The sequence below is a fragment of the Patella vulgata genome, chromosome 3 (assembly GCF_932274485.2).
Source record: "Patella vulgata chromosome 3, xgPatVulg1.2, whole genome shotgun sequence".
In the NCBI taxonomy this organism is placed as follows: Eukaryota; Metazoa; Mollusca; class Gastropoda; family Patellidae; genus Patella; species Patella vulgata.
In genome coordinates this window covers 80,176,093-80,320,271 of record NC_065881.2, presented here as the reverse complement: position 1 = coordinate 80,320,271, position 144,179 = coordinate 80,176,093, and the positions used below count along the sequence as shown (strand labels likewise).

The 144,179-nt window shown below is 36.2% G+C and overlaps 2 protein-coding genes and 1 long non-coding RNA gene across 4 annotated transcripts; 2 read left to right on the top strand and 1 right to left on the bottom strand.

The window, feature by feature from the left end:
* The first annotated feature begins 30,113 nt into the window (after nt 1-30,113).
* On the top strand, nt 30,114-39,042 carry LOC126814395 (zinc finger protein Helios). 2 transcript variants are annotated; one of them, XM_050539492.2, is made up of 3 exons: nt 30,114-30,211; nt 32,928-33,423; nt 36,255-39,042. In XM_050539492.2, the coding sequence occupies exons 2-3, from the start codon at nt 32,949-32,951 to the stop codon at nt 37,559-37,561; spliced, it is 1,782 nt and encodes a 593-aa protein (XP_050395449.1). In that variant the 5' UTR covers nt 30,114-30,211; nt 32,928-32,948; the 3' UTR covers nt 37,562-39,042. The 2 variants fall into 2 exon arrangements, with proteins under 2 accessions (XP_050395449.1, XP_050395448.1); XM_050539491.2 differs by having other exon boundaries at nt 32,928-33,438.
* Nucleotides 39,043-58,714: 19,672 nt separating this feature from the next.
* Nucleotides 58,715-62,818, top strand: LOC126814422 (uncharacterized). Its single transcript, XR_007677606.2, has 3 exons — nt 58,715-58,909; nt 60,022-60,281; nt 61,657-62,818. It is a non-coding gene; the product is annotated as an uncharacterized LOC126814422 (long non-coding RNA).
* A 13,641-nt stretch (nt 62,819-76,459) lies between these two features.
* Nucleotides 76,460-134,740, bottom strand: LOC126815092 (cilia- and flagella-associated protein 46). Its single transcript, XM_050540630.2, has 56 exons — nt 134,644-134,740; nt 134,053-134,151; nt 132,868-133,058; nt 131,706-131,802; nt 130,999-131,130; nt 130,173-130,290; nt 129,519-129,645; nt 129,239-129,364; nt 128,729-128,912; nt 127,921-128,054; nt 127,506-127,718; nt 126,628-126,868; nt 125,836-125,985; nt 124,644-124,754; nt 123,686-123,864; nt 123,101-123,232; nt 122,526-122,697; nt 121,549-121,746; nt 120,416-120,486; nt 119,729-119,804; nt 112,946-113,053; nt 112,003-112,162; nt 108,319-108,504; nt 107,136-107,305; nt 106,378-106,497; nt 106,071-106,160; nt 105,196-105,264; nt 104,103-104,251; nt 103,654-103,752; nt 102,697-102,847; nt 102,157-102,258; nt 101,803-101,856; nt 100,510-100,716; nt 99,615-99,721; nt 97,835-97,925; nt 97,151-97,294; nt 95,898-95,978; nt 95,146-95,292; nt 94,906-94,976; nt 94,246-94,324; nt 93,571-93,657; nt 92,939-93,043; nt 91,391-91,480; nt 90,788-90,877; nt 89,863-90,045; nt 88,697-88,794; nt 88,124-88,212; nt 87,047-87,237; nt 83,856-83,974; nt 83,332-83,549; nt 82,296-82,460; nt 81,237-81,375; nt 80,476-80,588; nt 78,508-78,589; nt 78,109-78,245; nt 76,460-77,201 (listed from the first exon to the last, which is right to left on the bottom strand). The coding sequence occupies exons 1-56, from the start codon at nt 134,662-134,664 to the stop codon at nt 76,888-76,890; spliced, it is 7,377 nt and encodes a 2,458-aa protein (XP_050396587.2). The 5' UTR covers nt 134,665-134,740; the 3' UTR covers nt 76,460-76,887.
* Between the last annotated feature and the right edge of the window lie 9,439 nt (nt 134,741-144,179).

Sequence of the window (144,179 nt, the reverse complement as noted above, 5' to 3'; positions counted from 1 at the left end):
TTATTGAAATAAAATCGTACTAAACCATCTATTTTGTTCGAGTGGACGTTAAGCCCCACCCTGATGCAGCTTTCGAAAAACCTAAGATTACTTTGTCCTCGGATGACCAGCACGAGGAGGATGTGGTGATCGTGTTACATTTAGTGAAGTGGAAACCTGTAACTTTAAGAAAATTGATTTGAAAAAACCTCAAACTTTTCAACTTAACATCGTCGAAATTCTGAATTCATGGGCAGAATTTCTACTATCAACTTTTGACTTTCTCCAATGGAGAGTCGAGAGTAGAAATTCTGTCCATGAAATTAGAATTCTGGCGATTTAAAGTAGAGAAGTTTGGTAATTGTGCAAAATATAGGTTTCAATCATAAAAAGAGCCTTTTAGTTAAGAATTATCCATTTCCTTCTTTTTACGTCAGATTACATTTTGGACCAGATAACCCGCCATAAATAAATTTCTCCATTTTCCTACCTATTCTTGGAGTTTCCGACAAAAGAATATGTGGCGCGTTATAAAGTGATCTCACTGAAAAGGTTAGAAGTGTGCTAAAGAAAGGAGTCATCATATAATGTGCACCGCGGAGAAAAGGTTTCCACCGCCGAGAAACGATTCCCACAGCGAAGAAAAGGCATTTCTTAATGTATCATCTTGAAACGTTGTATACTTATTCCTTATACCCTAAGGAACATCCGTATTGTTTGTGGTGCATGGCGAACCCCCAGGGACAGAGCCAAGCCCATTTTCTTTTAAGGTGTGTCTGTGTGTCGCCTACAGGCCGAAATTCTTAATCGAATGTCTTGAAAACAGTTCGTACTTATTCCTTATGTCCATTTTTGGTGTGTGTGTGTGTGTCTGTGTTTCCCCTTACAGGCCGCAATTCTTAACAGATCCTTTTGAAACTTTACATACCTATTCCTTATACCCTACGGATGACCCCTATTGTTATTTGGACAGGGACAGCGCCACATCCATTTTTCTTTGTGTGCCTCTGTGTTGCCTACAGACCACAATTCCTAATGGATCATTTTGGAACTTGGCATATATATTCCGTATAGCCTAAGGACGGCAACTATTGATGTCGGTGTATGTCCCGACCCCCGGGAGCAGAGCCACGCCCAATTTATGTGTTTAGCGCCCAAAGGCCACAATTCTAAATGGATTATTTTGGAACTTGGTATACTTATTTATTATACCCTCAGGACGACAACTATTGATTTCGGTACATGATTTTCCCCCGCTCCCCTTTGGCGGTACCACACCCACGAATGATATATATATATATAAGCTGCAATTATTAACAGATTTGGATCCAATTCGGAATGATCTATCATAGGGTTGTACATATTTAAATTGGTCCATCTCTAACCCCCAGGTGCCACGTCCGAATTTTGTGTTTTTTGTCTACAGGCTAGAATTCTGAATGGATTATCTTGGAACTTAGCATATTCATTCCTGTACGGATAGCAACTATTTATTTTGGTACATGTCCCCCCCCCCCTCGCTTAGGGGTGTGGTACCACACCCACTTTTTTGTTAATTTTCTTGTATGTAAATCCTCTACAGGTTGTTATAATTAACAGATTTTGATCAAATTCAGCATATCATAGGGTCGTACCTATTTATATTGTTTCAAATCCAACCCCCAGGGGGCAGAGCCACGCCCATTTTTGTATTTGTCATCTACAGACTGCAATACCGCATGGATCATCTTGGTACTTGGCAGATTTATTCCTGATACCATAAAGACAGCAACTATTTTATTTTGGTGCATGTCCCGAGCCCCTGGGGCAGTGTCACGTCCACTTTTTTGTTAATATTGATATTTAGTCTTTAAATTTGACAAAAAAAACAATGCCCAGACTTCTTTGCCTCTTGTCATATTACAGTCATTGCAGCTATTTCATATTTCATTCACTTCATTTTAAAAAGTACCATATCAATGAAAACAGGAATGTGGACGTATATTGCAGCGTTAGCGATGCTCTAGTTTTTATTTATCATAGTATTCATTGTGGAACACCCGTTCATTGTATTGCAATATGAATATTTCTTATATGAGGTAAATGACAAGAAACGTGTATATATTAACGAATCGCACCAATAGGTCACCATATTTTGTTTATGCGCGTGCAAGTATATTGCAAACAAATAGAGAGAGAGAGAGAGAGAGAGAGAGAGAGAGAAATGGGGTTTAACGTCCACTCGACACAAACTAGGTCATTTCGGGACCAACATATGGTTTAATTTTATTTCAATAATTCGCTTGCGCGTAGGGGTCTTTAGCAGTGGGAGGAAACCGGAGGACCCGGAGAAAACCCACGAGGTTGGACAGGCGACCCTACTCCTTGCCACGTACAACCGGGGATTCGAAACCACGCCAGTCGACTCAATGGCAGACTTTATGATACAGCGCGCGCACGCTAACCATTCAGCCATCCAACCCCCCGCAATCAAATAGAAGCTATGCTAAAGAAGCAAATCAATAATATATATGATAGGGTTTAAGGTCTGTTTGGGTGTTGTTGATGCGAGTATGTGTATAAAAAACCCATAGAAGCGAAAGAAACGTATGAATAATTTTGGTTATCGGATAATAATCCACTGGGAATGGTAAAACAATATTTGTAAAGGTTCATTAAATATGCAGTTTGTTGTGTATCTTGGAATGCAGTTTTGCTACAGATATTTATCTATGGCGTATTATCGGGTTTAAATATATTTCAAGTATAAAATCAAAGGAAAAGAGAAAATTCTTATCTGAAAGGCTATTTTCAATTAATCTGTCACTTTTAAGTATATGTCCAAAATGAGATACAAATAAAAAAATATAAATTAAAATATGAATTCAAAATACAATATTAAAATTTAGATCCCAAATGATACGGTATTACAACTTTTAAGAGAACCGGTACTCGATAAATTTAACACATTTTGGATACGCAACTGCTGATTTGATATCGGTCCGTCTTATCACTTTCTATCAAAGATTACACCAAGGAACTTGCTTTCATTCTTGAATACACTTTACTACCGACCGAGTTGCAACGTCCCATGGTCCCTTCAAAGAAACATACCAGCAGGTTTGGAAGATGAGCAATGGAAGCCCTGGTCCTTGCATACGTTTCTGTACCTGAGATATAGTAGAGACTTTTGGCAAGCGTAAATTCCTGGTCCGTATTGCGTATCCGAAACGATTTTGCGTGTGACGTCACCAATGCGTGTGTATTTCCATTCGTGATACAGCACATGGATACGGCAGTACGTATCGAACAGCTTTTATACGGAAAGGTCCGTATAACATCGTCGTCTTTTTACCGTATTGTTTGCTACTTTTAGACGCTGACATGTTGTGCCGTAGCGTTTTTATGAATCTATGTGTATCTAGAACACGAAGGTGTATATTTGATGTGATTTTAACGATGATAAAGACTGGAATTTAATCATTATTTTTGATAAACTTTTCGCGGAATTTTCATATTTTTCCTGTCTGTCTGCACGCTGGTTGATCTACGTGCTAATTTAGGGAGGTGGGACCTTGCAAATCTGTAAATGATGTGATTCTATCGTAGAGGGGGATAAACTTACTGAAATGATACATTAGTGAAAATAAAAATTGCTGTCGAGTCAAAGTCGAGCGACTTCACTCCCTCCAGGAAATTGTGGGCTAGGTACTTGACTAGTACTGATGTTGATCTTGGTAGATAACTGCCATCATGCTGTAATAGAACTACGCTCAGCTCAGCTACCCATACGTACGCGGCGCGAAAATCTGCCAAAAGTCTAATACTACATTGACGCAACGTATCACGTGACTATAAGGATACGCGATACGGGTGGGAAAAATTCAACTTGCCAAAAGTCTCTAGTTTCCCTATAGGTAAACGTACATTTAATTAATGTGATCTCCTTACCAACATATCTTTTTGATGTCGTTGACCATGACATTGAACAAAGTGGCACTTATTACAGGGTATTATGTTATAAAACTAACAAATTCTTTCCTGGGGTGATTGTCAATTGAGACCCTAATTTGTCTACTAGAGACGAGACTCTTCACCCAGTTAACCATGCACTCCCCGCCCAGGACGGTCCTTCTGTCCAAACACGATCGAACGTATTTGATGGGTCTACAACCATAGCACAGATGCATGAGCCAAGGTAGATAGCATTGATTGTAACCAAAACTAGAGCTAATTAAATACTGATACTAGTAGTTCTTTAGTAAGGGTTGGGGATTGATTGGTCTAACGCGTGGGCTGTGGATCATGAGGTCTGGTATTGAGTCATGTGGCTTGGTTTCGATGATCGAGATTTCTTAATTTCCTGACCATTGCAAAGAAAAGCCTGTGATCATAATATGAAATGGAACAGGGTTTAACTTCCTACTTTTCTACACCACCCCGCCCACTGAAGCCCAGCATACACCATGACTTTTCTTTAACATATTGATTGTGGGTCACATCCGCTAAAAGGACCAATTTTCTCTCGGGACCATGGAATACGCATGCCATGATGTGCCGTGCCGTGAGGGAAACTACAACGCCACAAAAAACTTTTTGTTATTATATTCGTGACACCGAATTTTATGGGCAAATCAGTCAGGCTAACCTTTCGCCTAGTGTCTCTGAACCCGCGATTTTCACTCAATATATGGTGTCCGTCTTCATTAGCCTAGTCGGCGTAGAACGTTAAATTCCATTTCATTTCGTACATTGTGGTCGAACTTGTACGTGTCTTGAAATTTACATTTTATAAATCATGTACTATTAAAGATGGGTTCCCGCGTACAAACTTGGTGATTTAATGGTATATATGGACCAAAAACATATTCAAACTAATTAATTTGTCATAATTATGCTTCAAATCCTTTTCAAACATTGTAATTGCGAAGGAATGCCCTGCTATTAAAATTTGATCAAACCAAGTCATGTTTACGTTACGTCTTGTGAGTCAGAGGAGCATTCATTGCATACATAAGACGATGTTGTCTTTAATCGCTTACTATTTATTACAAATATCGAATCCTAATTCAATTCTCGAATTGTCCACTACCCGCGTCTTTTTCCGTCATTTTTATCTTAGAAAGTAATGTACGTCTAACTCTTCATAAAGTTTATCAACTTGTACATCAAGCGCTCAATGTTCGCTTGTGACCTTTGACATCACGCTTGCAGAAGTTCCTAATCAACAGCCCGTCGATTAGGGGAACCCTTATATTTTTGTCCTGTATACGCTCCATGAATGTTTTTCGGGGAATCCAGTATTTTTCTAGTAAGATTGGATATCTCTACTTTCCATATATACCAAAATTGCCATACTTTTATTGGAAATAACCACCCGATAAATAATTTTCTGGGAACCCATCTTTAAAACAAATAATATAAAAACAAACACCGTGTCTTGAAATCTACATTAGAAATTTATTATCATAAATCATATACAATTAACACAAATAATATAAAAAACAAACAACGTGTCTTGAAATCTACATTAGAAATTTATTATTATTTAATCATATACTATTAAAGCAAATAATATAAAAAAGGACACCCTAACATATTTGATTCAACAAAATTAAAGTAACGATGCGTTATCAGCAATTTTCCGTTGAAATATCAAATTTACCACTATTTACTCTACGTTAATATTTACTCAGATGGGTTATTCAACATTTCATGAAGAAAACAAAATCAAAATACCAACGCTAGATAACTCCCCGGATTAGATTCAAAATATCTGCTGACTTATTCTATAGAAAACAGCATAGCAATGAAATGTTTCAATTCTACATATCTTTGTAAATACTGAACGGAATTTAACCATTTTTGCACCGATATTCCCGTTAGAGATTTATATTTCACAATATTCTTATTATTTATTATTATTTAATACATTTATATAGCGCATCCTTCACCGAAGTGTTCATAATTTGATTTAAACAATATTTTATTCACAAACGAATGAGATTGAGCAGCAGGCTTGAAGCCTATATCCGCTCTTTCCATAGATACAAAGGTATAATAAATAGAGGTATGTTATTTACAAAATATCTTTAAAGAATGGACAAACATTAGATTTAAAGAACATATATACAGAGACAGAGGTTATGTGGAAGTGTATTTTGCACTGATTCTGAAATTAAAATCTGTGACTTAGTTTGATAAAAAAGGTGAACATTTATCAATAACAAAGTAAATATACAATTTATGATAACAAAGAAAAGTTATTTAAAAAACAAAAAACAGTTTCTAAAAACAGTACAAAGAGAGAGACAATGTAAAAATGATATAAAAAAAACCCATTAATTACATGTACACATAAAACAATCAAATGTGTAAAATCAGTAAAAAGCGTGTTTGGATAAATGAGTTTTCAAGTGAGATTTGAATGTAATAATAGAAGGTGATTTCCGAATAAAATAGGGTAATTTTTACAAAGTAACGGCATATAATGAAAAGGCCCCCTCGCTATAGGATGCTAGTCTGGCTCGAGGTTGTACTAACAATAAATCATCACTAGAAGACCTTGTGTTTCTCGTTGAAGTGCGGATTTTTATCAATTCGAACAAGTATGGAGGTGCTGAACCATTACGAAATTTGTATGTGATTAACAATATTTTAGAATCAATTCTGAATGATACAGCGATATAACAAGTTATATAGTGCTAAATGACGCATCGAGACCTTAACAAGGTAATGAAGTCGATGAAAATATTATAGAATAGCGGGCATCAAAGATTTTAACTTATTATAACACACGACGGAGTAAATCTTAAGATTGAACCCGAATTGGCCTTTTAAAAAAACAATAGGAGAGAATTATTAGTTCTTTATTTAATAGGGAAACCATGCCATGCTATGTTAGCTCTATTTACAATAGTTTCCAAGTTTTCCAGCTTGCTATGTGTATGAGATAACAACCACGAATTAATCTTATGTTTGGATTTTAAATACATCTCTAAAACCCTTATTATGTAGTTTATATGTAATATACGGTCATGTGTGATATTATGTCTGCATTAGCTTTAATTCAAGGAATGTGTGAATGAATGGGTGAAACAAAAAGAGACCAATTAATTCCAAATACGTATGTTCCGCTCTCTCATATAAAATGACGGGATTTTAAACTGCATTAACGTTACATATTCAACAAGATCAAATGCACAGTTTTATGAAACTGAACAATACTATTTCGACAGAAAAAAAAAATAATTAGTAATATTTACCTTTGAACAAAAGAGCATCAGGGTTATTAAGTTGAACAAGGAAAACAATATAAAATTTTAAACATTTACCTTTGAATAACAGCAGACCGACAATTCCAATCACGAATTTCTCCATTATCCTACTTAAGTGTTTTAAAATCACTCCCTGCAGTCATAATAATATAATATATATGATTGCATTTAATAAACTCTCTGGTTGTTGATGCGAGTACGCGTCTTATAAAAACCGATTAGACAAGAACACGTCTGAATAATTTTATAAAACATAATCATATTGTACTCGAATGAATCTAACATTCGCAGAAAGCAATAATAACATCCAAATAATGTGATAATTTTTATTTCCACAGTGGTTACTGAAATGAAATGGGGTTTAACGTCATATTCACAGTGGTCAGTCTGTCTCTTTAAATGGTTAAAACTAGTCAACGGTGCGGTCTCCCGCCGGGATCACAAAATAAATAGATTAATCAGTTGCATGTTCATCTTTTTGTAAAGCATCGAGCTATCAAACTTAGCCAAATAACAAAATGTTTGAACTGGTTTTAAAGGAGCTAAATCGCTAATATTTCATATAATAATGTAATATGAATGTATATAAACTAATTTACATTTAATCGTTTCTGTTTTTACTGTAATTTCTAATCAGTTATGTACGGCGAAATACGCCATAAGTCTGAATCGAATGGCAATCTCTAGCATCTGGTTATTCCAGTCTACACCGATAGTATTTATTGCGCATGCTTTCGTGATAAGAATATGGCGTCATCGTTTGACAGGAGTTGTGGAATATGTCTAGTCTCGTACTTCGAGTCCCTTGTTACAAATGGCGCTGAAACACATTATAGTGGACGATTCGTGTACCAATGGTAAAATGTTTATTTTGTCTTAAATATTGGATATCTGAAGCCCATCTTTTTCCAGTAAGATCACAACATCAATGTTGATTTAAATTGACAAATAATTCGTGTTTTCAATGTAGAAGACTTTGGATGACATTGAGATAGAGACTTGCCTCCTTTAATGTAGATAACCAAAGCATCAACTTATCAAATTGTTTATCCCTGCTAATTTCTACACAAAATTTAATTAAACGTTCTAGCTCTATATATATAATTCGGGGCTGGATTGACCATTGAACAAAATAAGCACTGCTTAGTACATAATGGAAATCGGGGCATAAGAGAATTTCTGCTTGTTTAGCTGACAAATTTAAATTAATTAAAAACTTTTAAACATTATTTCCCATCTTACTGTAAGTTTTGTTTTATTTTGTAAAATAAAGATTTATTTTATGATTTATTATTGTTTATTTTATGAATTACATATGTATGGGGCCACCGAAATTTTGAAAGTGCTTATTGCCTCTTTGGGTTCTAAAGGAGTATGCTATAGTAAAAGTTTAATTTTATCATTTTCTAAGTTCACTGTGTAACGCATTTCACAGTGAAATGCCAAAATCCCACGCCAAAATCCCAAAATAAATAGATGACATATTAATAAATCGCACATTTATTTTTTTTTATTAAAGTATCAAGCAATCAAACTATACACTAAGTTTCATCACTCTCTATCAGATTATCTTGTCCCAAAGCATTGGCCAATGAAATTGATTAGCTCTGCTTAGCTTCAGCACGAAATGTTAAAGATGGGTTCCCAGAAAAGTATTTATCGGGTGGTTCTTTCCAATAAAAGTATGGTAATTTTGGTATATATGGAAAGTAGAGATATCCAATCATACTAGAAAAATACTGGATTCCCCGAAAAACACTCATGGAGCGTATACAGGACAAAAATGTAAGGGTTCCCCTAATCAACAGCCCGACGATTAGGAATTTCTGCACGTGTGATGTCAAAGGTCACACGCGAACATTGAGCGCTTGATGTACAAGTTGACAAACTTTATGAAGAGTTAGACGTACAACACTCTGAGATAAAAAATGACGGAAAAAGACGCGGGTAGTGAATAATCCGAGAATTTAATTAGGATTCGATATTTGTAATAAATAGTAAGCGATTAAAGACAACATCGTCTTATGTATGCAATGAGTTTACGTGACGTAAACATGACCTGGTTTGATCGAATTTTCATAGCAGGACATTCCTTCGCAATTACAATGTTTGAGAAGGATTTGGAGCAAAGTTATGACAAATTAATTAGTTTGAATATGTTTTTAGTCCATATATACAGGAACAAGTAGGACGTTACCATTTATTCGGTCTACACTTCTCGTTATACCATTAAATTCTGGCATTCTTCTGGACTAACTCATGACAAAGTTAATGTCACTTGGTTATTTCTTAGTGCTGGTGTGAAATCCTCTGTTCCATGGAGCGTATTTTCGTCCTCGGACTCAGCCGACACCATCTCCTTAATAAATATGGAAGGGTATCACTGCCAATATCAAATGCTCTGCGACAATGTCGTTTCCATTGATTATATGTAAAAAAGTACAATGTACAAAGTACATCTAAGGCAAGAGTTAAATGTAAAACGTCAAATGTTAAGTGTTAAATGACAAATATTTTGTGGGAAAATGCTTTTTTTGACGTGTCTACATTTTACATTTCTCTCATTACATTTTACATTTGCGCTCTGCCACATCCCATTTATCCTTCACGCTTTCTACATAGCAACTTTCGCACATTATCAACTTGCAGAGAGCAAATGTAAAATGTAATGAGAGAAATGTAAAATGTAGACACGTCAAAAAAGCATTTTCCCACAAACATTTGTCATTTAACACTTAACATTTGACGTTTTACATTTAACTCTTGCCTTAGAGGTATTTTGACTTTATCATTACCGGTATTATGACTTTGTACATTGTACTTTTTACATATAATCAATAGAAAAGACATTGTAGCAGAGCATTTAATTATGGCAGCGATACCCTACCATAATATCTCGGTTTCTATTGGGCGTGCACTGGAGACACATCCTAAGATTCTGATGCATAGGGGCAGAGATAAATGTTTAAATAATTTCTAGACACCCATATGATGTATACCGTTGCTAAAGTCTGTATTATTTCACAGTCTCGGTACCTTTGACTTTCTTCCTGTTTAACATTCGGGGGGGGGGAATGGTTAGCGTGTGCGCGCTGTATCATAAGGTCTGTCATTGATTCTAAAGGCGTGGTTTCGATTCCCCGGCTGTGCGTGACAAGGAGTTGGATTGCCTGTCCAACCTTGTGGGTTTTCTCCGGGTCCTCCGGTTTCTTCCCACTGCTAAAGACACCTACGCTCAAGCTAATTTATGAAATAAAATTAAACAATATATTAGTCCCGAAATGACCTAGTTTGGGGCGAGTGGAAGTTAAACCCCGTTTCTATCTCTCTCTACCGCTTTTATTTAATAAACACAATTTTATATTAAATATAACGAAGTGAAATGGTGTTTAACGTCCTGCTTTCTTCACCGACTGGGCTAATAAAGACGGGCACACGCCATACAGTGTACTATAACAGCAGCGCCACAGCGTACACTTATTTGGATTCCAACTGTTAAGGGTTTTTATTGGCGTGTACACTAGATCCCAGTTTTTTCTACCCACCGGAAAGACCAGACATCCTCCATGTCAGGCCCTCCGTCCTGCACCACCGACAATGGAGAACCATGCCAGAAAATGCAGTGGAACTTTCTCTGCCAATATATGGACCAAACTTTGTACAGACCTCCTGGTAAGCGAACCAGCGTCTTACTCACTGAGCCACCGATTCAATATAACGTTTAAAAATGTCTTCACGAAGACAAACTGTGTGCTTTGATAGAATATTTGGACTAAAACATTTCCAAGCTTATGTATCTATCAAAGGTTTGCTTCAAATTCCTCTTGGAATTTACATTAGAAGTTTGTTATCATAAATCATATATTAACCAAAAAAATATAAAAACAAACTACAGATTACATTAGAAGTTTATTATAATAAATCATATACAATTAAAACAAATAATATAAAAAAGAACACCCTAACATATTTGATTGAACAAAATTAAAGTAACGATGCGTTATCGGCAATTTTTCGGTGAAATATTAAATTGGAATTTAGATTAGAAGTTTGTTATCATAAATCATATATTAACCAAAAAAAAATAAAAACAAACTACACATTACATTAGAAGTTTATTATAATAAATCATATACAATTAAAACAAATAATATAAAAAAGAACACCCTAACATATTTGATTGAACAAAATTAAAGTAACGATGCGTTATCGGCAATTTTTCGCTGAAATATAAAATTTACCACTATTTACTCTACGTTAATATTTACTCAGATGGGTTATTCAACATTTCATGTAGAAAACAAAATCAAAATACCAACGCTAGATAACTCACCGGCTTAGATTCAATCGGGTTTATAACAGGCCTATCAAGAAATTCTAGCGATGAAAGTTCAGTTCTGAAATTACAGATTCCTCTTCCACAATATTCTAGTTTGCAAGTGATTCTTATAGTGGTAAAATGACGCATCGCAACTTTAACAAGGAAATGTAATCGATGAAAATATGTCTTATAGACCAGCTGACAAAGAAATACTTGAACTTATTATAACTATTGGTTTGAATATTAGGCTAATTTAAAGTAAAGGAATCGGACAAAAGTTACTTAATCTAACAAAGGAGTTCTCTCCAATACAATATCACAGGTAGTCAGTGAAACTAGGTCAATAGATGTACATACATATTAGCTACTAATAAACAATAAATTAACAAAGGAAACATATTTACACAAGATCAGTGTTTTTAAAATCTGAACCAGAGATTTCCTACCTTACAGCAAAGAAATATACGAAAGTGTGTAACTTTATTTGATTAGGTTCAAATATTAAATCAATTTCATTCATGGGCGTCACACATGGGGACCCCCCCCCCCCCCAAAAAAAAAAATACATAGTAGGCCCTAACTCCTATTTATTTACAACAATTATTAGGATTAGTTTAGATTCTATCTGTATAAAACCTGTACATATCCTAATATGTTGGTGTAATGTTTTAGTTTAACCCCGTAAAATATGCCAAAACAGTGTTTACAGAAGACTGAAACTTTAAAAAAAACATTTATGGCGGTGCCCCCCCCCCCCCCCAGTGGGAGGGTGACCCTCCCACACTCTCCCTATCGCGCTACATCGGCTAAGCGTCTGATTTCATTTATAAATGTAATATATTTAGTGGGCGTTAGCGTGTTTCAGTTAAGATTAGTGGTCGATAGTAGCATGATATCAGCGAAAGAACAGGCCTAGTTTGAATCTTCATTTCAATCCAGATTCATTGACGATTTCGTAATCTCGTCGATGTTATTTTAATTGAGTTAGAGGGAGTTCAAGGTATTCAAAGTGTGCCAAATACAGAATAATTCAATTCAACGGGAAAGATAAATTATTTCAAAATATGTCAGATCCACTGTGTTATGATTTGCAAACATTTTAGTCCTACTTTCTCGAACCATATGTAGCAGGGTTCTATTCACAAAGACGAACAAAACACCAGGTCATGGGTTCAGGATTTAATTGCGGATCATCAATTTAGTATACATATAAAAAAAACCTCTGAAAGACATAAAGAAATGTATAAAAATCAAGAATAGTAATAGTTTACACTATATACATATATTTAAAATAGTGGCGGGAAATAATTGATTTGAAACAAAGGAATGAATAAGATATTTACAATGAGTTTTAACTAATACAATTACATACAAATACATACCCTAAAAAATAAGAGTTTATAAAAGGTTGATGTCTTAAATATGGCTACCATACAGACACAGTATGACACAAAGACTGAAATTAAGGTTATGAATAAATTAACACTAAATAGCTGAGAGTAGAATATTCTCAATTACACAAACATACTTATGGAAATACTTATAGAAATATACTAATAACTTAATTATTTCATATATAAATATATTCTAATTACATTACCATATTAAACAGATAAAATATTAAAGTCAGTCAAATAAATATAAAACTTACCAAGTGACAGAATGTGATCCTCCTTGTAACAAGGTTAAGATGCAAGTGAGATTTGAACGAGAAGCTGAGATGTGGTTATTTTAGTGAGTTAAAAGTGAGTAGAGTTTAGACTTGCTGTTGTAAAGATATTCTTAACCAGCTTAGAGATGGACTATTAAAGGGACAATACAACGAACACCAAATATACCATAAATAACTAATATATTAAAGGAACAATAATACAACAAATATTCAAGATACAATAAATACAAATATACACAAATATACACTACCACACATACTATTTACATAGATAAACACTTGTAGAGATTACACCTAAAACAAGAGTAATTAGATAGACTGACATTTAACTAGAAAACTATGAACTTCGACGGAATCCCACTTTAATTACTATTCTACACAGGACATGGTAAATTCTAAGATTGCGTCCGAATTGTAAATAGATGCGAATAGCAAGTTCTTGATTTAAATAGGGAAACCACGTCACATTAGCTTTATTTACACTAGGTTCCATGTCTTCCAACTTGCTTCATCCACCATGGTGACGTCTTCACTCTCATCAACAACTAAACATTGTTTAGTTAACTTATTATAACTATATTCCACACAACCACATGGTAAATCTTCAGTGGGTGTCACGCATTTAAGATTACATTCCATCTGGCTTCTGGTATGGTAACTCAACACCTTCGTACCAAGGAGTTTCTTGTTTCCTGACAACTTCTTCAATGTAGACTTCAACATCGCCAAACCAGTGTCTGTAAAACAAAGATTGTTTATTTACCATAAAGCAACTTGAAAGGCGTGGCGTTGTCTGCGATATCACCCTTGGTTGAAGCGGACGTTAAGCCCGACACCATGTCATTTACATAAATAGCAACAAGAAGGGCGTGGTATTGTCTTATTATATCCCCAGGGTTGCATTGAGACCTACTTTACTATCCTCTGCCACCCAGAATCTCCTGGTCCGAGTCAGTTGTCAACATTTACTGCATAATCAACCACATACAAAAAAAACCAAAACAAATCCCGGTTACGCAAAGGCAATGAAACGAGTTGCGCCCCTTCCCGAAATAAATCCCATGGTTCATGCATTATAATAAAAAAAACATGAATCATGACGACGAATTGGGATTATAAAAAAAATACAGATATGGTACATGAACAGAGAAATTTAACAATGAAACAAATAATGGTTTTGGATATTGAACATGCAATGTAAATAGATTTTTCTGAAATGGCAATGCTTAAATTTACTTCTTGTTTAGAGCTAGTTACCTCCCTTATTTTGTTCATAATAATGTAATACTCAGTGACCTAGTTATTCTCAACTGTCGACAACCCATCAACACTAATATTCGTAGAATATTTTTCTGAATGAGAAAGACTACATATTTGCCCCCGCCACCGCACCTCCGCGTTTGATTCGTTTAGCTTTTTATATCCATCTGGAAGTAAATACCTTTGATAAGTATCTAAGATATATTAATAAAAAATATTCTATTCACTGGGACGAATATAATATCAATAAAAACTACATCTAAAATATGTAAACAATCAATAATATAAAGACGATCATTGAATTCTCTCAAATGAACGACAATAATGGAATGGAATCAATGAAAACAGGTTTAATTAAAACATTTGACCAATATATCTTGAAATTGTATATTAACAATATCAGGTCTATGACAAACGGTTTCTGTTTCTAATTTTGTCATTCGAGTGTAAGAGGTGTATTTCCTCTCTTCGGTTATACCCTTCAACGTTCAAAAACATTTCTAAATTCATTATTCTGCTTTGGATCAATGAAACACACCTAAGGTCGTTATATATATATAGGTACAATCTACTTTTGTAACAGTTCAGTAATTTCATTTCGTGATTCAATAACTTATTGATTATAACACATTACATATAGAATTCAAGGATTATTCTTTTTAACGAAGGTGTTGAAATTATTTCGACGATCCCCAAATAAACAACTTTCCTAATCACCCCAAATGATGGTTTGTAATCACGGAAATGAAAATGTTCTCACTCGCCGTCACACAATATTTCTGTCATTTGCCCTGTCACGACGAATTTAATCTGATTAAAATACAGATCTATATTTCGTTTCGTTTTTTATTCTTTCGATGACCTAGACTACATGAATATCTGACCGGTTGTACTGGATGGTCGCGTCAGGGGTCGTAGGGCGGCTTTTGACCCTATGACGTTAGCCATTGATTAATCAATCATCGTTGACGTTTCTAGTGGTTTACAGACCGTTTTATTGCCTAATCCCTCACTTCAACCAGAACGCCAGTAATATAACAACTTTTCTAGATCCTAGTGTAGAAAAGACAAGTAAAACGAAATTTTGAACTTTTAATCTGATTGCGACGAATTCTATGATCGCATTGGGTATAAACAAAATTATAACTGGTTTTTAACTCCATCCAAATGGCAGTTAGAATTCGATGAATTATTGGAACTGCCCTTCATGATCGATGATACACTATTTAATATATATCTTACCTATATCCCAGCAGCCAGTTTGGCTCCATCCAGATAAGAAAGCATGGTTGAATCCAACAGGAGTGATTGTATGAAAGGATATCCTGTCAGTACCAAATTCACTGCCTTTTCCTAGCTCTAACAATCCCCCTTTCCAGCGGGTCCAATATGGCCGAAACTCATTACAGTCCAAGAGATCAGCTTCCTGGTGCTCGCTATTTGGTGCACGTGGAAGATATAATGCTGGTCTAATTTCAGCCCTGTCTGGTGTTAACACAAATGTCCAACTGCCGTTAGTATTGAAATCCACCACGTCGTCTTTCTGGAGGATTAAATGACCAGGACCACAAGATTTTAGTTTAAATCTTAATTGTGTGATATTTGTAACGGTGAGTCCCTTTCTTGCCAATGGAAAATCGTAGCCAATGTTGTCTGGAGTAAACGCTCGAAAACTAATACAAGCTGAAAGAAAATGTAAAACTATATATTTAGTGCTTTCTTGATGACATCTTTCACAATGATTCTCAAAAGCGTATTTTCCCAAAACCTCAAACGAATTCATGGTGTAAGTAATAAGAAGAAGATCGGTAGATACTTTAATGTTAAACATGTAATTGAAATGGATTTGGTTCTTGTGTATAAGTTAGATTCTTTCAAAGTTATCCAAAATGTATATTTTATAATTATGGCATGTACTATCCAGAACGACATGAAAATCGATCGAATCTTTTGAATGGTTAAACACAAGGTCGAAGAAAAAGACTAGATCAACCAGAACCAATAATGACATGATTTGGAGTTTGTTAATATATCAAAATCTGCTGGCATTTTGTAAACCATTTTGTTAAAAAGCTGTACCATGGAAATGTTAAGTATTTATCAAAATAAAACTGAAGATTTAAGTACTCAAGCCAGGCCCCGACCTCACAAAGCATTCCAGACTAAATGTAAGAATTTACTCAACTTCCATTCACTGTTTAGCTTTGACCCAGAAACACAAAACTTTGCACATAGATACTTATTGATGTACTTCATACACTTAAAGATACATTATGGGAGATTCGGTAACGAGTTGGCAGTTCTCACTATAATAGTTAAAAACTAGATAATGTAAAGGAAATTTGGTGAAAATGTCATTCAAATTGATCCACTATGAACCGTGAACTAAGCGACTGAAATTCCCATAAGCCTCGGTCATCATTACTAAAGTCAGTACGATAAACAGCATAGTCTCGATTATCCATTTAATCGTTTAATCGAGAAGGAAAGTTATGCAGTAAATCGGCTTACAGTCCACTAAAGATCGCAGGCTAGCGCTGCCATCTAGAGTTGATTATGGCCTGGATAGGTTAATTAATGTCTAATTAATAATTTAGATAACATTTCGGGCCTAAAGAAAGATCTGAAATAGGCAGATTTAGCTCTTGCATAATGTATGTTTAACAGCAGTTTTAAAAAGGGCTATATTTGTGGACTCGGGGCGAGGTCATGTCGATACAACCATATATTATATCTTTATTTCAGTAATTTATAAAGAGCGTTCTCAAGGATCTTAAATAGAACTTATACATACATTATGCAAAAGCTAAATCTGCCTATTATAGGTCTTTCGTTGGGCCTGACATGTTATATAAACTAATTAATTAGCCATTTATTAACATGAAAAGACCATAATCAACTTTCGATGTCACCTTATGTGTCCAATTGTCATTGGATTTGAATGCGATCTCCTGTTCAAAGCCCGTTGATGATTAAACGTAAAAATGGATAATCGAGACTTTGTGACAGCGGTAACAATGACAACCGAGGCTACAGTGATTTAAAATAAGCTTTACTCGGCTTAGAGTGAAGCAATTGGACTGAAATGTTCAGCATATTCCCTTTACATTATTTAGTTTTAACTATTAGAGTGAGAACTGCCAATTCTTTATCTAATCTCCCATAATGTATCTTTAAAGGCACAGTATGTAAGATTAGATAAAGAGCTGACAGTTCTCGCTATAATAGTTAAAAAATGATTTATATAACATTTAAGGCATAAAGAAAGAACTGCAATAGGCAAATTCAGCTCTTGCATAATGCCTGTTTAATTAATACGTGTGACATAACGAAAGTATTTGAGAATACATATCATTTGCTAAGAATAAAGAATGAACTAACCCTAAAACACGCACCGTGCTTCTTGACTGCTTTGTCTTGCTAGTCATAATATTTTATGTAACCGTATGTTTGGATTTAAATAATTATGTAAAGATGCATTATATAAATCTGCCTATTGCAGGTCTTTATGTTGGTTTCAAATGTTGCACAAATTATTAAGACATTTATTCACATGAAAAGCCTATAACCAACTCTCCAGATCATCGCATGGTCGAGATTTTAATGGATTGAAACGCGATCGCAATTTCATAATATAATTTAAAACAGTCACTTTGACCCAATTGTTAATTACCGTTGCTACGATACTAACCAATCTTATGCCACATATTGTCAAAACTTCAAGCACTGATTACTTTGCCCAGATTAAAGTAATTTTAATGAATTTTAAATATATTCATATTGCATTATCTATTTTTGTCCATTATAGCAAAAACGGCCAGCTCTTTATCTAAATCTTACATAATGTTTGTTTGGATTTAAACCATTCTTTAAAATTCGTGTTTAGTTTATATGTTATAGTTTATATCAGGAAAGGGGTGAAGTTTTAAAATGTCATTATAAGTCAGATATGCCCATTGTTTTCTATGTTCATGTGTGTTATTCGGTCTGCATTAGCTTTCATTCAAAAAATGTGTGAAAGATTTTGCGAAAAAAAGGAGGCAATTTCCAAATTTCCGTCCTCGTTTGGATGTTCAGTTATCCTGCATGGTTTATTTTAAAGCGAGAGCCTCAGCCAGAATGTGAAAACTGTCATGTCCCTTTGACAGTTAAGCACATTTTGATTGAGTGCAAGCATTTCAAGGATATTAGATCGAATTTTTACCGTTGTCAGTCATTACATCACATGTTTGCCCAAACGGGTTTATATGCTAAAGTGTTAGACTTTTTAAAAGAGACAGGATTTTATCATAAATTTTAATTGTATATATATATATATATCATTTCATTTTTGTATTTAATATTTATATGCATAAAAGTTGTATTTTATTTTTAATTTTACTAACTGTGATATTGTTTTTATTTATGCATATAATGTTTTTCTGTGATATAATTTAGCCTGTCTCGTAATATTCATAGACATGGCAAGGTTTGGGGGCGTTTGGAAAAGTGGACAATGAAATATTTATGAAACATTTTCTTTTTATTTCGCTGGAACAATAATAGTTTTTACCACAAGAGTTCCACATGAAATTGGAATTAGAAAAAAAAATCAATCTTTTCAAAAAATTCTTCTCAGACCTCCCATTGTGCCTGTGTGGTACCACATTCCACAAGATTTTTGATAATTTTGATAGAGTGTTTTGGGTCTGTGGTGTTTTTCACCACAAGAGTTCCACAAGATATCATTTAATCATTTTTTTCAAAAATTTCTTCTCAGACCTCCCTCTATGTCCAATATGTTGTCCCCGGTTGTACGTGGCAAGGATTAGGGTCGCCTGTCCAACCTCGTGGGTTTTCTCCGGGTCCTCCGGTTTCCTCCCACTGCTAAAGACCCCTACGCGCAAGCGAATTATTGAAATAAAATTAAACCATGTGTTAGTCCCGAAATGACCTAGTTTGTGTCGAGTGGACTTTAAACCCCATTTCTCTCTCTCTCCAATATGTTGTGGAACTCTTGTGGTGAAAAAACACCACACACACAAAACATTGTATCAAAAAAGTATTTATTTTCAGAAACCCAATATCTTGTGGAACTCGTGTGGTAACAAGTTCCACACAAATTCCCCCAAACCTTGCCATAGATGTATATTCACCATATGTTTGGTGCAATATAGCCCGGTTGGAGGAGCTGACGTGCCATAAAACCACATTTCATTTCATTTCATTTCCTGCATGGTTTATCGTATAAACTGGTGGGATTGTAAACGTCACATGTTCAACCAATGTTATTAAATTGAATAATAAAACTTCGATTGAAACAAAGCGTTAAATTTATTATTATTTACCTTTGAACTAACGGGCTACAATAATGATTATTAAGTTGAAAACCAATATATTGTTAGAACAGTCTATAATTTTAAACATTTACCTTTGAATAAAAGAAGGGCGATAATTCCCACCAAGAGCTTCTCCATTTTTATACTTATTCTTCGTAGAGTCTTTGACAAATGAATATGCGGTGAGTTTTAAAACCACTCCTTGCAATCATAATATAATAAAATCTCTGGTTGCCAGATTGATGCGAGCGCGTCTCGTATTAATAATACCCATTAGTCAAGGACACGTCTGAATAACTTTATATAACACAAACATATTCCACTCGAATACATCTAACTGCACTCGCATAAATTACTAATAGCATCCAAACTGTATGTTAATTTATTTCAACTGTCGTCACAAAGCTCAGCATTCTGATCACAAAATAAATGAAATGAAATGAAATGAAATGAAATGGGGTTTAACGTCCTACTGTTCTGCTCCTAACCTGGGCTAATGAATACGGGCATACGCCATACAGTGTGCTATGAAGGATATTTTGCCCGGGCAGCGGCGCTACGGCCTACTCTTATATCGAATTCCAATTGCCAAGGGATCTTTTACGTGCACGCCAATGTGTACACGGGTCCTCGGTTTTTCGTCCCATCCGAACGACTAGACAGCTGCCCTTGTCAGGCCCTCCATCCTGCATCACTGACAAGGGGAAACCACGCCGGAAAATCTGGATGAACTTTCTCGGCCAATGCAGGGATCGAATACCTGACCTCCAGGCTAGCGAGCCAGCGCCTTACCCACTTAGCCAAATAAATAGATGATATATTAATTGTACATTCATCTTTTTGTAAAGCATAAAACTTTACCAATGATTGCATTGGTTTTTAATGTATATCACTATCATTCGATTTGAATTCAGGGTATTGCGTTTTAAAGCACCAGGCCATCCAATTGCTTATCTCTGCTTAGACAAGGAGGGGAATGCTAATCGTCGAACTCTGTCATGACAATCGGCTAATAAACATCTACACCAATTTTTTACATTCTAGCTCAATAATTCTGGGCTAGATTAAACATTAAGCAAAGTAATCACATGCATCAAGGTAATGGTAGCACCACAGAATTTTTGCTTCTTAAAGGATAAATTTCAAATACTTAATTTAAAAATTGATTAAAAACTTTTAAACATTATTTTCCTTCTTACTGTAAAATTGTGTTTCATTTTGAAAAAATAAAAATTTATTTAATAACTTATGAGTCTTGACCCGACAGAGTTATTGTGTCCCAAAACGTGTGGCGTACAGACAAACTGATGAAGCCGTTTTGATGGTCCCCTGCTTTGTTCGAAAGTCAACGGACAATATGTCTGATTGATGCGAGAGAGAAAGAGAGAGAGATGTACAATTTTATTTATATAATTCGCTTGTCTGTTGGGTTTTTATTAGCAGTGGGGGCGGATCACCGGAGAAAACTGATGAAGGCAAGTCTCCCTATCCCATGTCACGGACAGGTTTGGGATCAAAACCACGCCACTTGTCTCAATAACAGAGAACGCATTAGACCGTTTGTTCCCTACCCCTTACTAAAGATCTAGTATTTATGCAGCTCTTACTACAGACAAGGTAGCTCTACCATTGATCCTATCTCTGTGTTGTTTTTGTAGATCTGTTTAAAAGCGTTCGATCTTGTTTGGACGAAAATACTGTCCGTGGTGGGACTGCATGGTAACATGGCTAACTGGGTAAAGAGTCTAGTCCCTGAACGACAAATTAGGCTCAAAATTGGCAATTAGCCCAGTACGGGACAACGGAACATCCAGTACCACTTTGTTCAATGTCATGCTGAAAATCACTTTGGTAAGTGGCTATCTACGTGTACGTTTGCTGGCGACATGTTTAGATATTAGTGACTTTAGATAAAAGGTGACTTACATCAGTATATGACGCTAGAAGAAAGATTTTCTGGATGAAAAAATAACAGATCTTTCTTTTTTACCACATTGCCGTGGTGGTCTTTTACTGCACATAAAACACAACAATTATTTTGCAAGAATTTGGAGACGAGCTTCAAAACCAATGATCGAACAAGATGACCCCTTGCAATGCATGGCTGGAATGAAGATTTACAGTGTGAATAGGTATCTAAGCATATTCAAAGGATATAATTATATGCGAGCTGTTGATCTGCCGTCAAGAAGATATTTATCCCGCTCATATTATGAACTTTGATTTGGAATCTTCTGATGAAGAATATGAATAAACTAATATCTAAACATATCTCTTGTTTACTGTGGGTTTTTTTGTTAAGATTTCCAGATCTCTTGAAAAGTACCATTATAATTTAATATTTTGAATGACGAAATTGGTACTAAACGAAAAAGCTAACGAGAAGCAATTTTTAAGGTCAATTTTGAACCAAATGATTTCTGTCCCCAAAAATAGATGTTGCCACCGCGGCACCCACCCCCACACAATGGGAATCTTATACAAATATTTAGAGATGTGCAACGGCATTGAAAAGTAATGTTTTTACCAAGCTCTAAGAAAATCATCATTTACATCAACGAGAACTCATTTTCCGCTAATTTTACCTCCCTCCCTCCCCACTCTTCCATGCAAGCACATTTCTCCCCCAATTGTAGACATTGGACCCCCCATATCTCGAAAACGCCCCCTCAAACGCCTGATCCCCACATATATTCGGAATCTATGCAAAAAAATGGTCTAGAAAAACTTGGTCTCATAAATTCACAGCCCGGGTGGCGATTCCCCCACTTCAGCCACCGGGTTATCAAGCATTTTGTTAGTTGGCTAAGTTTGATAGCTCGATGCTTTACAAAAAGGTGAACATGCACTTGATAAATCTATGACTGACTTTTGTGACCACTGTGAAGTAAGACGTTAAACCCCATTTCATTTCAGTGACCACTGTGGAAATAAAAATTATCACATAATTTGGATGCTCTTATTGCTTTGTGCGAGTGTTAGAGGCATTGAGTGGAATATGATTATGTTGTATAAAATTATTCAGACATGTCCTTGTCTAATTGGTTTTTATAACAACCAGAGAGTTCATTAAATGCAATCATATATATTATATTATTATGATTGCAGGGAGTGATTTCAAAACCTAAGTAGGATAATAGAGAAATTCTCGATTGAAATTATCGCTCTGCTGTTATTCAAAAGTAAATGTTTAAAATTTTAGATTGTTTTCCTTGTTCAACTTAATAACCCTGATGGGAAATTGGTGCTTTTTTGTTCAAAGGTAAATATTAAAAATTAACTTTTTTATCAATCGAAATAGTATTGTTCAGTTTCATAAAACTATCCATTTGACCTTCCCGAATATGTGACGTTAATGCCGTTTAAAATCATATAGGATAACTGATCAATAAAACGAGGACGGAACATATGTATTTTGATTAATTGATCTTTTTTTGTTTCGCGCTTTTCTTCACACATTTCTTGAATAAAAGCTACTGCAAACATAATAGCACACATGACTATACAGTATGTACCATACAAACTACATAATATTGGTTTTAGAGAATTATTAGTGTTTCACACTGCGTAGCTTGTGTGAAACACTATTGTTTTTGTTCGGATTATTCGGGTTTCACACAAGCTACACAGTGTGAAACACTATTGTTTTTGTTCGGATTATTAGGGTTTCACACTGCGTAGCTTGTGTGAAACACTATTGTTTTTGTTAAGATTATTATTCTTCTTATTATTTTTTTTCCACTTGACTATATCTCAGAAACTACTTGTCTGATCGATTCGATGTCTTCGGTTTTACTGAGAAAGTGGGTGTGACTTAGCCTTTAACACTATTTCGAACTTTCTGCGACAATGCGAAATGTCCGAAATCACCAAGTTGTCGTTTTTTTAAATATTGACGTAATATTAACAATAATCATTGGATTTTAACATTTGATACATTTAGACATAGCCTGAAACAAGGCAAATAGCTACGGTCCTTTAGATATTTTATTTTCGACGAATCTTCGGAGATATTAGGCGCCAAAATTTGAAAATTTAAATTTTAACAAAAAACTTTTTTATTTATGAATATTTTTTAATGACGTTTTACCCAGGATTAAAGGGACATATGATTTCAGCAAAAATGTGAACAATTTTTTTCTCGATAATTTTCCTTGGCCACTATTGGCTAATTCATTTTATGGTTTCTAGATTAATTATTTATTGTTCGATTTGTATAAAACAAAGTTCATATGCTCCGTGGTCCAAAATGTCATTTTTTTTGTTACCGGTGAATTTTCCTTTCGGCACCGGTGTGATAGTTTGAGTTGACTCCTGGTGTGTGTTTTCTCCTGGGCACTTGCGCATGTCCGAAACTGATGTTTGCCTTAACAACGAAACTATATCTACTTCCTGCAGTGTGAGTTGGTTCCTGACCACTGGTCAGTACAGGAAAAAATATATCATGTACTTGATTAGAGTTTTGTCATTAATAAAATACTTGTTGACGTGATTAGCTGTTGTTTTAGCGATCAGTAGTTACACGATCAACGGATCTAAGTTAGTTGATTGGCTTGAAATTGATACTTCGTTCGTTATTTGTTGCCGTTGTTTTTTTTTTAGTGATTAGTCGTTCTACACACGTACGATCAGTGGAAACCATACAAATTGATGATTGGCTTGAAATTATCAATTAATTCACCTCCAAAGGAAGATTAAGGCCTTTGATATTTCGTGGCTTCATTTAACACAAATATAAAAGTATGGAATTTCTTATTCCGATTTCTTTAACATAAATATAGATTTATTACACCATCCCATACGTACATTCAAACATGCATGTAGACAGCCCAAATACAAGAGAGAATGTTCGCATTGTGGACGGGTATATATACTAAATAATAATAATAAAGATCGTCAATTTGCATCCTCTCTTAGTGGTAATATTGTAAATATATAATAGTCTATAATATATTGATTTGACCGTAAGAACATCTTAGGGGAAATCCTATCACGAGGAGTCAATGCACACCGCGTCTGTAACGGTGTGAGGTGACTCCTACAACTGCGCATGCGCCAAACGGTAATCACACACCAGGGACCATCTGAAACTGCCACACCGGAAGTGACGTAAATTTAGCAAAAACTTCAATTTTGACAGTTCGCTACAACTTATTGAAAGCAAATATTACTTTTTTCAAATTTGGTATAAATGAAAGGGTGTGCACTGTGAAGGCGCACAAAACATCGGGCTCAGTTTTTTTTTAATTTCGAATTCGTTTTCTGGTCATTTCAATTTAAAGGTGAAAAAATGAGCTATTCACAACCTATTCAGGCTTTTCATATTTTAAAATATTTCTTCGCAACTTTCATAAACATGTAGCAATAAGCCATACGAAGAGAGTGTATGTGAAAATTAGTTTGTAATATGAGCAGTGTTGCCGGGAAATCTGCAATTTTGCATGAGTCACTTTTTATGCTATTTTGCCTGTAAAAGGGTTAATTATTATTGGATTTTCATAAGAGTGACACCATTTGATGCTTAGTGTCAATTTTGACTAGGTCAAACCAATTTTCAATGTCACCGGAAATGACGTAATTTGGGCAAAAACTGTATTTATAGCCTTCGAAACAAATAATTTATTCAAATGAGTCGTATTTGTTATTTGTTAAAAATTTTGATATTTGATTCTAATCAACTATTAGAATGAACCCATACGATCATATAGATATCACAAAATGGTATCTAACTTGTTCAGTTGCGGAGAAATAGGCGATTTTCAACAGGTCACTTTTCAAGGTTTTTGGTCCATAAAAGTGTCAATTATTATTCGATTTTCATAAGATTTTCACTGCGTGATACCTCATGTCATTTACGATTTCATACAAGTAATTTAACATTTTCATTGTCACCGGAAGTAACGTCATTTTGGCAAAAACTGTATTTTTAGCTTTCAAAACAGATATTTTATTCAAATGAGTTTGACTTGTAATGATTTAAAAATTATGATATTTGATTCCACTCAGCAAATAGATTAAAACAATACGATCATACAGATACCAAAAAATGGTTTCTAACTTGTACGGTGGCGGAGAAATAGACGATTTTCTACAAGTCACTTTTCAAGGTTTTTGGTCTATAAAAGTGGCAATCATTATTCGATTTACATAAAATTTTCACCATGTGATGCCTTATGCCATTTCTGATTTCATAAAACTAATTGAACATTTTCATTATCACTGGAAGTACTGTACACTTACGTGTAACAAACGTATTAAATGAATTGGTATTGCTGGATTTGGTTGACTCTGCGTCCATTTTATTTGATGTGTGCAATGCTTATTTGGAAACCTGTTTAACGGTTTCATTGGTACCGGAAGTGACATAAGTTCAAGGCTAACTTGACACTGTAAGTTGGATACACGAAAGTAATTGTAGGTGAAATAATATATCGTCATGGATGTTTCTTTCACTGACAAGGAAACTGAATACTATAATATTAATAAATAACATAAATAATATTTCTATCTAAAACACACAAATTAACGAGGAACTGGAATTTATTATGAACAGGGGCGACAATAAATGAAATGAAATGAAATGGTGTTTAACGTCCTACAGATGTAATAATTAGCTTTTATTAAAACTATTCCGACAGATTATCGACTATGTGTGCCAACATGATCGAATGGATGAAAGTTTTTCTATGACAAACAGTTTGTGCCAGATTTTGGTTTTCTAATTTTGTCATTCGAGGGAAAGGGGTAGTTGTAAAGGGGGGGGGGGTAACTCCTCAGGGGCATTCCAATCAACGTTCAAAAATTTCGGAACTAACATATGGTTCAATTTTATTTAAATAAATCGCTTGCGCGTAGGGATCTTTGGCAGCGGGAGGAAACCGGAGGACCCCGAGAAAACCCACGAGGTTGGACAGGCGACCCTACACCTTGTCACGTACAACGGGGAATTCGAAACCACACCAGTCGACTCAATGACGGGCCTTATGATACAGCCAATGATTTTAATAATCTTAGATATAGAAGCTTGCTGATTATTCCTTATCACGGAAATGAAATGAAATGAACTGGGGTTTAACGTCCTACTATTTTCCTCTGACTGGGTTAATGAAGACGGAATTGTGCCCGGGCATCGGCACTATGGCCGACTCTTATACCGAATTCCAATTGCCAATGGATCTTTTACGTGTACGCCAATGTATACACCCGTTCCTCGATTTTTCGTCCCATTCGAACGACTAGACAGCTGTCCTTGTCAGGCCCTCTATCCTGCACCACTGACAAGTGGAAACCACGTCGGAATGTAATCACGGAAATCACACAATGTTATAAACTTCTATTGTAAATTTCAGAACATATTGTTCATTTATTCCAATGCTAATTTTGTTGAATCCAATATCTTGGGTTTTGTTATTTGTGTTATATATTGGATGTTGTTAAGAGAATAGTATTTAATCATTATATTCTAGATAGTTCTTCTACAGTATTGACTTCCGGTTGGAAGAAGGTACCGGGAAACAAAAAGCTTCAAGGGTTAAAGGTGAAGAGTTATCACGCCAGAGGCCCATTACAGTGTGGTGATAAATGTGTGACACCTACTGAAGATTTACCGTGTGGTTGTGTAGAATATAGTTAACATGAATTAACTAAACAATGTTTAGTTGTTGATGAAAGTGAATTAACACCATTGTTACAGCTACTGATTGGAGAACATGGCAACTGATGTAAATAGAAAATGTTTATGGCAGCAGATACGCAGATCGATTAATATGATAACTTACGTCAAATCCTCTCCATTCGCATTAGAACTGAATTCCTAATAACAGGAAGTGCACACACCTGGTGTATGTCCTACTTTGAAAACCGCAATTAACAGGTGATAATAAATGGTATTAAGTCTGATCCAGTAATGGACTACCCGAAGGATCAGTCCTAGGTCCAGTGTTGTTCTTGCTCTACTCATCATTTGTGGCTAACATTACATCCCAACCCGGCATCGATCACCTTCCATACATTGATGATACACCACTCATGTCATCATTCAAGACAAGTCAGATCACCCCTGCTCTGAACACCATAACCTTATGTTCTCGGGATATAAACTAATCATTTTGGGAACAAAGAAACAATTACAGGGAGTACCTGAAACAAGTGTAACCACTCGACATTCCATCATTGGAGTTTCTTGTACCGTTAAGGATCTTGGTGTGGTCGTTCATTCATGTCTTACCGTAGAGACTCGGGTTAATCATCTGTGTAGATCGTGTTACTTCTAGTTGTAACGTTGTGTACATGCATATGTGTATTGCTCTTAAAGGCGCTTTGGGTGGATTTGGCGCTTATTATTATTTTTAATATTGTCAGTGATGCAGGGCGGAGGGTCTGGCAAGGAACGGTGTTTAATCGTTCGGATGGGATGATAAACCTTGACAGTTGGAATTCGAAATAGCAGATGATTGGTGCATTTAACCAGGATTGAACAGACTCTTGGTAACGCAAATAAGCCATGGCACTTATATGCAAAAACGATCTACTGACCATTGTCCGGCGTTTTATGAATTCAGAAAGGGCATGCCTAAATGAAAAAGTATTTTCTGTACTTCTGTTAAGGTACATCTGTACGCTATAGGCCTACTTTCGTCTGGGTGAAAAAAAAAGGTATTTTCTGACGAGAGTTACAAATGTGTTGTTTCCCCGCGTCTTGTAACATTTGTGAAATTTCAGTTATTGTTTACAAAACTCGACAACCAATCGCTATTTATATACAAATAATGAAAGTAAAATTTATTTATTTATTTTTTCAAAAACGCATTTTTAGCCCCAAAAATCAATTTCTTGCAACCGCAATGTAACGCCTCTTCCATACGTGCTAGGTATTAATATTCTACACATCCTGGCAATTTTTTTAATTTTGTGGCCCAGGGCAACAGTGTCCGCTAATCTAACCTAGTTTGGGGCCGTGGCATTTTGGGCGTGTCTGTTATATGCAGTGCGGACTGGGCCCACCTGTCCACCTGAAAGTGGGCCTAAGCCTATAAATAAAAAAGAAAAAAGAAAAAGAAAAAAGGAAAAGAGAAAGAAAGGGGGGGGGGAGAAAAGAAAGAAGGAAGGAGAGGACAGGACACAGGACAGGAGAAAGAAAATATAGGAAAAAAATGACTGACAAACAACACAAAAAAAGAAGTGTACTACAAGGAAAGAACTTTATGAGTTTGACCTCATTATACCGAGAACCGTGTAATTCATCTTTTGTTTTTGACACTGAAGAGAATTCTCAAATTCATCTAATGATAGTGCTGTAGGTCATTCTGTTATCTAATTGTATCAGGAAATCAAAAATTTGCCTTGTTCTGCTTTGGTCTGAAATGCTTGGAAAATGGGTTTGCGGTTGTCAGTTTTCAAAATTTTCCTGGAACCCCCCCCCCCCCCCAGACCTCCCTGGGACGCTCGCGCGCCTTCGGGGCGCTCGTGACACGGCGCGTACTTGTGTGGGCCTTGGTCAATGACCTGACAGGTGGGCCTTTGGACCACCAGTCCGGCACTGGTTATATCTAACCCACCGCACAAACTGTCTGGCAGTGGTCATTCATAATAACAGATTTCAGCTAATCTAGCCTAGTTGTGGTATGGAAATTGGATAAGTCTTGTCAGGGATACTCCATCACTACATATGTTTGGCAATTACATAGCTCTGTCAGGGCCGGGTACCCCACCACTAAAAATGTCTGTCAGAGTGTTTTTGTAGTACCTGGAGATTTAAGGTACACTGCTGTACGATTTTCATGTGGTACACTTTTGAGTTAATCTAGTCCACTAGAATTCACACGCAGAATCACAACCCTCACAGCAACACCCACCATCAGATACCCGGCAGACTTGCATTCTAATGATACCAGATTATGTATTGGTACACCCCACCCAGCCATCGCCCCCGCTCTATAAAACACACTAGTTTAATTTAGTAACCAATATTACGATAGTGACTTAAGCTATCGTTGGCATTTTAGCGCTATATAAATGATGAATAGCAGAAGTAGTACTAGCAGCCGACCGACGAGTAGTGGTTATAGAATTATGTCATGAATTCCGTTTTGTACATTTGGGGATAATTTTAATTGATTGTATTCGGGATGATAAAAGGCTGTAGCTAACACATCATATGTACTAGGACTACATCTTTTGGTAGTTTAAGCTTGTGTTTTTTTGGGGGGGAATGTTTTTTCTAAAGTGAGAATAAAATAAGTCTTAACATTAAATTATCTCCCCTTGGCATAGAAACTCTTTTTATATTAGAGGTCAAATGTGACGTTCTAAGTAATCAATATGGCGTCGCTTCAGCAGGAAGACATCAATTTTAGAATGCAATTTTCATCTTTTTTGTGTTATTATTGCGGTAATTGTTTTATGGGTAGGTTAATTTGATAGTTAAACATACATAAATTTCAAATATATATACATCGCCCGATAGTATTCTACATTTTATCGAATAAACGATCTATATTTGTCTCGATTCATCAACTTTTTTTTTACTCATTTTTTTGTTGTGTTGATTCTTTCACAATAATGCTATTATAATTAGCATTTCCATAAATCAGCGCTTTCACAATGCAGTCTCAGTAAATTCAGACTGTGTTTGTATTCCATAATTTATTTTTTAATGGTTTTGTGGTGAAATATTCGAATGAATTTAGTATTTCTGCAAAATATTCTTGACTTTTTATTGAAATTTGTTTATATCGGGATTACCTCCCTTTTATACCAAACCTTTGTACAAGTGCATATTATGTAGGGTTTTTTTCTATTGTTTTAAAAGCCCACAAAGCATGATCACATTCTCAATAGTTTACAAATACAATATGTGTTCTTAAATATACGGACTAACTGTATAACTTAACTGTTATTAAAGAGGCAGTATGTAATTTAGATTCGGATAAAGACTAAGTTTGTAAGTAAGAGCAGGTCGTTCTCGCTATGCTATAATAGTTTAAAAATAGATAATACCAAATGAGTATCTTGAAAATTTCCTTTAAACATGCATTTATTCTGAACAAAGTTATCAGTGTTTGTAGTTTTGACAGGGAGTAGGTCGTTTCATCCCACTACCTGTTTATCTTGGGATGTGGATGTTCCATCCCAAATTTACATGGGTCGTTATATCCCACTGATATCGGGTCATTTCATCCCACAGATTAAAAAAAAAATGGGTATTACATGAATTTTTAATATTTAATATTTTATTTAAACATTAATAACAATATGTCAATGCAATTGAGAGAATATTCCTCGAAACACGACCACGTGGACATGTAAATAAATCAGTAAGTATGTGTCCATATAAATTTCCTGCCAACTTAAGGAAGCCACTTGTTGTTATGGATTGTTCCGAATATCTTTTCATTTATCTTACAGTATGTTTTTCTACAATTTCGGAAATTGAACCCCTCATCAATCATCTGCCATTGGGTGTCAATTAACTCTACATGTACTTCTACTTTTAGTATTGGAATCAGTATTTAAAAGCTGAATGATACCTGCTCCCATAGATCTCGAATTCAGACTTCTTTGCCATACTGAAATAAATTAATGTCATATTAATGAATGTCAACTTGTAAATATTAAGGAATGTCATCATGTAAATAATATTGAATGTCATCATGTAATAAGAATATTTAAATAAACTATTAACGAATGTAAGTGGTTAAATTAACTCATCTTCACAGTCATTACCTTAAGAACAAAAGATTACAATACTGTATGTAAAAAAAATGCATAAATAAGAGATTAAAATATGCATATACTACCTCTTTTTAATCTTAGGGGGGTTGGATGGCTGAATGGTTAGCAAGTGCACGCTGTATCATAAAGCCTGTCATTGAGTCAACTGGAGTGGTTTCGAATCCACGGTTGTACGTGACAAGGAGTAGGGTCGCCTGTCCAACCTCGTGGGTTTTCTCCGGGTCCTCTGGTTTCCTCCCACTGCTAAAGACCCCTACAGACAAGCAAATTATTGAAATAAAATTAAACCATATGTTAGTCCCAAAATGACCTAATTTGTGTCCAGTGGACGTTAAACTCCATTGCTTTCTCTCTCTCTCTTTATAATCTTCAGTTATCCTTCTCGTCATCATGACGGAGCATAGTGGCACCTGTTTCATGCAGTCTCTTTTTTATCAAAAAACCATGACAAGATGTGTGGATTGTTTGTAAATTATCATAACCACGGTTCTCTCTTCTCCATTTTTTAAATTAAATCATTAAATGGCCGAACTGACTTACTGTTCTTCTAATCTAGTTGAAATCTCGAGCATCCGATGGCATCAAGGGTTGATCATGGTCTTGTCATTTTAATAAATGTCTAATCAATAATTTATATAACATTTCAGACCTAAAAAAGACCTGCAATAGGCAGATTTAACTCTTGAATAATGCATGTTTAGTACTCTTCATAGCTCAATAAAATGATGGACTATGCAAAGCTTTCAATAATGAATTTTGTTTGATGTAATTGTGGAGAATTTTCTATTCTCCTTTTCCCCCTCTAGCCTCAAACAATCAAGCTTTTAGTTGAGGTACATGTATTATTTGTGTGAGAACATTTCACGTGAAAGGGGAGTATTAATATACATGTAGTTTTCATATTTATTAATCACCAAAGTGGAGTACTGTAAATGACGATTAACCCATGAAAATTTGAGCACCAGAGACACAGAAAATTATTGGCTGGAGCCCTTTAGGGTGGGGGTCAGTTGTCCGAGGCTAGTGTGATGAAAGTGGGTGTGTAGTTTCATTACATCAGTAGCTTGACTAAGTTTGATAATGAGCAAACTAAGTATCGATAAGCAATTTGATTGGTCTTGACTTATGTAGATGTTCATTAGGTGAATGTTTGATGTTCATTGGTTGATGCTTTGGGACAAGATAAATGTACATGAAGCTTTGATTCTAACTGATGGAGAGTGATGAAACTTAGTGTATAGTTTCACTACCAGGTACTTGACTGAGTTATATCATGAACATTTTATGCTTAGATAATAAGTTTGACTGCTCAATACTTTTGGGATTTTGACAGGAGACATGAGCCTCACTGTTTAAAATGACTTTTATTTGATTGTATATATTTACAGATATTGTTGATATGCCTCATTATGGCTGAAGATAAAGAAATACAGTCTACAGATGAGCCTGTGGGCCTTAATCTCAGTGCTGTTGCTAGGTTGTTAATGACATCATCAACAACAGTGAGAACGACAGACGGGGAAGATGAAGAACGGAATGAAAACCGTCCAAATTCTCCACCACCTCCAGTAACCTCAGCAACACCACCGTTAACAAATGTAATCACAGCAGCTACTACATCTACAGCAACAGTAACCTCAGTACCAGATGAAGCACCAGATCGTCTTAATGAAGGACAAACATCAGATGCCGAGACTGATATTGTTGTTGATGATTGTCAATCACCAACTGATCTGACCATATTACAGTCAGATCTCTCACCAGACAGCTATGATTATACACCACTGGGCTATACAACATCCGGCGGATATTATAAATGCAGATTCTGTAGCTTTATGACCATGACTTACACTCATCTTCAACTGCACATGCCTAAACATGGCGGTAAGAATTATACATGTATGTCCACCAAACTTTCATTCATTCTTCTGTCTTGTTATTAGTAGTTTAGTTCATTCATGATTTGGGGGGTTGGGTTGTCGAATGGTATAATGCATGCACTTTAGATCATAGAGTCTGTCATTGAGTCAAGTGGTTTGGTTTCTGTTCCCAGCTTGTATAGTAGGCTAATTGCAGGAGAACAACACTATGTGACAAGGAATAGGGTCGTCTGTCCAACCTCATGGGGTTTTTCTGGGTCCACATTTCTTCCCACTGCTAAAAACCAGCAAGTTAAATATTGATAAAAAATTAGACCTTGTTGGTCCCAGAATTACTTGGTTTGTGTTCAAGTGGACGTTCAACTCCATTTCTTTCTCTCATTCATGGTTTAAGAAAGGGACATTTAATCCTCTAGTTTACACCATGCTCTTCAGTGCATGTGCAGGTTAATGGAAGGACATAGAATCATGGTGGGGGGTGGATGGCCAAATGGTTAGCACGTGCGTACTGTATATGTATTATATAATAAGGCCTGTCATTGAGTCAACTGGCGTGGTTTCGAATCCCCGGTTATACGTGACAAGGAGTAGGGTCGTCTGTCCAACCTCTTGGGTTTTTCTCCGGTTTCCCCCCAACTGCTAAAGACCCCTACCCGCAAGCGAATTATTGAATTAAAATTGAACCATGTAGTACCGAAAGAACTAGTTTGTGTTGAGTGGACGTTAAACCCCATTTCTCTCTATCTCTCTAGAATCATGGTGGGATTTTTTTAAAAATTAATGTGCACCCTTATTTCAGTCTCAACTACAGTTTGTAAAAATAGCTTAAAATTCTAACATGTATGTGTTTGTAATTAACACAGGAGCCACAGTGGCTCTGTAATGTGTTAGTCCCAGTGTTAGTAGAGAAAGTACATGTACCTCTGGATTTTTTTAGTGGTTTCCCCTTGTCAGTACTGCATTACGTAGTGCCTGGCAAGGAACTGTGTCTAGTCTTTTGAATGTGAAAGAAAACCGACGTCCAATTTTCACATCGGCATGCACATAAAAATACCATTGGCAGTTAGAAAAGTAGAGGTAAATGCAATCTGATTAAAATACAGATCTATATTTCATTTCGTTTTTTATACGCCCACATTGAAATGTGGTCGTATATTGTCATGGCCCCGTCCGCCGGTCGGTCCGGCGTCCACAAGCAATTTCCGATAATTACTGCCAGAGTTCTGGCTCTTGATCACTTCAAAAAAATCTTGTGGTCTCTCTAGAGGCTAAAGTTAATATCCGATGGACTTTAAATTTATATACAGTGTTTAAGGCCATCAGGCGAAGAAGCCTATTGATTTTCAGCAATTTCCGATATTTACTGCCAGAGTTATGGCCCTTGATCCCTTCAAAAAATCTTGTGGACGCTCTCGAGTCCAAAGTTAATATCCGATTGACTTTAAATTTATACACAGTGTTTAAGGTCATGAGACAAAGAAGCCTATTGATTTTCAGCGATTTCCGATAATTACTGCCAGAGTTATGGCCCTTGATCACTTCAAAAAATCTTGTGGACGCTCTAGAGGCCAAAGTTAATATCCGATTGACTTTAAATTTATACACAGTGTTTAAGGTCATGAGACAAAGAAGCCTATTGATTTTCAGCGATTTCCGATAATTACTGCCAGAGTTCTGGCTCTTGATCACTTCAAAAAAAATTTGTGGACTCTCTAGAGGCCAAAGTTAATATCCTATTGACTTTAAATTTATACACAGTGCTTAAGGTCATGAGACGAAAAATCCTATTGATTTTCAGCAATTTACGATAATTACTGCCAGAGTTATGGCCCTTGATCACTTTGAAAAATCTTGTGGACGCTCTTAGAGTCTAAAGTTAATATCCGATTGACTTTAAATTTATACACAGTGATTAAGGTCATGAGACAAAGAAGTCTATTCATTTTCATTGATTTTCGATAATTACTGCCAGAGTTATGGCCCTTGATCACTTCAAAAAACCTTGTGGATGCTCTAAAGGCTAAAGTTAATATCTGATTGACTATAAATTTATACACAGTGTTTGAGGTCACGAGGCGAAGAATCCTATTGATTTTCAAAGATTTCTGATAATTACTGCCAAAGTTATGGCCCTTGATCACTTTGAAAAATCTTGTGGACGCTCTAGAGGCCAAAGTTAATATCCGATTGACTTCAGATTGATACACAGAGTTTAAGATCTTGAGACGAACAAGTATATTGATTTTCAATGAATTTTTATGACTTGGAACAGCTAAATCCATGATACAGTATTAAAAGTTTTGTATACAAAACGTTAGCATGGTTTTCTGAGTTTTTGCTCTTAATCAGATTTTAGTGTATTATAAATGTTTCATTACCGAAAAAAGTAAAAATATGCGACAACTCTTGTTGACTGCCCGGACGATTTAGCTGCTTTGGGCGTATGTTTCGTTGCCTGGCAACCTATCTTTTATGCTTTTGATGGCCTACTCTACATGAAGATCTGACCATTTGTAGTGGAAGGTTGCGTCAGGTGTCATACAGGCACCTCACCCCAAAAACTTGCCGTAACAGTCCGCTTTATTGGCTAATCCCTCACGCCATCCAGAACGCAGATGATATAACAACCCTTCCAGATACTAGTTTAGTAAAGGCAATGAAAACGAAATTTTGAACTATAAGAAACGAAACGAAATAGGACCTGTGTTTTAATTAGATTGAAGGAAAATTTCCTGACAAAATTGTTCAGACAAAATTTCCCTCATGATCTTTATGATTTAATACTTTTATAGTTCATTTCATTGATGTTAATGATATAATTTTGGTGTATTTTAGGTCATAAAGCCCTCAAGTGTCCAATGTGTGATTATACCACTAATGATAAAAGTAATTTTCGGCGACATAAAAGACTTCACAATCGCTCAAATCCTGCTACAGTGTTACGGTGTGGTAAATGTGAGTTTACGACGGTGTTACCACGTAAAATACGTGAACATTATTGTCATGAACATAATGAGGATTATGGACCCATCATGCCTCAGATAGCTACAAGCGCTTCTATAGTTATACCCACATATCAAGAAAATCACTTTAATGGCTCGCGACATATTGACATTGCACAAGGTCATTGCTCTTCAACTGGTCTAGGTCAAGGTCACTGTACTGTGTCTGTTGGTTCGTCAGGTATCCACTCTCTGTTGACCTCGGGACAGGGACCTTCGGTACAATTTGCACGTGCCAATCCCATAATGCCAAATTGTGTTAATCAATATTCCTACGATTCGCCCAGTCATCGTGTTCACGAAGACCGAACCATAGCTTCAGATTATTTACGTTCGATTGTCTCTAATATTATCCCGACCCCACGTGTTCCCGCCACCAGTACCATCACATCATCTAGTTTTTATCTCCCACATGCGGTCGAATCATCCCAAGACATGTCACCCACAGGTCAAAAAGCCGTTTCGTCTAATAGATCGTACCAAATCGAAGAAGACGATCAACAGAAAATCAAATTTAAATCCGAGCCGTTTGATAGCGATGATGTTTCGGACGTGTCGAGTTCCGCTATCCCACTTGTTATTCACTCACGAGAAATACCTCGTCCCATGGAGGCACAAACAACGCAAAGACTTTCTATAGATATTTACGATGGGAATATATATCAGGAACACAGTAACGAAGAAACCTCATCATCCAATCAAATTTACACGGAGAACATGCGGCGTAAATATCCACGAGGCAGCAACATCAGTCATAATATCAGCATCAAATGTGAGACATCACACGTTGGCGTTCAGTGTTCATTGCCTGTCATCAAACGAGAGATGGTGGAGACTGAGGGCAGAAGGGGAGATAGAAATACTAATACCGTGCTATACAATAGGGGTGTGCAATGTGAACTCTTGACTCCACGAAGGGGTACAAACTCGCGTTCAACAAACGAACCTGGGGGCAGCGAATCACAGACATCTGACACCCGGTGCAGTCACTGCGGAATAACTTTTGACGATGAAGTGCTCTTTTCTATACATATTGGCTGCCATTCGCATACGGACCCATTTGTCTGTAATGTATGCGGCAAACAGTGCTCTAATAAATATGGGTTTTATTCCCACATCATGCGTGGTCATCAGTGCTGATCAGCTGAAGAGGTCAGATCATCTTAGTCACGGTTGGTTGGGTTCATCTTCACAATATCAACGTATTATCACTCGTTAGTTTCGTAAACCACAGGAGGACATCAGTAACCTAGGCAACCTTCGGATGTAGATTATGGTTAAGACTAGCATCCGTTTCCGGCCCATTTTTAGAGGTACGATCTACATGTCCAGCACAAAATTCAAAATGTCAGTTACTGTCAGGTATACAAATGTACTTTTAACTAAAATCATTATTTTCAGCCCTGACATATAGTTGACTACAAAAAAAATAATTTTACAATGTCTTTTCTAAAACTTTTACACAAAAAGTTGTCAATGTTATTTTTGATATTTTAAGTACATATATGTACATATCCTGCCACATGGAGATCATCAAAAATGGACAGCATTTTAAAGATTTAACATGTTACTTTTCTTCAATTTCTAAGTCATAAACTTTCGTTGAATTTAATGTTAATTTTTCAGTCTTGACTAAGATGGCTAGTCCACTTTAAGTATATTCTTATTATATTATTGTTAGGCCAGACCCAAAAATACTTTTTTCCACATTGTATATTCTTTAGACCGAATCTTTAAACACTGTTGAGTGGACGTTAAACCCCATTTCTCTCTCTCTCTCCAACCTCGTGGGTTTTCTCCGGGTCCTCCGGTTTCCTCCCACTGCTAAAGACCCCTACGCGCAAGCGAATTATTGAAATAAAATTAAAAACCATATGTTAGTCCCGAAATGACCTAGTTTGTGTCGAGTGGACGTTAAACCCCATTTCTCTCTCTCTCTGCACATTAAACACAACAATTATTTTGCAAGAATTTGGAGACGAGCTTCAAAACCAAAATGAACGATATCATCTTTACAGTGCCCTACGCTAGAAAGTTAATGACATTGTTTTGGAAACGTGTCCGAACAAGGTATAATCAATATTTTTTTAGAATCATTTGAGTAACTGGATAGAGCAATAAACTATAATTTATATTTAATATATGGAAAAACAGCTACTAACATACATGTATTTATTTGAGATTTTGAAGAGTATTCTCTAAACATTATCAAGTAATCAAATAACACACTATTTATGGATAACAATTACTATGGTTTATTTCACTGTGTCGTTTCAACAAGATTTCACAAGTCCTTATCAAGCATATAACACAGATCAACGTGTGAAATCTTGTAGTGAAATACACCATAGTAATTGTTATCCATAAATAGTGTGTTATTTGATTACGTTCCAATTACTAAATGCCATTCAAATAATATTATCAAGTAATGTTTTTCCACAAGTATGTGTTACAGTTTAAGGTATAATCAATGACAAAATGTGGAAAATAGGATTGCCTGTCTGAAAATAGGATTTCTGGTCCAGAAAATAAGATTTCAGGTCCAGAAAATGTAAGTGGAATATAATATATTTTGGTCTGGTCTATATGTTATTATTATATAGTGTTAGATATTTTGAAAGATATATTTTTGACTGTTTTGATATATGTCTGCTGTTATTTGTTATTTATATTTTGAATTAATTCAGTTTTTTTTTTAAATACTAATTATGTACTATTTAGTGTAATCTAGAATTTAGTTCATTTTAAATGTTTTTAAGTATAAGATTTACATTAATGTATATCATTATTCATATATATATTTTTTCATCTACATGTGCTAGTAAAATCAGTGTGAGTTATCTGTCCTTGTTTTAAAAATGGACACACCAGTCTCTTCATCTTTTGTAAAGTAATGAATCATACTAACATTTTTCTATACCATTTCATGTATGTAGAAGTGGCCAAACCTCCATAAAGAGATGCTGTCACTTGCTTTAGAAAACAGGACTGTGGTCATACTTACAGTGAAAGAAATTAAAGCTACCAATGAGATCGAAACCAGGTCAGACCTGAGAGTTTATAATTACCCCAGACTAATCTACGTGGTCGATGTTATTGATTGCAGTTGAATATTAACTGAACAAATTATATTTTTGACATTTATTTTCCATAACAATATATTCTGGTTCTTGCTTGTATCTGTTAAAATCTTCTGCAGGAATTGACCTTCATTCAGGCCCATAATTGGTTGAGTATAACCAACAGGAATTGGCCTGGTTTCAGGCAGATGATCAAGCATTAAATTCTTTCACTGCTCACAGTTATGTGCAATTTTCATACTTACACCTTTAATGGCAGGCAGTATTTTGTATATTTGTGTTTTTGTAGGATATTTATACTTAGATTGTCTAAAGATGCATTATGTAGGACCTAAATCTGCCTATGTCAAATGTTATATAAATCATTAATTTAACATTTATTTACATGCCCGACCCATAATCAGCTCTCTAGAACTTCGGATGGTTTTAATTTTCAACAGATTTAAATATGATTGGCTGTTAATGGTTTAATTTAAAAATGGATAATCAAGACTTTGGTTATTATGGTAGCAATGACAATCGTGACTACATTGTTCTGCAATCGATGATAACTCTGCTTAGAATGAAGTAATTTGACTGAAATTTTCAACATATTCTCTTTTCATTATCATATCTCGTTATTTTACTATTATAGCTAGAGCTGTTCGCTTTTTGTCTAAATCTTACATAATGCATCTGTTTGACTACTTAATTAAAGGAGACAGTCTGGGGGCCTGTTTCATGAAATTTTAACTAAGATAAAATCCAAATTTTAGTAATTTAATTGGATAATATTAAATTGTTTTTAGTACTTAACCAATCAAAATTGAAGTTTCCTCTTAAATTTTGGATTTTATCTTTAGTTGAAATTTCGAGAAACAGGGCCCTGGCTATCTGTTTTTCTATATTCTAACAATAGAATGATAGTTATGAAAGCATTTTGGAACCTTTGTTAATTGTAACTTCAAGGCGAGTTTGTTGATTTTCTACTCTAACACACAAATCAGTTTTGCAAATGGTTTCTAGTGTTTTGATATGAATGAAGACTTACATGAATACATCTTACAGTCACTATGTTAATTCTTTATAGATACGTTAATAACAGACTTAGAATCATCATGCATTGATAACAGACTTACATTCATCATATCTTTATACATGTAGATGCATTAATAACAGACTTACAATCATCATGCATTGATAACAGACTTAAATCATCATATCTTTATGGACTTTCATCATATCTTTATAGATACCTTAATAACAGACTTAAGATCATCATGCATTGATAACAGACTTACATTCATCATATCTTTATGGATATATGGACTTTCATCATGTCTTTCTTTATGCATGTGATACATTAATAACAGACTTACAATCATAATGTCTTTCTTTTTCATAGGATTAGTAACAGACTTACCATCATCATATCTTTATAGATACATTAATAACAATCATCATATCTTTATAGATACATTAATAACAATCATCATATCTTTATGGATACATGGACTTCCATCATATTCATGTGATACATTAATAACAGACTTACAGTCCTCATATCTTTATAAATAAACCATTAATTGTACAATAAATTGTACACAATAAAACTGTGATCTTGGAAAACAAATTAGATCTTTTTGGCCATGACAGTAATATTATATTATAGAATTAAGAAATGAGGCATAAGATCAATTCAAGTCATATCATTATATCATTGTCTTTCTGTTGTTAGAATATACAAATTTATATAATTTCTGTGTAAACCTATATTTGTATGGTTTAATGGTCGAGAGCAAGACATTTAACATGCATTATGCAAGAGTAAAATCTGCTTAATACAAGTCTTTCTTTAGGCTTGAAATGTTATCTAAATTATCAATTAGACATTAATTAACTTATCCAGACCATAATAAACTCTCAATGTCAAGGCTAGCCTTCGATGTTGGCTGGATTAGATTCCTATATGCCGCTAACGGCCATTGATAATTAAATCAGAAAAAGTGGATAATCGAGACTATGCTGTTTATAAAATGATTTTAGTAATGATGACCGAGACTATGCAAAAATTTCACCTGCTTCTTTCTCGGCTCACAGTGGATCAATTTGACTGAAATTTTCAGCAAATTACCGTTACACTATCTAGTTTTTAACTATTATAGCGAGAACTGCCATCTCTTTATCTTATCTCCCATAATGTATCTTTAAGTAATATATTGATACTGCACGAGGCATTAGCTGAGAGTTGTTTCAATATATTGTGCAATGTCTTTAACTCGAGACCAATAAACAACTTAAAATACAGACACTATCCCGCACGTGCTTTTCAATGAAATACATAACGCAAGTCCAATATTTCATCGAGTATAGATAATGAACGATTGGCAAGTTGCCCGTACATTATTGGAAATAATGGTACGCCAACATCAAAGGATGACATCACATCTGTATTTGAAGTACACATGTACATGTATTTATTGTGATTAGATTTATTTCATTGTTAAAGTCTCTGATTATCATTTGAGGATTTTGAATATTTTGAAAGCAAAAATCTCGAAAAGGAATATCATGATTCAATTTGGTTCAGATATTCTGTTTTGAAAATTTGTCAAGATTTGCATCCTCTGTAGACTGTAGACGGTATCAACTAATTACGGTCAAAACTATTTCATGTCATCCATATTTTTTCATCACAATCCGGGCTCGTGAGAGAGAAGAGGTAATGCTACCGAGACACTAGGAGAGGGGTTCACTAGTCCGTCGATATAAGAAATACTATAAATGTGGGCATCAAAAAACCTAATCCTAACCCTAACCCTGATAATAGATATTGGTGGACTAATGAACCCACGGACTAGTGCACCTTAACACTAACCCTAACCCAACCCCTATAATAGATATCGGTGGACTAATGAACTCGTGGAATGCTAACTAGTCTGCGAGTTCAGTAATCTAGGGCAGTCTGATTTATGCTGGTCATGTTCAGGACATGGAAAGTTATTGGTCGCATGCCCAGTCTTGTGGGTTTTCTCCGCTGCTCTGATTTCCTTCTATTTCTAAAGATCCCTGCATGCAAGCAAATTATTGATATATAAAAAAATACTGTTCCAGGTTAGGCCCTATGTAATAAGGTTAGTGTTGCCAGGAGACAAATCTCTCTTTCTCTCTCTCGCTCCTCACCCCCACCCCCATATTATATTATTTTGCCCAAGTGAAACAAGGATGGCTGCTATGTAATTTATACATGTAGTTGGAGGTTTATGCAAACCTGGACTTCATTATAACATTAATGAGTTGTGTTTTCATATTTTATAAGTTTTTTTATTAATGTTCTTTTTGCCTGCTAATTTTATTTGTGAACTGGTGATTGTGTTCTTGTTTAATTATATTTTAATATGACTCATGACATTTGTATAGTATGCACAGGGCTGTAAGCATTGGTTGATACAACCTTAGCTAGAGTCATACTTTATTGAAATATTGAAAATCAAAATTAAGTATCAATTTTAGAAGTAGATTGAAATTGAAGGTTATAGATAATTGTTGAATATTTGATACTTTAATTATAAAATATTGATATTAACAAGCAGTCATGAAGCTTTAAAATTTAGAAATTCAAAATTGTTTGAAGTATGACTTTACCTGAAGTAAGAATGAAGCATACAGCCCAAAGAATTTTCATTTTGAAAAATAAGCCAAAAAACCTAAATTTGTACAAGTTATTTATATATATATTATGTATGTATGTACATATATATATATTTATTTAATACGGTAATTCTGGATTGTTTTAAGGCTTAAGACCAGTGTTTAGGGGTATTTCATGCATAAAGAATATCAGCATTGTTGAAAAATAGCAATGAATCTTTTAATTCTAAGCCAAGTTATCTGGAAATTATTAGCCATGTGTATTTATATTGTAAATGGTTTCCAGTGGTTAGATTGACTTGATTTGATTGGAATCAGTATTAATAGGCTTCCTGTCTTCATTAGCCCAGTTGGAGCAGAACAGTATGATGTTAAACCCCATTTAATTTCATCAATAGGCTACTAAACTACCTTGGATAAGACTTACCATCACTATGATCATTCTTTATAGATACATTAGTAATAGACTTACAATTATTATATCTTTATAGCTACATTAATAACAGTCTTACAATCATCATATCTTTATAGATGCATTAATAACAGATTTACAATTATTATATCTTAATAGATACATTAGTAACATACTTAAAATCATTATATCTTAATAGATACATTAGTAACATACTTAAAATCATTATATCTTAATAGATACATTAGTAACATACTTACCATCATAGATTTATTATAGATACATTAATAAAAGCTTTACAATCATTATAGCTTTATGAATACATGGACTTTCAATCATAACTTGGGACACATTTACATCTGACTTACAGTCTTGATATCTTTATGGATGCATGGACTTACAATAACAGACTTACAGTCATGATATCTTAATGGATACATAGACATATAATAACAGACTTACATGGACTTACAAATCATTTTGGTATGATGTTAAACCCCATTTCATTTCATTCACAATCTTCTTATCTTTATAGAAATCATAAATAACAAACTCAAAATCATTACGTTTTTCTTTATAGATGGGACACATTAATAACAGACTGACAATCATTAAAATCTTTATAGATACATGGGACACATTAATAACAGACTTACAATCATCAAAACTTTATAGATACATGCAACATATTAATAACAGACTGACAATCATTAAAGTCTTTATAGATACATGGGACACATTAATAACAGACTTACAATCATATCTTTATAGATACATGGGACACATTAATAACAGATTTACAATCATATTCAGCTAATTTATATCATGTTTGTCCATAAATGACCAAGTTTGTGTTGTATGGACATTAAATCCCTACTTAGTCTTGTTTGTCTGGAAATGACCTTAGTTTATGTTGTTTGGACTTAAATCCTGGTTCATCAGATCATCTCTAGTTTCATCTTTAATTTAACACACACCAGAGATCTTTAACTCCATTTTTAACTGGTTAATCATGTTATTTTTAATATTTTTATGTATGGAATAGCCCCAAATGTTCTAATAAAAAAAAGATAAGAGCTTTATTACATTTACTCACGTTTAATATATGCATTCATATTTGTCGCTAATTATGAGTATCTTTAGATTGGTCCAAAGTTTACCCTATTATACCATGGAGCCTTATTCGCTAAATTGTATACTAAAATATTTTATGGTTGCTGCCTTTCTATTGGTTAAGAGTTAATATGTCGGTCAGGATATTAGCTCAGAGCTAATGAAGAAGTAGTACTAGTTCAACTTTCCATGATTAAGGCTCCTGATCACCACCCCCTCTTTCCCAAAAAAGACAAAATGGAGAAACATTTTTTTAAGGATAACATCCCTTAGTGTTCAACTTCTATCCCATCCTCTGCTGATATACCACAAAATTATGAGTACCAGAGGATGGAATTATCTCAGAGAGAATAATGTACATGTATTCCCAAGAAAGTAACCAGTACAGAACTAACTGTTATGGGTTATGAATAGGGTGGCCACAGAGAATCGGATATTTTGGACCAATTTTAGGAATTGTTTGTTTTAACAACCATTACTTAAAAGAATAAGTAAAGTTACTGCCGTTTTTTTTATATATATTTTTAGAGAAAATGTTTTAACTAACTAAAACCCTGGAGGTAGATTAAATTTGTTAATGTATTTGAAGCAAATCATAGTGTATAGAATTTTAAAAAGTATTTTCCTATTTCGTTGGGATCCTTAGATGTTGGACAAGTCCTACAGTTCATATCGAAAAGGCCCATAAGGGGATTTAATAGTTCAGTCAATTTATACTGACTAAAAATTACTTAGAATATTACCGTTTATCATCTTCGCAATCATGTCATATTCACTCACGGTCATGTCATACATATATCCCGTCGTTGCTGGTTGCATCCAATTTTCAGCACTTGGGGTTTTGGTTGTTTTGTTTTTATAGATAAACAACGCTATAAATGAGACCGTAGTTCTGTTCCAGTGTGATAATTTTGATTGAAGATGTCTTTGGTTTTGATAAATCGCATGATATAACTATGTTATGGCACCGTGTATAATTTGATTTAAAAGTCTACTGCCGTGTACAGATGGTTGTCAGTTTACTGCCAGGGTTTTAGTGTAGACCCAATTTATTATGTGGAAGAAATACTGCTTTGTTATTTATTGTATCTTTTTTATTGAGCTGCTATTATTAAAACTTTGATGAAACAAGTTAATGGTTTTTGATGTTGATGTATAATGATGTTCAAAGGTATTAAGTGGGTGTGGGTGTGTGGGGGGGGGGGGGGTAGGGCGTGTGCATTGCATCAAAGGTCTCTCATTGCGTCAAGTGGCGTGGTTTCGATTCCCCACCTGTCCAACCTCGTGTTTTTTCTCCGGGTCCTCCGGTTTCCTCCCACTGCTAATGACCCCTACGCGCAAGCGAATTATTGAAATAAAATTAAACCATATACCTAAATGACTTAGTTTGTTTCGAGTGGACGTTAAATCCCATTTTTCTCCCTCTCTCAAAGGCCCTGGTGACGCCAGAAATTTTCCAGAGAGTATTTCCTAGATAAGGAACACCGTAGTAGCCCGACCCTCTGACGCCGCCGCAGTATAAAGCGACCAACAGTTATGTCCTTAACCAAGGAAAGTGTATTACTTTCTGAATGTTCTCTAAATTTCAACTTGTTTTCTTTATTCTAACAAAAGTTAGACGAATACGACAGCCATTCGAATTAATAGTTTCGAAAAAATTCTTTGTGCACGGGATTAAACGGTGATCCATGCCAGGATTTCCTTCCTGCAACATTTACAAGGGGAAACCTGGGTGGAAAATTCTGCCAAACTTTTTTCCGCCAACACTGGTACGGAACCCTGGGCCATCTGGTCAGTGGGCCAGCACCTTACCCACTAAGCCACTGTGATTCTCCTCAAATTTCAGTGTCCGAAGTGTATTTGCAGGGTTAACACAGGGAGTGTGCCTTGTTGGTTGAAACGGACGAAAACCTGCTGTCTTCCATGTACACATTAGCATGAACCTAAACATGAAGACTAAATTTTTACCCTTTGATATTACAGACTGGGTGAGGAGTAGTATATAGTAGCTCTCTAGTCCCGAAATTACCTAGTTTATGTCCATTTCTCTTGCTCTCTTAAACGTATTCGGAGTCATTCCTTAAAGATACATTAGTTAAGAGTTTAATAATGAGTTGGCCATTCTTGCTATAATAATTCAAAAATAGATGATAATAAAAGAAAATATTGAAAATTTCAGTCCAATTACTTTATTCTGAACGGACTAGAAATAGGCATCAACTGTGTCCGCACCGTCTACGAGAATTGTATTTCGTTTTATTGACAGACGAAAACTCCACCCACATATTTTCGATTTTCAAGTAACATTCTCAATGGCTATGGTACCCTCGCTTGGTAGGCCTTTAAAAACCAGTTTTCGGTGGTGACGTCAGTGACTAACGGTAAATGTAAGCTTGGTCAGACATTTCTTGATTTAATTCTAAATGGATGAATGTTTAAATCCAAGCTGTATCCAAGCCATCCGAGGGTCTACAGAGTTGATTTCGAGCTTGTCATGTAAATAAAGGTCTAATTAATAATCTCTATAACATCTGAAGCCTAAATAAAGACTTGCAATCGGCAGATTTAGCTCTTGCATAATGTATGTTTAATAAGATCTTACCGAATATGATTTATTATTTCTATGAAAAAAAAAGAGAAAAATCGGAAGATATATAATTTAATTTCATGAAAATACAATACGTTACTATGGTAACTACATCACAGTCGGTGCTCAATAAATTAATTCACATATAAATATAAATGATAAACAGGGAACAAATAGCAAATACGTGTATATATTTAATTATAGTTTGTATACAAAACATGGATTACAAATCACAATTTAACCAGGGCTCTGTTTCACGAAATCTTATTTAAAGCTAAAATCCAAAATTTGATTGGCTAAGCACTAAAATCAATCTAATATTATCCAATCAAATTACTAAAATTTGAATTTGATCTTAGTTAAGATTTCTTGAAAAAGGCCCCAGTACATTAAAACTACAAACCACACGATTTTTATTTAAATACCGGAAGTAACTTTTTATGGTGACGTAGGATTTTAACAATCTACTTTTCTCCACCAACCGGACTATTGAGATGGGGGGGGGGGGGGGGGGGAATGGGGTGTGCTATGAGGCTAATATTCAATGATTCTTCTACGTGCACACCAACGTGTATACCCGGTACCTCGGTTTGTCCAACATTCCGAACGATTAGACGGTGTTTCCTATCTATTCCCTCTGCCATTCACAGCTAACAAGGGGAGGGGTGGGGGCTTGCACGCTGGAATTTCCTCAGGACATTTCGCGGCCAACACCGGTTTGGAACTCTGGTTAGTGATCGAACCAGCGCCTTACTGAGGCTTCAGGTTTTTTTTATTAAATCATTATTATGTTTAGTGAATATAAGAACAATTTTTGATGAATAAAGATCAAACTATTGCTAATTTTCAAGAAGAAGTAAAATTGAGATTTTGTAATCCATGTTGTGAAGGCCATAGAATTCCAATCCGTGGATTTTCAGATTACATAAAGCTGATACTGAATGAATAAAATATAATGGATTTAACTGGCGTGGTATATTAATGTTTATATAACAATCTAACTTTTGAGTTGTACTTGGGGTTGAGCAAAGAAATCGTTTATGTCTCCATATTCCAATGGTGTGTAGATTACTCGTAACTGACCTCGATGTATAAGGATGGAGCACAAACAATTTTAAAAAAGATACAACAAAAAAAAAGAGATGTCTTTGGGCTTCTGCGGTGTTTTTCTTAAAACAGCTAATGGAACAAAAAGTGATATTTGAACAAACTACGAGGTGATAGATTTTGGTCTACAATTCTTAGGTTAGTGAGCCGTCATTTCTTCGTTCAATAAGGAGAACAAAAACATTGAAGCATCGCCATTCCCAAGTATCTTTGGGCTTCAGCGGTGGTTTGTTTGTTGGCTAGTGGAAGAAGAAAAATATTATTTTAACCAGTTACAAGATGAAGGAGTGCGTGTCTTAAAAACATTCGGATAAATTTTGGGACATAAGCATATAGTACAACCAATATTGAATATTTCAGATGAACATGCAGCTTCGCCACTTACAGATGATTTGATCCTAGACTGTACTATAATTTGTTTAGTCCTGGAATATCTAGTAAATGGGTAATGCATAGACGTAGACGTTTCAGACGAACATACAGCTTCACAGCTTACAGATCATAATTTGATCCTAGATAGACTCTATTTTGTCCTGGAATATCTAGTACTGGCAACGCTTACACGACGACTTTTCACACCTCACAGAGCATAATTTGATCCTAGATAGTACTAGAATCTATTCTTTCCTGGAATATCTAGTACTGGCAACACTTACACAACGAATTTTCACAACTTACAGAGCATAATTTGATCCTAGAGTCTGTTCTTTCCTGGTAATTTTTGGAATATCTTGGACTGTTCCACATTTTACAATAAGTGTAGGACCCTCGGAAACCATCAACACTATGTCCAATCTCATCTTGCTGACCGTAACGATAATATCCTAGAATCTGTACTGTCCCGGTAATTTTTGGAATATCTTGGACTGTTCCAAATTTTACAATAATTGTAGGACCCTCGGAAACCATCAACACAGTGTCCAATCTCATCTTGCTGACCGTAACGATAATATCCTAGTATCTGCTCTTTCCCGGTAATTTGTGGAATATCTAGGACTAGTACATATTTTACAGCAATTGTACGACCCTCAGTAACCATCAACACTATGTCCAATCTCATCTTGCTGATCGTAACGATAATATAATGAAATACATATAGGATTTTATTCGAAAATCTCTAAGCCTGTAGAGATTGAGAACACTGATAATTAGTGATGAAGAGACTAGGAATAAGAAATAATTATATATACTTTGTGGTATGCTTGTTTGACTTGTCTAGAAGACTAAATAAAGCACTCTCGAATGCCGGTACAGAAGTCAGTCGTAATCAAATAATATGAAATACGATATGGCACTGTTCCTGCCCTTCCACAAATAATTTGTAATGGATCTTACTCTAACCATCTCTAGCATTAATATCGTCCAGAAAACCCCTAGAAATCTCCTTACTGTTCTATGTCAGTCGCAGTGCAGTGATATGAAATAAGGTACGACAGGCCAGTAGATACTGGTCATGCCTTCCCCCAAATGGATCTTATTTTAACGATCTTTACCATTAATATCGTCCGGAAAACCTCAACAGTCTCCTTACTGTTCTGCACCAACCGGGCTAGTAAAGAGAGGTGCGTACATGTCATGCGGTGTACCATGAGAGACATTAGAGACTTTTGGCAAGCGTGAATTCTTGATCCGTATCGCGTATCCGTATGAATTTTGCGTGTGACGTCATCAATGTGTGTGTATTTCTCATACGTGATACGGAACAGGGATACGGCAGCACGTATCGAACAGCTTTCATACGGAAAAGGTCCGTATAACATTGTCGTCTTTTTACTGTCTTTTTTTGCTACTTTTAGACGCTGAAATGTTGTATCATAGCGTTTTTATGAATCTCTGTGTATCCTAGAACAAGAATGTGTATATTTGATATGATTTAACCATGATAAAGACTGGAATTTAATCATTATTTTTTATGGGGTTTTGTCGGGATTTTCATACTTTTCCCGTCTGTCTGCATGCTGGTTGATATACGTGCTCAATTTAGGGAGTGGGACCTTACAAATTTAAACTTTCTGAAATGATACATAAGTGAAACCAAAGTCGACATTAATTATTTTTAATATCGAGCGACTTCACTCCCACCGAGAATTTGTAGGCTAGGCACTTGACTAGTACTGATGGTGACCTTGGTGGATATCTGCCATCATGCTGTAATAGAACTAAGCTCGGCTCAGCGATGCAAACGTAGGCGACGCGAAAATCTGCCAAAACTCAAAAACTGCATTGACGCAACGTATCACGTATACATACGGATACGTGATACGGATGGTAAAAATTCCGCTTGCCAAAAGTCTCTATTGTGCTCTGGCGGACAACACATATTTAGATTTTTGTGCCCTCCGAACAAGACAATTATACCATACCTAATTCACTAGGGGAACGATCAAATGTTTAGATAATCACCCACCTCTTCATAAAACTTATCAGTGCTATCAATTGCTATAAGCCCACGTGTTCTAAACGAAAGTTTGCAAGACGAGCTGATTGTGTCATAAAATCAAAAAAAGTGAATTCGCAAATACCCAATTAAAAAAATAAATACAGAGATCACTTATCACACAGTTAAAGGTTTCAAATGTAAAACCATAATCCCGTTAATAACCAAAAAACTTCCAAAAATAGGCAACAAAATTTATCTTTAACATAGAGATATAGAAACCGGCAGGTCCCGTCTTATTTTGCCAGAAGATTTCTAGCTGTTGCTATGGGTTATGTGCTATATTGTATCATATAATCACATAGTAACATAAGATTTCTAGTTGTTGCCATGGGTTAAATATTATGTTGTAGTAGCATCACACCGCCACAGTGCATGGGTTAAACATGGCGATATACGATCTCTATGTGTTGCCATGGGTTGCATATGTCGATACAAGAAAATCAGTTGTTACCCTGGTTACACATTGCGAATTATGTAGCTTACATAGATTTTGCCCTGGGTTAAGATGATGTCTGGTCGTTTAATACACTCATATCCACACATTTGATCAACAGTTGTTGCCATGGGTTACATAGAATAACCCTAGGTTCCATATGTCGCTGTATATAATCACATAGCTTAGAGAGATCTCAAGTTGTTGCCCTGGGTTACATCTAGTTGTTGCCCTGGGTTACATCTGTACAATCTGTTGCAATATATTAACACCTAGCATAGCAACACAAGATCTCCACGTGAAAGCTTCCGGTGGTATGTAATTAGAGTGAATATTGTCCATACTAATAGCACGCTGAAACACGTTGTTCACAAACGACGTATTATTGGTTCTGGCTAGTTTTCTCTTTGTATTGTTGATAATTGACTGGGGTACAGCGACAATCACGGATTCTAATGTTATATCTGTCTGAGTACCGACTTCCTACAAAATATAAAATTAAAATAAATTTGAAAAGATATATGGTAGGTCCTATGTCAACAAAGTCCTTTGATCTTTAAAGGCTATTCTGTCGGTGGAAAAGATGTTATTATTCCATATATTATTATTTCACATAATAACCCAGACTACGGTCATTGTTCTACATAATAACTCGGCATAAGGTCATTACTCTTCATAATAACCTGGCACGAGGTTATTATTCTAAAATAATGATATTAATAACCCGGTTTCCAACTTTGGCGTTTTTTTAATGTTCATATAAAATTTGTGGTTCGAATATTTCTAACTTCCTTAGCGGCCATTATTTATCATAATGAATACTTAATTTTCGAAACCCTCGTTTGTAGGGGCCAATCGGATTTCTGATTAAGAAAATAGCCTCGATATAAACCAGATGGATAAGTTTAATTGTTATTAATTGAAGGTAAATCAAGCTCAAGCTGATTTATTTATGAATAATTGATGGAAATGTCAGTGCGTTCTTTCTCCAATCTACAAGATAGTATTATTGAATAAGTTATTTTTAGATCTACAGTCTCTATTACTAATATCGATACAATTACACAGATTGATCAGTACACGGAACCATAGTCCCTACATATTATACCACGCACGTGCAAGTCAATGTATGCTTACCACACTTTCCAGATCACCTAGTACCACATTCTATCATGAGATTTTTCTCACGTGGCAAAACCACTTGCTGTCGTTTTTCGAAGTTTCCGAACTCATCCGCAGGAGTTTGCACTTCATCTCTCATTTGGATTGTATTGCTGGAGTGTATATATGTGTGTATGTTCGCCCATCATGCTTCGTCGCCGCGCTCCACCCCCATATATGTGGTATCAAATTAACCAGCATGATCCTGTGAATGATTTTGGCCATCGAATGTGGGCCCCGGGTGAATTGGGATTCTTCCCCGGGCGAATTACGCTTCGCCGCCACCATCCACCTCACATGTGGTATCAAATTAACGTGCATGGCCCCGTGAATGAATGTTTTAGGCCATCGAATTTTGGCCCGGTTGAATTGGCCCCATCGCGAATTTGGGCATCGGGCGAAGCTGGGTATCCTGCTAGTTAATAAATTAAAAATTGAGGGGGTGAGGACATTGCCCCCCCCTCCTCTCCACACACACTGCCCATACCAACACATACATTGGATCAGTCAAAATATATGCCATTTCTATTTCATTTAGAAAAATAACCAGGATGGTTATTATTATACGCATAATTTTGGACATTTGAATAACGGATAATATTCAAATCTGCAATACAAGTCATTAATAAAAATACACTTCTATTTATAAATTACCTGTCTGTCATTTTGTCGTCTTTTTAAAGCACCGATAGCCTCCGACACAGACTTATTTTTAGCAGAAAACCTGGATAAATTCATCAACCGCATTGAATATCTACACTCTGGCATCGGACAAACAAAATGTCCGATTTCCTTCATTTTACAATTAAATGTTCCATTGAGTTTACTGTCCCTGATCACGTCTTCTCTCAATCTAGCTAAACACTCACTACAGAAGGTATGTCCACAAGGTAAAATACGAGGCCTCCTGAACAATTCGCCACATAAATAACACGTCAAAGCCGTCTCCCATTGAGGGGTCTCGTCCGAGGACACACTACTTCCTAATATGGATGACACCATGTTCGATCTGGGGGACAGACATAAGGACGGTGTGGACGGTGTCGCCCGGCAGGAATTGACAAGCGCCGCCATTAAACGGAAGCTGTGTATTAGAATGACCTTGTCACGAGCTGTAAGCCGCGTGCTGTAAGGCTACATGTATAGTTATGGTAGATCAATATTTGGAATCGATTAGATCTGCTTGTTGTCGTTTATAACGAAGGAGAAATTATACGTGTATCGCTTTAAGCTAGATCATATACTACTCACCCTGTATTCGATATTTGCCGTAACTGTGTCGTAATTCGACTGAGTGGGATAGGAAATGGCTGATAACTATATCTTGATGGTGTTGCTAGTAATGTACTGCCGGGGGGTGATGATGTTATTATCATGAATGATGTAATAATAAAGTTAGAAATGGGGTTTAACGTTAGCTCGACACAAACTAGGTCACTTCAGGATTAACATACTGTTTCATTTTATTGCACTAATTCGTTTGCGAGTAGGGATCGCTAGCAGCGGGGGTAAACCGGACGGGTCTGGGAAAACCCACGAGGTTGGATGGTCGACCCTACTCCTTGTCCACATACAAGTGGGGAATAGAAACCACGACACTTGACTCAATAACAGACCCTCTGATCCAACGCGCACGCCTTAACCATTTGCCCCCCCCCCCCCCGCCCGGTAGCAATAAAAAAATGATCATACTGTACATGCTTATGGTTTTGGGCCGATATTACATTTACATTAAGGTCTGCACACACTATAGCCTATTTGTTGCCGACAGCACGATCGGTGAAAATTCGTCGGGTAGTAAAAGCTGAAATGTTTATGCATTCTAAAGCGGCGATTATTGTGGGATCACCAGCGGTATCAGGTGGAGTCTAGCAGTGTTGTGTTATAAGGAATAATGCACCGGAACACGACGAGGGCAGCTGTATGTCTCTCATGGTGAAACTGTTTGACTGCCATCTATACTTATCCTTTCCAAAATCATATATAACCAAAATGGATCCGATTTTAAGCATCTCTAGAACTTTTGGTTTTGGTTTACTCATCTGAACGACCATTGGTTATTATATAAGCTTGTCATCAGTATCATGCTGGGTGGTCTGAATGAACAGATTAATGAAAATGCCTATACGCTATGGAAGAATAACATTGCCAATAATAGTATTTCAATGTGCACGGTTCAAAATGCGTATGTCCGCAGTTCAAAATACCGTATTTTAGTTATACAATTTTCAGTTTTCATTGCTCCACAATACCACTGTCACAGTGTTAAAATACAGAATACACTTTTCAGTTATACAAATACAGTATAATAGTTATTTTGCACATTACACTTCTCCATTCTACATTTTGCATTATAGACAAATGCATAATAGAACATAATTTGTATGGACTCGACGACGAACTTCATTTGCATACGGAAAAAAGACCCGACTAGGACGACAATTAATGATTTAGGCGATCAATCTACAAGGTAAAGGTCAGCAGAAGGGGGTTGTACCCATATTTACAGAACTAGAAATACGATCAATGAAATGAAAGTCTTACTGTTCTGCTCCGACTGGGCTATAATGAAGACTGGCATATGCCATTCAATGTGCTATGATGGAAATTTTGCCCGGACAGCGGCGCTACGGCCTTCTCTTATATCGAATTCCAACTGCCAAGGGATCTCTTACATTGGCGTGCACGGGACCTCGGGTTTTCATCCCATCCGAACCACTATATTGCTACTAAAGATGCATTATGTACGAATTAGATAAAGAGTTGGACAGTTTGATGATATAGTTTAGACCGCTCATTATCGTAGCAACGGTGCTTGAAAACCGAGACTTAGTCTCGATTGTCCATTTTATCGTTAAATGTTTAAATCTCGCGGATTTTTAAATCCATTTAAATCTCGGCCATTCGAGGGTTTACAGAGTTGATTATAAGCTTAATTAATGTCTAAATAATAATTTATATCACATTTAAAGCCGAAAGAAAGACCTGCGCAATGGGCAGATTTAGCTCTTACATAATGCATCTATAAGCGCCTGTGCCTATGATACCATAATATTACTATCGGGATTCGCGCCTGTAACATATTACTATCACGATAACCATCTGTATAATATAGCTACCACCTTCCACCTATTACTATCAAGATAAACGCTTGTATATGCTATTACATTACTATCAAGTTAAACTAATGTATATGCCATCTATAACATTACTATTAAGATAGGGGGGTTGGATGCAGTGGTCTGCCCTCTGTTTGCCCCCCCCCCCCAATAATTTAAGAAAAAAAAACCAAAAAGTACTTGTGATACGTTTCGGTAATCAATACCCTACGGTGATTAATCCCACATCCCCACTCAGTCATAGACTTGCATGTTGTACAGCCTGCTGAGTGATTTCTTACAAGCCCATCCTGCTGTAAACCTACTATAATCAATAACATGTGAATCACTTGAAAAGTGCTTTTTCCCCTCCTCAAAGTTTTTGGGTATAGGTTCAACGCGGCGAGAATATGCATTCACTTGAAACATTCACTCCGTTCGTTTGACACCTCCCTCTCTGGATAAGCTGGTGATTTGGCGACGAACAGTATCTGGTCAGCTCTATTTATCTCGACGACCAGTATCTAAAATACTGCCAGACTGCATTTCCAGCAGTCTATTTCTCAAAATATTGTGGCGAAAATATTCATTCACTTTCACTCACTCCGTACGTTTGTCACTTTCCTCTGGCTGATCGGATAAACCAGTGATTTGGCGACATGCGGTATCTGGTAAGTTCTATTTATCTCGACGATCAGTGCCTGAAATACTGCCAGATACTGCATTTCGGGCAGCCTACTTTTCAAATTTTCGGGGGCTTCGTTGAGGTTCGCAAGTCCGTTCATTTGACACTTTCCTCTCTGGGATCGGATAGACTAGTTATCTGGGCCCTGTTTCTCGAAGTCTTAACTAAAGATAAAATCCAAATTTTAGTAGATACTTCAATTTTGATTGGCTAAGCACTAAAATCAATCTAATATTATCCAATCAAATTACTAAAATTTGGATTTTATCTTAGTTAAAATTTCGTGAAACAGGCCCTAGGCGACAGACGGTATCTTGCCAGATCTATTTATCTCGACGATCGGTGACTTACTGAATACTGTCAGACAGCATTTCCGGCAGTCTATTTTTCAAAACTTTCTGGGGAAGGTCCTCCGTAAAGACTCCCTACTTTGGCGCTCGTGAGTGGGTTTCGTCGCGGTTCGCAAGTCCGTTCGTTTGACACTTTATCTCAACGATCAGTGCCTGAAATACTGTCAGGCTGCATTTACGACAGCCTGTTTTTCAAAAATTTCTGGGGGAGGCCCCCTACCCCTAGTGCCTTTGCCCCCTTAGCCTTGGACTTTGCCCCAGCTTTGCCCCTCCACCCACCGGCGGCTGGCGCCGCCACTGGTTTGATGACCGAATTGTTAGCAAGTGCGCGCTGTATCATAAGGCCTGTTACGTCAACTGGCGTGGTTTCGCATCTCCGCTTGTACGTGACAAGGAGTAGGGTTGTCCGTCCAACCTCGTGGGTTTTCTCCGGGTCCTCCGGTTTCCTCCCACTGCTGAAGACCCCTACGTGCAAGCGAATTACTGAAATAAAATTAAACCATATGTTAGTCCCGAAATGACCTAGAAAGTGTTTAGTGGAAGTTAAACTCTCTCTCTCTCTCTTTCTCTCTCTCTCACACTCTCTCACTATTAAGATAAACGCCTATGTGTACTACCTATAACATATTACTGCTTAAAATATTATATTACTGTCAAAATAAAGGTCTGTATATTCAATTCGTGAACGTTTTAACCATATTATTCTCATTTGGGAGGCAAAATAAAATTAGAACAATGCAATGTACATCCAAAATGATTACATATTTGTAATCTACGCAAAACGTCTCTCTATTAAATAGACACGTTTAGGGAGTATAGGTCATTTAGAAGTAATTTTAAAATCAACGTGAAAAGTGAACAATTTTAATCATAGCAACAGATTGAATTTCTAGACTAAATATTTGGAAAAGTATATATCACATCGATTCAGAATCTTTTGTAAATTGATAAATGACAAACTGAAATTAACTATGACAATTTTTGAGGTTGTGTATATAATTGTGACTATGCCAGAGGCTGTGGAAATCTTGAAAATAAAAGTGAATAGTTCATTTGTTCCATTTCGCCACCTGGTGGTGCGAAAAGTATGCATTGGACAATGAGTGTGATGCTAAATTCGTAATCTACACCAAAAGTTGTCTTCCTTCGATTACAAAGTTAGAGAGTTCCACTCCTATTAGAAATGTGCGTATAAAGCACCCGAAAACCTAAAAAAAAAAAAAAAATACTGAATTTATGAACCGTTTCAGTACCCTAATTTCAAATGGCCATATCTCAGCGAGTTTTCGATCTAGAGAGGTAAAATTTCGGATTTGTTAGTTTAGGGCCATATACTATAACATATATTTTTTATAATTTTTTTGAAGGGGGTCATGTTCCCACATTGGTCCAGTTGATATGGAATGGCCCGTTTACTAACGAATGAACATAATTGTCCGTACTCTTATATTTTTAAACTATCGCTGTCGCCAACTTAAACTAGAAATATTTGAACATATACATGATAAGAATTAAAAATATAATACAAAACGTGATATAAGTTATTGCGACGTAACTCATATATGGGTACCTACTGAATCAATGACTAATATGCATGTTAAAGATACAAGCAAGAAATAAATCTGCCTATTGCAGGTCTTTCTTTAGGACTTATTAATTAGACATTCATTAATTTACCAAGACCATAATCAACTCTCGATGCCATTGGATGCTCGAGATTGTCAACGGTTTTAAAGAAGATTGTTTAAACACGGTAACATCGGTCGGATGGGACGAAACCCCGAGGTCCCGTGTACACATTGGCGTGCACGTAAAAGATTCCCTGACTGATGTAAATCGACATAAAAGAAGGCCTTAGCGCTGCTGTCCGGGCAAAATTTCCCTCATAGCACTCTGTATAGCGTATGCCAGTCTTCATTATCCCAGTCGGAGCAGAACAGTAGGACGTTAAACCCCATTTCATTTCATTTATTTTGTACACATTACTATCAAGATAAATGGCTGTATATACATTACTACAAAGTTAAACGCCTGTATTACCACCTATAACATTACTATTTAGATAACAGCGTGTATATACACTTGCTTATATAGCATATTTACATCAAGCTATGTCAGCAATCAAACTTGTCGAACTGGTTTATCCACCAATCTAATATTAGACATGTATATAAGATATACACCAGGCTTTCATTTTCATTATAAAGCAGACCAGTATAATTGAATACTACGACGCTCAGCTCGTTGTCACAAATAGACGGGGAATTCCCTTTTGGAGATTTTATAATATGTGTTGACTTCGTAATCTGTTGATCAGATCATTGGAATCAGAATAGAAGAAAGCTGTGTATATTAATTCTGTTACTATAACAGCACCGTGATGTCTAACACAGTGAGTAGATTTGATGATGCTTTCGAATCTTTTAGTATTTGGCTTGGAAATAGCTCATTATATACATCGGTTAAAAGTTGCATCATTTACCCTTCTTAAGATGTGCCAAAGACGTATGTACGACTTATGAAATGGAATGGCGTTTAACGCCCTACTGTTCTGCTCCTATACTGTGCTAATGAAGACAGGCATACGCCATACAGTGTACTATGAGGGAAATTTGCCCGGGCAGCGGCACTATCGCCTACTCTTATATCCAATTCCAACTGCCAAGGGTTCTTTTACGTGCATTCCAGTGTATACACGGGACCTCGGTTTTTCGTAGCATCCAAAAGACTAGACAGCTGTTCGAGTCGGGCCCTCCGTAATGCACCACTGACAAGGGGAAACCACCTCGGAAAATCTCGATGAACTTTCTCGGCCAATGCAGGGATCAAACACCCGACTTCCAGACTAGCGAGCCAGCCTCTTACCCACTAAGCCCCCGTGGCTCACGTTTTACTTATGATAGGGTGAACAAAACTTATGTATTGATATTTCGAAATGTTTCGCTGACGTTCGAAGTTGGTAAGTTGGAATGTCTGAGGTACGTATTTGGAAATAAAATCTATGAAATATTTTAAATAATTGGGATTTTCAAGTCGTATTTCTCTTGGCTAGTTGTTCAAGTGGTGCAAAAAAAAATCCCGACACCTTGTTCGAGTTCTAAACATAGCCTGTGTCCGGGGAAACTCCGCTATATTTCCAGAAGAGACTCCCCCTCCTCCCCGCCCCGTCCCCCCTCTCCTCTTGAGAATTCAAGTTCTAAATATAGTCCGTACCCGAGGAAACGCCACTATAATTTCAGAAGGAACTCCCCCCCCCCACCTCGTTTTGAGTTTTGAGAATTCGGGATTGCAACACAGCCTGTGTCCAAGGAAACTCGAGTCTCCTTCCAGAAGAGATCACCTCTGCCCCCCCCCCCTCCCCCACTGTCACCTCGTGAGAATCCTAGTCCCCAACATAGCCTGCGTCCAATGCAACTCCACTGTCCTTCCAGAAGAGGGTGGGGCATCTTCCTTCGTCATAATAAAATACCAATGCCAACAGATAGATTTGTTTCATATTTACAGTCACTCCGACAAGTTGTCAACCACCAGAGTCTTAATTTCAACCACCCTTGTAATGTACAAATAGGTGAGCACAACATACAAAACCAGCTAAAAGAGGATAATGACAGGATGAAGAATGAAATACAACAACTCCAATTAGACAAACTGAGTCTCGCTGACAAGATACAGAAACAAGCTGATGAGATAGAGCAACTCAAGTCAAGGGTGAAAGTTCTGGAAGATAAGACGGATATGATTACTCTTGATATATACCTCGATTTGTAAGTAGATCCTTTCTCTTTACCGTCATGGTCGAATGGTTAGCACGTGCGCGCTGTCATAGGGCCTGTAATTGAGTCAACTGGCGTGGCTTCGAATCCCCGGTTGTACGTGACAAGGAGTAGGGTTGCCTGTCCAACCTCGTGGGTTTTCTACGGGTCCTCCCACTGCTAAAAAAAACCCTACGCGCAAGCGAATTATTGAAATACAATTTTTAAAAAAACATGTTAGTCCCGAAATGACCTAGTATGTGTCGAGTAGACGTTAAACCCTCCCTCTCTCTCTCTTCCTCTCTCTCTCTCTCTCTCTCTTTACCGTCATCATTAGCCCAGTCGGTGCAGAAAAGTAGGACGTTAAACCCCCATTTCGTTTCATTTCCCAGGTCATTATTCACTTGGAGAACGCTAGATCGACGACTGGTTTCGGGGAACCGCGGTGGCTTAGTGAATAAGACGCCGGTTCGCTAACCAGGAAATCTCGGATTCGCTCCCGGTGTTAGCCGAGATTTTTCTGCGGGGTTTCCCCTTATCGGTGGACCTGAAAAGGAACAATGTCTAATCGTTGGCGTTCACGTAAAAGAACGACTGACAGTTGAAGTTCAAAATACCATTAGGCCGTATCTCCGCTGTCAGAGCAAAATTTCCCTCTAAACACTGTATGGCATATGTCCGTCTTCATTAGCCAAGTCGGGGGATCACGTGGCTAAGTGGGTAAGACGCTAGCTCGCTAGCCTGGAGGTCGGGTGTTCGATCCCTGCATTGGCCGAGAAAGTTCATCCAGATTTTCCAGCGTGGTTCTCCCTTGTCAGTGATGCAGGACGGAGGGGCTGACAAGGAAAGCTGTCTAGTCGTTCGGATGGGACGAAAAACCGAGGCCCCGTGTACACATTGGCGTGCACGTAAAAGATCCCTTGGCAGTTGGAATTCGATATAAGAGTAGGCCGTAGTGCCGCTATCCGGGCAAAATTTCCCTCATAGCACACTGTAAGGCGTATGCCCGTCTTCATTAGCCCAGGTTAGGAGCAGAACAGTAGGACGTTAAACTCCATTTCATTTCATTTCATTTCATTAGCCAAGTCGATACAGAACCCCTATTTCATGTTGATACTCGCGGTTCATTTCTACAGTTGTAGGCCCGTATAATAGATATATAACTATAATAATATATATTTACCAGTAATTACAGTGGTAGTTATAGATATATAATTATAATAATATACCTGTATTTACAGTGGTAGTTATGTGATTACTATATAATATATATATAACAATAATAATATGATATATATTTACCTGTATTTACAGTGGTAGTTATGTGATTACTATATAATATATATATAACTATAATAATATGATATATATTTACCTGTATTTACAGTGGTAGTTATGTGATAACTATAAGTGTAAGTAGATGTAGCAGTATAAGTGAAGTGGAGAAGATGGTACAGAACCAGATTAGAAGGAAGTATGGTAAAGATGGTGATGGTCATATTGAGTGTATCTGTGGGGTAGTGAATCGGGGAAATATCCTCTACCAGTGTAAGAACGATAAAGATCGACCATTAAAACATTTTGGTGTACAATGTGGAGATGAAGCCTTGTGGCACTGCTAATTGTTAAAGGGACAATAACACTCTTGCTGGCTTGACAGCTCCATAAAATCAAAAATAGCCTTATTCTAAGTACTGGATGACCTGATGTGTAAATTATCCATTAAATCCAATTTTACTTGTCCAGTGGGTTCAAAAGTATTTTTAAATCCGAGTCACATTTGAAAAGCTTTACGTCAGGCCTTTCAAATCATTTAGTTGAATTTTTCCAATTTTTTTAAATTAGGTGTGTTAAGATGAAATTTATATCATCAATTAATTGGAATATTGTAAAATAGTACAATTTGTTGACCAGAATAAAGATTGGGACATATTGTTCAGTTACAACAAGAGTAGTATTGAGCCTTTAAAAGACAATTTCTATTATATTTATATTGCACGGTATATAAATATGACGATTATAACGCTGACGAGGAATATGTACAGTGGTAAACGAGAGAAAATGTCGGGGAAAAATGGCAGTCGTCTGTTGTATTGTGTATTATGGCGTAACAAGTGTGTATATATAATCCAAACTGTGTATATAATCCGAACAAAATATGTTTATTATGGTGTTCAAAGTGGGGATATAACTAAGCTACTGGTGGTAACATTAATCATTCATGCATTACTCTACTATAATTGGTTTGACAACACAATTATTGCTTAAACGAGAAGCACAGGTCCGTGAAAATGAACTAGATTTTGTTTGTCTTTCATATTCAATCTTGATTCAAACAAAATTTTACCACGCCTATATACTTGTACAGTATATTTTATATATACTTGTACAGTAATATATTTCACAATCTGTTATCATTGTTTAACGGTTAGATTGTCTCCTTTAAATCCTGACCAGTATTTATTGTGGTGTAATTTGAAATCTTATACCCGATATTAGTTTATTTCTGTTCAATTGTAAACTTATGTATTGGATGAAATAAAGATTTAATAGATATGTTTAATTTGATTCAATGACTGACTTTTATATCATATACACAAGTTAATTATTGACTATTATAACAAACATGAATATAACAAGCCAACAGTGAGGCTGATGTCCCCCGCCGAAATAAGAAAATAATTAGAGGACACATATAAATTTATCACAAATTATCTTTTACAAAGTATTGAACAATCAAACAGTATATCTTTACTTATAGTCTAAGCATACAATGTTTTTGATGGAATAATTATAGCATATTAAGGGGAAAACATGCTCTATGCCTACAGATCTAGAGTTTGGTTGTATCAACGGGTCTATTTTCCATCTTGCTGCAAGTTGTGCAAAGTTCACTGTTTTCTTTCTGTCATTAAATGTCAATTCATTATTGCATAAGTTATCGTGTCCCAAAGCATCAACCAATCAAATGACTTATGTCGGCTTAGCCTGCGCAGAAAATGTTCATCTAATTAGAACTAAAGTTATCGTGCCCCAAAGCATCAACCAATCAAATAGCTTATCTCGGCCTATGCAGAAAATGCTCATTATCGAGGTATTCATGTAATGAAACTATAAACCAAGTTTGATCACTCTCACTTAATTAGAACTAAAGTTATCGTGTCCCAAAGCATCAACCAATCAAATGACTTATGTCGGCTTAGCCTGCGCAGAAAAGGTTCATCTTCGAACTCCATCTAGGCATTGACCTAATAAAGGCCTACACCAAGTTTGAACCTTCTACCTCAATTGGGAGGAGAGTTATTGTGTCCCAAAAAGTGTGACGGACAGACAGACAAACAGACAGACGGACGAACCCATTTTAATAGTCCCCTGCTTTCTTCGAAAGGCGGGGGACAATAAGCATACACACCAATTTTGAACATTTTAACTCAATTCGAAGGAGTGTGACGGACAGACAGACAAACAGACGACGGGCGAACCCATTTTAATAGTCCCCTGCTTTCTTCGAAAGGCGGGGGACAATAAGCATACACACCAATTTTGAACATTTTAACTCAATTCGAAGGAGAGTTATTGTGTTCCAAAGTCTCAGCAAATCAAATTGCTTATCGCTCTGCTTAATCTGAGCAGAAAATGCTCATTATCGATCTTAGTCAAGGTATTACTGTAATGAAACTATACACCAAGTTTCATCACTCTCACTTAATTAGAACTAAAGTTATAGTGTCCCAAAGCATCAACCAATCAAATTGTTTATCTACTTAATTAGAACTAAATTATAGTGTCCCAAAGCATCAACCAATCAAATTGTTTATCTCTGCTTACCCTAAGCGGAACGGACAGACAAACAGACAGACGGACGAACCCATTTTAATAGTTCCCTGCTTTCTTCGAAAGGCGGGGGCCAATAAGCATGAACATTTACTCAATTCGAAGATCAACCAATCAAATTGTTTATCTCTGCTTACCATAAGCGGAACGGACAGACAGACAAACAGACAGACGGACGAACCCATTTTAATAGTTCCCTGCTTTCTTCGAAAGGCGGGGGACAATCAAAGTAGGAGAGTTATTGTTTTCCAAAGTCTCGACCAATCAAATTGCGTATCGCTCTGCTTACCCTGAGCAGAAAATGCTCAATTATCAAACTTAGTCAAGGTATTACTGTAATGAAACTATACACCAAGTTTCATCAATCTCACTTAATTAGAACTAAAGTTATCGTGTCCCAAAGCATCAACCAATCAAATTGCTTATCTCTGCTTACCCTAAGCGGAAAATGCTCATCTTCGAACTCCATCAAGGCATTGACCTAATCAACACATACACCAAGTTTGAACATTCTAGCTCAATTAGGAAGAGAGTTATCGTGCCCCAAAGTATCAACCAATCAAATTGCTTATCTCTGCTTACCCTAAGCGGAAAATGCTCATCTTCGAACTCCATCAAGGCATTGACCTAATAAACACATACACCAAGTTTGAACATTCTAGCTCAATTAAAAGTTATCGTGTCCCAAAGCATCAACCAATCAAATTGCTTATCTCTGCTTACCCTAAGCGGGAAATGCTCATCTTCGAACTCCATCAAGGCATTGACCTAATCAACACATACACCAAGTTTGAACATTCTAGCCCAATTAGGAAGAGAGTTATCGTGTCCCAAAGCATCAACCAATCAAATTGCTTATCTCTGCTTACCCTAAGCGGAAAATGCTCATCTTCGAACTCCATCAAGGCATTGACCTAATAAACACATACACCAAGTTTGAACATTCTAGCTCAATTAGGAAGAGAGTTATTGTGTCCCAAAAAGTGTGACGGACAGACAGACGGACAGACAGACAGACAGACAGACGGACGAACCCATTTTAATAGTCCCCTGCTTTCTTCGAAAGGCGGGGGACAATAAATATCTAACATTAGTTTATAGTGTAATAATGTTTATACATTATGAGGCGAATATTTGATAAAGTAAGCGAAGAAATTTATTTTATTAATAATAATAATTACGAACAGGATAAAATGGATATATGTGACCTACCCCAGAGGCGTACCGGGGGGTACCTCATAAACACCAAAACAAAACAAAATGGACCGAGCTGAATCTCTCATTCGTATTCCAGCACTAACATGCACCCAAACAGCTTTGATTCCAAAACTATTTTTTTTCACAGAATCAAGGGATGAATAAACTACTAGGCTGCAAAATTTCAGAAGCCTCCTATGCTGCATGGGAGTCACGGTGGCTTAGTGGGTAAGACGCTAGCTCGCTATCTTGGAGGTCGCGTGTTCGTTTCCCCCTTGTCAGTTGTGCAGGACGGAGGGCCTGGCAAGGAGAGCTGTCTAGTAGTTCGAAGGGCACAAAAAAACGAGGTACTGTGTATACATTGGCCATAATGACACTGCCCGGGCAAAATTCCCGTCATAGCACACTGTATGGTGTATGTCCGTCTTCATTAGCCCAGTCTGAGCAGAACAGCAGGATGTTTCCTATGTTGCATTTACGAAATGTGTTACCGCAAACATTGAGATATGTTACCTTAAACATCGTAAAAAGTACATTAAAATGTTGGCAATATAGGAGGGTCGTCTTGCTATCGCTTGCTTGTTGTGTAGAATGTGATTCATTGTCTTTATTTTAATCACAAGATTACACAATAACATTACCCCCCCCCCCCCCCATTCTGACTATTATAATAACAGAATATAAGACTATTTTATTTTATATTATGTCTCTGTGTCTCTGAATAACTGAAACCTCGGAGGTATTTCGGCTGAGGTCATTGATTTTAGAGCCCATTGTGCTCCCCTGGAGGTATGTGCAACCGTGTGTCACCTACGGTAAATTAATAAAATTATTTCTACAAATATCCAATTGTATTTTTTAATTACAGACTGTTAACCACACCTTGATCTTTTAATTATAATAAATCATATGATTTATTCAGCTCGACGTAACACTTAAAAATAAACATTATGGAAAATTAGATAACGAGTTGGCAGTTCCCACTATAATAGTTAAAAACTAGATAATGTAAAGGCAATTTGCCGAAATTTTCAGTCAAATTGATCCACTATGAACCGAGAATTAAAGGTTTGAAATTTCAGCCTAGCCTCGATCATCATTACTAAAGTCGGTACGACAAAAATCATAGTCTCGATTATCCATTAATCATTAAATCGTGAAGGAACGTTATGCAATAAATCGGATCATAATCCACTAAAGATCGTAGGCTAGCGATGCCATCGAGAGTTGATTATGATGTGAATAAGATAATATATGTCTAATTAATAATTTAGATAACAATTCAGGCCTAAAGATAGACCTGCAATAGACAGATTTAGCTCTTGCTTAATGTATGTTTAACTTGAATATAGATACTATTTATAATTAACTATTTTGCATATACATTTGGGTCATTCCATGTCTAGTGGACCAAATTTCGGAAAGTTGGGAACGTGACCACCTCCAAAAAAGTTATAAAAAATATATAGTACATGGACTTAAGCTAACAAATCCAAAATTATACCTCTGAGATACAGCCATTTGAAATTAGGGTACTGAAACGGATTATAAATTCAGTAATTTTTTTCAGGTTTTCAAGTGCTTTAAACTCACATTTCTAATAGGACTAGAACTTGTCTGCGATATCACCTCGGTGAAAGCGGGTGTAAAATACAGCTAACTCACACACGCACAGGAGTAGAACTCTCTAACTTTGTAATCTAAGACAAACTGTTTCAATGACATTTGGACACAGATCACTAAAGATTTCCCAATTGACTCCAATGTTAATTCTCGTATCTTAGACCGGCTCTAACTTTTTCCCAATTTTTCGTTGGGTAGAACGCTTTCTAGCACAGATAGAGCAACATGTGGCAACCACTTGCCCAAAAGCACGTATGAGGTTCTTCATGAAAAACTTGAGATACACAAGCTGGAAGTAGAGACAAGTAAACATGCAATTTCAGGCCCTACATTACAACGTAACCAACCTCTCAACTCTTGTATCCTTCCGCATCAAAATTATGAATATTCACCAAAACCTGGCAGAAAATGTATTTTCAAACCCTTTTCCTCAATTCTACACCAAAAAGTCAACAAAAATCGCCATGCAAAAGGGGGAAAAAGGAAAAGGGAGAGGAAGACTAAAAATAGCTTTGGCCCTTGTTTCGGGTGACGGCGTAGGAATATTTGGTGATCTGTGTCCATTTAGTAATTGAACTAGATAATGACTAGAGAAGCCTAGTCGAAACGTCGCTCAGTAATAAGCAGTAACTGTATTCCATAGAATTGTGACCTGTATAACCCAAGACAACTTTTGGTGTAGATTATGAATTTAGCATCACAAGCAATGTGCGATTCACACAGTTCGTGCCACTAGGTAGCAAAGTGTGGAACAAATAAACTACATGTATTCACTTTTTGTTCAGGATTTCCACAGCAACGGCAAAGTCACTATTGCATATATATATGACAGTAGTTATTATTTATATTCCGTGTAAAATCATTGAGAAAGAAGCGTATAAAAAAATATATGATCAAATAAAAAAATACAGATATTATCATATATGGTGATTTTAACAGTCAGCACTCCACTTGCCCCCCCCCCCCCCATATAATAATGCTAGAGATAAAACTGCATAATTTAATTGAAAATTCCAATTTAGTTCTATTAAATAACGGTGACACAACATATATCGGAACTGGTAACAAACTGGGTGCAACCCACCTTCATCTTACCCTAACATCTCCCAGTATAGTTTTAAATTGTAAGTGGCAAGTCATAAATAGTGATCATCTAATAGTCTTAACTGAAATTAAGTCAGTCACGTGCAAACAAAAATGGAAAATTGAACAAGCAGGTTGGGATCTTGTTCAACACTACTGTGAAGAAATGAACCCAAGCGTAGTTAGACACAATGATATATTTATCGAAAATATTTCGCGTGTGGTCTTTAGTGTAGCAGAAGCTTCAATCCCAAGAACAACATACGGTGATCCCCAGAATGTCAAACAGCCGTAAATGCAAGGAAAAAATCACTTAAAAATCATTATCGCGTATAGTCCGCAGAGAATAGACTTTGTATCAGCAGAGCGATGAAAACACCAGACAGGTCATTTCAGAGGCAAAGGAAAATCATTAAATGGCATTCTGTGATGGTACTAATGATAAAACTAAATTTCAAATGACTGTACACGCATTTAGCGGCAAACGGATTTCTAGAAATATTCCTACATCCTACGCTTAATTATGAATACCAATTATAGCCGTTTTTAATCTTGGATTCAAGTTTTATTTTTGATAAAACATTTCTCGTTAATGTGTCAGCTCACCAGTACCGCCTTTCTCCTAATGCCCGGGGATTAATGTTTTCCGAAAACATATTGGTCTCACATCTGGTGTATAGACTGTTCGGTTGGGGCGATTTTGCCGGGGTGGTCTACGCTGTACAGGAATAGGTATAGGTGTCTTAAGAGCAAGGGACATCTTGAGGGTCTTAAGCTCTTCCATTAAGGACCCATACTTTTCTTCCCAGTTTTAGTTCTTGGGAAGATTTCGGTTACATGGCGCCAATGTGAAATGAAGAATTCTGCGATTTTCCGTACCGGAGTCATCAAAGTTGCTCAAAATTCAATTTTTCCTATTGGATGAGCTGCAGTTAAGAAAAAGCTGCTGTGTGGGCGTATTCCATGCTTTGTGTGGCAATCTTGTTTTATAAAATGACAAACCAATAAATGTAAATGATATTGCTTCAATTATAAAGCACTTTATTCATACAATATGTGTTAATATTATTAGAGAAAACAAATATATTAAACAGTTTAAATAATTTATAATGGAATATAAATTATAGTCTTTAAATATCACAGTTTTACGTGTAGAAATAATGTACAATTGCTTGATATAAATACATAAAACCTTCCAATTTCTTTATTTTATTTTAAGTAGTTTATTAGGAAATGTGTGATTCCTTGATCTTCCGAACCCTCAAAAATACATGTAATGTAAAGCTGATTAGCTTCTAATTACTTTATCTTAGTTTTGAGCAGGTTAATAAGAAATGTTTATACCATGTGACCAGGAAATAAATAGCAATGTATACCAAAGTATATAAAACAACAAATTGATAACGAGATAATGCATGTAATAGACCAATTGCAACCTCTTTGATTCCAATAGACCAGCCTCTTTGATTCCAATAGACCAATCACAAGTCTCATTATCCCAGAACAATCACAAAATCATCAGTCTCAGTAGTTCCAATAGACCAATCATCAGTCTCGGTAGTTCCAATAGACCAATCATCAGTCTCAGTAGTTCCAATAGACCAATCATCAGTCTCAGTAGTTCCAATAGACCAATCATCAGTCTCAGTAGTTCCAATAGACCAATCATCAGTCTCGGTAGTTCCAATAGACCAATCATCAGTCTCAGTAGTTCCAATAGACCAATCATCAGTCTCAGTAGTTCCAATAGACCAATCATCAGTCTCAGTAGTTCCAATATTATCAGTCTCAGTAGTTCCAAAGACCAATCACCAGTCTCATTAATTCTACTAGACCAATCACAAATCTCATTATAATTCCATTAATTCCAATGACCAATCAACAGTCTCATTAATTCCAATAGACCAATCACATGTCTCATTAATTCTAATAGACCAATTGTCAGAAGGCCAACAAGTCACATTCACAGGTCACAATTGTAGGGTATTGGACTTTGGATGCGATGGTTCATTTTGACACGGCTCTCTTTCAAGCAATCTTGACTTTATTATTCAACCATTTTTTGAGGTAATACAAAAAACAACTGCAGATAACTCTAACAATACAATGTGGAACAAGACCACCGATTATTATTCTTAATTTGGAATGGACATACTTAGATCACGGACACTCCCCCCGATGACCTGAATTAAGAAAGAAATGAATGAGACAGGTCATCACCTTTGGAATAAGTCATCTAAGAATTTATGTTGGAATATTGAGCACCTTGAATTAATGTCCTTGAACAAATCACCACAACTAGTTATAAATTATTTGGAAATATCTAACACCTTGGAACTTGATTATATTTGAACTAAAAATCCCTGGAATATTATCACTAGAAATATACACTTGAACATAAAATCCCTTGAAACCCCACTCCTTGAAAATAATCCTTGAATTTATGACATTAAATCCTTGATCCATTGTTTCCTCCTTCTATCAGATTCTTGAGCTGCAACTCTTCTAGGGCGTTGTGAACCAGAATTGGAAACTGGTGGATTGGGATCGGAACGTTGTGGGCTGGAATCCGAAATCTGAACAACTGGATCTGGATCATCAGTAGTTGACTGTTTGCTTGAAACATCGATCACTGGATCTGAATTGTCAACATCTGATGTATTGATAACAGGATTTGTTTCAGAGTGTGACGTTTCTAGTGGATACAGCTTCTGCACGGGTCTCTGGATTATATTAATCTGACCGTTTGCCGCTCGAACCTTTAATTTAACAGCTCGTATATTTTTATCTTTGCCTGGGATTAACTCTATTACTCTACCAATTCTCCATCGACATCTTGGTAGATTTTCATTATGTACTGTGACAACATCTCCGATAGACACTTTAGGACCGGACTTAGCCTTGATAGCATATCTATTTCTTAACTCCAACAAATACTCTGATGACCATCTTCGCCAAAAATGATCTAGTGTTTGATTCACATAACAAACTCTTCTTCGCATATCTTCTTGATTTAAATTGCGAGTTTCTGGTTTGTCATTCACATCATCTGGAACATTCAATATTCTACGACCATGAATAAGATGACTGGGTGTCAATGGTTCCTCGACATCTTCGGTTGATACAAATGAAATTGGTCTGGAATTCAGTACTGCTTCTATCTCGATAACCACTGTAACTAACTCATCGTAACTCAATTTTGCCCCACCAATAGTCTTCTTTAGGCATCTCTTCACCGATTGTATCATTCTTTCAAATATACCTCCCCACCAAGGGGCCTTCTCCACATTAAATGACCAAACTAATTTATCTTGAAGTAGCTTAGCTGCGGACTTAAATGTCTTCCCATTATCTGATATTACTTGTACTGGATAACCTCTTCTAGCTGTCAACCTCTGGAAACATCGTAAAAACGACGTTGTAAATAAATCTGGAACAACATCAAGATGGACGGCACGGGTTGAACAACAGGTGAAAAGACATAGCCACACCTTGTGTTGTTCTGTTGTACCATTGGTCTTGACAAATAATGGACCTGCAAAGTCTACTCCGACATAGGCGAATGGTGGCGATTTCTGAACTCTGAAGTCAGGTAGTGGTGGCGTTGATGGAGGTTGATACGGCTTACCTTCATATTTTCGACAGGTTACACATTGATGAATAAGTTTTCTGACGTACTGTCGTCCCCGAATTATCCAATAGTTTGATCTCAGCTCAGTTAACGTTTCTTTAATACCATTGTGTAAAACCTTTTTCTGGCAGCTGATGACGACTAGACTTGTAAAATAATGACTGGGGTCTAACAGAGCAGGAAATTTGCAAGAAATGGTAAGTTGTGAGTTTCCCAGTCTGCCTCTACATCTTAGAACACCCTTATCGTCTTCATAAACATCTAGTTGTCGTTTCCATGTCTCAAAATTCGAATGATTGACTAGTTGGCCTTGAACTTCCTTAATCCATAATGCCTGCGCTTCTGATACATACTGACTAAATGACTTATTGACAGGAACTTTGTTAAATCTGGACTTTAAAATATTGACAAACTTCAATACATTTGCTGTTACTCTAAGTAGACGATGAAGATTACTATAATCTTGACAACTAATAACATTGGCGATACCATAATTCTCGACTGCTACCATTACAGACTCCACTTGACCCTTAATGTTATTTCTATCCTTGACCTTCATTTCAATCAAACATTCTTCAGGTAGGTCAAGATCCTCATTTGAATATGGCATAGATTCTTCAAAGTTGATCAACCACTCTGGACCCTTAATCCACAGGGAATTATTGACAAATTCGAAAGGGTTCATTCCCCTGGAAGAAATATCCGCTGGATTCTGTAACCCTGGACAATGATTAAATGAGCTGGCTGACACCAGTTTTCATATTTCCTCTACTCTATTTTGTATAAATTGCTTCCATTCTCTCTCTTCATGACGAATCCAGTAATAGGCAACCTTTGAATTTGTCCAGCATTGTATACCATCTATTTGTAATTCACACTCTAAAGCCTTCTGGATGGTGTTGACTAGTCTGGCTAAGATTAAGGCTGAGAGAAGTTCCAATCTTGGAATGGTCTGCGAGTTGACTGGAGCAATTCTGGTTTTCGATGACAGGAAGCGGACATAGATTGAGGTAGTTGTGTATGCTTCAGACGATGAATCGCAGTATCCATGGAGATGACATGAAATAATTGGTTCCTGAATATTCTGGAAATAACATCTGCTGACTAAAATTGGCTTCATGTTTCTGGCTGATTCTATCAATCTTCTCCATTTAGAAAGGTGTTCTTCTTCCAATATATCATCCCATCTAACTCCACATTTACATAAATCTTGAAAGAGCAGTTTAAACTGGACTATAAAAGGTGACAGGAAACCTATAGGATCATAGAATTTGGACGAAACGCTGACCAACAATCTCTTTGTTGGAACTATATTCTGAGCCAGTTGAAGAACTTCTGACCAGTCAATGACGAAATTATCCTGAATGAAATTCCATTTGATTCCCAATATCTTTTGATCTTCATTTGACGTAGAATTTCCCAATATAAACTTAGTATATGTTTCATCTTCTTCATGGATAGGAGAGGAAGTGATGTTCTGATTTCCTGGATGCATTCTTGACTCATTTACCTGTATTCTCTCCCTTAAATCGGACGAATTGGTGACAAATTTTCTCAAATTGAACCCACCAGTGGCGAACCTTTCCTTCGCATCTTCATAAAGCTGATAGGTGGTTTCGACATCATCGGAACCAGTGCTTAGGTCATCAACATATATAGACCTCAAAACATTCTTGACGAATTCTGGATTGGTTTCCATAAACTGTTCAATATGATACCTGACTGTTGCATTAAGGAGAAAGGGGCTTGAAGACACCCCAAACATTACTCTGGTAAATCTGTAGACCGTAAAATTTGGATTCTCATCTTCAGGATTATCAAACCAAAGAAAACGCAGGACATCTCTATCCTTTGGTGCTACTGATACCATTAAAAAGGCCTTTTCTATGTCCCCTGCAAGGGCTATACGATGAACTCTAAATCTCAACAGGATGTCTAGTATATTCTCTGTAAGTGGTGGCCCAGCAAGTAAACAATCATTGAGTGATGGCAAATCTGGTTGCTGCTTAGAAGAAGCGTCGTAGACAATACGTAATTTGGTAGTTGTTTTATCTCTTCGAATTACTGGGTGATGTGGCACGAAATAAATCTTTCCTGGTTGACCTTGGCTTGGATCTTCTACCTTCTCTACTATCCCTTGATTAATCTGATCCACCATGACTTGATTATACTCTTGAAGTAAATTTTCTCTTTTCAATTTTCTCAATAAATTTTTCAATCTTCCCAGGCTCAATTCAAAATTATCAGGTAGACGTGGATGAACTGATTTCCACGGAAGCTCTACTTCATATCTGTTCTTCTTGAACTTAATTTTGTCGATGTGCTGTTCGAATAAAGATCTTGATTCTATACCAAGCGATTCCAGGTTCCAAAATTTCTCAAGATCTTCCTGTAATGACTGATCAGCTTCTGACGAAGAAATAAAATTTGTTGATATCATCTCTGGATAATAGCTGCTTTCGTCTCTGGTTGTATGACTCATCGGACCAAATAAAACCCATCCCAATATTGTGTTCAAACCGGTAGGGCCCCTCTCCCCCCGTACGACTTCTCCGGTTACAAAATTCCAATATTCATCTGAACCAATTAACATATCTATCATCAGGTCATTTTGATCTCCGTTATAGTCTGCAAATTTTAAATTTCTCAGATGAGGGAATCCATTTTGAGCTCTGTCTAAAGACTGGTTACATAATTTGTCGCATATGAATGGAACAACTATTGCTAATATCCGGATATCTCCGTTGTTGGTTTTAATGTGTAGGCTTACAACATCTAAAGTCTGGGGAGTCTTAAATGCTGATCCAAATGTCTTGATCATAAAGGTTCTCTGTTCAACAACTGGCAAGCAAAGATAATCTTGAATGGCTCTGGTTATATATGTGCGTTGACTACCACTGTCAAATATCATCCTAACTTCTAATCTGGCACTGTAAATTGTGGGATTAAATACAACAGCTCTTGCTGTGGGTAACAATATTGCTGTTGACGAATTAACAAACATCGACAATGAACTCTGTGTTGTTTCCACCTGACCATGAAAATTTCCTTGATTTCCCTGAAACCATGTTGAACCTTCAGTATTTCTGTTTAACTGGAATCTTTGTGATGGTTGAGCTGGCTGATTATTCTGGAATCTGTGAGATAGTGTTTGTTGAGAAACTGGACATCTAACTTGACTGCCAAAGGCTGGAAATCTTGATTGCTGATAATATGATGGCGAGGGTTGGGAATATCTTTGGTGCAGAGAATGCTTATTGTTGATTGGCACATTTGGACCTCTGGCTTCACAAATACTAATATGATGATGCTCTTGACAACGTGGACATCTTTTATTTGGGTCGCAATTGTAACTCATGTGATCCTTTCTGAGGCAAACATAACAACGTTTATCCCTCCTTAGTATACTGCGTCTTGTTTCAATACTTGTAACATTGGTACACTTATTGGATGGATGTGGTTGGTGACAATAAGTACACGATAATCTATTACTATCAGTTGTCAATAAGGCTGAAGCAGTAGTTTGGTTTCTAAATCTTGCTGAAGCTGATACAGGTCGTGAAGTTGTGGTGGATATGTGGTTGGACTGTCTACTTAAGTCTAAAGCCCTCTCTCTCGCCTCCAGTTCTGTACAAATAAATTGTAGTAGTCGATCTAGTTCCCAATCACTGTCACCCATCTCTCTGCTGACTATTAATCTCAACTCGGACGGAATTTTATTCATCAATACACTTGCAAGGAGATTGCCGTAGGAGCTGGATGGAACACCTAAAGATTTTAAACTTCGAACTTGAGCTTCTACACTATCATAGAGTTGACGAATTCCCTTCAAATTATAACCAGAGCTGATAGTCTCAAAATTCAGCAGAATCTCCATATGACGATTTATAATCATCTGTTTATTTCCAAATCTCTTTTTTAAAATGCTTACAGCTTCCTGGTAGTTTGCAGACGTTAGTGATAACCCTCTTATGCTCTCCCTAGCCGTGCCTTCTAATAATGAATTGAGGTAATTAAATTTCTCTACGGCTGCCAAATCTCCATTTGAGTTAATTGATGCGTCAAATGCATCCCAAAAGGTGTTCCATTGACTTAAATCTCCACTGAATTTGACAAGGTCCAATTTTGGAAGATTAAGATGGACTACCCTTGCATCAGCAGTAGCAGCTTGCTGTTGGGGTGTGGTTGTGGACATGTTCGGCCTTAAATCTTGATTTCCTGACTCTATGGCATCATTTTCTTGACTGGACGCATTAACAAGGTTTGACGGTATTGTTGACATGGCCTTATTTGAGAGGTTTGACTGTATTCGAATCAAAGCTAATTGTAATAGTTCCCTGTAGTTGTCCGAGGCCTCTACTTCTTCTGGAATAAGTTCTTCCTCGATTTTGGAAATGATTTGATCATCAAAATCTTCTAACTTACGTATTTTCTCTTCAATTGCAAATTTTAGTTGTTCGGACCTTTCCACCAATTCTGGACCTCGTAAACCCGATTCAAGTAATTCTTCTACTGCAGAATTAAGTCGTTTGGACATTGCTCTATGACTTCCGCGAATCCTTTTTAATCTACTTAATTCCATGGATGGATAGTGTCCTTGCCTTGAAGTTAAATTTTGGCCAGTTGCCAACGGGCTCCGTGGCGGTGGAGATTGCATGCCTGTCGCCATTTTTTTTCGCGCCGAATTTTCACTTACTTTTTGAAGTATATATGACACAAATTAATCAGTTTTCTTGGACTGTATCGTCTTACTTGGATATCCGTCTCATCGTGACCATGTAGGGTATTGGACTTTGGATGCGATGGTTCATTTTGACACGGCTCTCTTTCAAGCAATCTTGACTTTATTATTCAACCATTTTTTGAGGTAATACAAAAAACAACTGCAGATAACTCTAACAATACAATGTGGAACAAGACCACCGATTATTATTCTTAATTTGGAATGGACATACTTAGATCACGGACAACAATTCAATGGAATACAATTTCCAACTTGGCTTCTCATCATCGCTTGATCAAAATCATAGGATGCTAGTCAAATTGTCACTCAGTATTCAACAGTAAATTGTATCACATAGAACTGTGTCCTGTGTATTTCCAGTTCAATTACTAAATGTTATTAAAATAATTTAAGTGTATAATTCTGACTTATTAATTTAATGTTTACAGTGAAAAATTCATTCATAATGTTCTCTTTGATGTACATTGGAACCCTTCAATGTTTACCCTAACAACAGTTGTCAATGACTACATCTGGGTTACGACCAAATTAGGTAATCCATAACAAACAAGATTAAACCAAGATGGCTGCATTACTACTTCTGTTTCTTCCTCTCCGTGATCTGTCTCCGCTATGGATCTGGTTCCGTCTGGACTTCCACTTGGTCCTGTTCCTTTACTAGATTTATCGTCATGTTTATCGTGACCTTTTGATTTCACAGACGGTGTTGATTCTCCGGCCTCTCGTGCTTCTGCTTCAGCTCGTTCCTCATTGGCTCGTTTCTGTGGTGACATCATTAATCGAACCATCTGTCCGGTTGTTTTTCCCTTCTGTAGTAAATCTGAAGGATATAAACATAGATTATGAATAAACAACAAAATTTTGAAGGTTAAATCATTTTAGGCGAGATATGAACAAACTGATTCTAGGTGAGGTAGGACAAACTGATTCTAGGTGAGGTAGGACAAACTGATTCTAGGTGAGGTAGGACAAACTGATTCTAGGTGAGGTAGGACAAACTGATTCTAGGTGAGGTAGGACAAACTGATTCTAAGTGAGATTATGACAAACTGATTTTAGGCAAGATTAGGACAAACTGATTCTAGTCAAGATAAGGACAAACTGATTCTAGGCGAGATTAGGACAAACTGATTCTAGTCAAGATAAGGACAAACTGATTCTAGGCGAGATTAGGACAAACTGATTCTAGTCAAGATAAGGACAAACTGATTCTAGGCGAGATTAGGACAAACTGATTCTAGTCAATTTTGAGGACAAACTGATTCTAGGCGAGATTAGGACAAACTGATTCTAGTCAAGATAAGGACAAACTGATTCTAGGCGAGATTAGGACAAACTGATTCTAGTCAAGATAAGGACAAACTGATTCTAGGCGAGATTAGGACAAACTGATTCTAGTCAAGATAAGGACAAACTGATTCTAGGCGAGATTAGGACAAACTGATTCTAGTCAATTTTGAGGACAAACTGATTCTAGGGGAGATTTGGACAAACTGAATAACTTAGAGAGCAACCAAAGTATGTTTTGTTTCAAATCAGCCTTTCTCCCCCCTGGTGAAATAGGAAGCTAAATTTTTTATAGATGTCCCCAAAGAATAAAAATTCAAATTGGTCGGCACCTAAACACTTACATAATTGAGACTCTATGCATATTTCTAAACTATGTCCACTATGCACTTAAATATAAATAGTTTCTGAACAAAAATACGATAAATACTGTTTCTTACCTTTCATGGAAACTTTCAATTTGTTGGCATTTTCTGCTAAGGTACAAGGCCACTGATTGGCTAGAATACATTTAACACCTGTTAAACTGGATAACATGGCTGTTTCTACTGGTTTTTCTAGAGCTAGATCATTATGGCTGAAATAAAACAAAAATCTATCAGTAAATATATTTCTGGATGACTAAAATCAAATTTGATTTTCATTTCAGACAAGGCAATAACCTGACTGTCCCTAGCAGTGACATTCCAGGAATTTAAAGGTTTGCTGTATGAGGCCGAGTCCACAAACTTCATCCATCACCTTCGTTTAAAACATGGGTTTATCTTCGGTCATGTTTAACAGTTGGGACTGAATGTCTTAAAGAGAACCCATATGATAACAAATATCAAGATGTTTACCTTTTAAGAATATCTGTCTTTGATTGGCGTAGAAAACTTTTATTGGTTTGGGCAAGATCCAAACAAAACAGCATCACACATTCTGAAACATTAGATTAAATTATTTAAAATATTTTTTTTTAATTTAAAACATGATGAATCAGAAGAGATAAATGAAGATCCATAGTAACCTGATTCCCAATCTGTATATAACAAGGAGTAGGGTCATCTGTTCAACCTCTTAAATTTTCTCCTGTTTCCTAGCACTACTAAAGATTGAAATAAAATTGGACCATATGTTATTTCCGAAATGACTTTGTTTGGGTTGAGTCAGTTGAATGGATGTTAAATCCAATTTTCATTTTTCTCTCTCTCATTGGCGCTGAGTGGCTTTGTTAAAGTTACAATTTCATATTTTTTAAGTTATATTTTTAAAATGTATTAAAATAAAGCCCTAAAATAGATGGTATCTATAAACAGTCCTACTTTGTTAAAGAATAATCCTATTAATCCTATAATTCACTATTGCCAGTTGAGAAATTGGCAAAAATATCATTTTCAACTTTAAATTCAAACGTTTGAAGATAGCTATTCCATGGTGGGGAATAAGAAAACAAGGGAGGTAATTGTGTTATTATTTCCGGTGTGAAGATTTTTTAAGTGTGAGAAAGATAACCTATGATCGTATAATACTGAGTTGACAACATATTGAGCAAAAGACATAGAAATAATTATGTTTTGACTTTCGTAGAAAATATGAAATTGTAACTTTAAGACCAGAGTTTACAAATCATGATTGAAAATAATGTTTTCTTTGAATAGCACTAGTAGTTTATTCCTGAAGACAGGAATACAGACTGTCACCAGGAGAAACATCTCTTGTCCATGTTATTTCTATGTAGCGAGAAATCAGTGACAACAGTTTAAGTTTAAACAGATCTTTAAGGTAGGACGGAGATAAAATGAAATGAAATGGGGTTTAATGTCCTAGTTCAACTGGGCTAATGAAGATGCGCATATGCCATGCAGTGTGCTAAGTAAGAGGGAAATGTTGCCCAGACAGCAACGCTACAGTCTACTCTTTATCGAATTCAAACTGCCAAGGGATCTTTAATGTGCACGCCAATGTGTACACGGTACCTAGTTTCTTTGTCGTATCCGAACGACTAAACAGGGTCCCTTGCCAGACCCTCTGTCCTGTACTACTGAAAAGGGGGAACCATGCCAGAAGATTCAGAGAAACTTTCTTGGCCAACACTGGAAGCAAACGCAAAACCTCCTGATTAGCAAACCACGGCTCCTCAGGTAGGAAGAGAGAGAGAGAGAGAGAGAGAGAGAGAGAAATGGAGTTTAATGTCCACATGAAACTAGGTCATTTCAGGACTAACATATGGTTTCATTTTATTTCAATAATTCGTTTGCACCTAGGGGTCTTTAGCGGTTGGAGGAAACCGGAGGGCCCGGAGAAAACCAACGAGGTTGGACAGGTAATCCTACTCCTTGTCACGTACAAACGGGGAATCGAAACCCCACCAGTTGACTCAATGACACACCATATGATACAGCGTGTGCGTGCTAACCATTCGGCCATCCAACCCCCTCCCCAGGTAGGAAGAAGTAGAACAACTGTTTGAAAGATATTTATAATACATATGTAAAATATTTTAAACCACTGTTATGATATCATCCTTTGTTTTTATAATCCATTCTATGATGGAGTGTATCAGCTAGTCTTTAACATTGTTGATTACATTGGATGTAGTTTAAAATAAAGAAATGAAAACGAAATGAAGTGGGGTTTACGTTCTACTCCAACTGGGCCAATGAAGACGGACATTCGCCATACAGTGCGCTATGGGGGAAATTTTGCCCGAACAGCGATGCTACGGCCGACTCATATCGATTTCCAACTGCCAAGGATCTTTTATGTGCGCGCCAATGTTTTATAATAGGGAACAAGAAACAGATTTTAGAATTTAAAGAACAAACCTGGAATATTTAGAGCTGATAGTTTAGATGGTGGAATGTAGGAGAGGAGACGTTCCATACCATAAAATATCATGGAACTACTTTCATTCAGGTAAACTTCCCATTCTCCAACACTGAAACACAGAAAACATTCAAGTTCAAAATTTTTTTTAAAAAATACCGAAATGTACATGGCAAATATCATGGAACTACTCCCATTCCTGCAAACGTGAGGTCCTGTGTATATATTGGCATGTATGAAAATGAATCTTTGAAGTACAGATGGAATTCAATGAAGAGCAGGAAGAAAAGCCAATATCTGTGTAAAATGTCCCTTGAAACAAACTGAATGGCCATTCCTAGAAAAGGGATTTGATCATTTGTTAACTGTAGAAGAAAATGTCGATGATCGAACTAATCCAAGGCATATACACCAAATTAGAATATTCTACCTACATTAGAAACATAATTATTGTGTTCCAAAAGGTGTGATATATGAATAGATCCTCGTCTCCCGTGTGCACAGACAGACAAACTCTTCAGTTTCCTGCATTCTACGAGGTGACGGACAAATGGACGGCCGGACAGACAAACGAATAGATGGACAGACCGTCTCTTTAAAAGTCTCCTGCATTTTGCGAAAGGTGTGACAGACAAACCCATTCTACAAGTCTCTAGTATTCTGGGAAAGGTGTGACAAATGGATGGACAGACAACCCCATTTTAATAGTCCACAGTCCACTGTTTTCTGCGAAAGACGTGGCACAATAATGTGAATATACCTGGGTGGATGATCTTCGCCTGATAAACCTAACCAACGTGGTGTAAACTGTTGTTCGTATTCCTCCACCACAGTGTTAAACACAGACACAGGTTTATTCTCTTCCGTCTCCGCGCAATCATCGTAACAATCTACCATATCTTATACACAGGTCAAGGTTATAATAACACTACACGATTTTACTAGCTCAGTTCACAATGGTCAAGGTTATTGTAACTCTACAACTAGGGTAACATTTAGTTGTGTTGTTTTAGCAGGAGTTTCTGTTTTTAATGATTAGTTGAAACCATTGTTCTAAAATTCTTAAAATTCATTGAAAATCATTGAAAAATATTGAGTTCATACTTTTGCGTAGTTTAAAATGACATGTTGGGCTTAAAACTAAACAATATATATATATATATATATATATATATATAATATGAGAGAGAGAGAGAGAGAGAGATGGGGTTTAACGTCCACTCGACACAAATTAGGTCATTTTGGGACTAACATATGGTTTAATTTTATTTCAATAATTCGCTTGCGCGTAGGGCCTTTAGTAGTGGGAGAAACGCCACGAGGATGGACAGGCGACCCTACTCCTTGTCACATACAACCGGGGATTCGAAACCATGCCAGTTGATTCAATGACAGGTCGTATGATACAGCACGCACGTGCTGACCAATCGAACATCCAACCGCCCTCATTAAATATAGGAACTAGAACAACACAATCACAACCTACCATATATAACTCTACTACTACAAAATAATATGATTGACAGCAGTGGTGCGTTGACATTATCCCAAATATTGCCTGCATCTGATGATAAATTTTGGGATGAACGTAACAGAACCAGCATTCTCTTAAGAGATTCAAACTGTCATAGTACTGTAGTTTGTACGGGCTGTGTCTCAAAAAAGGACATCGATCTTTGGTGCATGGAAAGTGATGGAAAAAGTTACAAATTTTTATTCCCCTAAATAAGTTCAGAGAGGACTTCCCAGGGTAAAAAAAATGTGTTTTATATGTCAATTCGTGGATGTTTAAAGACATGATTATTTTTAAAAAAGATACATCTGAAGTTCATGGTATCAACTGGTAATTGCCAGGGTTGTATGGGACGATCTAGTGGTACAATCTTGGCTTGTTTTTGTTTAGCTTCTCGTACTCCTGGTATACGTGACATCGGATTACCACCCTCTTTACCCTTCTTTTTATTTTTATCTCCGCTTGTGTCTTCTGTAAAATTAAAATTAACACAAAAATCAATAAGACATGGTTAGTTTGGAGTTTTTGAGGGTGGGGTGGGATGGTAATTTTTCTTGGTAGTGTGGGTTGGTTTTTTTTTTTTTGTTCCTTTAACCATCCTAACTTTTTGCACCAACCAGGCAGGGGTCATTAGCAGTAGGAGGAAACCGTAGGACCCAGAGAAAACCCATAAGGATGGACAGGTGACCCTACTCCTTGACATGTACAAACAGGGAATCGAAGTGGTCTAGAGTGTCGTACTTCGAGCTCTAACTGTCCGGTCAACTCTCTGGTTTATGGCCGTAGTTATGATCCCAGATGTGGGCGTATGTGGCTTGGAGATTGGGGCGCCTTTCCAACCAAGTGGGTTTACGCCGGGTACTCCAGTTTCCTTCAACTTGTCTGCGATATCACCTGGTGGATGGTGAAAGCGGTCATTAAACACTAATAAAACAAGAAGCCACTGTTGTAAGGGAGAGAGAAAGAGAAATGGGGTTTAACGCCCACTCAACACATCATTTCAATTTTATTTCAATAATTCCCTTGCGCGTAGGGGTCTTTAGCAAATGGGAGGAAACCAGAGGACCCCGTGGAAAACCCATGAGGTTGGACAGGTGACCCCATTCCTTGTCACATACAACCAGGGAATCAAAACCACACCAGTTGACTCAATGACAGACCTTATGATACAGTGCGCAGTGCTAAGCATTCGGCCATTCACCCTCACACCCCCCCATTATGGGACTGGTGGTGCAGTAATCATGAATGGTAAAACTTGCTTAATAAACCCTGTAAATGCAACTGGATTTACAGTCTACAGGGCTAAATTCAGTTTTTAAAAACGTAAATTCCATTGACCTACCTTGTACAGGTTCTTGATGAAATCTATGATAGAACATCTGTAGTGAGAAATCTCGGGATAAAGATGATACAGAGTTTCCTTGTAGACATTCCAGAGCTTCTAGAGGTAACTGTAATAACACTGAATCAGCCAATATTACAATAGACTCTGGTGATAAGTGATGATCTTTAGGTTCTTTAGATAGATTACCTGTACTACCAGTTGGTGATGAACCTGATCTGAAATATTAAAAGAAATAACAAAATCCTTAACTAGGCTTGAAAAAGAGAGAGAGAGAGAGAGAGAGAGAGAGAGAGAAATAGGGTTTAACTTCCACTCAACACAAACTAAGTCAGTTTCTGGACTAACATATGGTTCAATTCTATTTCAATTCTTTAGCAGTGGGAGGAAACCAAAGGATCCAGAGAAAAGCCATGAGGTTGGACAGGTGACCATAATCCTTGTCACGTACAAGCCGGGCTTCGAAACCACGTCACTTTGTGTCACACAAATGACAGATTTAAGATACGCTTATAATAAATTACCTCAAGGCATGGTGTATATGGGTTGTGATGGGTTTTAAATAGGTTTCCATGGCAATGACAATATGACGGAATTCTTCTTCTAATCTCTGTTCTTCCATGTGATCTTCCACAGTTTGTACCTATGATATAATGTTAACAATAATAACAGACATTTTATGGATACCCTAATAAACAATTATAGACCTATATATATCACGTTAACAACATTGAATACATTTGAAAGTAAACGGAAAGTAAAAGTTCATGATATGCCCACACTAAGTAGGGATGACGCAACAATAAACGTTGGCTAATAAAAACTGTCCCCGAGTTCACAAAGCATTCTCAGACTTAAGTTAAGAATTTACTCAAAATTGTTTGCCTTATGTTAACTATAATACAGCCCTTCATAAAATGTTTTGTTGTTTTAATCTATCAAATACATCAATAAACCAGCGGCTGCCAGGCAGGATACGCCCAAAAAGAAAGCTAAAAAGAAAGTGATTTTTCTTACAATCAAGGGCCATAATTCATGAAGTTACAATCGGATAAGGGCAAATATCGAAAGGAACCAAGATCTTTGGGTTATAAACATGCATTTCAAGTTTCATCAAAATCGGATTAAATTGTAACCTCTACCCACAACCTTGTTATACAATATTTTTACACCTTTCGCGTACAAGCGGCGGCCATTTTGTCCGGCAGTTTTGGTTTGATTTTCAGGAAATTTGAACTCAACCTTTATTATGGTGTTACGGTGATATATTCAAACAGTTTTTTAAAATCAGATAATGACTGTGACCTTCAGAGGGACCACAAGCTAAAAAAGACGATTTTTCGTATAAGCAGGGGCCATAATTCAGGAAGTTACGATCTGATATGCAACAATATCGAAAGGAACCAAGATCTTTAGGTTATAAATATGCATTTCAAGTTTCATCAAAATTGAATTAAAATTGCGACCTCTACAGGGTCCACATACTACATTTACCATATTTTTACACTATTCGAGTACAAATGGCGGCCATTTTGTCCGGCAATTTTGGTCCGATTTTCACGAAATTTAAACTCAACCTTCCTTAGGGTGTAACGGTAATATAATAAAACGATTTTTTAAATCGGATAAAAATTATGACCTCTCTAGGGTCCACAAACTAAAAACGTGATTTTTCGTACAATCAAGGGGCCATAGTTCAGGAAGTTACGGTCCGATATGCACGAATATCAAAAGGAACTGAGATCTTTGGGTTATAAACTTACATTTCAAGTTTCCACAAAATCGATTAAAAATTGTGACCTCTATAGGATCCACAACCTTGATATACCATATTTTTACTCTAAGTATTCGCGTACAAGCGGCGGCCATTTTGTCCGGCAATTTTGGGCCGATTTTCACGAAATTCGAACTCAACCTTCATTACGGTGTAACGGTGATATAATCAAACGTTTTTTTTAATCGGATAATAATTGTGACCTCCAGAGGAACCACAAGCTGAAAAACGCGATTTTCCGTACAATCAGGGGCCATAATTCAGGAAGTTACTATCTGATATGCGCAAATATCGAAAGGAACCATGATCTTTAGGTTATAAAAATGCATTTCAAGTTTCATCAAAATCGAATTAAAATTGTAACCTATACAGAGTCCACAACCTTGATTTAACATATTTTACACTATTCGCGTACAAACGGCGGCCATTTTCTGGCAACTTTGGTCCGATTTTCACGAAATTCGAACTCAACTTTCCTTAGGGCGTAACGGTGATATAATAATACGTTTTTTTAAATCGGATAAAATTATGACCTCTATAGGGTTCACAAGCTAAAAACGCGATTTTTCGTACATTCAGGGGCCATAATTTTAGGAAGTTACAGTCCGATATGCACGAATATCGAAAGGAACTGAGATCTTTGGGTTATAAACTTACATTTCAAGTTTCAACACAATCGGATAAAAATTGTGACCTCTATAGGGTCCACAAGCTAAAAACGTGATTTTTGGTACAAACAGGGGCCATAATCCATGAAGTTTCGATCCGATACATGCCAATATCGAAAGCAGCCGAGATCTTTTGGGGATAAACCTATATTTCAAGTTTCGTCAAAATCGGACAAGAATTGTGACCTGTAGAGAGTCCACAAACAAATTGTGGACGGACAGGGGCGACGACAATATATGTCCACATGAAAATGCAACTATATGCAAAGTTGTGTGTTTCTGGGTCAGAGATATTTCTCATAAACAGTGATTGAAAGTTGAGTAAATTCTTAACTTAAGTCTGAAAATACTTTTTGAACTCGGGGCCTGGACTAAGTGGTAATAATTAGTTAATTATCCTAAGATATCAAATTGAAGTCAGTCTTGGGACAAACATAAACCTGGCCTCAAGTTCACAAAGCATTCTCAGACTTAAGTTGAGAATTTACTCAAAATTGTTCGCCTTATTTTAAGTAATATATAGCTCTTTACAAAACTTTTGTTGTTTTAATGTATCAAATACATCAATAAGAAACCATGTGCAAAGTTTTGTGTTTCTGGATCAAAGATATTTCTCATAAACAGTGATTGAAAGTTGAGTAAATTCTCAACTTAAGTCTGAGAATGCTTTGTGAACTTGGGGCCTGTTCTTCAGCTGTTATAACTATCATTAGGCTACACAAAAAAAAATATTCTGAATATCAGGCAATCATTCCCGACAATCTGATTTTAGTTTTTGTATTTTTATTGGGCAAACGAAATGGGCTAATGAAGACGGGCATACACCATGCAGTGTGCTATGAGGGAAATTTTGGCGGGATAGCCGTGCTATCGAATAACAATTGCAAAGGGATCTTTTACATGCACGCCAATGTGTACACACGACCTCAATTTTTTGTCCCATCCAAAAGACTAGACAGTTGTCCTTGTCTCGCCTCTTGTCCTACGCCATTAAATGACTTCTCATAAACATAACATTTCAAGGCACAACATTTATCTGTTCTGATTATGGTTATCCAGTATCATTTATGATTGTCAATAACATTATCAGGGTTGCGTATTGGATAATTGAGTCTACGGTTCCCTTCCTGTCTCATTCAAATTTTTAACATCCTGTAACTGACAGAAAAAATTTACACAAGTTAATTATTGGGACTGTTTTTATTTCTTTAAATAATAATGGGTTATGTAGCTTTGTTTAAGTGATGCAGGAATCTCTGAGAACCATCCTTACCTTGGCTTCCTGTTTGATATTGTTGTCAATGTTTTCTAACATTTTATTTCGTAACGCCACTTGAGTTCGTTGATATTCTTGTTTTAATAATAACTGTTGTACACATTGTTTATGGTTATTAAATCGTTCTATTAGTTCTTCAATACATTTTGGACTGGTTTCAATTCCAAATATCTTCGCTCGACTTGGAACTGAAAAAAGAATCCAAAATAAAGATAACTGATAACAAAAAGGGATGAATATATTTTGGTAAACTATGTCAGTTCATTTTCTTCATTTTAATGGCTGGTTCTTTCCACTATCGGTACATAAACCTACCTCACATACTGGTCTCACACTTATTTGACTTGAGAGATATGTGGTGATCTATGAGTGAATTCAAAACTCAATGTAAAAAAAAATAATTTTTCTCAAATTTTTCAGGGGACCATGGTCAAATATTACTTTTAACAACTGCTAAAGGATTAATTAGAGTAAATCAATCACAAACCTCCGATGGTCTAGAGAGTTGATTATGAGCTTGTCATGTGAAGGAGCCACTGTGGCTTAGTGAGTAGGACAGTGGCTTGTTAACCTGGAGATTTTGTGTTCGATCTCTGCATTGGCAGAGGAAGTTCATCAGGATTTTAAGGCGTGGTTCCCCCTTGTCAGTGGTGTAGGACAAAGGGCCTAGGAAGGGTCAACCTATAGTCATTCGGATGAGACGATAACCTGAGGTCCCATGCACATTGGCATGCATGCAAGTAAAAGAACCCTTCACAGTTGGAATTCGAAACAAAAGTAGGCCATAGAGCCGCTGTCTGGCCAAAATTTTACTCAAAGCAGGAGCAGAATAGTAGGACATTATACCCCATTTCATTTCATTATTATTATTTATCATGTGAATAAATGTCTAATTAATAATTTATATAACAATTGAAACCCCTAAAAAAGACCTGCAATAGACAGATTTAAATCTTACATAACGCATCTTTAAGGATCGTATACTGAGTCAGGCTATTTGGGGTGTCTATGGATCAGTGGTGTTGGGGTACCTGTAGTCAATATTTACATGTACCAAATGCTAAACTAGATTACCTGTTGTAGAATGTTGTTTACCTCCCTTTCCACCACCAGCACCGCTACTAGCTTTAGATCGATCTAATAGCGCTCCATATAGAAAATTCCTATATAAATATCAAAACATATAGAAATGTCCTGCACAAATATCAAAACATATAGAAATATCCTGCACAAATATCAAAACATATAGAAATGTCCTGCACAAATATCAAATCATATAGAAATGTCCTACTCCTACCTAGATAAATATCAAAACATACAGAAATGTCCTACAGAAAATTACCACTGAATACAGGGTTTAATTGTTTAGGAGGTGCTTGATTGTAAGTCTGGAACATTCCAAATGGATAGAATTGTAACTGAAGAACATGGAATAGAGTCCTGTCGCAGTTCTGCCAGTCATGACAATGGATATGGTATGAGCAGAATCGTGACACAATCAAACATTTCAAAAATGAAGATTGGTCAGCTGTCGGACGAAATTCTTGTGTTTATTTGATAGACATCTTACCAGAGATTGACAGAATCAATGAAAAGGTTAATTCTTCTAGAATATTATGTAATCAAGAGTTTATACTGAATATTTACCTGTCTGGTGCATGTTGTAATATGATAAAATTAAAATTGGATGGAAATTCTTTCACCAGATCTAAATGATTTGGAAGCACTGTTAATCTCTTCCATGCCTGAATAAAAATTTAAAAAAAATTCAATATCACATAACTTCAATAATCATAAGAGAGAGAGAAATGGAGTTTAACATCCACTTGACACAAACTAGGTCATTTCGGGACTAATATATTTCAATAATTCACTTGCACGTAGGAGTCTTTAACAGTGGGAGGAAACCGGAGGACTCGGAGAAAACCGACGAGGTTGGACAGGCGACCCTACTCCTTGTCACGTACAACTGAGGATTCTAAACCACTCCAGTTGACTCAATGACAGGCCTTATGGTACAGTGCGCACGTGCTAACCATTCAACCATCCAACCCCCCCTCCATAATCATAAACGTTCTAACATATTTATTTTAAAGGAATAGTGTCATAAGCACCTCTATTTTCTGTTGGTCAGTACCTTCGAGTAGATAGCATTTTAATACCCTTTCAGTTGAGTACTTGAGATTAGCACCTTCGTAATTATCATTGAGCCCCAATCTTTGTTACTGATCATAAAGTCTCTAATGAAGTTGCTATTAAAACCCGTACATACAAACTCAGCTAGTATATATGCAGGGGCTGATTCAGGAATTTTTGCAGGAGAGGGTTTGCCAGGTTCCTGAGACAATGTATCTCCCCCCCCCCCTCCCGAATGGTCTCTATCGTCATTTTGGCGTATAATCATACACATTGAGCTTTTTAGCCAGAAAATTCAACACCTCGTTTGACGTCATTTTTATTATGAATTAATACAATGACATTGTGATTCAATTTCATGGATGCAAAGTATTAATTGTGATATCACATAATGTCTATATCATTATCTTGTGCTTTGACTGCCCATCCTGTTCCACATCTGACGATAAAGGATAAAGCACACGGCCGAGAAACTTTTCACATAAAAATTGTTGATTTACAAAAAAAAGTATGTAGCTGAGCAGGGGGGAGTTTCGACCCCCCAAACCCCTCCTCTGGATCCGCCCCTGTATATGAAGATTCTATTGGCATTGCTTGAGTATTGAAATTCTATGATATTGTTTCTACCAATTGGATTTGACTGACCCATTAATAAAGACCCTATTAATCAAGCCTACCTGCCAGTCTTTCTCTAATGCTGTATTAACTGATGTCATTAAAGCACTGGATGATAGATTCGTCTGGATATCAGAGTCTAGGATATTTTTCCGTTGATGTAAAAGAGTAGCAAGTTTTGACGTGACAGGATCTAACTGTGACTGATGCAAAAGTTTCTCCAGTTTAACTGATGTTTCACAACTCTATAAAATAATAAAAAAAAACATTGATATAAATGTGTTTGGTTTAAGACTATTTACTTTCCTAAAAGGTTGCATGTTCAATCAGAATTTTCTGGCGTGGTTTCTCCTTGTCAGTGGTTCAGGACAGAGGGCCTGACAAGGACAGCTGTCTAGTCTTTCGGATGGAACGAAAAACCAAGGACTCATACATGACTACATACATTGGCATGCACGTAAACGATCCCTTTGCAGTTCCAATTTGCTAAATAGTAGACCGTAGCGTTGCTGTCCCGTGTACACATTGGCGTGCATGTAAAAGATCCCCTGGCAGTTGGAATTCGATATATAAGAGTAGGCCTTAGCGCCACTGTCCAGGCAAAATTTCCCTCATAGAACACTGTATGGTGTAGTTCTGTCTTCATTAGCCAAGTCGGAGCAGAACCGTAGGACATTAAAACTCATTTCGTTTCATTTTCCCAAAAGGTGTTGAGTTCAGTAAACCCACCACACATTATTTAATCTAAACAAACCATTTAAAAAAAACCACAATAATAGGAACCCAATAGTTTTTGATAATTCTCAACAAATTTTAACAATTTTCCAACACATGGTTTGAGACTAAACATTAAATATAGAACCTCATGCTAATACAGCACAACTACACGATACTCCAATTGTAGCGTGGTGTGATACAGAATAATGAACATACAATCAGGAAACAGATATTAGAAATATTCTGACAAGATACGAATTGGTATCTAACCTGATGTAATGCAAGAAGCTGACTGGCTGCTGCTGGATCAAACTGACCAATCAAATCTACCAATTCTTTTGCTGCTGAACTGGCCAATGCCTGAAATAATAAAATAAGACATATTAAGACATTCCCAAGACATACTATAAAGGTATGAAATGAAATGAAATGTGGCTTAACGTCCTACTGTTCTGCTCCGACTGGGCTAATGAAGACAAGCATACACCGTAAAGTGTTCTATGAGGGAAATTTTGCCCGGACAGCGACACTGTGGCCTACTTTTATATCGAATTCCAACTACCAAGGGATCTTTTACGTGCACGCCAATTTATACACAGGTTCTCGGTATAATAACAGATTCTATTATCTTAAATAAATATAATTCATGTATTACATCTTTAATAAGACTGAAAACATTTTCCTGAGAGAGAGAGAGAGAGAGAGAGAGAGAGAGAGAGAGAGAGAGAGAGAGAGAGATGGTCTTAAGCGTCCACTTGACAAATACTAGGTCATTTTGGGACTAACACATGGTTAAATTTTATTTCAATTATTTTCGCCACCCCCCTCCCCACCCTGTTGATTAGAAGACAAAGTATAAGAACTATAACTTACGGTATATCCATTTTGAAGAGAAAGATTTAAAGTTTGAACCAAACATTCACAAGCTTGTACCAGGTAAAATTTACTCTCAATATGATGTTTCTGAAAATAAAAGTATAAATTTCATTTAGAAACCAAACTTTACCCCCAATCCCCTGGTCCACAATATCACATTCTGGGGTTTAATGTACCAAACGGGATAATGAAGACAAGGATATGGCACACAGTTTGCTATATACGAAATTTTGCCTGGGCAGCAGTTTGAATTTAAACTGTCAGGGTTCTTTACCGTGCATACAGGATCTACTGGGTTTTTTTCATCTCAGCTAAATGACTCAATGTCATTCCTACAGAAATGACAAGGGGAAACCACCCTGGAAAATCCTAGTAAACTTTCTCAGCCAACACCAGGATTAAACTCTGGACCTACTGGTTAGTGAGCAATCACCTTACTCACTCAGCCACCATGGCTCCCAGATTGTATGTATGAAAAGATTATGCAGCTAATCATTAAAATTTTAATCATTCTTATTGAATTGATGAATAGTCCGACAAAAGGAAAGCAATGACTTCTGTTTAAGATTAGATTGATGAATTGTCCGACAAAGGATTAAGTCAGTCAATCAAGGCAGATTAAGTAGTTAAATCAAGGTAGGTTTATACTATAACACGATAAATACGTTGATCACTTAATTACCTAATAAACCCAGCGTATTATCGACAATAATCGGGTTGAGTGGTAGTTATACACTCAGTAAACTATATTAATTTCGGAATTTTGAATATTATTCACCATGTTTTGATGTCCGATTGGGCATATTCCCGGTCGGACAATTTTGTGCGTTTGGAAAAAAGATTCGGACAAGTCCGGAATATACGGGCAAAATCCCATCACTGAGCTAATGAATGAAAATGCTGAAAGAGGATATGGCAAAGGTCTGAAAAGGTGCCCAAAAAGTCACTCGAGGAACCAATCTAGATAGTGCACTCACTTACATATGAAGCTGCAATCTGATTAAAACACAGATACTGTTTCGTTTTGTTTTTTATAGTTCAAAGTTTCATTTTACTTGTCTTTACTAGACTAGGATCTGGAAGAGTTGTTATAATAACCCACGTTCTGGATGATGTGAGGGATTAGCCAATGAAATGGTCTGTTTTGGTAGGTCAATGGCGTGAGGTGCATGGAACTGTGGGTAACCCACTAGAAACATCAACGCTGATTGGTTAATCAAATGTCCACTGTCATAGGGTCAAAATCCGCTCGTATGACCCCTGACTCAACCTTCCACTACAACCGGTCAGATTTTCATGTAGTAGAGGCCAGCGAAAGTACAAAAAAATGAAACGAAATATAGATCTGTACTTCAATCAGATTGCTGAAGCTGTGATATAAATATATATTATTTTACCTCCAAATATGAAGATTACAAAGTATTAAATTGCAATGTCACAACAAATTTAAGACATCAAGTTAATTCTGATATTTGATATGTTAAAATATCATCAAGTTCCCCAATGATTATTTCTGGAGTTGGATTAAATGAAAACATCTTTTACCTTTTTCTCTATAATCTGTTGTGTATATTTGATTGTTTTTTTCGTCTCTTCGTAATTTTTATTTTCCTCCTCGTCTATTTTCTCACTTGTAGCTTTCAGTATTTCCTGTAAATATTCACAATATTAAAATATTAAAACACAACTGTTTAACAATATAACAACACTAGCAGGATACCAAGCTTCGCCCGGTTTGCCCAGGGTCTAAGATCTGTGACTTGACCTTCATAAATCATGGCCTAAAACATTCACGGGGTCATGCTGGTTAATTTGATACCACGTAATTGGGGGTGGATCGTGATCGTGATTTTATTTATATAGATTAAAACACCACTCTTTCACAATATAACAACATTAAAACACAACAAATCTAGAGAAAACATCAGTCATTACATGTTTTCAAAACTTCACAAGTCTTTGTATGAGTCAATTTAGTTTACCAGTCAATTTGGTTTACTGGTATATGTATTTCAAACTATCAAAACATTGATTTGATTGAATCTGATAAATTAGATTTAGTCTGAAAAATCCATATGACGATCTGCTTTTTTCAATCTGCTGTTTTGAATACGTATGATTTCATGACTTTAGCTAAGACATGTGTCATGTATATTTATCAACAAATCATATCTTACCATTTGGTTTACTAGCCATTGTGGTGGAACAGCTGGACTTGTAGCTTGTCCTAATATATGTAAACATGTTCCTATATTTAATAAACTCTGAAAATACACAAATATAATATATTAATAATAAATGACATATAAAAAAAACAAGGGCTTCTCTAGTCTTTATTATTACAATTACTGTTTAATGCTGAGAGACATTTTGGTTGGCTTTTCTAGTCTTTTTCATAACAATTACTGTTTAGTACTGAGCGACATTTCAACTAGGCTTCTCTAGCCTTTATGATGCGAATCATAGATCAAGATGAAAGATGTAAATTTCATTACTTTTTTAATAGTTAACATTGGGAAAATTCAACATTTATACCTAGTGGGCAAATATAACATTTACACAAAGTTGACAAATAGGCGTACGCTACCAGGGCATATTTAATGTGCTGTGAACGGAATTTTGAAGAACTATACACTTTTTTCTTGCCAGATGCTATTAACAATGGGAACAAGAAAGGATAATTCTGAAGAATTTTCTCAGTCAACACCTGGATTAAACCCAGAACCACCTGTTTAGTGAACCACCAAATCTAAAATACCAAGCCATTACCAAGATCGAATATATTAATATATAATAAATAAACTTATGATAGACTGATTAAACAAAAAACAATCTTCATTATACAATCTTACCTGAGCTCGTAAACTAAGAATATTTGCTGATAAACTGTGACTGTTTAATAACATGGTCATTGCTTCTTCTCCTACAGTTCTACAAAAATAATAAAATGTTTCCATTCTTTAAAAACAACTATTATCTGGAGAGAAAATTAATTTATAAAATCTATTGTGTAGAGTGTGGACCATCAGAAGATATTCTGATGTTGCGATAACTGCTGAGTAAAATTGTCTGCTTCTATGTTTCTATTACTAAAGTCAATGTACTTGTCACCATCTCTGTAAAACTGGGTCCTCAGTAATTGTAAACGTTTTAAATATGAGCAGTGCCTCCATAGAGGTGCATCGACAAAAGGCAGGAATGCATACATAATAATAAGGATGCATCCATAATGGAGGGGGAGTATCCATAAAAGCGGGGTTGCATATGAGCTAGGTAGCATACATGGCATTAATTTGAAAGAGGAAAATGGTCAGAGTACACACTTCAGTATTCAAATTCTGATGGTTCAACCACATGGTAATAAATAAATTCTAATGTCTGAACCAAATGATAATAGATAATTCTGATGTTTGAACCACATGATGTAATATATAATTCTGATCTTTGAACCAGATGGTAATAAATAAGAACTGAGCATCTGATGCGACTTTAACAAAGGAAAGATAACTCACTGTTTAATATCTACCCAGTCCTTCTCCATGTGAGTATAATTTGGTGTCTGTCTCACAAAATCTTCAACCATCTGATAAAGTAAAAAAACAACCGTTGTATTTTTGAACTTAAACTTAAATATTTTAGAATCAATGTTTTGAATTACCATGCAGAATAATTATATCAAAACATTTTAAAATCAATGCATTGGATTAGCGTACACATTAATTTCATAATAATATATTCGCATGTTAACCTACCAAGAGGACCGATCCTTTGCGTTCATCTTCCAGCTGTTTATTTCGAGATTCTTTTGTCTGAAGTCGTAAAATATCAACAAGTAAGTGCCCACATAATATCTGTATTTCCACTAGTTCACGTTGTATCGGCAAACTTAATCCTCTCATCTATAAATATATAAAGAAAATAAATACTCAATTATAAACTCAATATAACCATACTCATTGAACAACATAAAATAAATAACTATGCACTTTTTATGGAGCTCACATGCCTCACTTCACTGACAAATGTATTCATGTTCTGATCAAATAATTTTCAGTTTTTTCTATTTCGGTCTTTATATTTTGACTGGCAATTTGAGTGTGCTTCTGATGTAGGCTACATGTGTTCCTATGTCATTTGTCTGCATTATGTTGTGCAGTTATCCTGGAACAGGAATTTTCATTTAACAGTTCTCTTGCTATATTGTTTGCAATGTCTTCATTTTGTTGTGCATGTATCTTACATAGTCTAAAAGTTATAAACTATATAGAACTATCTATATATCCATACATTTTTTTTCTACAATTACGTTATGATAAACTACCAAAAGTCAATGAAACAATTAACATCTGTGGGCAGTTTTAAATCTCATCTCAAAACATTCTTGTTTCTAAAAACTGATCTGTAAATAATCAGTGACTATAACCAACAGCACCTTACAAACTGTTCTGCAGTATTAATGGCGATCTTATAATTATATGGTAAAATATAAAGTATTAAAACGTACATCTTGTAAAGAAGAGAGTGTATAGGAATCTTTATAAACATCTTCAGCTATAATAACACCTTCTTTTAATACAGCTAAAGCCTGAAATAAATACATGTAATGATGAGTGTCAAGTGGAGGGGGGCAGGGAAGAGAGATAGATAGAGTGCTCAGGTTTAACATCCACTCTACACAAAGGTCAATTTGGACCTAACGTAAAGTTTATATTTCAATTATTTGCTAACGCGTAGTGAGTCTTTAGGAGGAAACAGCTAATGCCTGGAATAATTACATAGGCCTACAGGCAACAAGTAGGGATGTGTGTCAAGTGGGGGAGGGAGGGGGAGAGAGAGAGAGACACACACACACGAAACCAGGGAAATCTGAACTATGTTAGGCGGATGGTCATACTACAGATCGCAATACATCCAACCATGTGATTGAAACTGTAACACTTGCCCCAATAACAAACATTTTGATCTACCAAGCATGTGATTGAAACTGCAACACTTGCCCCAGTAACAAACATTTTGATCTACCAAGCATGTGATTGAAACTGTAACACTTGCCCGGTAATAAACATTTTGATCTACCAAGCATGTGATTGAAACTGTAACACTTGCCCCAGTAACAAACATTTTGATCTACCAAGCATGTGATTGAAACTGTAACACTTGCCCCAGTAACAAACATTTTGATCTACCAAGCATGTGATTGAATCTGGAACACTTGCCCGGTAACAAACATTTTGATCTACCAAGCATGTGATTGAATCTGGAACACTTGCCCGGTAATAAACATTTTGATCTAGACGACTCAATTAACCAACCTTCTTGTCATGTAGATTACAGGGTATTCTTGGTATTCTTATTTTTTTTAAGTACACCCTAATTCATTTTTCAAGGGCCAGGACCAGAATAAATTTAGGGGAAAAGTTTGTGGTGGTTATATGACCTTTTTTTAATAATTGATAGAAAATATCCAGATTGATTGCTCGATATAAATTTCTTATCAATTAAATAGATAACGATACAGTGAGAAATGGGGCTTCATGTTCACTAGGTCAATATACAACTACAATTGTGTGCGAAGGGGCCAATAGTAGTGGGATGAAACCAGAAAACCCAGAGAAAACCCACAAGGTTAGAGAGGTACAAGCACTGGATGAAACCCATGACTGACAGACCAACCCAACCCCTTGACCACAAGACCAGTGATCTCTAAAGCATCCCCAAAGACCGACCACCTTAACCCAGAAAATAATACACTCTTACCTGTAGTAGATAAGTATGTTTTATTTCTGTTTCAATCGCTTCACCAGCGATATGTTTTAAAACATTAGCATGTTCTTTTATATAAGGTAATGCTTCTCTTTTATAGTCTGACCGTAGTAATTTCTCTATACCATTCTCAAATTTCTGAAGCAGAAAAATTAAATCATTGGTTAAAATCCAACAAAATTACAGTAAAATATGACATGAAATAAAAAAGGCTGACATAAGAATGCTTTTAATAACTAACTCTTTGATTAAACAAGGTGCCAGCTTGGTATGCTTATGTCAGGAAGATTTAATGGAATAAAGTTTTTTAAGTGCTGTATTTGTAGCCACTATAAAAACATTCTAGTGCCAAGGAAATATTCATTAGCATTAGGTCTTCCCATGAAATTTAGAAGATTGTTAGTCATGGTTTAGTTCGCTACTTTTTGACTAATCAGAACCCAAGAAATTTTTGTTTTGGGCTACATGTATAATTTACATGTTTATTTGTTTTAACTTACCTAAGAAACTGATAGTAATCTTTTCATTACCCATAGTCCAGTATTACTATTATAACTTACCTAACAAGCTGATAGTAATCTCTTCATTACATGTGGTACAGTACATGTTATAACTTACCTCACAAGCTGATAGTAATACCTTTATTACACGTGGTACAGTACAAATGTTATAACTTACCTCACAAGCAGACAGTAAACCCTTCATTACACGTGGTACAGTACTCCTTCGCTCTCCAGTCATCAATATAGTTGCCTGTATAGATGCTAACCTAAACAAATATAAAGGTGTATGTAATAATATAAAGGTGTAAATGTAATAATATAAAGGTCTATATGTAATAATATAAAGAAATACACCAAGCTGGACACCATAAGGGTTAGTGTTTGGGATGGCATTAAGGGTAACCCTCACCCAGAAATCTTCACAGATGAATTGATCTGCCCAATCAGTCGGAAAAATGAAATGGGAAAAATGAAATGGGGCTTAACGTCCTACTTATCGACACCACCCGGATACTACTAAAGACAGGAAGACATCTAATCCTAATGTAAATCCAGGAATCCTGACAGATAAATTTTCTGTCTTTCTTGATACCAGCTAGAATGTTTTGGATTTGTGAGAGAGAGAGAGAGAGAGAGAGAGAGAGAGAGAGAGTGTGTTTAACCACTGGACACAAACTAGGTCATTTCGGGTAAGGATGTAACGGTTCAAAAATTCTTGAACCGGTTAACTGGTCATTAAAAACCCAACCGTAACCGGTTAACCCATAAAAATTTTCTATCAAAATATTTGTTGCGCCAAAATAAGACTTGATAATATATTTTTAAATTATTAGTATTACAGCTTTTAAGTTAAAAGTCAGTACAAATTCCATTCATTCATTCATTCTTGATGTTTCATTTCTCCATCTTGCACACTGACAGGTCACGTAATGTGACGTATAGACCAGTGGCAGTTGAATTGAAATCATCTTGATTTTTTTTTTTTTAAAAAAAAAGCTTCACTAATAAGTCATAAGATTAATTATGAAATCAATATTTGAAAGCATACCTTTGGATTTTTAAATACAAAAAAAGTTTGATTATTCAACATCATCTAATTCCAAAGAATTTATTACACGTGTTGCTATCACAAGCCATGCTGTATCGTATGGTACCAGTGACCCGTATGTCAACCTTGACCCCACAGCATTGCGCACTCGAGTGATAATGTAAACAATTCTACTATTCTATTTTAATATTATTTCATCACATCATACTTGTTTCCTTTTGAGATTTTGTTTATGGAATGATGAGGTTAATACTGTAATTGTAAAACAATTAATCTGTCAATCAGTTGAGGCTATTTAATGTTTGGCAGCGAGTGCTAATAACGTATACAAATGTCAAAACTTCCAGCAGGGGGGGGGGGGGAATTTAGAGTCATTAACTTGTCGAGACTTATTACAAATGACAAGTGCTATTTGAAATATTTATGTGGTCTTAGTGAAAGAAACCAATGTTATGGCTATCATTCCTGGGTTTGAAAGTCAAGTATCATATGAAAACGAATACCGATTAGTAATTTTTTGAACCGGTTCAACAGTGCAACCAAACCCATGACCCGTTAACCGAGTGACCGTTTACATCCTTAATTTCGGGACTAACAAATGGTTCAATTTTATTTCAATAATTTGCTTGCGCGTAGGGGTCTTTAGCAGTGGGAGGAATGGGAGGAAACCGGAAAACCCCGAGAAAACCCACAAGGTTGGACAGGCGACCCTACTCCTTGTCACGTACAACCGGGGAATCGAAACCACGTCAGTAAACTCAATGACAGACCTTATGATGCACGTGCTAACCATTCAGTTATCCAACCCCCCTTTTGGATTTGTCAAAAAGTTTTCATCATAACTTACTTGCCTTGATACCAGCCAGAATGTTTTGGATATGTTAAAAAGTTTTTCATAATAACTTACTTGACTTCTAGTGATGCTAATATAAAACACATTGTACTCATTCTGTTTGGTCTTTCTTCATATATCTGATGAAATTCATTTAATGCATGTACCACTATCTTTCTAGCCTACAAATACAAAAGATTCCAGAAACTCTATAATCAAAAAACGATTTAATTGAATACAGTTTGTCAATCTGAGCATTACAGTCTCTCTAGCACTTTTAGTAACAATTTTTTTTTAAGGATATCTGAAGGATTTTGGAGGTAAATATCAGAGACAATTAGGAATTATTTAATTAGAATTACAAATACAAAACATTCTAGAAACTCTATAATCAAAAAATGGTTTGATTGAATACTGTTTGTCAATTTGAGCATTAGACAGTATCTCAAGCACTTTTTAGGAACAACTTTTTTTTAAAAGGATATCTGAAGGATTTGGGGGTAAATATCAGAGATAATTAGGAATTATTTGATTAAAACTAAAGTCATTTCATCATCCGAAATCAAATAAAAATGACTGTCTTCCATCTCTCTTAGTAAGACATATATTTTCCCTGTCTGTATCATTGGAAGTAATTTAAAGAAATTAAACCCTATTTCCAAGCGCCAAGGGATCTATTATGTGCACTGGCACACAAGACCATCACAAAAGATTTTTCTGAACCTAATTAAATGAAATGAAATGAAATGGGGTTTAACGTTCTACTGTTCTGCTCTGACTGAGCTAATAAAGATGGGCATACACCATACAGTGTGCTATGAGGGAAATTTTGCCCAGATAGCGGTGCTATGGCCTACTCTTATATCAAATTCCAACTGCCAAGGCATCTTTTATTTGCACACCAATGTGTGTCCCATCTGAATGACTAGATATCTGTCCTTGTTAGGGGTTTTAAATCCTAAGGACTTACAATTCTTTTGCTGTTTTTATTCTCATAATCTTTGAGTGTAGCATCCACCATTAACATCGTGGACTCATACCAGAAGATTTCATTACCACAATTTAAATCTTGTGCTGCTTTACAGAAGTTGATAGTCTGTCCATATTGAGCCTCTTTATAAGATAGCTGTGCTAATCTATATAAAATACGCACTTGTAAATCTTTATCACCAAACGCCTATAAATATAAAATATCAGATTATGAAATAACTTTGTTTATGCCAGGAGAATTATCAGATTTGATCAAATTTTCAAAATCAAGACAAAGATTTAAAACATAGCAATCAATGAATATATGACCTACCAGTACGTTTTCATGACAAGGGCAGTACCTCGACAAAAAATAATGTGTGACGATACAGGAACACTTGAAAAGGACATTTCCACAACTCTGACAACGTTTCTGCATTGAGGCAGCAATTTTGTGAAAATTGTCGCACAACTCTGAATATAATAAGGTGCTTCCTCAGAGCTAACCAAACTATTCTAGCAAGTTTGAAATTTTGCAAGTTGGGCCATTTTTGACATTCTTTGACTTGTATTAATATGACAATTGTAGCATTGTCCCAATTATCATATATTTTTAAGTATTTTTACACCAATTTTTTCTTATAAAAATTACACTGCTTTTATTGAGTTTTAAGGGTAAATTCTCTGAAATTCTAAATTTTTGGGGTGTAAATCATCTGGAAAATTCATTATCAGTCTGTCAAGACCGGTAAACTATAGGTCATTTTGGTACTAAGATATGTTTCAATTGTATTTCAGCAGAAGGAGGAAACTGGAACACCCATAAGATTGGACAGGTGATCATACTCCTTGCCACCACGTACAAGCGGGAAATCGAAACAGCGTCAAATGACTCAATGACAGACCTTGTGATATGACGCGCAACCATTAAACCACTAGCCCACATAACATCAGACGTTAAATTTATGCCATTTTCTCACGTAAATCTAACGTAAATATTGTGTAAAGTTGATGTCACTTACGTTAGTTTTACGTCATTTTCTGACGTAAATATAACGTAAAAATGACGTAAAGTTTACGTTACATTAAAGTCATTTCCTGATGTTAAATTGCTGTTAAAAGGATGAAAGAATGAGCAAAATGATGGAAATCTAACCGAGCATTTTAACATAAATTTAACATTAATTAAACATCATTTTTGGTTGCAATTCTAATCCCCATGACTGAAATAAGAACCACGCTGCCAACATCTTCTGTAGCAGCTATGTTAGAGTATAATACACAATGTACTTACTGTAGCAGCAATGTTAGCTTCATTAAGATAATTTCTAGCATGTTGATAATAACCCTATAAATATAAAATATACACAATTATAACCAATGACATTTCTAATTCTTTTATAGAAAAACAAAATTACTTCCTCAAAGAATTTTTAAAATGCAATTAAAAAGCACAAGGACTATCATTTGATGTTTGTACCAATTAAAATGCACAACAACTATGACATGTTGATGTTTGTACCCAGTTCTGTACAAATCTTTAAACAATTCCTGCAAGAAAACTAATGAAATTATGAGAACAAAGAAAAAATTAAGATAATTTAGTTTATTTGGTATGTGATAAATAAAGCAATATATAACCTTATACCTGTCTTATTAATACTTGTGCTATATCTGTCCAAATTTCTCGTATTGACACACCTCCTAAAACTTTACCCAGATGATTGATACTAACATCTTTCTCTTCCGTCTATAATTATAAAAAATGAAAATACTTCAAAAGAAAAATTTAGAAATATCATTCTGGATAATGTGTTCCATATATTTCATATTTCTTTAAATTTAACTGTATTCATAGTATTTTGAGATTAAATTTTTGAAATAATAATTTTACAGCTTGTAAATTGACTGACTAAATATGGTAAAAACAAAAGTTCTGCAACTCCGGGTAACAAGCTCAAAGGATTAACTTTTCAAAATCATTTAATCACACACTGAGAGGCGTCAAATAAATGTTCAAAAACATTTTTTCACTCAATCTACAGCTGAAAAATATCAATTCTGAATGATTCAGATTCAGATTCACAATGGAGTGCTTCAATGTATATCAATTCTGAATGATTCAGATTTGCAATGGAGTGCTTCAATCTAAAAATAATATATATATATATATATATCTACAAATTACCTTAGTTGGTACAAACTGTGTTCTGGATGCAAGAGTTCTTTTCTCTACTTTTCCTTCAGCGGCAAGTTTTGTCAACGTTTCTTTAACACGTAATTCTTCTCGTGAAACCTGAACTTGTTTTTCTTTCCATAGAGCAATTTCTTCTCTTGATCTAAGCAAACATAAATATTTTTATTTTAATCTAAAAGGAAGAGGATGAGTTTTAATCTTTAAGTGGCATTTAGCCATTGGGAAAACACATCAACAGAATACAATCACTGGTTTTATTCTGAAAGCATGATAATGTTAAGAGGATACCCGTCAAAACTTTGTGCTTTTAGAATACAACCAGTGATTATTTCCCATAAAAATTGTGTTCCGTTGATGAGGTTTAACATCACCTCAACACAGTATTTAAGTCATTTTAAGATTAACATGCAGTCATTTTTTACTTCTACTGTTACACATGTTTCCAATTCCAACAGCCAAGGGATATTTTACGGGAGCTATAAGTCATTATTTGTAAAGAAAGACCTACACAAACTATTCGATTCCGTCATCTATTTGCAGAGTACAGGGAATAGCTGTTATAGCAAGAGCACATGGTTTTGAAAATAATAGCATTGTGTCATTCTTTTTTTGAGATGTCTTCTTTTGCAAGTCTAGACATAAATTATCAGACATCATTTTCATCATTTCCATAATTTTTTGTTTTACTCTGATGATTGTCAAAATCATTATTGATGTATTCATAAGCTACCATTTTCATTAGCCCAGTTCGGAGCAGAACAGTAGGATGTTAAACCCCATTTCATTTCGTATTCATCAGTAACATCATCTCCATACCCATTTTTAGGAAAGTTACAACAATTTTTTCATTATTGAAATTTTAGTGAAAAAATGGTTGAGAATATGGTACTGTTTATAAACAGTGACTGACAGTTACTCTGATGACATATGAAATAGTTTTATACATACTGAGCTTGTTCTTCTTCATTTATCTCCATATTACCAACCATTCTCTCATGAAAACTACAACCACCTTTCAAACCTAATTCATGACAAACTTCTAAAGATCTGTAAAAAAAACAACCCAAAAAACATACTTTATTAAACAATAGATACAACAGATCAGGTTATGTGCAGCCTTCCAATAGCCATAACAATTCTTTCAACTCAAGAAAACGAGTCCTGTGAAACTTGGTGGCATGTTTTTTTATACAATAGATACAACAGATTAGACCACGTGCAACCTTCCAATAGCCATAACAATTCTTCCAACACAAGAAGATGGATCCTGTGTAACTTTATGGCTCCCGAAAGCTTGCAGATGGTATCTGAATCCAAATTACTTGAAATCACAACAATGCTTCAAATAGGGCCCCATAATATATCTGGTTTGTTAATTTTACTGTTTTTAAAGTTACCTTATATGGAAGAGATTGGTCATAGCCTTGTTATTCAAGATACTACGCGACAGTAAATCTTGAAATGCCAGGACTGGTAGAGCAAGATGATTGTAACCAAGGGTACGTAACTCTGTCACTAACTCATCTAAATAATGTGATGTCAGCATCTGTAAACAGAGAATCTTGTTGAAGTCACGAAATAGGATTGACACATGATTACCATATTATTACACGCAAAGCAGAATAAGGAATTGTAAATCCCTATATCAAATAATCTATAAAAAGGCAAACTACATACTCCTCGCAGAGTTAGTGCTAAATGATAAGGCCAGCTCAGTTTTTCGCCATAGGTCACGAGATGTAACTGGGATAGCGCTAATCCTAACCTTAACCCTGGACCTAGCCCCAATGCTTACCCTAACCCTAACCTACAATCTCACCAACAATCACATGTCCTAACCTTATTTACATCTCAGCAACCTTGACAAAAATTGAGCTGGCCTTAACAAATAGATTTAGCTCTCCTCACAGAGTTTCTTTTCATTAAAACTAATCACACTCAAACACAGCAAATCTGGCTGATGATTCGTGACCCAAATTATGACTGGCTAACAGTCAGGTTAACAACCAATCCATTACAGTGTAACAGATCAATCGAGATTAACCACAGCTCTAGAAATGTAACATAAAAGTGTATAATGACAATTGCAGCTACATTAGGTCACAATACACAAAATTCATTAAGCGCAAAAAATTAGAGAATAGCAGAATATAACCAAAAACTAATTGTGTGGTAAAATAGGCTTTCCAAACTGCAAACATAAACATTGTCATTCAGAATCTGTTGAAGAGATTTTATTGGACAATGAAATAGATACACTCCATCAAAAACCCAAGTTTCAGTTCCAAGTGCAGCAATGGCTAGAGAGTGCTTTCTCAGGCCATTGCTTCAGGAATATCGGCAAACTACAGTTCAGACATGCCATGTTTACAAAAATTCTTGTATTTACTTGATTTTCTTCAGTTATTGGATTGAAAAAATTAAATTTCTTGAACATATAATATGTTGGGGGCAATACAGACACCTATGATCAGTGATTTTTCTACTTACAGGTTTTTTAATAGTTTTGGTATTGACTCCTAATTTCTTCATAGATTCATGTTTAAAAGCTTCTAAAACCTGCAAATAAATAAAGATATACCGTTATAATACAAACATCAATTTCATCACCAGCACCAAAAACATTCTTCTTATTCAGAAGCAGTTAACAACAGAGTTATAATTTGGAGATAAACATATGATAAGTTTTATATATATGGTTATATGTGCCACTTGAATAGGAATGAAATAGGGTTCAACGTTTTATTTGAGCTAATGAAGATGAGTCTGCAGTGCGGTATGAGACAAATTTAACTAGGATTACAGTATTTCAATTTGCTCTCTGTTGATTTCCAACTGTCAAGAAATGAAATGGGGTTTAACATCCTACTGTTCTGCTCCGACTGGGCTAATGAAGACGGGCATACTGTGTACTATGAGGGAAATTTGGCTGGGACAGTTATGCTACGGCCTACTCTTATATCGACTTTCAACTGTCAAGTGATCGTTTACGTGCATGCCAATGTGTACACGGGACCTAGGTTTTTCATCCCATCTGAAGCACTAGACAGACTCTCCGTCCTGCAAAATTGACAAGGAGAAACCACGTGCACAGTGCACACCCCAAAACAGCTATCAAGAGAATGTAATCAGTTAGACCTAGTTCATGACCAATACCCCATTATTCTGAGTTTATGTAAAGTTAATCTTAAAGTTCAGTATAAAGTTAAAAGGCCTGCACAGTAAAATATTTAATTTACATGTGTTTTGTGCAACATGGTCCTGAATGCATTACCTACTAATAGACTATGAAGTGGCATTTGGAATTATGGACCAATAAATCTATGTACATATAAGACAATATAAATTGAATATTTTTTATTTACCTCATCTGGAACATCATATACTGCCCATTCCTCTGTTGATGATGGTAAAACATCTAATGGTCCTTTACGTTTTGGTTTCTCTTTTACAACCTGCATCATACAATATATGTTTACCTGATCCAATAATACTTTTACATGATACAATAATACTTTAACACGACACCAAAAAAAGGGGACAGACAGAAAGATGATGGATGTAAAAAAGGACAGAGCACATTTCGGTATCTCTCTATTTCAGTCAAAATGTGCATAATTACTGAATTTCCATGTTTTTAGATATTGTATTTAAAAATTGTATAACTTTTACCTCTTTTTCTTTGTCTTTTTTGCCTTTAGATTTGGCTGATTTATCACCGACAGCGGCTGTTTCTGCTGGTGAGTTTTTAGCCAGTTCTTTTAATGTATTACCAGAGTATGTTACAGAAACCTAAAATGAAAGAACCAAATAGTTACTTTAAGCAACATTCCCATCAACTTTAATTTTGTCCACAATAGGAGTGACAAAATAAGGCCTCCATAAATCAAGTTTTGTAAAATGAGGTTTAATATTAATTTACGAAGGTGGGCAAACACCATGCAATGTGGTAAAAGGGGAATTTTACTACGACAGTAGGGTTTCAGCTTATTATTCTGTGATTTCAGCCTATCATTCTTCGATTTCGAAGTGTCACGGTTTCTTTTACATACACGCTAGTTCACATGGAATACCATTATCCATAGCTACAAGAATGTAGCTAAAAATGTTCAGATATAGTTTGGTTTTTTTTTTTAGCTACGATTGGGTGCCTTTAGTTTCACCTGGCAAACTTAATTTCTTTATTAATGTATGTAACATCTTTTAAAAATAAGTTAATAATTGTATACTATTAGGACTAATTAAACATTCTCAGACCAAACACGCAGGGTTTATCTACAATATCCATAATGCACTATGAGGGGAATTTTCCTACAGCCTACTCTTATTTTGATTTCCAAGTGTCAGGGATCTTTAAAGCGTTGCCAATGGTGTATGCAGAATCTAAGTTTTATAAGAAGAGTTGATTTACATAAATATATATATCCTACCTGCCAGATACGTTGTAAATATCCATACGCCATGAGTAGTGTATCTTTATACTGCGGTGAACCACGACCGTGTAACTCCGCAAGTATAACATGAGCTCGAACCAGATAATCTAGTTGTTGTAGATCTGTTAAATCATCCATAACCATATTAACATTTGTCAGACCAACACCTGAAAAAGTTCCATGACAATTTTAACCATACATGCACATTAGATCATAAAGCAATTTGATTAAATTACAGATCTATATTTCATTTAGTTTTTTTTTATACTTTCGATGGCCTCTGAAATGAAATGAAATGGGGTTTAACGTCCTACTGTTCTGCTCCTATACTGGGCTAATGAAGACGGGCATACGCCATACAGTGTGCTATGAGGGAAATTTTGCCCGGGCAGCGGCACTATCGCCTACTCTTATATCGAATTCCAAGTGCCAAGGGATCTTTTACGTGCATTCCAATGTATACACGGGACCTCGGTTTTTCGTCTCATCCGAAGGACTAGACAGCTGTCCTTGTCAGGCCCTCCGTTGTGCTCCACTGACAAGGGGAAACCACGTCGGAAAATCCAGATGAACTTTCTCCGCCAATGCAGGGATCGAACACCCGACCTCCAGGCTAGCGAGCCTGCGTCTTAACCAACCAGCCACCGTGGCTCCTCGATGGCCTCTACTACATGAAGATTTGACCAGTTGTAGTTGTAGTACGAGCAGCTTTTGACCCTATGATGTCAGACATTTGATTAACCAATCAGCGTTGATGTTTCTAGTAGGATACCAACAATTCTGTGCATCGCACACCAAGAACTTGCTGCAACCGACCGTTTCATTGACTAAATCCTCACATCATCCAGAACGCTGGTTATATAACAACTCTTCCTGATCCTAGTGTAGTATAGACAAGTAAAACAAAATTTTGAACTATAAAAAACAAGACGAAATAGGATCTGTGTTTTAATCAGATTGATAAAGTGGTTTCGATTCTCCACTTGTATGTGACAGCCTTGTGGGTTTTCTCCAGGTCTACTACATGTAGTTTCCTCCAACAGCCACGGACCCCTAAGCGCAAGCGAATTATTGAAATAAAATAGAACCATATGTTAGTCCTGAAATGACCTAGTTTGTGTCAAGTGGATGTTAAACCCCATTTGTCTCTCTCTACATACAATGGAATTAAAATTCCAACCTATTTCTGCTTCTTTAGTAACAGGAACATAATCTTCGGGATTTATTTCTTCTTCTGTTTTATCATCTTTCTCTTTTGTATCATCAGTTTTTTCTGTTGGTTCCACAGCAGCTGGTTTCTCCAGATCAGGAGATTTGGATTTCTTGGCTGACAATTTTCCTCCTTTTTTCTTATCTTTTTTAACACCTGCACCACAAATAGAAGAAATCTTTAACAACATCAGTTAATTAAACTTCTAGGTTTTAATGTAAAAGAAAAAGATATCTTATTTAAGATCAGATTAAAACTTGTTTTTATTTTTTTTGATTTCGTGCAGTAAGTCAAGAATTTAATTGAAAAATTGGAAGTGACATTTATTATAATTATTAATTAACTTATAAAGATGAAATCTGTGCAATATGTCAGTTAATTAACTGATTCAGAGAAAGTTTAAAGAAGGGTGCACCATATGGAACTAAGTGTTAGTAGGTAAGAGGGTGGTAAGCTTGCGATGGTCATATACATACTCCTCTAACTTTAGCTAAGGTCGTACTTTACTAAAATAAACTGTATGTATTAAACGTCAAATTATGGATAGTGTTCAAACAAATATTCAAATCTCAATAGTTTTTCAAAAATGTCAAGGGTTTTCCACTGATTTTTTACTATTCATTATTTGATGTCACTTAAAACTAATTGGTTTTGATTTGTTTTTATCTCCTATGATATATTTACTTATATTAAATGAAATCAACCAATATTCAAAAATAAACAAACAAATAAAAGGAAATTTGAATTGATTTATAAAATCTAGAAATGTCAAAATGCATAAAAAATGGCCAAGAAATTTCTCATTTCAATTGAACCAAATATTTGAATAATAAAATCAGCATTAAAGGTGGCCCACTAATTATGGAAGCAGATTGATATTTACTGAATGTTATAATTTTAAAATATTAACATGTACAAAACATCATGATGCACGATGCTAAAGAAATTGAAAATCCGAGAGTAACTAATTCCATAACAAATTTAAAGATACATTATGTAAGATTTAGATAAAGAACTAGCCATTCTTGCTATAATAGTTCGAAAGTAGATGACGTAAAATGAATAATTTGAAAATTTAATTACTAATTAATACTTTAGAAAACATTTCAGGCCTAAAGAAAGACCTGCAATAGGCAGATTTAGCTCTTGCATAATGCATGTTTAACTTTTGCTTCTTTTATATGTTAAAACTTCTCAAAGCGTCATCAAGACTGCGAAGAACTAAGTTCATTTGGTTTGGCCTAAAGTACATGTACGGCATTAGCTATTATTAGAACTGTGTATATGACATTAGCTGTTAGAACTGTGTATACAACATTAGCTGTTAGAATTGTACAGCTGTTAGAATTGTGTACATATAACATTAGCAGTTAGAACTGTGTATACAACATTAGCTGTTAGAACTGTGTATATACAACTCACTATTTCTACTTACTATTTATATTTGTTGTTGAATCAGTTTCTACAATCAGGACAGATAGCAAGAGGGAGAGAGAGGAAAAAAAGAAAGATTAGAAATATTAACTACAAAGTTTTTATTTATATGGGATATTGAACAGATCGACATAGAAATAGATGAAGCCAGATGGGGTTGGGTGTCACATCTATAAAGTTGCATGTCCAATCAAATAGCAAGGTGAAGCTACATAGCACCTAAGGCAAGCATTCTGTGCAAATATCTGACACCAATCTTTTAGATAGCTTTACCATAATACCAGCACAATAATTATTAAGAAACTGCTCTTAGTGGTGCCTAATTTAAATGACACTGAAGGCATGTGCCATACCTACCATATCTTAGATATGGCATTGTAAAAAACACCACTTTTGGGCTAAGTTTATTCTTGTATTCTACTCTCCCACCAACCCCCTTCTCCATTCCCATAGTAAAACTAGTCCTACATCACAGAATATCAGAGAAAAGTGAAAATAGTTGCTACAAGATCTACACAATATTCAACAGAAATATTATTTTTCTAAAATAGCATAAATACAGCACAATAGAAGCCAATAAAAATGCCCCAAAATTGCTAGAATTCTTTTTTTAATGAAATAAAATATGCCAAAGTTTAAAAAATAAATGAAAGCATCTTATATTTTTAAAAAAGCTCATAATAATGTCTACTGGTTATTGATTTTTTATCAACTTTTGTACCTTTTCTATTTTTCCTTATTGTGGGAATATCTAAGCACAAAAATAAATATATCAATTATGATACACATAAAATTCTCGTGGAAACACCTGAATAGCATTATGACCAGGTTGAATTTATTCTAAAATTATTATCTAATTCTTTATTTTAGGTATGATCGAACACCTGGTCACAGCATCCTAACTGATACTCTCAAGTCAAACTCAACTCCTTCTGTTAAAGCTTTTGAAGGACTAATAAGTTTGCAAATGATATTAAAAGAAATGTCTGATGATTCTTTTCTGTTTTTTAACCAAAGGACATTTTTGCCATTCTAACTAGCCAAATATAAAGATTTAAGTACTATATTTTGTTTTAAACAATATTTTTATTCGGGATATCTGAATAGGCTTAACCTATGTAAAACACCTCTCAAGTATATTATGTAATTAAAAACAAAACAAGTTGTTAAGAGTAGTTTTTATAAGTTGTGTTCAATAAGAGTGTATGTTTTATCTGTTGTGTTGAGCGGCAAGGTCAACATACAGCAGCCTTTCATATAGAAGAAGCATGGGATGAAGTGGGGATAAGCATAGACAAATATAGCTTGCCAGGCAAGGAAACATACGCTCACAGAAGCCCAGTTCATAAATGTTGTTGCACAATCCATAAAAATTTCAAGCAGATCGGATTCTAACTTCGGTTGATAGGTCATTCACAAGGATATAAAAAGTGATCAACGGCAATAACTCTGTAAACTATGATCAGAAATTGCTGAAATTCAATACGCTTCTTCGTCTCACTAAATCAAGTACAATGTATAAATTTTATAAAGATTGGATGGAGAATTTAGACGAAATTATGGATGACGGACCGATGGACAGATGGGGGTGACAACAAAATACGACCACATTGCAATAGTATTACATATTTTATATTAGATTCATATGATTATAATCCATCAATTTCGTGTTTCTTCTCTTTTAAATGTTTTAAATTTACACTTAACAGTCAACATCTGAAACTTTAATGACTATCTTTAAAATCTGATTTGAGAACATTACATGAAGATCAAAAAATTAAAGAATTGGCTATTCTCTAACAAAAGTGACATTCTTTACATCAATCATAATACTTCAGAATATTAGCTCTAAATCTGAGTCTCCTGTTATTTTAATCAGAAATACCTTGCCCCCGAGTTCACAAAGCATTCATGGAACTTAAGTTACGAATTTACTCCAAATTGTTCGCCTTATTTCAACTAAAGTATAGCTCTTTATAAAACTTATTATGTTTTAATGTATCAAATACGTCAATAAGAAACTATGTGCAAAGTTTTGTGTTTCTGGGTCAAAGATATTTCTCAAAAGTTGAGTTAATTCTTAATTAAGTTTGAGAATGCTTTGTGAACTTGGGGCCTGTTTATTTTTTTAAATGAATTGTGAGATTTAAATGAATACATTCTTTACATATCTGCGTCACAAGTTATTTTTTATCAGAAATACTATATAGAGTTCCTTACCTTCCTTTTTAAGTAGTGGAGCCTCATATTTCATATTGAGTAAGATATCTATAGCCCATTCTACCTGATCCACACAGTCGACTAACGGGAACTGATTTATATATAACCATTGAGCAAACTCTAATAAATAATCTATTTTCAACCAATCATATTTACTAATCTAAAATAATTCAAATAAAATATTTATACAGGTAATATTCAATAAAAGGGAATTAGTAAAAATAAAATGAGAAAAAAAAAATTTTTAGCGTCCTACTTTTCTGCACCAACTGGGATAATGAAGTGAGAGAGAGAAATGGGGTTTAACAACCACTCGACACAAACAAGGTCATTTCGGGACTAACACATGGTTAAATTTTATTTCAATAATTCGCTTGTGCGTAGGAGTCTTTAGGAAACCGGAAGACCCGGAGAAAACCCACAAGGTTGTCACGTACAACCTGGAAATCAAAACCATGTTAGTAGACTAAATGACAGACCTTATGATACAGCATGCACGTGCTAACCATTCGGCCATCCAACCCCTCCTTTAGTAAAAGAAATATTTTCTTACAGTGAGAGCTTGTATAGCATTGTGATATGATTTACTTACAGTGAGAGCTTGTATAGCATTGTGATATGATTTACTTACAGTGAGAGCTTGTATAGCATTGTGATATGATTTACTTACAGTGAGAGCTTGTATAGCATTGTGATATGATTTACTTACAGTGAGAGATTGTATAGCATTGTGATATGATTTACTTACAGTGAGAGCTTGTATAGCATTGTGATATGATTTACTTACAGTGAGAGATTGTATAGCATTGTGATATGATTTACTTACAGTGAGAGCTTGTATAGCATTGTGATATGATTTACTTACAGTGAGAGCTTGTATAGCATTGTGATGTGATTTACTTACACTGAGAGCTTGCGTAGCAATCTGATATGATTTACTTACCGTGAGAGATTGTATAGCATTCTGATATGATTTAAGTTGTTCCGCTGTAACTCGAGAACTAAGTGCTACTCTTCTCCACATGTGTGCTACATAATCTTCACTTTCATCCTGTAATAAATACAATACAGTCTAGATCTTGACCAATTTACTTCACATTAAACCCTTTAGGGCTAAATCTCAACGTTATGCCATCTGATGAGAAAGTTCTTTAAGTATGATTATTGTAGACTGAATGACCATGACTAATAAACGATTAGAAGCCTACTGATCTTATCATTCTGCACACAGAAAACTATCTACTTCGAGCATAGATCTCTGCCCTGAATGACCGCCATATCCAAATATTTGTGTACTATTTTGTGATGTGGTTCTACTAAATTTCACATCTCGTCCCCTGAGAGGGAAAAGGTCGTAAGTGACATTTTTCACTTTTCGAGAAAATCGAGTTTAAAGGTTTGAAAATGGTCCTGTAAAATTGTTTATTTATTGTTTTTTCTAATATTTTGTACAGTATGTTATGATTGGGAATAGCTAGAAATGCAATATAAAGTTTTCAGTTATCAGGTGTGGTAACTCGGAAAAGTCACTTACGACCTTTTTCTACTCTCTACCTATAACCAAAGATACATACTTATTGCTGTTTACGACCTTATGTGATTTTGCCATGGGGTGGAAGTTATATTGGTCTTACGGGTACGCTTTGGATCTTAAGGTCTGTAATTGAGTTAAGTGGCATGGTTAACAGTATGGTAGCCTGCTCAACCTCGTTGGGTTTTCTCCGACTTTCTATCATTGATACAGACCCCTACGCGCAAGCAAATTATTGAAGTAAAATTATGGCCTAGTTTGTGTTCAGTGGATGTTATACCCCTCTCTAACCCCAGACCCCTCTTCCCTCTATCCCTCACGCTATCTTGATACCTTTCTCTGGCTCTCGCGCGCACCCTCCCTGTCAAGCCTCACGGTATCGTACAACCTTCTCTCTATCTCACTCTCTTCACCTCTCTATCTCGCCCACTTGTTATCTCGCTCTAGTCCCCACTCTCCCTTGCTGTGCCCCCCCCCCCCCCCTGCTCTCCCTTCTCTATCGCTACTCCCTACCCTTGCTAGCTCCCTCCCTACCACCCTCAGCCTTTAGCTCATTCTCTCTCTCGATCTCTTCTATCCTTCTCACAGTAGATTGATAGTATCATCACATCGCAGGCTTATCACTATCTCTCTCTAACCCCCCACCCCCTCCGCCCCTCACCCACTAGATTGCTCTCCTCATATCGATAGTTCTCTTTAGACCCCGCCCCATCTCTCCATCTCTAGCTCTCGCCTTCTATCTCGCTAACTTCCTAGGTCTCTATCTCACGCGCTCTAGCTTTCTCTCTAGCTCACGCCCTCTCTCCCGATCTTTCTTGCTCTTTCTCTAGTTCTTTATCTTGTGGATTCTCTCTCTTTCTATCTCTCTCTAATAGTCTAAGCTTACTCTCTAGCTCTCGCCCTTCTCTCTAGCTTGTTCTCCCTCGAGGTCAAGCTCTCCCTCACCTCTTTCTTTTGCGAGCTAACTCCCTACCCCCCCCCCTTAGGTTGTTCTCTGTAGCCCCACCCCCGCCCTTCTCTCTCTCTCTCTTCTCGAGGGACAAGTCTCATCCCTTGGCAGCCAACTCTCTAGCGCTTTTTGACCTCCCCACTCGCCCTCTAGCTATCTCTCTCCCTCTAGCTCCCTCCCCCCTTACCGATAACTCTCTTAAGTCCCTCCCTCACTAGCCCATTCTGTAGCTGTCACTTTCCGTGTCGCTATCTCTCTAGGTCTCTCTCTATCTTACGCTCTCTAGCTCTCACCATCTCTCTCTTTCTCTAGCTCTTTCCATCTTGTTTCTTATCTTTCTCAGGGTGTGTGTGTGTGTGTGGGTTGGGGGGTGGATGGCCGAACGGTAAGCATGTGCGTGCTGTATCATAAGGTCTGTCACTGAAACAACTGGCGTAATTTCGATTCCCCGGTTGTACGTGACAAGGAGTATGATTGTCTGTCCAACCTCGTGGGTTTTCCCCGGGTCCTCCGGTTTCCCCACTGATAAAAGACCCCTACGCGCAAGCGAATTATTGAAGTAAAATTGAACCAAGTGGACGTTAATCCCCATCTCTCTCTCTCTCTACTCTTAAGCTCGCTCTCTAGCTCTTGTCCTCTCACTATAGCCCTCGTCCTCTCTAGTTCGCTCTCTCTAGCCTTCGCTCCCGCTAGCTCTCTGTCCCTAGCCCGCCTCTCTAGCTACCCCCCCCCATCTCCCTCTCTATAGCCCTGTCTCTCTAAGTTACAATGTGGATCTCTCTTTCTCGCTCTCAGCCCCCACCCCCCTCTCTCTCTCTCTCTCTACTCCACTCTTAAGCTCGCTCTCTAGCCCTCGTCCTCTCTAGTTCGCTCTCTCTAGCCCTCACTCCCGCTAGTTCTCTGTCCCTAGCCCACCTCTTTAACTACCCCCCCCCCCCCCTCTCTAGCTCTCTATAGCCCTATCTTTAAGTTACAATGTGGATCTCTCTTACTCTCTTTCTCGCTCTCAGACCCCCCCCACCCATCGCTCCTTCTCTCTCTCTCTCTCTCTCTCTCAAGGGGCGTCTCATTGCATTACAACCCTCTCTCTATCCCTCTCTAGTTCCCATTCGCACTAGTGTGTACGCATACCGTACTACAGTCCATTGAAACGGCGAACGTGGGGTATTAAAAGCGTCTCTTACATGCAGTATCGCAAAAAGGCCCCCCTACAGCCCCGTTCTTTGTGTAGTCTACTGTGAAAAAAAAACCACAACACAATTTATATCGAAAAAACAATCACTGTTTTGTACACATATAGCACGACGTTTCGACAAGTATCCCCTTATTGTTATCAAGCACAAAACGACAACGATAAGAGGATACTTGTCGAAACGTCGTGCTATGTGTGTACAGACCAGTGATTATTTTTTCCATATAAATTGTATTGTGTTTTTTAATGTGCCCAATCCCTAAATGTCACTCAAGGATTAAAGTCCACTGCGGGTTGATCAATTTTAAACACTACTATCGCAAAATGAAATGTACACAGGCTTTTGTGGGAAAGCCAGAAAGAAGTTTGCCAGAAAGAAGTTGCTACTGCACATATTTAAATGTCACTTACGACCTTGTTACACTGCCATCAGTGTACTTACTACCTTTCTCCGGTGACATCTTGGTAAAGTTTTCCACTTACTACCTAATATTAATTACCCATATTGTAGTTTGTATCATTGCAATTGTCACCATTGTTTGTTATAACCTGGAGGGGTCAATTTATAAAGTTTTGGTGCAAAAATATCAAATTTGCCTGTTTTGTCACTTGCGACCTTTTACCTCTCAGGGGACGATCTGTCATACACACAAAGATGAAATAAACATGTTTAATTTAATTAAATGGTACTGGAATAAATACTTCTCAAAATTCTCAAACTATACTCAGTGTTTTTGACTAAAATTGTTGATTTGGGTAACAAAATGTCGGTCAACTAGCTTAGTGTCTTATCTCAAGCGGTGCTAAATGTACATATGTAGACAAACAGCGTAAGTTTAGTATGCTGATCTTAGCTGACATCATTCTAATCAATCAAGTGATATAGTTAAATAAGGAAACATAAATAGAGACCATGTCAAAAAAACTTTCTTTCTTGTCTTTATGAAGTTATATAAATCAGTTCTCAATTTCATGCAACACAATATATGATAATTACAATAGTATATAATAGACACTAAGTGTATGTGAAGTCATGCAAGTACTGACAGAATCAATCTGATTAAAACACATATACTATTTCGTTTCGTATTTTATAGTTCAAAATTTTGTTTTACATGTCTTTACAACACTAGGATCTGAAAAAATTGTTATATATCCCACGTTCTGGATGATGTGAGGGATTAGCCAATGAAACGGTCTGTTATGGCGAGTTTTTGGCGTGAGGTGCACAGAACTGTGGGTAACCCACTAGAAACGTCAAAGCTGATTGGTTAATCACATGTCTGGCATCATTGGGTCAAAAGCCACTCGTATGACCTCTGACATGACCTCCTACTACAACTGATCAGATCTTCATGTAGTAGAGTATAAAGTAAACGAAATGAGATATAGATCTGTATTTTAATCAGATTGTAGTAGAATGATAAGTATACATCATATAAAACATTTACATTCCATTTACATTCCATTTACATTCCACTTTATTTCTGATCTATTGCATGCCTGTTCTATTGCATTCCTGTGACATAGTTTACAATAACCTTACTCAGACTCAACAAGGCTCACTTCTAGAGACATAAATAAATGTTTCTATAATAATAGATGACAACATGTGTGTAATATATGTTTCATTCAATATTCATATCCGTGTAAAATAATTGGTTTCTTAAGTATTTTTAAAAATTCGTTTTTACCCCAAAATATTTTTCTTCTTCCTATTTTTCATTGAAATAGAAACAAAAGGTTAAAAACTTAGCAATAAACAACAAGGACTCAAATTTGGTTAATTTTTTTCAAATTAATTTGGTTAATGTTTTTTTTTTCCAGGTCTGCAGACCTGATTTGGTGAAGACAATGATCTGTGAATGTAAATCTACTGTACTGCTCCAAACAACATTCACAAATTTATTCCATCCTTTAAATCAATGAAATAAGTGGGAAGGCTTGTGTCAATCTGTTTCACAGAGGGTAATGCGATTACAATACTGCTGTATAACTGGCCTTTATATATGTTCAAATTCCCTCTAGATGTGACCTAACATCAAACCGCGTCAATCTTTGACTCGATAGCTTTGGCATTGTTTACATAACGTCTGGGCAGAATATTAATGGTGCCTTTTAATCATTTTATATACCATTAATACTTAATAGGAAATATTTTTTATCCAGATATACTTTAAACACCTTTATTTTTTGTCTAATACTTCAAAAACAAATGTTTTTGAATTAAATTTGAAGAAAGAAAAAAGTTAATATACTATTCAAAAAAAGTAGGGGATATTTGATTTTTAAGTGTTATTAAAGTCACCTAATGAAACTGACGAAGAAACAAATGACAAAATGAAATGAAGTTCACATTCATCGATTTATTCCAAATGATCGTTAGACTAAGTAAGGCACAGACTGACCATTATAAGGGTAAAATGATACCCGGGGTCAAACAGCAAAGTTACCACAGCATCACAACCAAGTCAGTAACGGGTAAATCCTCCTCTGTTTGCCAAACAAGCATTGATCCGACGTGGCATACTCCTAATGAGACGTCTAAGGTCATTTTGGTCCAGATTGTCCCATTCCTGTTGCAACGCAGCAGCAAGTTCTTGGACATTGGCAGGACGTTGTTGACGTTGACGTAACCTCTGTCCAAGCATGTCCCAGACATGCTCGATGGGGGAGAGGTCGGGACTCAGTGCTGGCCAAGGTAATGTGGTGATGTTCTGTTGTTGGAGGTAACCTGTAACGATCCTGGCCCTGTGACATCTTGCGTTGTCATCCTGGAAGATGAAACGGCGGTCATGACGTCGTGCGAACGGCACAACATGGACTGCCAAGATGTTGTCCCGGTAGTACTGGCCTGTAACACGCCCTGCAACAACATGTAAAGCCGTTCTTCCAGCAACAGTGATGCCTCCCCACACCATAACAGAACCACCCCCAAATCGATCATGTCTGATGACGTTAACGTCTTGGAAGCGCTCGTTTCGACGACGCCACACCCTCCTACGTCTGTCCAAAAAATCAACAGTGAACCTTGACTCATCTGAAAACATCACATTGCTCCAGCGTCGATTATCCCAGTGTTGACGATCCCTACACCAACGACGTCTTGCCTGAATGTGATGATCTCTCAAACAAGGGATCACGCGAGGACGTCGGGCGCGAAGGTGACCCCTATACAGTCGATTCCGAATCGTCTGGCCACTCACTCTCACACCAGTGTCTGTTTGAAGACGAGCGCTGATCTGATTTGCTGTGATGACACGATTTCTCAAGGCCAAGGTACGGATAAATCGATCCTGGGCTTGAGTTGTCGCCCTTGGTCGACCTGAGCGTGGACTGTCCTGTACAGATTGTGTATCACGGTATCTGGACCATAGCCTGCTTATGACAGACTGAGAAACATTGATCGTCCGCGCCACAACCGCCTGTGTTGTGCCGATGTGTAGCATGCCAAGGGCACGTAACCTTTCATTTTGGGTAAGCCGACGCATATCAAAATTTGTTTTCTGGTCACTAAAACAATTAAACTGATGTTTCCACCCTGGAATTCAATGCCACAATGACTGTAACATTCAAAGTCAGAGTCGTGCAAATCTTGGGTTGGACCCCCATGATGATCCCAAGCATCACCTGCATTCCATGCGGTAGCTATTGGTGCGTTTGGGCGTCACATGTAACTGGAAATGTTTCTTCTGTTAGGTTCTATAGTGACTTTTTTCGTAGTCATTTGCATATTTTAGTATTATGCCCCCAAAATCAAATATCCCCTACTTTTTTTGAATAGTATATTATTAGTTCATTAACCATCACTGACGTAATCCCTCTCAGTGATATTAGCGGTCTAACGAATATTCACTGCTGATCAGTGTGGGACTGTGTACCTATTGTACCAGTATGTATAAATGAATCAACTTGCATTGGTTTCCTATGACAGCAGAATGTGTTATTGTTGTCAAATGTAGAAAAGCAAATTGTAACATTTTTTCTATGACAGTGAAGTACCGATAATTGTATAATTTCTACGAACCCCAATAAAACTAAAACCAGCTATTACCTTAAATTTCTGTATATCCATATTAACATCTCGACCCAGTCTGGCTTTTACCATAACACGATGTTTAAATATTAACCTGAAATATTACAATAATGTCTTTATTTAATATAATAAAATTATTACAATAAAATATAATTATTACAATTTACAACCCTATATAAATACAACACTAAACTGTCATAATATCCCACCCTAATTTGGCAATTACTCAGCCAACAATTGTAATGAAAACTAGATGTAATAAAATTACATAGGAAAACTTAGCTTCAAGATTTTCTGGGCTGACAGACCCCATGCCCATATTCAAAGAGGTGTTCCAGTAGACAGACCTGATCCTGAACCACTCATCTACTGCAGTCCCCCAAAATGAAATGAAATGGGGTTTAATGTCCTACTTTTCTGCTCTGACTGGGCTAATGAAGATGGGCATACGCCATACAGTGTGCACAGGACCTCATTTTTTTTTTGTCACATCCGAACGACTAGACAGTTGTCCTTGTCCATCGAAACCATACCAGAAAATCCTGATGAACTTTCTCTGCCAACGCTGGGATTGAACTTGTGATCCTGAGACCTCCAGATTAGCGAGTCAGTGTCTTACTCACTTACCCACTGTGGCTCCCTGCAGTTCCCAAACAATGAAATATTTGTTATATAGAAACGTTTAAAAAACAAAAGTAGACTTACAATCTATGTTTAGTACGTGGCATGACTGTTACAGCTTGATCCATGGCATCTAATGATTCTTCCCATTCTCCCTGATAAAATTAAAAAATAAAACTAAATTATTCTGTAATGAAAAAACTGGATGAAGTCCACAAAATTAAATTTTGCAAAGACTAATTTTTTATGCTTGAAAGATCAACAGAACGAATGGTCTAACACATGTGCTTTAGATCATAAGGTCTGTCATTGAGCCATTTGTGGGTTTTCTCCAGGTCCTCCAACTTCTATAACCCCATAGAGAGAGAGAGAGAGAGAAATGGGGTTTAACGTCCGCTCAACACAAACTAGGTCATTTCGGGACTAACACATGGTTCAATTTTATTTCAATAATTCGCTTGCCCGTAGGGGTCTGTAGCAGTGGGAGGAGACCGGAAGACCCGGAGAAAACCCACGAGGTTGGACAGGCGACCCTACTCCTTGTCACGTACAACTGGGGAATCGAAACCACGCCAGCTGGCTCAATGACAGATCTTATGATACAGTGTGCACGTGCTAACAATTCGGCCATCCACCCCCCCCCCCCCTAAAACCTATAGAAGCACGCAAATTACTGAAATAATTTGTGCCATTTGTAAGTCCCATAATGACCTATTCATATCAACAGTCCGTCATTGAAGTAACGATGCACCATTTGCATTTTTCGCTAAATATCAAATTCTCATGACTTCGTCAATGCTGTATGTAGTCAGATTGATTATTTAATATCTAATTAAGAAAACAAAATCAAAATAATAAATCATTCGGATTTGAAAAACAAGACTACTAAAAAATGTTCACGCATAACAAAATGGCAGCAGGTTTATTACATAGTGAAGCAGTATGGATCAATGAAATTTCAAAGTCACATATCTTTGTAAATTGGACCACTTTTGAACTCCTATTCCTATTATAGATTCATCTTTCACAATATTGTAGTTTACAAGTGATTCCTATAGCGCTAAAACTTCACATCAGGATATTAATAGTGTTCTTATGTACTCCATTGATTGTAACAACTGAGTATGGTTGACACTGGAACAAGTTTTCCATTATCCCCGACAGTCTCCCCGATCTGCACTTGAAAAAAGAATCATAAAGTAAAACAGATATTCTACCTTGTCCGCATAAGCTTGGAATAAAACACCATATAAGGCTGCTCTTAACGTGAGGTCATCATCAGCTCCACCAACCATACGAGAGGATTTATTATCAGAGTCTTTTTCACCTTTAGTAGCATCTGCTGACTTGACCTTGACCTGTGTACCATTACTGGAATCACCATGACCATTGTGGGATGATTGCTCATCTTTATCCTGAAAAGATAAATTCAATCCATGTTCAAAAATATTCACTGTACATCACCTTCTTCTTTATACATACATTATGCAAGAGCTAAATCTGTCTATTGCAGGTCTGTAATGTTATATAAACTATTAATTGGACATTTATTATCATGAAAAGACCTTAATCAACTCTCGATGCCATCTTATGCGTCTGATTTTCACTGGATTTGAATCCGATCTGCTGCTCAATGCTCATTGGTGAATAAATCCATAAAATTGATAATCAAGACTAATTTTTTATGTACTGACTTTAGTAATGATGATCGAGGCTAGGCCTAAAATTCAATCGCTAATATCTCCATTCAGAGTGGTGTAATTTGCCTGAAATTTTCAGCACATTCCCTTTACATTATCTAGGTTTAAACTATTATAGTGAGAACTACCAGCTCTTTATCTAATCTCCCATAATGTATCTTTAATAATTAATCCATTAACCATTCTATGATGATGCTTTATTATAAATAAAGCAATATTTCATTTGTCTGTCTTTCATCCATCATGGATCCAGTCAGTCAAACAAATGAACAATGAAATTTCTTAAACTGATAACATATATAACACTGTTAAACATATCTGGTGTTCATTTCCAAACAGTTCAATGTTTTGATTTAAAAAACTGAAAGAAGCTATTTCTACATATATGTTGGCCTTTGATTTGCATATATACTTAAAACCACTGTGAAATCTGGAGATCGCAAGTAAAAGGATCTAGGGGCTACCAGTAAGCTAAACACAAGAAATTATTTTACCTCTTTCTTAACTGGTGTTTCTGCGGTTGCTGTAATACACTGTAACAAAACACGAACAGGTTCTTTTAAGAGCTCTCTTTCTATTGGTTGATTGACTAATGCCACACAGGCATTCCAATAATGTCGAGCAGCAGACATGACCAAGTTGTAGTTTTTGGCGTTTCGACCATATCTACAATAAAAATAATATTTTAAAAACCAATGCTAATCCAAAACATAGAATTAATGTATTGATGATGCTTGATTTTGAGTCCCAAAATATTTCGAATGGACAGCATAGCAAATGATACACGATTTTAGTTTTGTCAGGTGGGGAGAGGAGAGAGAGAAAAATGGGGTTTAACATCCACTCGACACAAACTAGGTCATTTCGGGACTAACATGGTTTTCCTTTTATTTCAATAATTCGCTTGCGCGTAGGGGTCTTTAGCAGTGGGAGAAAACCGGAGGACCCGGAGAAAACCCACGAGGTTGGACAGGCGACCCTACTCCTTGTCACGTACAACCGGGGATTCGAAACCACGCCAGTTGACTCAATGACAGGCCTCATGATTAATATATAGCTGTAATCAAACCTAGCACTGTTGAGAAAAGCCTCCATGGCTTGTCGTCTGTTGAAATTTTTTCCCGCCATATTCTCCATTAAACTCTGCCCCAGAATGCAACTGGTGTAACTCAACATTTCCTGTTCTACCACATAACGATGTCTGAAAATAGTAATAAGGAAATAAATAAACAATTTTTACGACAAATTTCAATGAAATATTGGGGGTTTTGGACAGGCGATGGTACTACTTAATTGTCATGTACAAGCAGTGAATTGAAACCACGCCGTGATCTAACACGCACGTGTTAAATCATTTGGTGTCACTCAACACCCGAAAGCCAAGACACAACAGTGAGCAAACTGAAAGGAATCTATATGCTAGGTTCCCACTATCACGATTCATGCTGCGATTGGAATCATGGTTTTAATCGTGGAGTAATCGTAGTTATCCTATCAGGTCTTATCATATATTGAGGTCAGTCATAAAAATCATGTTGATCGTATCGAAACGTATCCGCACGCAACAGATCGTAGACTCAAAAGGGACAGTCATATCGTAACACATCGCATGACAGTGGGAACATAGCAATACTATATTAATTTATTGACTTACGGTTCCATTTTTCTGTTTTTCGGTTGTGTTCCAACATTAACAAACCATAAAGCTTTCTCGCTACATTTTACCACCAGTGTATGTTGTTTTTGAGTGAAGGATAAATAAGTTAATTTAGTCCACAGTTGTAATTCTATAAACTTTTCAGTCCAACGACAATTCTCAACCATTACAGTAATCTACAAGAAATTTTAATAAAATTAACTGTTACTGAAAGTATCTCAATCATTCTTATTTAGTTTTCCCTTGTTAAGTTACATAAAAACAACAATATAGGCCTGCATGTAAAACAAACAATATACACATATGTTACAAACACAAGGGTGACATAAAATCATTTTCATGGAGAACAGTCCTGATCGTAGAAGGAACGTCTTTGGACGATTCACTTAACTTCATGAAGAATTAATATTTGTGCAGCTTTGATGTAGGTAGTCAATTTTTCCATATCGTCATCATATTACCCCTAGGTACAGCTTTCATCGAAATAACACTGGTACAGTAATCTGTTCGTAATTATTATTTTGGTTTGATAATGAAATGATCCAGGTTCTAGGGTCTGTCCCTCCCCCCCTCCAAAAGCTATGAAAAATCCACGCCCCTGATCATTTTATTTATTTGTGATTTATAAACTTGATAACGACTTGCGAAATCTTGTTGAAGACTATAATAAACTATAGTAATTGTTATTCATAAATAATGATTTAATCAACAATAAATGGAATAATGTTGTTTTTTTCATATTGAAAGGCATGAGCATATATCAAGATTCCCCCGCACACCAACTTCCTCTTCCTGGGAGGGGGGGAGGGGTGTATACAACTACTGATAATATAGCTAGTTTGTATTAATCTTGAATTGATTATAAAAATTCCAAACATACATGAAAATTAGCTAATTATAATATTTATAATTTCAAAAACAAAGTCATGATGCTTTACTACTGAATAATACTCACATCAGCTAATGGTGGCACTTCTTTAAATTCCATTATTCCATTTTTAGACCTTGATGCCATTTCTGTAGCCACGATTGCTTTAGTCATTCCTCTCTGTCCCTCCATATTAGTCTATATTAAAAAGACGATAAACATACAAATAAAGTATATATGAGGCAAAGAAACATACACTTACCAGCGGCTTATTCTCTTGTATGAGCCTCAAATTTTCTTTTTAAAAACATGTTTTGAAATATTAAATATAAATTTAATTTTGTTGGTTTGCTTGGATTTGATAGGGAGCCAAGGTGGCTAAGTGACTGGAGGTGGCGGGTTCGATGCCATTGTTGGCCGAGGAAGTTCATTGCCGTGGTTTCCCCTTGTCAGTGGTGCAGGACGGAGGCCTTGACAAGGACAGCTGTCTAGTCGTTCAGATGGTATGAAAAACCGAGGTCCCATGTACACATTGGCATGCACATAAAAGGTCCCTTGGCAGTTGGAATTTGATGTAAAAGTCGGCCTTAGTGCCACTGTCCAAGCAAAATTTCCCTCATAGCACACTGTATGGAGTATGGTCGTCTTCATTAGCCCAGTCAGAGCAGAACAGTAGGATGTTAGACACCATTTCATTTCATTTGGATTTGACGGTTTTGCTGAACCAAGACTCTCCTTTAAGTCATATCTGCCGGTCTTGACTGACTTACAGTGCAATTGACCAACATGAGGAATTCTAAAAAATATATACAGTGGATACAATATGCCGGATTAGACAGCATGTCAGAATACTCAAGTGGTGCCGAAGTTTGCCGAGTGTGTATTTGAAGTGAGAAACTCAAATCAAATAATAAGCGCTCTCTCTTACAAGTGATTATTAAATTATAGAGGTAATTAAAAAAGATCGACACATGTTTTATGCTCACAGATAATTGATTGGTGATTGCATGTTGGTTAACACCCACTGATTGAAGGCCGGACTATCTAATGTTAATTGAAGATGGGCATATGCTGTGCAGTGTGCTCTATGATGGAAATTTTGCCCAGACAGCAGTTGAATTCCAACTGTCAAGGCTTCTATACTCAGGAACCTTGCTTTTTCGTTCCACCTGAACAACTGGACCCTGTTCCTTGCTAGGCCCTCTATGCTGCACCATTAACAAGGGGAAACAGTGTGCATGCATACTAAACAATCTCTATAGCAACAAATGTAACCAACCTCATCATCTGTACCAAGAGTTTTAGCTATTTGTTGTAGCGCCATCTGTTTAGCTGTTACCCATGTCTGTAATAACGGCATACGAACAGATATATTGACAACATCCTGGTTGTTATCGCCATTGGTTACCATCATACCATATTCACATACCTAAATAAACAAAACATTGAAAAAAGTTCAGATATATTGACAACTGTGGATATTTTCATACTAAAAAATATTTAATCTGCCATCTTGAAAAACAAAGACGAATGTTTTTCAAATCCATGATAGCAATCTATTATCGAGTTTCGGGACTGTTATCCTAGTCTAATACCAAACATTACTGTGACGATGTACGCCAAGAAAAATTAGCCAATAATATTAATTAATGTAAAATAAACAGTTTATAAATGTAGGACTAATTTGATTATTAATCCAAGTTTTGTTCTTTATTCATATGATAATATGTTGAATGGGGGTTATGTTTTTAAATAAAGAAATAAACAAGCTAAGAAATATCGACAAATATTTCAATTGGAATAGTGCAAATAGTTTTGTTTTGGACGATAGCGCGCGAGTCGAGTGCTATTATTTAGCAGACAATGTCACTCGGCATTGTGAAGTGAGGGTTACCGACAAAAACATTTTTGGGATGTCAGTTTTTTTACCTTCATCCGTATATAAAAATCGAAGTGAAGTATAAGACGAACGCTGGACTCGTACGGAAAAAAGTATCGACTTAGAGCCCGAAAAATACTGTAATCAATATTCCCATGTACCAAGTTATATAGGATGAAATATAAAACTTGCCTCTATGGCTTTCTTTAAATCTGGTAGAGCATCAGGACTTATAGTCACTGTTACACCAGCTTTACTTTTAGCCGTTCCTACTGTAGTCCTTGCAGCTTTCTTATCTTTAACTGGTGATTTATCTCCAGGAGAAGGGGAGACTGGTGGTTCCTGGATTTCTTTAGGAACTGGTGGAGGTATCCAGGGTTGTATGAGACTGTACGCCAGGGCATTACATATATTCACCAACATGACGGTTTCACTGGAAACAGAAACATTTAATTCAGATAACATTGAGGGAATTTATGACATCCACTCTGCTCAGATCATTTAAATTTGGAAAATTCAGACCAAGACTTCAAATTGTACTTATATTACATTCTCAAGAGAATCTAGACACATAGCATTAAAATATCACTGTACAATCTTTATACAAAACAAATAAAAGCTTAGGACACACTATGTCCAAATGATTCGCATAAAAATTCACCTTGTGTGTCCTCTTGCAAGATGAAAAAAAAAAAGAAAAACCGTACCTCTTGTGTGCAGCACAGATGCAGGTTACATTCTTTTGTTTCAAACAATATTTTTATTCAGATTATTCTAACAAAGACTTGTGGAAGAGACTTAGCTTTTATTTTTTGTAAAAAACTCTAAATGTTCAAACATAATTCTATTTTTGCAAACGGTCAAGAACAACTTCACAAAGGTTGATGCCCAAAGATAATAATAATAACATGATATATTAATAACGATACACATTTCATCAATTCACATAACCAAGAAAAGAACTAAAACATATCTTTTGGTTATTCTTGATGTCCATAACTTGTTCTCAAACAGTCAAGAACATACTTTTGAAAATAATTCCAGTGTCTATTAATTATAGAATCACTTACCCAGCATGTCCGACTTTCTTCAATCCGTCTAAAACAACACCCAATGTATCGAGAATCTCACGATGTCTGTTCTCAGATAAAACATGGTTGTTATAATTCCACACATAGGCGGCAGCACTACACACTAACCATGCTTCCTCTAATATAACTCCTAATTCTAGACCTCGTAAAAAACTCTTGGTTGATGTCTCTGATAACATCTTTATCCAGTCACTGGAACCAAAGAAAATAATCCTTTTACTCAAACAAAGATACAAATTAAACATACATTATGCAAGAGCTAAATCTGAAATGTACTATTAATCAAACATTTATTATTAAAACAAGGCCATAATCAACTCTCGATTAGAATGGTTCACCATTTAAAAAAGATTGATAATTGAAAATATCTGAATATGGTCATCAGAATACTTACCAATATTCTAACCAATCAGGATCCTCTTCTGGTTTCTTAGCAACATAACCTTTAGGTCGTTTACGAGTATCTTCTGGTGGAATAGGTTTATTATTCAACTCCACTTTCTCGGATCTCAGTAAATGTATATAAGCCTGTTAATACATTAAGTAATTACAATGAAATTGAATTATAGAGTTTAACATTTAAAACTTAAAAAAAATTGACTACCCCTGGTTCCTTGAAGAAAATTAGTGAAAGAGAGAGAAATGGGGTTTAACGTCCACTCGACAGAAACTAGGTCATTTCGGGACTAACATATGGTTAATTTTATTTCATTAATTCGCTTGTGCGTAGGGGTCTTTAGCAGTGGGAGGAAACCGGAGGACCCGGAGAAAACCCACGAGGATGGACAGGCGAACCTACTCCTTGTTACGTACAACCGTGGATTTGAAACCACGTCAGTTGACTCAATGACAGGCCGTATGATACAGCACGCACGTGCTAACCATTCGGCCATCCAACCCCCCTTGATGAAAATTAGAGAAAAGTGATATAGTCTGCCTCAAACCGTTCAAGATATGTGAATAGCTTTCTGATTAATAGAACTATTCTGTGTGTGCAACAGCTGCGCATGTGACTGGGCACTGGGGGCGTTTAAAGAGCCCTAGTATCAACTGGTCTTAAGGGCTAAAGGGTTGGTTAACATCTCAATAAGCGCATAGTGAGAAGGTGAATCACGATACATCGTGCCAGCACTATCCCATAGTATTTCTAACTTGCTGAGATGTTCTAATCAACAGACATAAAAATGAAATTGAATTCTTACCTCTCCAAATATAAAGTTAACTTCTGCTAGAATACGTAGTAAATCTTTATTATATAGTGGTACGGTAGGTTCTGGAGTGGCAGGATGACTACTAATACGACTCGATTTCTTTTCTGACTCCGACCCGGGAGGTGCGTCTTCTTTTACTTCTCTAGATTCAACTTTCTTCTCAACACTGATTGGTCTATAAAAACAGGAATGAAATGAAATGAAATGGGTTTAACGTCCTACTGTTCTGCTCCGAACTGGGCTAATATGCCATACAGTATGCTATGAGGGAAATTTTGCCCGGACAGCGCCTGTGTAAATAGCACTAATTTCTTTCAAGTTCATTTAATATCAAATCTTTGTTTAAAATTCATAAAAATCCTTTAAAATCACTCAAAATCATATTGACATTGAATGAATGTGAAAGAAATTAGTGCTAAATACACAAGATTAAATGATACCTGGACTACAGTGCAATGTTTTTGAAACATTCCCAATGATTACAATAATTCCAAGTTTTACCTTTCTACTGGAATATTCTTCCATCTATCATCATCATAGAGCAGAGTGAACTTAGCGGCAACACGACAAACATCCCATACTTCATATTTCCTCGCTGTTTTAGCCAAATCAGCCCACAGTCTCGCTCTACAGAAAAAAACAATTACATATTGAAGATGAGAAACCTATCAACATTCCGGACTCATTATGAGAAAATGACCAAGTCATATTACTGACTTTCTTATAGTTCTAGAAGTTCAAACCAAAATGTAACAATGGATATAAAAATAATAACTCTAACCTTTCTCGATCATTTTCGTCACCTAATCGTTTTAAATGTCCTTCAGCTTTTTTCAGACATTTATTAAATTGTTGAGCTTTAGCTGCCAGTTTTCTGATGACTGTTTGTGGACCTTTACCACTTGTATCTGAAAATCAAAACAAAAAATTCATTTATTCATCCACAAAAGAAGAATGTTAAAACCAATTTCATGTCATTTCATTTATTCAAATTCTACTGATTTGTCAACCAATAGTATCTGCACAAAATATTTTTACATCTGTAAACTTAAAATTGTTTTAAGATAATTGTGGAACAACCTGTTTCTCTTGTCTGATAAACTATATTGACAAATAAAAACAAGTCATGCAAGCCTTTTTAAATGATGTGGCTGTACCTGAACAAGAAAATGTTTCTTTTATACGGCCTAAAATTTGTGCGTACATAAATTTCTTTTGAGCTTAAAGAGTGTTACAATATGCAGTGAGAAATATCTCTATCTCCAAAAAAAACTCTGTGATAGGGGTAATAACTGTTTACAAAAAATCAATGTCTCGGAGTAAAAAAGATAAAACTGTATAAACTAAATCTGTTGCAGTTGTTCATGAAATATCATTGTCCATTGAAGGCTTTGTTTTACAACAATGTCAACGACATAATAAATGTTAATTCTACCTCTAGTTTCACTTTCACTGTCTAAAACAAGTAGAAATGCATCAGGTGAAAGAGCTTCACCAGCTTTAACTAACAACGATCTCTTCATTCGGATTGTTCCTGAATCACAACTTCTAGCCTATAATAAAATTATTGATCACAGATTAATTACAATTCAATAAAGTTTTGTCATAAAAACAAAACAAATCAAACCAAAGAATTGTTCAAATTATTCTATTTTTGGATAACAAATGTGTGAAGATCTGAAAGAAATGCCAAATGAATTGATAAGAACTGACACTTTGATCCGCTTTTACCCTTGGATGAACTGAATTCATCGTAACCAGTGTTCCTTTGATGGCTCCAAACTGTGGTTTCCCCTATCCAGTCCTATACCACAATGAGCTACTCTCATAACTTAGAGAGTTTGAGGTGGTCTATTAACAGTAGTTGCTCCCAAAGAAAATAGCCATGGTGTGCATAAGAGATGTTCCATTCCAAACCATTTCAAAAAGCATCAAATTTAAATGCCTTATATTTTCGTTTGGAACAGATCTGAATCTTAAATATTGAATACAATATTTATTGTTCGATTCTGACCTGAATCCAGACAGAACCCAACTCTAATATTTGTTAAATGCCCCCCCATAAGTTTTGTTCATATCAGATTCAATGTAATTCAGTTTGGATTCACCCTTTAATCATTCCGCGAGTAGTTTATACCGAGATCTAACATACATCTCCAGTGTGAACAGATGGGTGTGGTCAGGTTTGGAAAGATCAATTTACAACTTTGTTTTATGCTGATCTCCTATCAACAACAACTAAATGTTTCAACAATATCTACCTGTTCAATAATCATTGCTGCCTGATCTTCTGGTCGTTCTGGTTGTTTATATAATTCAGATCGTAATTCTAAACGATGTAGTACCACCTCTAACCTTTCTTTATAAACATTACCATCATCTAATAATAAAGCCTGAAAACAAAGTTATAGAAACGATGACACATACAATTAAACTGATACAGGTAGACCCAATCATCAACCAATATCCACTGCCGTTGTATACTAAACTGTCCAATTTGTTTCTATGACAACACAAAAATATTCAGCAATTCAAAAATCTGGGTTGAAATGATTAAAACTATAAATGGTAGAACATCATATTTTTGGTCATTATATTGTTGTGTTGTTCTGTACTTGATAAAAAAAAGACAGGGGAGGGCTATGTAAAGCAGTCAGATCTCTGGATTTTCAGGTAGATAGTCTCGGTTTCAAATCCTAGCGAGGGCCAAGAATAACCATCAGCATTAACTTTATTGAGAAATGAAATGGTATCTTCTGGAGAAAACACATGAGATTCGAATCCCTGAAATATTGATGATTGATGACAGACTGTGTGCTTTACATTTCACTTGATAGACCATCCAAACATCCAACCCCCCTTAGACACAAGCACTACCCTATAATACTGTTGGGAACCATACTGACACCTGCCTTATACCGATCAGTACAATAATGAGTTCCAGTGCAACATTGTCTCATAATCTTACCTTTTTCAAATGTTGCATGGCAACTTGTATTTGTTCATTATCTTCTTCACAATGTGCTAATTCTGTATGTATTTGACATCTAAGCTGTATTAATAAACTGTAATGAAAGATAATTTCTCTAAATACATCTGTTAACCTTAGATTAGATTAATTAGTCCCTATTACACAGAGAGAGTGAGTCAAATGAATCCAAATCTAACTATTGTAAAGGATTCAGGTATTTGGACTCCTGTATTGTGCATTCATCAGTCATACACAGAAACAAGGTTCTGGAGAAATCCAGCATGATAAGAATTATCTGATCTTAAAATACAGATGTGACATCATCCTTTGATGTTGGAGTACCATTATTTCAAATAATCGTACGGGCAATGTGCCAAGCGTAACTTGGTAAAATAATGAACTCGAGTGACGTATTTCATTGCAAAGCACGTGCAAGTGTCTGTATTTTAAGTTGTTTAATGGTCTCGAACTTAAGACGGCCCTCATGTTGTTACAATATATTACTTAATGTCTCGATCTCGACTATTAAACAATAGTTAATTTCGACTCTATGACATCATAGCTAGTTCATCAGGTTTAACTTTCTACTTACACGCAGGGTCATATGGCAGACAAGTGTGTGTTCTTGAATATCCAGTGTAAGTTTAGGGATAGAGGTGTGGATAAGAAATTTTACCGCCTTCATTTCTTTGATTAAAGGCATTTCAATGAAAGTCTGGTTTATATAATGTTCTAAAAACATGTGTTATTTAATAATGGTTACAGAGAGAGAAAGAGAAATGGGGTTTAACGTCCACTCGACACAAACTAGGCAATATTTATTTCAATAATTCACTTTGTGTGTAGAGGTCTTTAGCAGTGGAAGAGAAAAGGAGGAAACAGAGAAAATCAACGAGGTTGGACAGGAGACCCTACTCCTTGTCACGTACAAGTGGGGAATCAAAATCACGCCATTTGACTCAATGACAGATTTTATTATGAAACTCACACGCATTAACCATTCAACCTCTCTTAATAATGGCTACAGTCGCAAGGATGTGTTGACAAAATGTATAGGTTTTTCTGAAACCCAACAGTTCGTGCTGTCTTTCATTAAATCTTTAGATAAATATTGGTGGGATGTGTCAGACCACATTTTAACAAAAAACTGACAGGTTACCTTTGAATTTCTTCGAGTGCCTCTGCAATGATGATCAAATGTTTACGAATATGTTGTCGTAAGTTAGCCTGTTGTAATGGTAGAGATAAATTCCACTGGGTGACACAGCCTACTTGTATAATGTTTGGATCACCAAGACGTATAGCATTTAAAATGGCTTCTTCACATCTCTTCATTGCTTGCATTCTTGCCTGGTGTATAAGAAAATAAAAGAAATAAAACAGAAAAATATGAAAATTATTTGAGTCTATCATACTGATCAGAAGCATTTTAATATTTACAATTGGACAAATAATCTACAATTTAAAACCGAAATCATTGGCCTAGAGAGAGAGAGAGAGAGAGACAGAGAGAGAGAGAGAGAGATGGGGTTTAACTTCTCGATACAAACTAGGTCATTTTGGGACTAACACACATGTTTTTGTTTAATATTGGAATGATAAAATTACTATTAAATTTAGGCTTTGAAAGATTAAGTGGAAATCAGTGCTAATTTTAGTTTCAATTTTGGCTAACACCATTAACAGTGAATCAGTACTAATTTTAGTTTCGGTTTTGGCTAACACTGTTAACAGTGAAACACAACGGGCATGCTCTATTGTCAGTCTGGGACATCTCGCATTGACAGAATTGCAATCAAGTGACGCAGAATTCAGTCCTGTCACAGTTCTGTCAGTCCCGAAAACAGAGGTTGTGTAAGTAGAATTGTGACGTACGACAATTATGTTTCAGTTGATATGGTTGACTGAGATATTTACTTATGCAGTCGGCGCCTGCATTTTTGCCAGAAATCCCCTTATTAACTCAATTGTCGCTAATTTTAGGACATTCAGTAGGGTATCCCCAAAATCAGTTATATCTCGACATCAGCTTTATCTAAGATTTTAATTGTACACATATATTTAACAATCTAAAACAAACACATCGTATTTAATTAAACATAATTATATATCCCTTTAAACCCAAATCATATCACCATTAGAGAGAGAGAGAGAGAAATGGGGTTTAACGTCCACTTGACACAAACTACGTCATTTCGGGATTAACACATGGTTTAACTTTATTTCAATAATTCACATGCGCGTAGGGGTCTTTAGCAGTTGGAGGAAAACGGAGGACCCAGAGTCATCCAACCCTACATATCACCATCAGAAATTAAGAGAATTAACTGCCTTCTGCACTTACATCTACAACTGGTTTTTGATATGATTCTTGTTTTTCACCTAAACTTTTTACAGCCATCGCACAATCTAAAAACTCCAACTCTAAATAAAACTTCTGATCCTGTCAATCAACAAAATTATATTAACATTTATGAATTTTAATGGTTGTCACATATATTCACACATTTTAGAAATGTTTTCAACAAGTGAGACAAGCTCCCCAACACAAAGAATCATATTAAGGATTCATTAAAAAATTGTTTACTGTTTAAAAGTAATTCAAGCCTTCATATATATGCCACACATAGGGATCCTTGCTTGTGAGTCCAGATATTATGAATTGACAATGTCGAGTCACACAGAATTGAATTGTGTCAGTTCCGATAGCGAGTAAATCATGTCTCAGTTGAGAAGATTGGTTAAGAAATTTTTTTGTTCACTTTGCACATGCTTTGTCATGTAAGATCCTTGTACTTCCTTGATTCCCACTCTTCGTGACGATGAGAAAATTCTATTCAATGGAATGTTCAATCAATTATCCCCTTAATTTCACCAGAAGGTTTTTTTACTCGATATATACATAGAATTCTTTACAACATAATAGACATCCTACCTTAATATTACATAGTTTCATATTTTCAGCACAAATTTCGGCTAAATCAGCAAAATCTAATTCCAGACAGAGTCGAGCCAGTTCTAATAATAAAGATAGCCTGAAATTAACAATAATTAAAATATCAATAAATATCACTGAGAACAAACCGGGAATGAAATGTAAAAACATCAGGCATGAAATCAACACAAATTTTATTGAGCAGAAGAAATTTCTCCTGGACCAAATCAGTTGGCAGGACTACATTTGAATTTATAGACAGACCAATCTGTCTACATTCCTTTCATTGACACTTATTTTCCAGTATTTCACTAGGCCTATTTCTTTTCTGTTATTTCACAAGGCCTATATCTTTTCTGTTATTTCCCAAGGCCTAATGTCAAATAGCAATGCCACCTTTCATGAAAGAGATTCCTCCCCTTTCTCCTTTATTGGAGTCTCCGGGAGTTATCTCCCATATGTGGAATCTTTTGTACTTAGAGAGGTTGAATAAAACATGGCCTATCTCACATGTAGATTTTAGATTCAATACTTTTTAATCCATGACATCCATGGTGAACCAAAGAACTACCTCCAGAGAGCACTAATTATTTCTTCTTATTTCACCAGACCTATCCGTGATAACCTTATCCTTGAATAACTTATTACCAACACATTTTATATACTACATTCAAGATGCATAAAATCTTGTGGTTTTCCTTTGACAGTGATACAGGACGGAGGGCCTGACAAGGACAGCTGTCTAGCCGTTCGGATGTGACGAAAAAACTGAGGTCCCATGTACACATTGGCGTGCACGTAGCCCTTGGAAGTTGGAATTCGATATAAGGGTAGGCCGTAGCGCTGCTGCCCGGGCAAAATTTCCCTCATAGCACACTGTAGGACGTTAAACCCCATTTCATTTCCTTTCATGTGTAGAATCTAAAATTTTATACTAATATTTGTGATTGTCGTTTGTTTGTTTGTCTGTCTCATTATGGTTGGCAGCTACACTAGGGGTGTCCCGAGTCTGAAATTTGGTATATTGGGGTAGCTTGGACTGGGGAGTAACATAGGCATGTTGGTGATGGCCTACAACTTCCAGAGTGACGTTACTTCCTGTTCATGACTATTAACTGAAGCTAGTAAAATATATAAACTAAATTGTATTAAAACAGTGTTAAAACTTACTTATCCGGACTATCTACAGAAAGTTTTTTAGAACTGGTTGGTGTCGGTGTTCTTCTACCAGTTTTACTTCCACTTCTTCTAAAATAAAAACAAATATTTGTCATGTTATAACCATTGTCAATTGTATGTTGGAGTGATTGATATCTGTCCAGGAATGAAATGACATCCTACTATGTATTGCTCTGACTGGGCTAATGAAGACTGGCATACACCATACAGTGTGCTACGAGGGAAATTTTGCCCGGACAGCGGCGCTACGGTCTATTCTTATATATTGAATTCTAACTGCCAAGGGATCTATTAAATGCACGCCAATGTCATCCCATCCGAACAACTAGACAGCTGTCCTTGTCAGGCCCTCCTTCCTGCATATCGAGGAATGACTGAGGTGACATGGGGCAGGGTGGTCTGTGGCAGAGACTGAGAGAAAGAGATTTAACAATCGAAGAAATAAAAATATTTAAAAGATGTTACAATGGGAATCAGATGAAGAAATCATGGATGTGAATGTCAAATCAGGCCAGGTCATCCATTTGTGGTAGTCAAAGCTACACAGAGATAAAAAAAATGATTTTTATTTTACTGCTTAAACATACATGCAAGAGCTAAATCTGTCTATTGCAGGTCTTTCTTTAGGCCTGAAATGTTATCTAAACTATTAATTAGACATTAATTAACCTATCCAGACCATAATCAACTCTAGATGGTAGATCAATTTGAATGAAATTTTCAGCAAATTGCCTTTACACTTAACTAGTTTTTAACTATTATAGTGAGAACTGCCAACTCGTTATCAAATCTCCCATAATGTATCTTTAATAATAACTTACTTGGCTCAGTTAGTAACACACATTGGCTCACTAACATGGAGGTCCGTGTTTGATCCATGTGTTGCCCCAGAAATTTCATCAGAACTTTCCAGCGTGGTTCCCCCCCCCCCCTGTCAGTGATGCAGGACCGTGGGTCTGGCAAGGGACGACATATAGTCGTTTAGGTCGGACGCAAAACCGAAGTCCTGTGTACAAATTGGCATGCACATAAAAGAACCTATAATTGTTGGTTCTCAATATAAGAGTAGGCTGTAGTGGAACTGTCCAGGCCAAATTTCTCTCATAGCACACTGTATGGCGTCTTCATTAGCCCAGTTGGAGCAAAACAGTACAACGCTAAACCCCATTTCATTTCAATTCATTTCTTTATTTTACTTTTAAAGTCTCTAACTCAATATCATTCAAAATTTTCGACAGTGAAAACACGAATTATTTGTCAATTTAAATCAACATTGATGTTGTGATCTTACCGGGTAAAGATGGGATTCTGATATCCAATATTTAAGTCAAAATAAACATTTCACGAATCTTGTACCATAATGCGTTTCAGCACCATTTGTAATAAGGGACTCGAAAAAAAGGCTAGGCATTTTCCACTAGTCATGTCAAACAGTGACGTCATATTTGTATCTGAAGAGCATGCGCAATAAATACTATGGGTGTAGACTGGAATAACCAGACGCTAGAGATTGGCATTCGATTGAAACTTCTGGCGTATTTCGCCGAACATAACTGATGATAAATTACAGTAAAAACAGAAACGATTGAATGTAAATCAGTTTATATACATTCATATTACATTATTATATGCATTGTGATCCATTTGTGGCAATTTCTAGGTCCCAAATATTAGAGATTTAGCCCCTTTAACCCTTAACCAGTCAACATCATTTTGAGGTTATGACGTCAAGTGGTCAGGCTAAATAAAGGCTGATGTGAAATATTTTGTATGCCTATTTCAATCGACTACTGCCGAATAATTATAAGTGATAGACTCTTGACACAAATAAAAAAGTTTCATTAGAAATATCGTCTTCAGAATCGCTATCATCGATATAATCCGATTCGGAATAATTCATAACTATCTCAACCACTTCGAGCGTCTTTAACATTCCCGACACCATTAAATTACGTTTTTCGTCAAAAAATGTTGAACAAAGACATGTTTTTCTCAATGCCCTTGACAAGACAAGTTCCTGTCTGACACGCATGCATGGCCATATCAATTAAATACGAAACTAAATACTCAAATGCGGCTTATAGAAAAGGTTCTTGCTGTGGTCAACTATAGTCGACCGTGACCACTTAGCTGTATAACGTTGTGGTGACTATAGTCGACAATGACAGGTTAAGGGTTAAATAATAACTTACTTGGATGTAGTTGTCTCCTCTTCTTTACCAGTTTGTGTTGATGTTAAATTACTAACACTCGGTGAATTATCGCGGGCTGATAATTTAGAATCTTTACGTGAGATTCTATCTATGGTTGTTGTTGAGGATGCTGGGATATTAGCAACACCAATCTGATTTAATATACCCTGTATCTCGCTGTAATACTCTTTCTGTTCTTTTAGTTCTAGAGATCTACAAAATAAAATATAATAAATGATCATCTTAAAAAGATAACAATGAAATGAAATGAAATGGGGTTTAATGTCCTACTGTTTTGCTCCGACCTGGGCTAATGAAGATGGGCATTCACCATAGAGTGTGCTATGAGGGAAATTTTGCCAGGACAGCGGCACTACGGCCTACTCTTTTATCGAATTCCAACTGTCAAGGGATCTTTTACGTGCACGCCACTGTGTACATGAGACCTCAGTTTTTCGTACCATCCGAATGACTAGACGGCTGTCCTTGTCAGACCCTCTGTCCTGCATCACTGACAAAGGGGAACCACGCCAAAAATCTGGATGAACTTTCTCAGCCAATGCAGGGATCAAACACCCGACCTCCAGGCTAGCAAGCCAGCATCTTACTCACTAAGCCACCGTTGCTGATTGTGTTCTGCCCTTGAGCAAAATTTCTTCTAAATTTCATGCATTCTTTTTTTTTATTATATAAGAGAACACCTTTTTCATGTGGTCATATCACTATTTCCACTAAAAAAAAAGGTTATTTCCCACATATACCAGCATATATAATGAGACCTGTTTATTTATATATTATAGTGAGCTAGGCTATAATCATGAGAAGACTAAATCCGAACACAGACGATGGAACATTTTAGCCGAACATGCAGGAAAACATTGTTCCAATCAATCTGTTCGCTGTCTGTGGATCATGTTCACCGTCTGCGGACCGTTCATCATCTGTGAACAACAAAAATCAAAAATAATTTGTTTGCGTTCAGCTTAATACAATATTTATATTCTAGTAAGTCATTAAAATAAATTTAATCAAATATACTTACAGCTTTAATTTACATATTTTATAATAAACCGAGAGTTCAGGAGAATTTTTAATATCTTTATGAAGTTTAGACGATTCTACCAGTTGATTGTTTACCTGAAAATAGACAAGGTAGACATTTAAACATTTTGATGCATGAGAGAGTGAGAGAAATGGAGTTTAATGTCCACTCGATACAAACTAGGTATTTCACGACTAACATATGGTTCAATTTTTTTTTAATTAAGCTTATTCCCTTGTGTGTAGGGGTCCTATCACTGATAAGACGGGGAACCGAGAAATTGTGATTTCACGCGCACATGTTAAACCACTAGACCACCCATTGCCCCAATTTTGATGAGTAGAGGAATAGTTTAAGAATTCAAGAATTAAACAATGCAAAGCAGAAATAAGTCCTGAAATTTTTTTTAGTTATACCTGCATGACAAGATGCCTCTGTCATAGACAAAAGTGAATATAATCAAACAAAACGATTGAAGCTGGGCTTAAAAAGAGGGTCCGATAATCCAATAAGAATGCACCTAACCTATGTTTTACAAAAATATCATTGTGACTAAAATAGTAAGTACAGGGTGAACACACCACACACAAACAATTACACAAGATAAACCTACAGACAGGACACAAAATACAGACACCATAAACAACAAACGTACATACCAGATCAAGTGAATGGAGCCGAGGGCTAGTCGTAATCATCAACTGTGATGATATAGTCCCTTGTCTGTTATGATATAGGCTTCACTCAAAATGAATACATGATGCAGGGGTATGGGACAATTCGTCCCCATACAACTCGTTCCCGTACAATTCGTCCCCTGGGACTATTTATCCCTGGATGATTTGTCCCGAGACAATTCGTCCCCAACACAAGCAGCTTTACTTGTCACATTCTACAATTATTCTTAACACCATTTCTGAATCTACCACATAAACCACAAGTTAAAACTTACCATGAGACCAAATACTTGTTTAAACATGTTGGGTACATGTTGTCTAATAAATGATGCTGCAGCAGTTGCAATATGTGATGCATCACTTCTTCGACCAGCATCCAAATGACACTCAATTAATGCTCTGTAAAGAAAATCACAAATAATATAATCACCTTGCCAATTACTTCATTGGAACTAATACAGTTCATTTAATTTTGCAACATCCATTTTTTCCTCAATTTAAATGGCTAGACCCTTTTTGATTTATGTTCAAAATAAAATTATGGATTTCACTAGATTATAATATATGTTTTTTTGTTCTGTGGGATGACAATGTGTTTTTGATAAACATTTTAAGTCTATTTAAAATACAGATGTGATGTCACCATTCGATGTTGGCGTACCATTATTTCAAATAATCGTACGGGCAACTTGCCAATCGTACATTATTTATACTAGTGAAATATTGGACTCGCACGTGTCTGTATTTTAAGTTGTTTAAAGGTCTCGAGCTTAAGACATTGCGTAATATATTAAAACAACACTCGTGCCGTTTCAATATATTACTTAATGTCTCGCTCTCGACCATTAAACAATACATAGTTACTGCCAGTGTTGAAATATAACTATGATAATAAAAAAAAAAAAACAACCTTGATTATCCATTTCATTATTAAATCATTAAATGGCCATTTAATAGCTAAACCATCTTATAGTCCAGTGAGTTGATTTTGGGCTTATGTGAATAAATGTTTAAATAATAATCTATATAACATTTGAAACTAGCAAAAAGACCGGCAATAGGCAGATTTAGCTCTTACATGATGCATTTTTAATTGAATAAATAAATAAAAACTTACATCATTAATTGTGCCCGCCATTCATAATCTTTATCTTCAATATCATCTAAGGCCTTTACGACTTGATGTAAACTACGAGCTAGATACTGGCGATAACCAGGCTTTAAAAATGGCCGACAGAACTGCCAGTACACCACAGATGCATTGTAAACAAGAAAATGATATCTGAAATTTTAGAAAGGTATCATTAGTCCTGGAAATAATGGTGTAAAATGTCCCCCAAATACTGCATACTAAACTTAGGCTGCCTGTTTACAGTTAGCTCTGTTTGAGAACAGACACTAAGCTAGTTGACCAACATTTTATGTCCTAAATCAACGATTTTAGTCTAAAACACTAATCATACTTCAAGAATTTTGAGAAGTATTTATTCTGCTTCCACATAATGTAAATGAATAGGTTTATTTAGTCTTTGTGTGTTTGTCAGATGTGAAACGGAGTAGAATCGCATTACAAAACAATATACTAATTTTTGGATATGGCGGCCATTTAGGACAGATATCTATTCTTGAAGTATGAAGTAGATGGATCTCTATGTGCAGAAAGCCAATATAGTACCTGACAACTTCGACATTGTGCCAGACAGGTACATGTATTTATCAATCTGATTACAATACACATCTATATTTCGTTTCGTTTTTTTATACTTTCAATGGCCTACACTACATGAAGATCTGACCGGTTGTAACGATAGGTCGCGTCAGAGGTCATACGAGCGACTTTTGACCCTATGACGTCAGACATTTGATTAACCAATCAGCATTGATGTTACTAGTGGAAACCCACAGTTCTGTGCAAAACACGCCTAAAGCTCGCCATAACTGACCGTTTCATTGGCTAAGCACTCACACCATTCAGTACACGTCAATGATAACAACTCTTGCAGATCCTAGTGTAGTAAAGACAAGTAAAACAAAATTTTGAACTATAAAAACGAAAAGAAATAGGATCTGTGTTTTTATCAGATTGATGTATTTATAATATCAATAAAAACACAGCAAGAAAGATAAATTTGTGCCAGAAAAAATGACAGATACCAATTTGATCCTGTTTCACAAATTTTTAACTAAGATAAAATCCAAATTTTAGTAATTTGATTGGACAATATTAGATCAATTTTAGTGCTTAGCCAATCAAAATTGAAGTATCTACTAAAATTTGGATTTTATCTTTAGTTAAGATTTCGAGAAACAGGACCCAGGTCTTACAAAGTCTGAATTTATGAGAGAGAGAGAGAGAGAGAGAGAGAGAGAGAGAGAGATGGGGTTTAACATCCACTCGACACAAACTAGGTCATTTCGGGACTAACATATGGTTTAATTTTATTTACATAATTCGCTTGCACGTAGGGGTCTTTAGCAGTGGGAGGAAACCGGAGGACCCGGAGAAAACCCATGAGGTTGGACAGGCGACCCTACTCCTTGCCACGTACAACCGGGGATTCGAAACCACGCCAGTCGACTCAATGACAGACTTTATGATACAGCGCGCGCACGCTAACCATTCAGCCATCCAACCCCCCATGACTTGACAGTGACACAACCGCAATTAATCTACTTAGCTTATGACAAGCAGACACTCTACTTACTAAGCTTCAAATACACTTTTTGTTTCATAATTTTGTTAAGCTAATGGCACTATGGTATAGAAAAAAGTTGGACATGTGATTTTTATAATTAATTTAAACATGCCTTTAATGAGGTAATAGTGAATATTATTCTCACCTTTCATTAAGTTTAGCTAAAGATATGGCTTTTATAATATAAACTACAGCTTTGTCTAACTGTGCCTACAAATAAATCAAATTATAAATGTATTTTGAGCAAATTAATCAATGAAACAATATTAACAAATGCTTTAAGAAATATTTTTTTTTTCGCATTAAAAAAATTAGCCCATTAGAAGTTTTAATAATAAAATTTTTCAGGTCATAAGTCGATACATTTTTCAGCAGAAATCCGGCAGTCGTCTTATACTCCATTTTGACTTATATACGGAAGGTAAAAAAAAATGACATTGATATTATAGAAATTAAAAAAGCGATCGTTTTTATTTCTGACTGCACTGACTGGACTAACAGATTTTCAACTGTTTTCAAGATAGTCCACACAATACATTGATAATATAGAAATTAAAAATGTGATCATTTTTATTTCCGATCCAGGAGTCAATTACAAGTTCCTGTCATTCATAATGTACGTTCAGTTTAAAACTTACCAGACTATTAGCATCATGCGGTGCCATGAGTTGAGCTTGACATAAATAGGCTCGACCAAGAAACTGGTTTGCTGGTGGAGGTTTCATAAAATACATCTTTAAACATTCTCTTGCCATATCCACCAGACCAAACTAGAACAAAGAAATATAACATCTGTGATAGTGAGAGAGGGAGAGAGAGAGAGAGAGAGAGAGAGAGAGAAATGTGGTTTAATGTCTACTCGACACAAACAAGGTCATTTCGGGACTAACATATGGTTCAAGTTTATTTCCATAATTCACTTGTGCGTAGGGGTCTTTAGCCATGGAAAGAAACCGGAGGACCCGGAGAAAACTCACGAGGTTGGACAGGCGACCCTACTCCTTGTCACGTACGTACAACCGGTGAATCGAAACCATGCCAGTTGACTCAATGACAGACCTTCTTATGATGCAGTGCACACACACTTCGGCCATACAACCCCCCAACAAATTTCACTAAAACAGTCAAAGTGTAAGGCAAACAAGGTATCAGGTTCTCAAAAGAAAAGAATATGGTCAGTATGAAAACTATTATTAATATTGTTATTTACCTGGAAAGCAATTTCTGAACACACGACATACAGATCTGCAGTAAATGCTTCTGTTTCATCAGTTGATGGTCTAGATTTTGCCACACTACGTAAAACATTGTAAGCTTGTAACAAGGCCTGGTTTTGATTTGTGCCTGAAAACATCAAAACAGTATAAACATCTTAATTCTTGCAAACTTGTTTTGTACATATATACTGGCACATGATTTGAAAGAACATTTATTGTATTTGTATTACGCTGGATGGGAAGTGAATACAGTGTTTCTATAAATACATATTTTTTTCCTTATATAATTTTTTAGTACCGGTACACCAGAAAATCCTGAGAAACTTTCTTGAACGACAATGGGATAGAACCTCCTATGTCACCAAGCAAACGTGGTTCCATTTTGTATTAGATTACTTCCCATTTATTTACAGTATTAATATTTATTATGAGCCAAATACTGATGCAAGTCCAGGCTGTGGCACAGAAGTAGTTTTATTGGATACTATAATAATTGTGGGAAGTAATTAAATTAGAACACTTTATTAGTTATA

What these genes read in the sequence shown, in the direction of transcription:
- LOC126814395 (XM_050539491.2), top strand. Translation starts at nt 32,949, where the DNA reads ATGGCTGAAGATAAAGAAATACAGTCTACAGATGAGCCTGTGGGCCTT. An exon ending in TGGCGGTAAGAATTATACAT is followed by an intron (nt 33,439 to 36,254) that starts GTATGTCCACCA and finishes GGTGTATTTTAG; the next exon opens with GTCATAAAGCCCTCAAGTGT.
- LOC126815092 (XM_050540630.2), bottom strand. Translation starts at nt 134,664, where the DNA reads ATGAAACTATGTAATATTAAG. An exon ending in CCATGCAACATTTGAAAAAG is followed by an intron (nt 131,131 to 131,705) that starts GTAAGATTATGA and finishes CTTTGTTTTCAG; the next exon opens with GCTTTATTATTAGATGATGG. An exon ending in AAGACAGATATTCTTAAAAG is followed by an intron (nt 78,246 to 78,507) that starts GTAAACATCTTG and finishes GTTTTATTTCAG; the next exon opens with CCATAATGATCTAGCTCTAG.